General features: G+C 32.0%; 11 protein-coding genes across 16 annotated transcripts; 4 read left to right on the top strand and 7 right to left on the bottom strand.

Annotated features, from left to right (window-relative positions):
• Positions 1–13425: 13425 nt before the first annotated feature.
• On the top strand, positions 13426–19015 carry LOC130961079 (uncharacterized). Its single transcript, XM_057886749.1, has 6 exons — positions 13426–14555; positions 16347–16402; positions 16522–16752; positions 17382–17673; positions 18062–18261; positions 18506–19015. Exons 1-6 carry the CDS (start codon positions 13524–13526, stop codon positions 18657–18659), a joined length of 1965 nt encoding a protein of 654 aa, XP_057742732.1. The 5' UTR covers positions 13426–13523; the 3' UTR covers positions 18660–19015.
• A 4562-nt stretch (positions 19016–23577) lies between these two features.
• LOC130961497 (histone deacetylase complex subunit SAP18) lies at positions 23578–26728 on the top strand. The gene is made up of 6 exons (XM_057887427.1): positions 23578–23826; positions 23913–23945; positions 24039–24149; positions 25293–25388; positions 26176–26247; positions 26329–26728. The coding sequence occupies exons 1-6, from the start codon at positions 23710–23712 to the stop codon at positions 26359–26361; spliced, it is 462 nt and encodes a 153-aa protein (XP_057743410.1). The 5' UTR covers positions 23578–23709; the 3' UTR covers positions 26362–26728.
• Positions 26729–28021: 1293 nt separating this feature from the next.
• LOC130960208 (polygalacturonate 4-alpha-galacturonosyltransferase-like) lies at positions 28022–33499 on the top strand. Its single transcript, XM_057885536.1, has 11 exons — positions 28022–28334; positions 28439–28645; positions 29951–29985; positions 30091–30150; positions 30240–30365; positions 30493–30547; positions 30655–30701; positions 31162–31496; positions 31602–31959; positions 32113–32700; positions 32817–33499. Exons 2-11 carry the CDS (start codon positions 28480–28482, stop codon positions 33090–33092), a joined length of 2046 nt encoding a protein of 681 aa, XP_057741519.1. The 5' UTR covers positions 28022–28334; positions 28439–28479; the 3' UTR covers positions 33093–33499.
• Positions 33500–46070: 12571 nt separating this feature from the next.
• On the top strand, positions 46071–49356 carry LOC130963494 (gibberellin 20 oxidase 2-like). Its single transcript, XM_057889603.1, has 3 exons — positions 46071–46597; positions 48243–48561; positions 49084–49356. Exons 1-3 carry the CDS (start codon positions 46071–46073, stop codon positions 49354–49356), a joined length of 1119 nt encoding a protein of 372 aa, XP_057745586.1.
• Positions 49357–51488: 2132 nt separating this feature from the next.
• On the bottom strand, positions 51489–60905 carry LOC130960563 (uncharacterized). The gene is made up of 7 exons (XM_057885988.1): positions 60518–60905; positions 58505–59263; positions 56333–56983; positions 55079–55921; positions 53803–54546; positions 52824–53693; positions 51489–51707 (listed from the first exon to the last, which is right to left on the bottom strand). Exons 1-7 carry the CDS (start codon positions 60800–60802, stop codon positions 51699–51701), a joined length of 4161 nt encoding a protein of 1386 aa, XP_057741971.1. The 5' UTR covers positions 60803–60905; the 3' UTR covers positions 51489–51698.
• Position 60906: 1 nt separating this feature from the next.
• LOC130963493 (uncharacterized) lies at positions 60907–67954 on the bottom strand. The gene is made up of 5 exons (XM_057889602.1): positions 64954–67954; positions 64610–64858; positions 63823–64527; positions 61624–62445; positions 60907–61224 (listed from the first exon to the last, which is right to left on the bottom strand). Exons 1-5 carry the CDS (start codon positions 67924–67926, stop codon positions 60943–60945), a joined length of 5031 nt encoding a protein of 1676 aa, XP_057745585.1. The 5' UTR covers positions 67927–67954; the 3' UTR covers positions 60907–60942.
• Positions 67955–72072: 4118 nt separating this feature from the next.
• Positions 72073–85382, bottom strand: LOC130961240 (disease resistance protein UNI-like). The gene is made up of 3 exons (XM_057886998.1): positions 85174–85382; positions 84711–84874; positions 72073–74386 (listed from the first exon to the last, which is right to left on the bottom strand). The coding sequence occupies exon 3, from the start codon at positions 74348–74350 to the stop codon at positions 72641–72643; it is 1710 nt and encodes a 569-aa protein (XP_057742981.1). The 5' UTR covers positions 74351–74386; positions 84711–84874; positions 85174–85382; the 3' UTR covers positions 72073–72640.
• A 3620-nt stretch (positions 85383–89002) lies between these two features.
• LOC130957729 (uncharacterized) lies at positions 89003–114377 on the bottom strand. 4 transcript variants are annotated; one of them, XM_057884586.1, is made up of 13 exons: positions 114171–114377; positions 113986–114071; positions 105514–108398; positions 105164–105415; positions 104342–105055; positions 101906–102739; positions 100475–101182; positions 97932–98693; positions 94528–95169; positions 93526–94290; positions 92124–92828; positions 91171–92004; positions 89003–89814 (listed from the first exon to the last, which is right to left on the bottom strand). In XM_057884586.1, exons 3-13 carry the CDS (start codon positions 108364–108366, stop codon positions 89806–89808), a joined length of 9078 nt encoding a protein of 3025 aa, XP_057740569.1. In that variant the 5' UTR covers positions 108367–108398; positions 113986–114071; positions 114171–114377; the 3' UTR covers positions 89003–89805. The 4 variants fall into 4 exon arrangements, with proteins under 4 accessions (XP_057740569.1, XP_057740559.1, XP_057740565.1 ...); XM_057884576.1 differs by having other exon boundaries at positions 113986–114377; XM_057884582.1 differs by lacking the exons at positions 113986–114071; positions 114171–114377 and adding an exon at positions 109572–110047.
• A 2757-nt stretch (positions 114378–117134) lies between these two features.
• Positions 117135–121519, bottom strand: LOC130960175 (organelle RRM domain-containing protein 2, mitochondrial-like). 2 transcript variants are annotated; one of them, XM_057885479.1, is made up of 5 exons: positions 121314–121517; positions 120618–120802; positions 118735–118803; positions 118499–118605; positions 117135–117832 (listed from the first exon to the last, which is right to left on the bottom strand). In XM_057885479.1, exons 2-5 carry the CDS (start codon positions 120781–120783, stop codon positions 117734–117736), a joined length of 441 nt encoding a protein of 146 aa, XP_057741462.1. In that variant the 5' UTR covers positions 120784–120802; positions 121314–121517; the 3' UTR covers positions 117135–117733. The 2 variants fall into 2 exon arrangements, with proteins under 2 accessions (XP_057741462.1, XP_057741460.1); XM_057885477.1 differs by having other exon boundaries at positions 117145–117832; positions 121260–121519.
• A 950-nt stretch (positions 121520–122469) lies between these two features.
• On the bottom strand, positions 122470–125091 carry LOC130961313 (glyoxylate/hydroxypyruvate reductase HPR3). Of its 2 annotated transcripts, XR_009079481.1 has the most exons (3): positions 124380–125091; positions 122890–123582; positions 122470–122511 (listed from the first exon to the last, which is right to left on the bottom strand). XR_009079481.1 is itself a non-coding variant. In XM_057887127.1 (2 exons), exons 1-2 carry the CDS (start codon positions 124857–124859, stop codon positions 123061–123063), a joined length of 1002 nt encoding a protein of 333 aa, XP_057743110.1. In that variant the 5' UTR covers positions 124860–125091; the 3' UTR covers positions 122864–123060. The 2 variants fall into 2 exon arrangements, 1 of the variants encoding a protein (XP_057743110.1); XM_057887127.1 differs by lacking the exon at positions 122470–122511 and having other exon boundaries at positions 122864–123582.
• Positions 125092–125183: 92 nt separating this feature from the next.
• LOC130961312 (UTP:RNA uridylyltransferase 1) lies at positions 125184–129534 on the bottom strand. Its single transcript, XM_057887125.1, has 6 exons — positions 128123–129534; positions 127468–127839; positions 126831–127054; positions 126613–126676; positions 126041–126237; positions 125184–125595 (listed from the first exon to the last, which is right to left on the bottom strand). Exons 1-6 carry the CDS (start codon positions 129416–129418, stop codon positions 125385–125387), a joined length of 2364 nt encoding a protein of 787 aa, XP_057743108.1. The 5' UTR covers positions 129419–129534; the 3' UTR covers positions 125184–125384.
• Positions 129535–144179: the final 14645 nt, after the last annotated feature.

Below are 144179 nucleotides of genomic sequence, written 5' to 3'. Positions count from 1 at the left end.
GTCTGGGTGCAATAGATGTTGATTCAGAACCACTCAATTCACAAGACAACGTTGAAGATTGCTTGATGACTTGTGTGGAAGAGAATGTAAATTACACTTGTGATTGCGGTGGCAGCAGTAGCAAGTGTGTTGTTGTGACGGTCGATGGTATTATAAACCAGACATTTGAAACATTGGATGCAGCTTATAACTTGTATGTGCATTATGCAAGGTGTGTTGGGTTCGAAGTTTGCAAGGGTGATACCGCGCGTGGAAAAGATGGAACACAACGCAGAAAACGATTTTTTTGCAACAAGGAAGGAAAGAGAGCCGATAAATATATCTCTAATTTGAACAGGAAGAGGGAGCATAAAGCTCTGACTCGTACGGGTTGCGAAGCAATGCTTGCGGTGTACTTTGACACCAAAACTTCAGCTTAGAAAGTTGAAAAATTAGTTGAGAAGCACAACCACGATCTTGTCCCCCAATGCTTGGTACACCTAATTCTAAACCACCGTGGGATGAATGAGGCTCAAAAAGCTCAGGCAAACACCATGCACGATAATGGTCTACCAAGCTCTAAGATAATGGGGCTAATGGTAGGCCAAGTCGGGGGTTATATTAATGTCGGGTTCACAAAGAAGGATCTGGATAACCACATTGAAAGAACTCGTCGTGCAAAGCTCATTGGTGGGGATTCTAATGCAACAATTAGCTATCTACTCGAAAAAGCCGATGTTGACCCATGGCCATGGCAAGGTACAGTGCTACTGATGAAAGTTGGCTGGCAAATCTATTTTGGGCAGATGGCATTTATAGGGCGAATTATCAGTGCTTTGGAGATGTGCTTGCATTTGATACAACCTATCAGAAAAATATGTACAGAAGACCGTTGGTATTCTTTTCGGGTTGTAACCATCACCATTAAACATGAATATTTTGGTTTGCCTTGATAGAGAACGAACAAACGGCAACATATACGTGGTTATTGCAAAACTTTCTAGATGTCATGCTGAATAAGTCTCATAGTGTTGTGGTTGTAAAACTCGGTTAATTAACGGCTAATTAACCCATAAATGAAAATTTATTCTAGAAAGCCCAAAATGTGATTTTTATAGCTAAATGTGATAGAGGAGATTGAGATGAGAATTTCGGCACCAATTTTATAGAAATCAGATCAAGATTGGACCGAACGGGCTAAACCGGACCAACTGGACCCAAAGTGGGCCTTTGGCCCAACTAAACTAAACCAAAACCCTAGTTTTCAGCACTCTCTCTCCTCACAACACTCTCTCACACGCTGAAAATGGAGGCCATGGAGGGAAGAACACTCTCTCAAGTTCTATCTCTCCCTTGATCTTCAAACCACCATAACTTTTGATCTAGATCTCTGATTGCCGCACCGTTTGTGGCCACGCGTTCACCGTTTTACTCTTCGAATTTTCAGCTTTGATTTCGATTTTTTTGAGTAAAAATATTGAGATTTTGGGCTCTTTGATGTTATAGGACCCAACTCTCTTGAAAGAGAAGGTTTACCTTTTCTGCTTGGACCTTGGGTGTGGTAAGATTCTCAACCCTAGTGTAATTTGTTGTTCTATGATGTTTGGGTATTGAGATGTTGTGTATGGGTATGATGATTGTGGCTTAGGTTGTGTATGTGTGAATATTGGAGCTTGATTGGTGATTTTGGAAAGCTTGAAAAGGGATTTGGTGGTAAAAAATCTGTTCTTGGAGGTGTTGAGGCCTTGAGAGCATGAGGAAAAGTGGTTTGGAAGTGCTCCGGTTGAGCTTGGAAAATCGGCTAAAGTATGGTCTCGCTTTCCCGTATCTAATATGTAATGTGGTAAGAAATACTTAGGCTAGAGGCCCTAAGATAGGCATTGAATTGTTGATGTTGTTAAATGGTTGATATATATATATATATATATATATATATATATATATATATATATATATATATATATATATATATATATGATGTGGTCATATATGTGATGATGATTATTGATGCCTTGATGGTATGATGTATGAGAAATATGCATGTTGTGATATATGCTTGATGATTGATTAAGGTTGAATTGTGAGTGAAACCATGTTGATGGTGAGTATGATGTTGATTATGTACAATGATGGTTGATTGAAAATGGTGTTATTGAAAATTGGCATGAGGAAGAGTATATGATGTGTCAATGTGTTTAAGTTTGAGCCATTTGGGTGAAGTGGGTTAAAATGATGGGATAGTGATTTTGTGAATTGTGGTAAAGTGTCAATGTGTGAGTTGAGGAGGCTTGATGTTGACTTTAATATATTTTGATTGATTTCAAAGAAAAGGGATGAAATTGGCATGATTTTGATTGATTTTGAAAAGAGTTGAAAGTGGCTTGTTTTGAAAATGACACTTTGTGATTTTGTAGGAAAACATGATTTTTGGGTATACTTTGATGGGACATAACTTGGACTACGGATCCCCGTTTTGTGCCAAATTTGTTTAGAAATAAAGTTAGATCCGGGATGTCCATGCCGTTCGAAGAACAGGCAAAACCCGATTTAAAATGAGAAAATTATGTCCGTCGGAAGATTGGATGTTGAATCTATGAATTCTACAGCTTTTAACTTAGAAAAAATTTTAGCAGAATAACCTCCCGCGCGTAGTCGCACTTAACGCGTACGCGCCGTTCTTCCAGAAAGCGCCACCCACACGTGCGTGTGGTGTGCGCGGGCGTGCCGATGCGCTGCATCCAATGCCCAGCTATTTTCCCGAGAGTTGTGTCAGAATTGTGTCTGTTTTGTGCCTGGGGCGCAATAGCACCCACGCGTGTGCGTCGTTGGCTATTTTTCAATTCGCGCGTCCGCGTGAAGGGCGCGTACGCGCCTATGAGTTTTGTGGCCATCCACGTGTGCGCGTGGAGTACGTGTGCGCGTGGATCTATTTTCATCCCAAAGTTGATTTTTGAGTTTTTAAAAGCCAAATTTCATACTTCTAAGCCTCCGATCTCACCATTTATGTCTTAAATCATTATGATATGCCTAGCAATGAAAAAAAAAAGGGCTAGTGAATATGGTAACTTGCAAGTGAAGCAAGGGAAAAATGAATGATCAATGAGGATCAAAGATGATTATGTGAGATGCGGAGGATGACGGTGGAAGTGCTTGTTATGCCATGGGCCGAAGGGCCGTAATTGTTGATGATTTAGCTGGTTATGGATTTAACCGTGAGCCAGATGACTAGATTATTGCCGTGTTACGGCGGAGCCATGATTATGGCTAAGTATAAATGCATATATGCTGTTGAATGAATTGTGAATGTTGCACTTCCACTGTTGGAGATGAGAGTTTCCCTGGGAGAAAGCAGTGGCTAGCCACCACGTGCTTCAGGTTGAGACTCGAAGCTCTTTTGACCCTATGTCGTCAGGGTGCTGGGCACTGTGAAAGCCCCGGATGAGCTCACCTCCATAAATATTCACCAGTGAGGGTGATGGATGTGGATCATGATTATGATCAAGTTTATATTGAGTATAACTCGAGTTGGGGAGACACGGCAGAGGGACAGTCCAATGGTTAGCTACCAGGACTTGTCGGGTTGGCTATATAACCGACAGATGATATCATCAGCCATTAGGGACAGGCATTCATCATATGCATACTATGTGATTTGTTTGAGACTGCTTACTTGACTGCATATTACTTGCTATTTGTCTAAATGCCTTATCTGTTCATATTTGTATATCTCTTGTTTGAAATAACTGTGTTTGCTATATTATACTCCTGTTGGTGGTTGGGAGGTCTGAAGGAATTGGAAAGGGAAGTATTAGTTAGACTGAAGGATCTTTAGTCAGTTGCCATTTATGGTTTAGCTTGTTTATAAGCTTTGAATTATCTAGAGGAAGTTCTAGGATTGCCTTCAGCTTTCCTCTATTATTATATATTATATATATGGAAGCTATTACCATGCTGGGGACCTCTGGTTCTCACCCATGCAGATTTTGTGGTTTTCAGATGCAGGACGTGAGGTTTCTCGCTGAGGCATGCTAGAGACTTCTAGATTAGCGAAGATCCCTTGTTCTCGGGACTCTGTTTTGGCTTATATGTTTTGCTTAGATACTTTTATCTCCCTTAAATAATACAACTGTGATGACTCCTCTTATAGGAGATTTTGGAGAATAGGTTTTCTATATTTGTGTCCCTTTGGGTTTTCTTTGGGGTTTTTCTTATTTTATCATATGTATATATTGCTATGCTCGGACCGGTTATCTTCGCAACCAGATTTTAAGTCTTGATATTCCTATTTTTGACACTCCTTTGTATATATATAATCTCGCGTTGGCTTATCCTTTGTTTGTTACATTATCAATCGGAGTGTTGCGCTTTCGAGTTGCGATTTTTGTTTACCCCTTTTTCTACAAAGGCTCCTAGTTATAATCAATCATTCATATTACTATACGTACTAAATTTTTATTTTAGAAGTCGTAATACCTTGCTATCTCTGAATTATGACTTAAGCATAAGACTCTGTATGGTAGGGTGTTACAGTGGATGGTGATGAGGCAATGAAGGCAGCAATTCAAGAAATCTTCCCAAATGCAACTTACCGAATTTTTCACAAGTTTCAAATATAACCTTCTAATTTGCTGATACAAGCAAACTTGAGAAGAGAATGTTAAATCAATCACTAGGACTAGTAAAACTATCTGCAAACTATGGCATATGTTCACAAAGTGATGAAATGTTTACTTCTAAGAAACAATTTGACATTTAACAATCTGTTACTGCACCTATATCAGAAGGTATTAAATTGCCTAAAATGCTCAAACAATGATTCAAGAAATAAAAAATTCTCATGGAGTACAACCAAACATTAAATTGCTACTGGTTTTTCTTTGATACACAGTCTAGCAGTCCCCATCATATATTAACCTCAATGCACTACTGCATTCCAATGAACTTCGGATATTGTCCTTGTTATACGACGTGTTCTCCACAGAACAAATAAATTTGAGAGAAAAAGAAAGGAATTCAGCGAATCATAATGGATATCAAATAGTTTAAAATTTACTAATCACTAAGTTATAACAATGAAATAATTCATCCCTTATTATTGATACCTGTAATAGCCACTGATTACTTCTATATGGTGGGATGGGAGCCCCATGGCTATTAATCAGTTCTGAGTCACCTAGCCCAAACCTTAACTGCACAAATGCATTTAATTCTGTATTTGGCACTACTGATGTATCTTGAGAAGTCATAGGGTCCTTGAGAAGCTCCTGTGAAAAAATGATACATGCAGTCAAAATTTCTATCAAGTATAACTACAGCATAGAATTTACTAGTTTATTTTAATTCATGTAACCACTAGTGTAATATTGTATCTTACTAACCTCTTCTGTACCGAAGCTAGCTTGCGTCCCTTGAGAAGCCAGAGGGTCTTTGGGAAGCTCCTATGACAAAAGAAGGCATAAAGTCAAATTTGCTATCAAGTATAACTACAACATAGAATTTAATAGGTTATGTTAATTCAAGTAAAGCATAATGCCATTTTGAATTTGACTGACCTCTTCTACACCAAAGCTAGCCTGTGTGCCACCACCAATCTTATCACCTAAATTGTCACCTTCATTCTTCACAGGACAATTCTTCTTTACATGACCAGCATTGTTGCATTTAGTGCACCTCCGTTTTTCTCTCTCTTTTTTCCCCTTTGGTGCACCTTTTTGTCTTGACAATTGAAGGGTCACCAACAAAGTTCGGCATGGGAGAATCTCTTGTTCCTCTTTTCAAGCACGACTTTTGCTCTAGTGTTTTGGTCAAGGGAGAGACTTCATTCATAGTATCATGGAAAGAAGGACCATCTTGATCTCCTAAGAATACCATCCACGTAGCTGCCACTGATAATGCGCCATAGCGCATTAAAAGTTCTCTTTCTCTATCTTGCACAGTGATCCAGCTGAACTTTCATCCAGATACTTTTTAGCATTCTTAGACCATCTTCTTAAAAGAAGACTTTTTGGCAACTTCTGTAAACCTACCCTTTTCATGGCACAAAACACGTGACAACAGAGAATGCCTTCACTACTCCACCTACTACATTCACACTCCATTTTTTCGGTGTTGCGCTCATAAAGTACGGTGTATATATGTTGCCCTCTGTCACACAACAGTAGTTGATATATTTTCCTCATTTATAACATCTAATAAAACCACTCCTTCAATCTCTGTTTTTACTTTGCCAAACATCTCCTGTGTGTAAAAATTTACAGCACAAAGCTCCAATACAGCTAAGCGAGTTGTTAACACAAGCTCTCCGTACACCGTCTTACATTGAGAAACTAATTCGTTGTGTCTATAATCCCTAAGAGCATGTTCAAGATTCTGGACTAGCTCTAAAAGACTTTGACGAATGCCAGTAAACCTCTTGATGAAGTTGTTTATCCCTTCACACCTTGATGTTGTTCTAAATCCAGCACATAATTTATCTTGCAAGTAGGCGCTTGCCCAGCTTTTTCTCTTTTGATACTCATTTTGTACTCATTCATTTTCCTCCAACCCATATTTTTTTTATCATATTTTTCCTATATTCTTCGAATTCATTCGGATGCCATGGAGCATACAAACATTTTTTAAAGTCGTCGGAAAAACTTTTGCTTTTTATGTTTGCCGTTACATTTTTCTGAATGTGCCAACCACATAATCGATAAGTTACGTTTGGGAAGATTTCTTGAATTGCTGCCTTCATTGCCTCATCACCATCTGTGACCACAATACTAGGAGACTTGTTCAGCATGACATCTAGAAAGTTTTGCAACAACCACGTATATGTTGCCGTTTGTTCGTTCTCTATCAAGGCAAACCCAAATATGCATGTTTGACGGTGATGGTTATAACCCGAGAAGATTACCAACGGTCATCTGTGCTTATTTTTTGATAGGTTGTATCAAATGCAAGCACATCTCCAAAGCATTGATAATCCGCCCTACAAATGCCATCTGCCCAAAATAGATTTGCCAGCTGACTTTCATCAGTAGCACTGTACCTTGCCATGGCCATGGGGTCAACATCGGCTTTTTCAAGTAGATAGCTAATTGTTGCATTAGAATCCCCACCAATGAGCTTTGCACGACGAGTTTTTTCAATGTTGTTATATATCCATATCCTTCTTTGTGAACCCGACATTAGCATAACCCCCCGCTTGGCCTACCATTAGTCCCATTATCTTAGAACTTGGTAGACCATTATCGTGCATGGTGTTTGCCTGAGCTTTTTGAGCTTCATTCATCTCATGGTGGTTGGAATTAGGTGTACCAAGCATTGGGGGACAAGATCGTGGTTGTGCTTCTCAACTAATTTTTTAACTCTCCAAGCTGAAGTTTTGGTGTCAAAGTACATCGCAAGTATGGCTCCGCAACCTGTACGAGTCAGCGCTTTATGCTCCCTCTTCCTGTTCAAATTAGAGATGTATTTATCGGCTCTCTTTCCTTTCTTGTTGTAAAAAAATTTTCTTCTGCGTTGTGTCCATCTTTTCCATACACTGTATCACCCTTGCAAACTCCGAACCCGACACACCTTGCATAACGCACATATAAGTTATACGCTGCATCCGATGTTTCAAATGTCTGGTTTATAATACCATCGGCCATCACAACAACACACTTACTACTGCTGCCACCGCAATCACAAGTGTAATTTACATTCTCTTCCACACAAGTCATCAAGCAATCTTCAACGTTGTCTTGTGAATTGGGTGGTTCCGAATCAACATCTATTGCACCCAGGCTTATTTTCTTTCTAATTCTATATATGTAAAAAAGTAAAAATTTTACCCCTTAAACAAGAACAGGTAGAAATAGGAGATAGCTTCATAAAGCATCTTAACCTAAACTAAAAAAAGTAGACTAAAATAAAAATGAGTAATGCTAGGGAACCAAAAGGGTATTAGTAAAAAATCAGCCAAATACGTTTGGGTGAATCCAAAATCTCTACGAGTTAATATATATAGATATTTCTTCTACTAAGTATCAGAATGTTTCTTTTCCATACTAAATGGATGTTCTTTTATATATTTTTCAAATTTTTTTGTATGTCTTTATTTTTTTTAAAATTTTATAATTTTTTTAAAATTTTATAGATATTTAATTATTTTTGTTAAAATATAACTGAATATTTCTTTTGTTAAGTATTAAGATGTTTTTTTCATATTAAATGAATGTTTTTTTTATATTTTTGTGTATTAGGAGATTGCATTATTGCCTCTGATATCTGGTTGCTGTATGTCTCAGCTTCTATATATAAATCATAGTATTCTTCAATGGTGTCCTTTATACATCTGAATTGGAAATGAAAAAAACCAAGCATCAGAAATCACATAAAAATGAAATAAACAACATTTTAAAGAAGTGTGTTATACCATGTGGCAGGGTGTACGGGAAGCTGAGGTATGTGATCAAGGTTGATTACCTGTGGAAGAATGTAAGAAGAAACGAGGTGGAGATTCCGGAGTTTGTGTTCGATCACGATGAGGATTTGGAATACCGTCCGATAATGGATTATGGTTTGGAGAGTGATCACGCAAGAGTTTACGGTGTGCCACCCACCATGGACTCACCGGTGAGCACCTACTCAATGAGGTGCATCTTATAGAATCTCCTTCCACGTCCGTCACCGCCTCCATGGCTTCTCAGGCTGTCCTCCCGTCCTCGAAATCGCAGCCGCCTTAGGGATCGAGCCCAAGTTCAACTCCAACTGCAACAGCGGCTCCGGTAACACATTTGGTTCACAAAAAGAAAACGGTTCTTGTCGACCGTGGCAAATTCGACGAGTCAGATGTTGATGATAGAAGAGGAGTGGATCGCGGTGGAGAGACGGAGAGGGCCTAACGGTGAGAGAGAGGAGTCTGTGTGTGTGATTGTTGGAGGTGGATAAATTAATGTGAGAGAGAATAGGAAGGTGTTTATAAGTTTTAATTAGGTTTACCTAATTAATTTTAAAATTTTTAAATTTTAAATTTTAAAATTAATTAATTATTAATATAAATTAATGTGGTTTTGTTTAGTTTTTGGCTGATAACCTTTTGGTTCCATATACTTTTCCAATAAAAATTAACAAGAGCTCTGTATGCAACACAAACTTTAAATAAAAAATTGATAAATTAAAACCAAGTTACGAAGAGAAAACACAACATGCAAAGAGAAATTGTTAACTTGAAACACTAATATTATGAAGTTAGTGTGATTCAATATAATCTTTTTCTTGCATAAGTAATTTGCAATTCCTACACACCACAAGGTGAACCTATCCCTACAAACAAGAGACATTAAGCTGCCGAAATTTTCAGTAACCCAAAGGTCTAAGCTGAAGTTCCATGGTATATATTATGCTCTTAAAAGAAAGATAACCAAAAACCAACTATTTTCTTCTTATGTTCAAAATGATTTAGTATCTACCTATATTATGCACAATGCTGCAAATTTCTTTGACATATGAAGATTAATGACAAAAAAAAGATATTTGATAATTGACATTTTCAACTATAATTAATGATTTTATGTTTAATTTTTCTAAGGTATGGAATAGAACAAGAATATACCTTACTTTAAACAAATGTGAAATGGCCTTTAGGTTGGCCTACTGGTGGCTACCCTGGCCCTCAGGTAATATGTTGTGCTTACTCTTTCCTGTTTTGCTCATATTTCACCAGAACTTGTGAGTTTCATGATGCAGATTTAATTATGCTGCTTGTTTATTTTGTCCACATCTTCCTAAAATTCTAAGTTCATGATATATAATTTGCTTTTTTCTAGTACAAAGAGCATGAGGGAAGATGGAGGCTTCGAGGTGATAAAGAAGACGATTTTGAATCTATCGCTTCGCCATGTGGATCACATTAGCGCATATGGAAAAGGAAATGAGAGAAGGTTGACAGGAAAGCATGAAACAGCCAGCATAGACACATTCTCTTGGGTATTGCTTGAAATTACCTCTACCTTATTATTGTTAAAGCTTAAGACAGTAATAAAGCAAGAATTTTATCTTCTATGAAAACGTCCTAATAGCATTGAACTTGCAGGGAGTCGCTAACCTTGGTTGCTCAATCCGTGTGGGAAGAGACACATAAAAGAATGACAAAGGTAAGTTTCCAGTAAAATTGCAGTATGTTGAGTTGAAGAAATTGTAATATTAAACTACCTATTCCTTCTTTAGAATATTTGCTTTGCTAAATGCTAATGTATCAACTTTAATTTACTAATACTAATGTCACATATACTGCTATGAAAAAATGCTATGCATCCCTTTTTTATTTGTCTAAAATCATCATGTTAAGTAGGTAGTCTATAAAAATATAAAATTATAAATTTTTGTTGCATATTTCTAGCACTTAAATTCGGACAGGAACTCTAGCTATGTAACATTGTTTTTCTGGTATTACTTTTCTCAATTGAATTTTACTTTTGTTCCAATTTTACCTCTGCAATTATATTTTTTTATATTACTATTTTCCTTTCATCACTACTTCTTATTTCAAAATCTGTTTTAATTTTAGTTACCAGTTTTTTGCATAGCCCATTTAATTCTGTTTGATCTCAATTATACAATTATTAATAAAATAGTAAAAAACTCCAATTTTGGCTTCAATCATTCATACAGTTCATCTTTTTATGAATACCCATGTGCCCATATTGGTGATCTTCACTCAATGTGATTATTTTTGACAAAAAAATCAAACACAGCAACCAAACACAAAAGAGACGAGCAGAAAAATTTGTTGAAAACTCACCAAATTGAGACTAGGTTGTGCGAAGGAAGCCGAGGAGTTGCTGAAGGCAAGGAGGAAGTCGGGGACCTGCTGCTTATGTCTCGGCGTCGACGGGCGCAACGACGGCGCGAGACTGACTGCGAGGCAGTGACAAGACACAGAGCGGCGACGATGTCCAGGTCCGGGAGCTGCTGCTACTGCCGCCAGTGACGACGAGAGCAAGGAAGGCACCGAGAATGGAGACCGGAGGAGATCGACGATGAGCTTGTCGGAGACAATGAGAGAAACTGATGCTGATAGAAGGAGAAAATTTGGGCTCGCGTCAATGAAATATGAGAGATGAGAGAGTTTCTGTGAAAGTGAGGTTGAGGGAGGAGAAGGAATTATGAAACGACATAGTTTGGTGGATTTAAGAAAAGAGCAAAAAAAAAAAAAGATTCAGACCGATTTAAATCAGTTGGGTCGAAACAAATTTAAAACATCTAATTTAAAAATAAATTTTATTAACCGGTTTTATAAAACACCAATCATAAAATGACATGTCAACAACTTTAAAAAATATTATTTTGGCCATCAATATGTGAGTCTTCAATTACCAATTAAAGGCATCATTACTTACTAAAAGCATGTGATCTATATATATATATATATATATATATATATATATATATATATATATATATATATATATATTCAAATATACTTGAAATTGACAGAATCACTGTTAGAACAGCAATATAATACTAGGTACAAAATTCAATTGCATTTCTTGTTAGGTTATTGTATCTAGCTATATTACTTATCATTTCAATGAACAGCTTCACATTTATAAATAAATTCGTATTTCTCCATTTGTGTCTTATGCGAAAATGGCACAAAATTAATATTAATAAAATTATTTCAAAAAAATACAGAACCAATACTTTTTATTAATATTAGTTAATATTTTAGATTAATATATTATTTTTATAATATTAAAATTTAAGATTTAAAACAAATTTAATATTAATAAAAAATAATAAATTTTATTAGTCTTAATATTACTCGTATTTTACATCATGATATAATTTCGTATCTATTAATTAAATTATTATTAATTAAGAGTGTGTAAAAATGTTCATGAATCGTGATATTATATCACCTTGTGTGGTTATTATTATATTTGCTAGTTATTAAGGGCAAAGGCTGTTAGCTAGTGATCCAAGTGTCAGAAATCTAGGGTTAATCCTTGCTTATATAATAAGTTAATAACTCCCCACCACCTTAGATGGACCAATTGACTCTTGGATCTTGTCAACTCTATATACAACCCTCATCAACGGTCAATTGGTCATTATTCTACGGAAATAATCATCATGATCATCACCAAATATGGAGCCAACTTATTACATACATAGTCAATCTCAACATGATCCAATTAATTATTCATGTGAAGGAATATAATTTTGAATCACAATCCTATGAATTAGTCTAATATTTCCATAAGGGGCCAAAGATTAATTTAGAGTAAAATTGATATTCAACCATTTTTTTTATTATACATATTAGACAGATAAATTTTTAAAATTTTTTATTGTAAGATAGTTAGATCTTGATAAATATACTTACTACAAGATAAATTAGTTACTAAATAAAAGTTCTTAAAAAATAAAAAATAATTAAGAAGTCAAATGACATATCTGAAATTTCTTATTATTAACCATTTTGGATATTTACCAATTAAGTTAAAACAAGAAATGCATAGTGGCAGATACTTCGAAGAATAGATGACAAATCTAAATTAAGATTCTAAGAGATTTAATTTATTCCTCCTAAAATTGTGTTTGTATGTAAATTGTATTTTAAAAGAGAAAAGAAATAAATTGAAGAACTTTTGAACCATGGCAAAGAACATTTCACACATAAAACAAATTAAAGGGCATCGTCATCACCAACTACAAAATAAGTTTTTTTTTTTGTTGCTATTAACTACAAAATAAAATAATTGCGATTATATGTTTTCTTCTTGTATTGGGTGCTGCCTGCAATAATTATTTGCTGCTTCCGTGGGTGTCTTTATCTTGAGGATAAGACTTTTCTCTGCACATTCCTTCTCATTTTCCATTTCATGTTCGAACAAAATGGACTAATATTGTACCCATTGATATATATATATATATATATATATATATATATATTATGTTTTATTTTCTCATTCCCTTGGATTTTTTGTTTTTATTTTCCACACGGTTTTGCTTGCAAAAAGATAATCAAGTAGATATGTGCAGATAAATTGTAGAATTTAATTAACTAACATTAGATATGCCTGCGTTACAATTTATTTTACTTTAAAATATAAAATATATGAATAAATGCGCAATTTAATTGCTATATACTATATTGAACAAAAAAAAAATCATAATTGTTACAACTACTTATATTTTGTATGACTTGACTTGGAAGATAGAAAATAATTGAATTAAATATTTACTAATTAATGATATTTGTGTATGTGCAGTTATTTTATGTTGACCATTTTTATATAGATTATATAAAATAAATTCATATATATTCTAATTACAGATCTAGTATATTCTAATTATTTTTGTTGAGAATATCCAAATTCTCGAAACTAGAGAAAATGAAAATATAAAAATTAAAATGAAAAGAGAAGGTTTGTCTGTTTGACTTGTTCCTTATATATTCCCACTTAACAAGCCTAAGCTTTATCTGCTACCAACACTTCAATCTTCTTTTCTTCATTCACTTCTCAATTCTTCCCACTACCTTCGTTCTCTCCCATACCAAAAAAAAAAAGATGGTTTCCGAACCCGAACCAGAATCAGAATCCGAACCCGAATCTGAGTGCACCGAAATCCCCATCGATAACGATCATCCCTACCTCCACTACCAAGAAGAAGAAGAAGAAGAAGAAAAAGAGAAACACAAACCGAAAGTAGACCTACTATCTCGTAATCTCGCTTCTCCTCAGTATTCCGATAACAGCCACGACTACGACGACGATCACAACCACGACGACGACGAAGACGAGGACGAAGAAGAAGCCGTAACAAACAAACAAAATCATTTCAACGACGAAACGCTCATCCATCCTCATTCACTCCTTCCATCTCCCGCGCCGCCACACACTTTAAAATCCACGTCGCCACCTCGAAACGACGACGCTTCCTCCGGAATCGGCACCTTCATCAGGCAGCGAAGCTCCGGCATTTCGGACGCGATCTTAAAGAGGATCTCGACGTTTCGCCAAAACGACGACGTTTCGGACAAGAAGAAGGTGGAAATCATGGAGTTCAACCTCTCCGGTGTCAAGGTGGTAGTAGAGCAGAAACAGGAGGAAGTGAATCAACTGAAAGGAAGAATCACCTTCTTCTCGAGATCGAACTGCAGAGACTGCACCGCCGTGAGGAAATTCTTCAGAGAGAAAGGACTTCCGTACGTTGAGATAAACATCGACGTTTTCAGGGAGCGTGAGAAGGAGTTAATGGAGAGAACCGGAGTCTCAGCGGTGCCGCAGATTTTCTTCAACGAGAAGATGTTCGGCGGTTTGGTGGCGCTTAACTCGCTCCGTAGAAGCGGCGATTTCGATCGGAGGGTGGCGGAGATGCTGGCGGAGAAGTGTCCCGACGTAACGCCGGCGCCGCCGGTGTACGGTGTCGATCCTATAAATCATGATAGGAAAGACGAACTTTATGATCAGATTAGGTTCGTACGGCAGAAAATTGTGATCAGTGATCGGTGGAGGAGGATGAAGATCGTGAGGGACTGTTTCGTTGGCGAAGAGCTCGTTGATGCTTTGGTTGAATACCTTGGTTGCGCGCGTAGCGAGGTACGTATGACATACGTATGCGTATACAGCATGCTTACAGCATGCTTACAGCTTACGTATTCTATACTATTCTTTCGTTTCTTTAATTTGTTGTAGATATCTTTTACGGTATATAATATTAGGAATTGATAAAATTTTGATAAATGATCCTTCAAACCAAATTTTAGAGCAACTATTTTTGACATTTATGAATTGATTTAGACATCTGATGTATGTATAATAAAACAAAATGCTTCCATCAAAATATAATAAAATAAAATATTACATTAGTTTTGTGGATGTAGTAAATATGATAAAATGTTTTCATTGGTAATTAACATAGTTGAGATTTTTAGTTTGTAAATCCTTATTTATTTAGGAATTATTTTCCGTGTGTCCAATAAATATAAATAATTTGTTATAGCGCCTACAATTAAAAGCTTAGAATAACTATATGAAATTGTTGATTTTAAAATGTAGAGCTCTTGCTTTAAAATATTAAGTGTGATACTGATTAGTAAAAGTGAAGGAGAAGGTGCGAGCGTGAGAATTTTTTATTTGTTTTCTGCATTGATGAGAAGCATTAGATATGGAACAGAACTAGAGAAGTTTAGAACCATAAGCTGTAATAATGACACACATGGGGGCCTATGATGATAACAAGGACTCGTGCACTACTAGGTTTTAATTTTGTTTCCAAAACAATGGGGAACAAAACAGCTCTACCACAAGAAGTACCTATGTTACATTACATCCTAGGTGTTATAAATAAAAAATATTATATTGTTATACTTTCAGATAATTCAATTTTTTATTTTGGGAATACAGTATACGATTTTATTTTGTGTTCTTGATATGAAGTATAAAAATTTAATTTATATTTACTGAAACTTAAGCAGGCCTTCGTTGGACACCACTAGTTAGAATTGAGTTTCTAAGGCCCGTGAATTTTTATAACGTCAGCTTAATCACACAAAGGGCCCAATTTCAAGAGTTGTAAAGTGCACGGAATTGTGGTGTCTTTCATGCTTCATTTCGTCCACACAATAACTTCCTTTTTTTAAAAAAGAAAATTAATATTCCCAGATGTTTTGAATTGATCAATTAATATATGGTGTCACGAGTGGTGACTCATGCTTAACCCTTGCTCATTCAGCACGGTATGTTGATTACTTGATTGCCATCCACTACGGTGGCGTCAGTGACTAACTAATTTTTAGTTGAACTTTTTTGTTAAATAAACAAATGTTCAATAACCATAATGCTACAGTACTACTTGGAAAGGAAGTTATCCGTGCCTCTAAATCATAGGGTACATCACAATTACAAATAAAAGTTATGGCTAGTGTTAATATTGATCATTATATTCAAAATACCAGAAATGAGTTATTAAAATAACTATTATATATATAGTATTTTCAAATAGAATAATTAAAAATTGTGAGTATAGTAATCACACTTTTCATAAATCAGCTACTATTTAATTATTTATAAAATTTCATTACAAATATAAATTATTAGTCATTTTATATTATTATATGAATAACGAGTGATTTATAATGTCTATATTATAGCATAGTTGAAATGAGTCTTAAGTAAATCAAACACCTTATTATCTAAGTCGATACAATTTCATTGTAGGTAATAACATCCCTAGATCGTAAAAGCCTTGCCATTCCAATGCTACATGTTCACTATGTTCTTTAGTACCCCCACTTTTTAAACAGTTGTCAAAACTTTGTTTTTGTACATGTATCATATATTGTTTCCCCCCAAGACTAAGATGCTTCACATTTTGGAACAAATGTGTAGGCTGTGGTGCTCGGAAAACAGTTAGCCAGGAAGCACTTCATCCACCATGTTTTCGGGTAAGTAAAGCGCTATTGAACCTATGAAGACCAGGCGGATAACAATATGAGCCACAAGTAGTAGTTGATGATATTTTCTTACTGGAATTGGCAACCTTTTGTGTTTTTTTAAAATGAAGGGAACATGATTTTGAGGAGGGGAATCACGTATACCGTTTCCTTGAGCATGAACCTTTTATCGAAAGTTGCTACAATTTCCGTGATGCCACAAATTATAATGAACCAAAGTCTGCAGCTGTTGTTGGCGACAGGCTTACCAAGATTATGTATGCCATTCTTGAGTCCTATGCTTCTGATGACAGACAATATATTGATTATGATGCCGTTAGACAAAGCGAAGAATTTCGTAGGTATGGGAATCTTATAATATACATGATGCGTTAATTTGTTATGTATTAATTTTTGTTGCATATATATTGGATGCAAATTAAATATTTGTTGATATATGTTCATCTACTTATGGATTATAGATTGGTTTTTGATTTAGTAAAATTCAATTTAGATACTGAAATCAATATTTTTGGTTTTTCACATTTCAACCATGTATTTGTTAACTCTAAGTTATCAATATTAGTTATTTCAATTATGGTAATTCTATTTTTGAAATAACTAACTAATTTAGCTAATATTGATAACTAATTTCAATTACAACTCCTAACTACATCAATTAAAAATAAGATTTTTAGATAATTTATAAGTATGAGACATATAATATGCTAGAGAGTCTATAATATAACACTTTTCAACACATAATACATCGTTAGTGGATTATAACTCTTAAGGGTAGGCTTAAAATTAATCGACGGAATACAATGTTAGAAGACTAAAATGTTACAATGTTACCATTTAACGGTAAATGATAAAGGTGTGCCCAAAGAGAACGTAGTTATTATACTATATGTCTAAATGATATACCTCTTGTGTCTGAATATTCAATATTCTGTTTAAAGTTATTTCTCATTGTTTTTACTCAATGCAGGTATGTAAATATGACAGAGGATCTCCATCGGGTCAACCTATTGGAACTATCAGAAAACGAGAAACTTGCCTTCTTCTTAAATTTGTATAATGCCATGGTCATCCATGCTATTGTTAGAATAGGTTATCCAGAAGGTGTAATGGAAAGAATGTCATTCAATACCACTTTTCAGTATTTAATTGGAGGCAGCCCTTTTTCTATATCTGATATAAAAAATGGTGTCCTCAGATGCAATCAGAGGTCAGCATATTCCTTAGGCAAACCCTTTAGCACAGGAGACAAGCGATTGGAGGTAAAAGCTTTCCACAATATTCAATGTTGATAGATAGGCATGTACTCTTTCAATGTTATAATACTGAGTTAGCACTTCATAACCTTTAAAAGATCATGTATAAGTCAATTTAATATTTTAAGGATTTTAGGCCTCTATTTAGTTTTTGAAAGATTCTTAAATTCCACCTTGATGTGTCACTCATAAGTCATAACATTAACAACGTAACAAAACTAATTGAAAGACCAACTTATTGATTCTGCTGACGACTAAATTGAAACATTAAATCATTGGAAGATCAAATTAGTTCAGAAAACTTTAATATTAACTTTTATATCATCTGCTATATTTAGTGTTCTTTTTATTATTATTATTTGAAGAAGTTTAACTTGTTCATGACAATTTGCAGGTTGTTCTTGTCAAGTTTAATCCGTTAATTCACTTTGGACTTTGTATGGGTTCAAAGTTCAGTCCAAAGATTAGATTCTTCTCAGCTCAAAGAGTAGAAGATGAATTAAGAGGTGCTACAAGAGACTTCTTTGAGAATAATAATGGAATTGAAGTGGACCTGGAGAAGAGAACAGTTCATCTCACTCCACTTTTAAAGTGGTAATTAACATTCAAAGCAATAAACTTGGCACCAAGTTCCTTATATCCATTTCATCCAATTCTGAAATGAAACAATAATGACAAACAGTTTTCTTGAAATGAGTAGCTTTAAAATGAGATTTGGATGAAGCTGATGTAAGGAACCTTAATCTGAGTTTGTTTTTTCAATCCTTTTGGAATACCTTGGCTAAGGCTGATTTTCATTTATACCTCCCATCTTATGGAAACATTATTATATTGGCAGGTTCGGTGGTGATTTTGGTACAGAGAAAGATATACTAAATTGGGTACTTAATTACTTGAGTCCCAGTAAATCAGGCCTTTTGTCTCATCTCTTATGTGATGCTGGCCCTGTTAATGTTTCCTACAAGAATTTTGATTGGTCAATGAAAACTTGATTAGGTAGCAACCCCATTATTTGATTCAGCAACTGAATGAATGTCTGAATTCAAGGTAATGTTCATTGCACATGTCCCGGCTTTTGACATGTTTTTCCTTCCAAATGAGAGAGAGTTGGAGTGATATCATACCCAAAACAAATAGATAATTCAGAGATAGATATGATAATTCAGAAGCTCTAGATGTTTTACTTTTCAATGGAGTTGGTTTTAATAAGTAGAAATTTTAAAGTAGTGAGAGATTATTGACTATGATAATGTTGTAAACCACTTCAGAGTTGTGTCTCTTTTTTAAGGTTGTGGTGCATGTTATAGCAAAGAAGTAGAATATTGTTTATCTCATACAAGAGTGCGTATCATTATTCTCTTTATTCTTTCCATCCTTCTTTCTTTTTCCAATTGCTTACTTTGATACAAGGGAGTTGTTGATGGTATCTATGCCTATACATACATCATTCTACAAAGCAACAAACTAAACTGTTTTAAAGGTTATCAATGACATAGAATAGGAAGGTTGAATCTATGGGCTTTTTTAAATTTGTGCACTTTTAACTTGAAACTTGATTTAACTTTTGAATAATACTAAATTGTTGTGACTTTTGCTAAGTTGATTAAGTGGAATATATTTTTATTTTGTCTCAACAATAAAAACCAAAACAGAATAGAGAAGAGAAATTGACACAATTATATATCCTGATTCAACCACCTTGTTAAATCTAGTCTACATCCAGTCTCCACCATAATTATGGTGGAATTTCTACTATCTTTCTCAAAGATTATAATTTTTTAGAATTCTATCCAATCCTATTTGGGACAAACCAAACTTTTACCCAAACTTAATTTGGTTAGGTTTACTCTCTAGACTTTTAAAATAATTCCTTCAAAATCATGAATACAAAACAAAAATACATATAAAAGAGTTTAAAATAATTTTATGACTTTTCTCTAAGATTACAAAACAAAAATCCATAATGCAGCAACATCATAAAACAATTTAAACAACCAATAGCAACCAACACAGTGCTAAGCAGCACCAATTCAGATGCTAAAAAGCACCAATTCTGTAATCAAATAGCCTAATTAGTTCAATTCATTTTACATATTCACTTCCTCTTTTGTTATCAAGAAGGTGAAATATGACATGCACAAAATGTTATTAAGCAGAAACAGTCATCAGTTCAAAATTTAAATCTCATCGATGATATTACAGTTATTCAGATAAAGTAAAGAGTATCAAAAAATAACATAAACAACAGAAACAGTATTAAATAGCAGTATCAGAGACAATGGACTAGACATCAGATTTCTCATCTTCGATTTCTAAAATTTCTTCATCTTCTTGATCAGTTTGCATCTGTTCATCTTTTAAGGAGTCAATGTACTTAAGAAGCACTTCAACTCGACTTTGAGACTTTCTCAAAAAATTTTCATTTTGAATTGCCAGTTTTCTTACTAGCTTGCTTGAGTTGATCAAATATTTGGTCAAGTTCACAAATTCTTGGAGAACATCTTTCACTACTCCATTGACCAAATACTTGTTGGAGGAGGATGTACCAACAGCCGAGGGAGGAAGACTTTCATCTTCTTCTTCTTCCATGACAGTGTTTTCCAGTTCTAGTCCCTTTTTTCTTGGATTGTATCACTATACCACCGCCTTTCAGATAAAAAGTTTTATATTCTTGTTTCTCATCAGTTAGATCAATACTAAAATATAAAAAAAAAATAGGCTAAAAATATGCCATATGATAATGAAACATTTTTGTCACTGCAAATACAATCATACATGTGATGCATTATTAAGTATGCAAAAGAGATTTCAGCTTTGTTGAGAATGATATATTGAACTAAAATGTCACAGAAAATAACTCTTTGATACGAACTACTTTCAGGCAAGAGAATATGAGTAATGATTCGGTATAGTTGGGCTCTAACAGAACCTAGAGACCGGTGGTTTGGCATGACACCATTCGTGAGAAAAATGTTCAAACTTATATTAGGCAAAACATCTTTGTGTAAAATACCAAAATCATTATCTCACTTACTCCAGGTGTAAGCATTCACACCTGGTCATAATAATCAAGGATTTCACTGATGAATTCTTTATTTAAATAAATTTTATGGTTTTTAAGGTAGCGTTTGTTTTCGAAAACAGGACACAAATGTGTTTGGAAGCAGAGATATGGATAAGGAACACATCGTCTCCGAGACAGTTTTTCATATTTTTGTGTCTACTCTTTTACGAAGGACGATAATAGATACAGGGATTTGGAAGAGTGGACACGGACTCTTTTATAAATTTTGTTTTCCTTTTTGTCTATAGATATTTTTTATTATTCCACTATTATCCCTTCTTATTTTTTCTATAATTAGTCTTAAAATTTTTGAAAAATAAATATTATTAAAGGTAAAATTGATCTTTTAAAATGTTAAAAAATAATTTATAAATTGTAATTAATTTTATATAATTTAAAGAAAAATCAGTTTTTAGATAAAAAAATAGTTTTCTAAATAAAAATAAATTTTTATGTGCAAAAACTATTTTTTTTCATGTAAAAACGGATTCCTTTTTAAAAGTGATTTTTTATTTAAAATTAATTTGGCTTATTAACCTAAACAAAATTTTTTATTAATCAAACTCAGATATATTTTTTTATTAATCTTAACCATATGTATTCCTACATATTAATAATAAATTTAAAAATAAAATAAATATATTTATAATTTTTATTTTAATATAAATACTATTATATATTTTTTTATTAAAATTTTTTGTCTCTTCAAATATTTTTTCAAGTTTCATCTGTACTTTTACGTATTCTCATTCTTTATTAAATTAGTTTGTACTTAATGCAGAAAATTTGGAATCATATGATTATTTTAGTCATTTTATATAATATTTTAGTCTTGTTCATGTGTATCCAAACATAATACTTAACATTAAATAAGTGTCTTGTACGTCGTATCCAAACGCAATACACAAATAATAATTTTTAGTATTTCCGTCCTATTATTTTTATTTTAGTGTCATATTCTGTCCTGTCTCTAAAGATAAACACAGCCTAACATAAATGAATAATTTATTGGATAAACTGGTTTTTGAATTTTAAAAATATTTTTCCGTACAAGTAAACAATATTTTCAACAAAGTTCAAATATTTTTTAGCCAATAATGGTCTAAATTAGCCAAATATATTGAACATAAATGGCGATTAATCACAATAACCCTGTGAAATTTGAAGTTCTTGCTTGAAGAGAAATGAAAGGAGTCAAAGTGAGAATGAGGGCGGTTACCGAAGTGGGACTTGAAGCCGACAGGATCAAGGTTATCAGGTTCCTTTCCGGGGTGAAAAAAAAGGCGACGGTTTCCTTTAGTCGAACGATTTGGGAATTCTTTAGGAGTAGAACGTGGTCGAGGAGGAGGAGATGTTGGTGGTTCCTCCGCTGCCATTGGTTTCTTATCCTTGGTCACATTTGTCCTAGAGGTGCTAGCATCTGAAGGCGCTGTTAACGGACGACAGACAGTGAATTTTGTTCAAGCCATAATCTCGAAAACAGAAGAAGAATGTGAAGAAGATTGAGAATTAATATGAATGTGGGTTTGTGCTTTATTTGTTGGAAAAGGATTTCGAGAAAGAAGATTTGCTGGAGAGAAATTGATGTTTTCAATTGTTTAAAAAAAATTAAAAGAGTAAAATATGATCTCTAATTTTTTATTATTTTTTTTATTTTATTTATAAAATTAATAGTAAAAAATTATACTTTATTTTTTTAATTGTTTAAAAAAATTAAAAAGATTCAATTTTTTTTTGCTAGAATATCTTTGAGAGTAGCCAATTTCTTTTTCATTATAATGAAAACTAATGAGTATAGTTTTGTGATAACAATCGAAGTTAGATGAAGAATATGAACGGTTTTCAAAGAGTAACCGCAATGATGGTTTTAAAAACAAAGATTTTTTAAAATAATTTGAAAAGATGTTTAAAAGAATTTAATAAATACATATAAGTAAGCATGTGAAAAAATAAGTCAAAATTTTTTTAAGAATTTAAATATGATTTGACTTAAAAAAATTAAATAAATAAAAAATATTGTGAATATATGATAAAAAAATTGATGAGATGTATTCATAGATTCAATTAATATTCAATTTGATTTTTAAAATTTGAAGTTAGATTTAATTTAATCTTTAAAATTTTAATAGTTCAATTAGATTTCAAAATTAACAATTCTAACTCACATGAACTTTTAAGCTCATTTCCATTAACAATGTATTGACGTGGTATATTAACTTATTGTGACTAAGATTTTTCGCCAAAATTTTATATGATAAAAATTTATAGAGCTCCGGAAGTTTAATTATTTTTTTTAGAATTACAAAATTTTTAAGTTGAACTTGTTATTATGGTTTTTCTAAAAATATTGAGATATCAATTAAATTTTTAGGAAGTTTAATAGATGTTAAATACATAAAATTTAAACGTAGAGTCTAAATTTTTGTAAATTAACGTATAAAATTAATATATTATTTATGAAAATTAATTTAAAAACTAACATAAATTACTATTATAAATTTTAGTGTCAAATTAAATCAATTATAATTTTAAACATCAATTTAATTCAATCTCAAATTTGACCAAACCGAGTATCATATATAAAACATTCAGATATTGTAGGGTGCCATATGATTACGAAATAATCCATTAGTTCAAATCATGCTCCAAGTTTTAGTACTTCTGTTTTTGGCCAAAAGAAGGGAAAATTTGGGCTGTCTCAGTGCATAACAAAAACATATTTGGGCCTTTGTATTTTATGACAAAAAGGTGAAACGAGTATCTTCCATCTTCAACGATCTACGCAGCTTCAATGAAAACTTGTTCATGACCCAAAAGAAAAAAAAAAAAAAGAAACCTTGTTAGCACATAGCAGGGCTCACTCCTTCGCTCACTCATTCTTCTTCCTTTTCCCCTTATTTCCTTTGATATTCCGACAGCTCTCTTCACAAGTCTTCGGCGAAGCCACAAGATCATTCTAGAACCTCGCCTCACAAGATATGAGCGACGGTCCAAAGAGACAAGGCGGACGCCCACTTCCTCCGCCGCCAAGAGGTCCCCCCGGCCCTCCTCCTCCTCCCCCTCGCCCCCGCGTCGAACCCGTCGATCGCGAAAAGGTTCTCTCTCTCTCTCTCTCTCTCTCTCTCTCTCTCTCTCTCTATTAAAATTTGCACTCAACGCCACTATTATTTTATTTTTGCAGACTTGCCCCTTGTTGCTCCGCGTCTTCACCAAGGTATACTTTTAAGTTTTAAGTTACAAAATGCAATTCCTGAAAGCTTTGAAGCCATTTGTATTTGTATTTATTTATTTTTTTGTGGTTGTTGAGGAGGGGAGTCATCACACGATGGAGGACTTTGCTGTGAGAGGGAAAGAGCCATCGGAGGAGGTTCAGATTTACACCTGGAAGGACGCTACTCTTCGTGAATTAACCGAGCTCGTAAATCCTCTAATTCTATGCATTTTTCTTTTCTTTTGCTTTCTCGCAATTTCTTATATTGTGCTTCTTTCTCAGTGTTTTTAGCTTAGGGTTTTAGTTGAAGAAGGAATGTGATGATAATGATGATGAAAGGTATATAGCTAATATTAGATGGTTTTTCACATGGAATGAAATTTAGGGTTCTAATTTAGTTTATTGTGTTAAGTTACCACATTGGGAGTTTTTGTTTTTCTGGAGGCACTGAAAGGGTGTTAAATAGGTTTGTGGGTTGGACGGAGTATTACTGATTCAATAGCACGAGATGAAGCAAGAGCTTGGTGCCATTCTATTATTGAAAAATGGTTTGATGGTATACTACAAAAATGAGACTTAATAAGTTTAGGAAGTAGGTAGTGTGAAGGCATGGAGTTGGGTCGATGCAAGTGCGTGCGTGGAAGATTGGCATGAATTATGTCACACAAGAAAAGAAAATGGATCAGAAAGTGACAATGAATTGAGGTAAACTATAGGAGGCGTGGTTGTAACAAATGATATTTAGGCTTTGTTTTGGGAATTTGTTACTCTGCAACTTTAGTGGGATGTAGTTGTGTGCTAAAAGTGTAACATGGTTCAAATGATGGTAATATTTTTTGGTTTAGCATGGAGAAAAAGTGCTGACTTTTGGTTACAGGCATTGAGAAAACGATGTAATGATCAAACGTTTATGGAAGTTGTTAAAATTCATTAAAATGCGAAGGTTTTTATATAGTTATATCTTTGGCTGCAAGTGCCCAGCAGCTTTAAAAGGGGTTTCCGAAATGGGGTCTTATGTTTTGGTGGTGGCCTGATAGATATCATTTGGATGGTGTCAGACTCTCAGCTGACATGTGCTACTTAGTGTAATCATTGAGATTATAGACTCAAGTCGCTTACAGATTATAGTCAAGCCTTTTGGTGTTTAGTGACCCACGCTTTTGCAAATGACAGATGAGGGGAAGGCATGAAGCCTAGCTGATGCATTGGTTCTTTTGATTCTATTATCTGATTGAAGCTTAACGTTTTCCAATATCTGTAATTTGTGTGAAGTATGTTTTTAGTTTGTTTTCCTTTTTCTTTATTGTGGTTCATATTCTTGGCATGTGCTTAGCTGATTATTTTCCACAGGTCAAAGAAGTGGTTAAACCTGCAAGAAGAAGACATGCAAAGCTCTCATTTGCTTTTGTGTTTCCTGATAAAAATGGTCGATTCAAAGTTCAAGAGGTAAGACTTTAACTTAATAAGCATTTTTTCCATTCTCTTCCATTTTATGCATACTTTACCTAAAATGGTTCACTCTATATATCTGGTTTGTATAAGAGGGTTCTTGATAACCATGACTTTAATGTCATATGTTAAACTTAGATCAGTAAATTTGATTTTGATTATTCAGTAACCACATGCATATCTTTGTGTTAATGCTGATATGTAAAACTTGAATTTGTGAACGGGTAGTATTACCTGTCCTTTTTTATAAGCTCTGTCATCTTTGCTTGTTTTGTGTGGTGTAATCAAAGATATCAAAGGGCATGCCTTCGGTACTGTTGTGGTCCGGGAGGGCCATAAGGGGTCAGTGCATCTTGTGCCTTAAGAGTTAAGAGTTCCATATTGGTGTAGGCAAGGCATTAATTTATCAAATTATCTCTAATATTATTTATTTTTTATTATTAGTTGTTAACTGTGATGTTGAATGGGAAAAAATAGATTATTCAGAGAATAGCTATAGTTGGAAAAAAAAAATTGCTTCTTATCTTTGTCTAACTTGTTAGACATTAATCCCCCAGCACCTTGAGTGTTTTTTAACTATAGTTAAAAATATATAATTAAGTGATTGTTTCAAGTCTACGGTAGTTACTGTTAAATATCTTTGGTACATAGAGATTTCCATTATCTGCAAGATTAAGCTTTCCCCTTTGAAAGAAGTGGCTTTTATAACTAGCTGCTGCAATGAGTCATGACTTTCAAGTTGTATAAAATCTAATATTTTGGCAAACTTGATTTCTTCATGAAGGTTGGGAAGACACTGGCATATGGAAATGGAAGATTTGATGACGGCAAGGCTTTAGCCGAACTTGGTTTTGAGGTGAAGAATTTCTTCTTGTCCTTAAGCTATATTCACAAATTTTATTCACAATATTGCTGACTTTGGTTGTTTATTGCGCAGATTGGTGATTACTTGGATGTGGCTATTCTGTAGGTTCTTATGGGCAGTCTTTGTGTTTTGGCCTGTTTATATATGAAGGCCTTGAATTTAGTCGGTTTAATAGAAAACTCTATGTAGTGTTTGGTAGTTAATGTAGCATGAACCAAACCAATTTGATTTCCTTGGTTGCAAAAATAGATAAACTGATGATTGATCAGACCAAGACCCATTATGCGACTGACTAGTGTATTATTTGATGGGGGCAGAAAGTAAAGGGCTAATTCTTTTCTCTTTCCTGAAAATGAGGGCGCAGACATAATGTAAATTGGACAAATTTTCAAACGCACAGAGCACAACGGATGTGGATTAATAATCGGATTCAAGAATAAAAGTAGAGTAATCCGAATCATAATTTGTCGAATGGTTATAGGGACCCAACTTTTTGCTACTAATAATTAATTTCAAAATAAAGAATATGTTATAAATTGATGCATTTACGAACGTTTTAACTATTTTACCAACTACCTCAAGCATTTTGTATGTAGTCGTTGATTTTCGTTGAGGTTTAGAACCTGTTTAAGTTGTCATGTGTAAGAAACGTTTGTAGAACAATAGCAAATATTTAATTATATATTATTATATATTTAATTTGTTTACTAATTTTTAATTTATTATTTAAAATGTTATCCAAACGCATGACTTTAAGTGGATAATTATGTAAAATTTTATATATTCTTAGTATATTAAAATTAAGTTTTATTATATCAATTCAAAAATATTCTGTATAATTTTTATATTATTTATCTATCGAAATTAAATTCTAAAAAAAATAGTATTGATACTTATATACTTTAAAAATGGCTACAATACCTATTTATTTTAGGTAGAAATTTAGTTGTAGCTAATTTTATATGAAGTTGATAGATGAGAGGAGTTAATTTTATATGAAGTTGATAGATGAGAGCCATTAGATGATAATTTAGTCAAACCTGTTAAATCATTTAATGACTTTCAATTATTAATTTCATATGAAATTAACTGCATCTGAGTCTTTATCTTTATTTTATTCAATGTGAGAGAAAGAGGGAAGGGGGGTTGGGATAAAATTGAATGAAAAAAATGAGTAAATAATTAACAATTATAAGTTTCATGTGTTTTTCACAAAATGAGATAATGAGGTGAAGAGTTAAGAAGATAAGTAATATTTTAAATTAATTCTTATGAGATTTTTAATCGAATAATTTAGTTTTTAATAAATTTTAATCATCAAATTATTTTTAATTTTTTGTTTTGTTAAACAAATTAATTTTTTATTAAATTTTAATAAAAAAATTAGACATAAATTTTTTTCGTTATTTAATAAAAACATAATAATTTTTAAAATTTTTATATCAATCTATCTATATAAATAAATAATTTAATATATAAATTTATTTATCTAATAAAATAAAAATTATTTATTAAAAATTAAAATATCCAACTAAAAATTGTTTAGAATATGATTTAGGCGTATTACTCATAAAAATGTTTCGCAAAATGGGATAGAACAGCGGCAGTACTGTGTTGGCAAAAGCCTTATCACTTAACACGTAAGACGACGTCGTTTCCGCCATGAGCGCCGTTATATGATTGCGAAGCACCGACAAATAATAATATTGCATTTTTGCTTTATCCCTATATTGTAGTTAATTAATCCTCTCTTTGTAAAGGAAAACGATAGAAAACAGCGTGAAAGAAAAACCCAACTCCACACAACAATGACAACACAGTAACGGAAAAAACCAAAGTGAACGAACATCAAGAGAGAGAAGAAACGAAAGTTACCACTTACCATCGTCGTTGCCCGTGCTTCCTCTCTCTTTCTAAACCTCTCTTCATCTTTTCGTACGGAATCAGCGCATTGATTCTCTCTCTCTCTCTGAGTCTCACATTGTGGTTTTGCAATTACTTACTTCACTATTTTTGTCAATGGATTTCGACTAGCATTGTTCCCTTACTCAGAAAGCTCACTCTCCAACCAGATCCAAGTTCGATTCTTCTTCTTCTTCTTTCTCTCTACTTTCTCGCTCTAAAAGCTGCTTTCTTAGTTCTCACACTTTCCAATTTTGCCTTTTACTATTTTGTTTTCCAGAGCGTTCCATTTTTTTTCTTTAGTTTCTATTGTGATAAGCAATGGCGCCAAAGAGAGGGATTTCGTTCTCAAGGAGCAGAAGCAGCAGCGGCAAGTTGTCGTCATCATCTTCGTCATCGTCATCGCATTTTCCTGTTTTGGCGTTCGTGATTCTCTGTGTTATGGCTCCGATGATTTTCTTCCTCGGAAGAGGCCTCTACGCTGCGGGTCAGTTCCTCTCTCTCTGGTGAATTTGCAGATCTCGGAAATGTGCAAGTGGAAAAAAATTGTGGGAGTTAGAAGTGGTTAATTACTCAATTTAGTGTTCGTGAATTATTTATAACTATTAACTTATTAATTTACTATTTATGTAAGATTACAGTTTCTATGCTGTTTGTTTGACTAGGAAGTGTTCTGTTTTAAGTAAGAAAAGCCAAATTAGTGTTTGTGGTTTAATTAATTAATTAATTAATTAATTAATTAATTAATTAATTAATTAGTAATTGATTACTACTAAGTTATCACTTTAGGTATTTTAGTGTTTCTACGGTCTGTTTGATTAGGAAGTGTGTGGTTTTTGCCGTAGTTGTAGGATGCAGTTCTAACTCCTAAGTTAGAAGGGCAAGTTCCAAACAGGAGAGAAGTTTCTGAAGGGGTAGTTTGGCATTGTAACTTAATATACTTGGTTTCAATTCATTGATGTGGTGGGAAAATGGATCCTTATGGCTGTGGAAAGTGGTGATGGGCAAGTTTATGTGATGAAAAATGGGTTGAATGAATTTGACCAGTTTAGGAAGCTAGTGACCTTGACTAAGTTGTGCAGTGTCACTAGCATGATGTCACTGCTTTGACTCTTGAGTTGCACTGCCCCGTTTGGAGAAACTTATTATTTTTTTTTAATGCCACTTAAGGGGATACATGATCTATTTCTTGATTCGGTTAGTCTGTCATATTTGTATCAGGGAGTTGGGACTGTGGAAGATGTTGTTGATATTAATGGAATTTTTGTTAGTTTCTAGTTGATGATAATGTTTTGGTGTTATTCATGGAATTTTGTTTGTTTCTGGTTAATGATAGCGTGTATTTAATATAGGGCTATGTGTATTTGTATTTATATTGGTGCAACATGATTGCTTGCTGACAAGAAGCAATTTTGCCGTCACATGTTGATGGTTTTTGCTTTGGCAATATCTGTGAGTAATAGAATGAGGGTAATGATGAAATCAGAGTCAAAGCATTTTATCTTTGAACTCTTTTTGATCACATGATTCAGTATTGATATTTGACAATAGGATCTGTTAATGCTTATATTTTGTTAGACACTGTTAAATTGTGAGAACTGAAATGCGACAGAATGTACCTGACTTAAACTGGAGATGTACTTCATTTACCATCCTGCTCCCTTTCCCAAATTTGGTTCAATAAACCAAAATGAGAAAACAATGTTTTGATTAACATCTCTATGGATCTAATTCTATTCACAACATATTTATGAATTTCAGTTTGGCTAATTACTTTATATGCGTTTTGCAGATCAAGATGATTTTTCAGCAGTTCCAAGTAATCAGGTATTGTGTTTTTTGCTTTACAGTCTATATAACTAAGTACTGATACTTGATACATGTTCTTGCTGGTTTTATTTGTTTGCCTAAAGAACTTGTTGATTGCCACAGGTTGTCACATGGAGTGGATGGCAAGCATTGCAGAATCTTAAATCATTTTTTCCAAAAGAGGCAAGCGCAGCTTATCTTGATCTATATTTTGCATATCTTGTTTTCCACAGAATAGTACTTCTTGGTTTTCTAATAAATGTTATATTTAGGTTCTTGATGTTATCGTATCCAGCACGAATGATACAGGGCCTTTGAGTCTTGATAATTTTAGAAAAAATAATATGTCTGCCTCTTGGAGAGTTGTGGAGTTGGAGACTTCAAATGCCACAAATGAGGTTTGGAAGATTGTTTCTTCAAGAATATTAAATACCTGTATTCTACAGTGGAACATTATTATTAATTTATTATCATATTGCTTCTAAATTTTCAATATTTTGTTTTATTTGTTAAACTCAAAACCAGCCCAAAACAGATGACAGACAAGAGAAACCAAAGCTGAAGGATGGAAAATCTTCAGGTGGTATCATACTTTGTCATATGATCTGTCTATACTCTATATTTTAGCTTAGTTTTCTGTCCAATTAGTATGTACTATGTTTTATTAATTGTATGTTATGAATGTAGATGGTCGTACTCGATGGATTGATAGTCCTACGCAACAAGCCAGAAGGGTGAGCATCATTCTTTTAACGTTGTATTGTGAGGTCTTGTTCATTAGCTTGTTTGCTTTATTGCTTACACCTTTGGTTGCTAACTTTCCTCTGTGGGTATGCATTCTGGCGACATTTTGGTTTCTTTTATGATAAATGCCAAACGGATTTTTCTGTCTTAATGTAACATTCATTTAGCTAGAAATTATGTTTTCAGAATACATTTACTTATGTTATAACTTTATAATTTGGTCCTGGATTATGGTATAAATATCTTTAGTAAGTTTCATTCTGTCATTTGTCAGTTTACCCTAAAATTAAACTCATTGGTGGTACACTCTTCTGGCCAATGAAACTTGTTCTTGTACTGCTAGAAAATAAAAAGCTGTTTTGTTTGAAGATAATGATTTTGAATTTTCCTCCCCACAAAAAACAAAAGAAGAATGAAATAATTATTTGACGTTATGCACATTTTCTGCAGCAATTAATAGGGAAAAGGCGGGAGAGGCGTGCTGCTGAGTTGGTAAAATTGAACGATGAATTAATCGCAAAACTTGAAAATTCAGCTATTGAACGCTCAAAATCTGTTGAGTCAGCTGTTCTAGGTAAATACAGCATTTGGAGGAAAGAAGTTGAGTATGAAAATGCTGATTCTACTGTTCGGTTGATGCGGGACCAAAACATTATGGCTAGGGTATATTTAAGTATTGCAAAGATGAAGAACAAGCTTGAACTTTTCCAAGAACTGCAAACTCGGCTAAAAGAGAGTAAACGTGCTTTAGGCGATGCTACTTCTGATGCTGATCTAAATCGCAGGTAGTTTGGCCATGTGTAATGTCATCAAAATTACATATGTTACTGTCTTTCTATGCCATCGGCTGAATTTACTTATTTAACTAATTTTTGTTTGATTTTCTCTAGTGCACATGAAAAGATAAAGGCTATGGGTCAAGTCCTGTCAAAAGCAAGAGAACAATTGTATGACTGCAAATTGGTATCTGGGAAACTAAGGGCAATGCTACAAACAGCCGATGAGCATGTTCGGAGCTTTAAGAAACAGAGCACATTTCTCAGTCAGTTGGCTGCAAAGACGATACCTAACGGAATCCATTGCTTATCTATGCGTCTTACCATAGATTACTACCTTCTTCCCCCGGAAAAGAGAAAGTTCTCTGGGAGTGAGAACTTGGAGGATCCCAGTCTTTATCATTATGCACTGTTTTCAGACAATGTCTTGGCTGCATCTGTTGTTGTCAACTCAACTATTACGAATGCTAAGGTGTCAGCGCAAATATCCTTTTACCATGACAGTTTTTGTCACGTGCATTATTTCCTTTAATAAATATTTTGTGCCTCAAAATAGCCTATAGGATACCCATGTATTGTTTAGGCACACCATCTATTGTTTCATGGTTTATTTTCAACATTGCAGGATCCTTCAAAGCATGTTTTTCATCTTGTTACTGACAAACTAAATTTTGGAGCCATGAACATGTGGTTTCTGTTGAACCCACCTGGAAAAGCTACAATTCATGTTGAAAATGTCGATGAATTTAAGTGGTTGAACTCATCCTACTGCCCAGTCCTGCGGCAGCTAGAATCTGCAACAATGAGAGAGTATTATTTTAAGGCAGGCCATCCGAACACACTTTCTTCTGGTGCTTCAAATCTGAAGTACAGAAACCCCAAATATCTGTCAATGCTCAACCATCTGAGATTCTACCTTCCACAAGTTTATCCAAAATTGGATAAGATCCTTTTTCTCGATGATGACATCGTTGTCCAGAAGGATTTGACTGGTTTGTGGGCTGTGAATCTCCAAGGTAAAGTAAATGGTGCAGTCGAAACATGTGGTGCGAGCTTTCACCGATTTGACAAGTATCTGAACTTTTCAAATCCACATATTGCAAGAAATTTTGATCCAAATGCTTGTGGCTGGGCATATGGAATGAACATATTTGATCTGAAGGAGTGGAAAAAGAAGGATATCACTGGCATATATCACAAGTGGCAGAATATGGTGAGCAGTTGAACACAGCTTTGGTTTACGTTACACATATAATCTATTCTCTCACATCAATAGATGACTACAAAAGAAAACCTTACTGACCATTTCCTTTTTGTGTCTGATTCTAGAATGAAGACAGGGTGCTGTGGAAGCTGGGTACATTACCCCCGGGGCTAATGACATTCTATGGTCTCACGCATCCGCTAAATAAATCATGGCACGTTCTTGGTTTGGGTTATAATCCAAGCGTAGATCGATCCGAGATTGATAGTGCAGCAGTTGTACATTACAATGGCAACATGAAACCATGGTTGGAGATTGCCATGACAAAGTATAGGTCTTACTGGTCCAAATATGTCAAGTATGATCATCCCTATCTTCGGAACTGTAAGCTACATGAGTAATAATGATAAGTTACGGAGAACTATTCTTTCTCCATTATGGCTTTGGCCGTGTCAAATACAGTGCCATGCTAGAACGATGATCAAATGTCTTAGAAGAGATAAGGTCAGTCTTGTTCTATATATTAGCCTCCCACGTCATATGTTCCCCACATCATTGTTATTTTAGCTTTCAATTCATTTAATTTGTTCACACCACTCTCACCCATTTGAAAACAAGGTACATAAGTAGTATACCTTGTTTACTATTAAAACAAAAAAAAATTCTCCATTGTACAATAGCCTGATGCTAAGAGAAAGTCTAGAAATTGAATATCATATTCTGTATTCTTTGGAAAGATAACTTTCCTGTTCAGTTTTGAGGACTTGGTTGTTATTTGCATAGTCTGAAGGATATTAGTATATTACTGTGAGGGAATATTTTTCTATTTTCGCTGCATGAGTTCGGGAGTATTTTTATTTATTTTTTACTAAAAACACAACCAAACCATCTGAATGTCTTTGAAGCTTAATTTTTTTACCCCCAATAGTACATGTCAATTAAAAAGTTTATGGTTATACTAAACTAATTCTTTTTTTCAAACGCTACCTGTAACTTTATTCATCCACTTAACAAACAAAGTTAAATTTTAAAATTTATAAAACCATTGTTACAATACATAACATAAATTAAAATAAAAATTTAAATATGATACAATATTATTAATTATTTTATATATATTTATATATATTATATATATACCAGAATAGGTAAGGACGGTATTACCTAAACCGAATGAGTAAAGACGAAGTGGGTATCCGCTGATTTGGATAGTGTTGTCGTTCCTAATTTTAAATTACCTTTTTAGAAATTGCGAATGTTAATACGTTTTGGAGAAAATAAGAAAAATAACGTTCTTTAAAAATATTAACTTTCTATTAAAAATAAAAAATATTATTTATAATTTTATATCCCAAACATTCTTGATATCTATAATTCTATATAGCATTATGGTTGTTATTAATTATCTTTATATTTAAATTATTTTTTAATTAACAAAATAAGAAAATACTTGTTTGGTTGTTAAAAAATACTAGTATCAAAATAATGTTTAATATAAAAGGTATATATGTAGACAATATATAGTGAGATTGAAAATAAAATACTTTAAATTTGAATCATTAACGAGGAATGTAACAGTCTTTATTCAATAAGGAATTAAGGATAAGTTCCTAGAAAATAACAAACTATTTTTTGGAGAAAGTAAATCAACTGAGAATAATTGGTTCCTCGCTAATGTAGCTGCAAATCATGGCTAGTCTATGCTTCCCGACGATGGAGGATGCTTGTGCTTAGTATGGATTCGTGTAGTACTGTTGTGGAACCCTTCATTATTCTTAGTTACACTTGGTACACATGCAACTCTATTATTTACACACTCATTTCCTAATACAACCTTTGTAAACACACAGACCCCCCTCAATCTATGACATCTTTCTCAACTGCACATACAATAATATTCTTCGAAGACAATTCAATGACTTAGGAGACTGAAGATGTTGACAGAAATGTATCTAATTGAACCGCAAAAACAGTTGAGGCTGTACTGCGTGAAATATGGAATCAAATGCCGGACTTAGGGAGCTTGCATGAGTTAATACTCAATTTTGCACTTGAAATTTGAGGTTGGATCTATCTTGACCTTCAAAATTTTAATAGATTTGAATTGGATTCTGAAATTTACTATCGTAATTCACATTAATTCTTAAACTAATTTAAGACATTAAACTATTGCCATTTGGATTTTTTGCCTAATTCTATGTGATCAAGATTTATTAGAACTCCAAAAATTTGATTATTGCTCCTAGAGCCACAAAATTTTTAAATTGAACTTGTTATTGTTATATTCGTGAGAATGTTAAGAAACCAATTAAACTTTTAAAAAGCCTAATAAATTTTAGTCATATAAAATCTAGACAAAAAGTCTAAATATTTGCAAACTCACGTGCAAAATTAACACATCATTTACAGAAATTAGCTCAAGAACTAATATGAATTATTATTATAAAATTTGGAAAATGAATTGAGTCAATTATAATTTTAAAAGTTAATTTGAGCCTGATTTTAAATTTCACATGCTAAATTAAATATTAACTCGAGCTTACATTGAACGAAAATAAATTCAAGAATGACTCCTCTCTCCATGCACATGATTGATCATATTATGGTGTGGATTCAGATTTGGAGGCTCCCTAAATTCCTGAAGATAATTCCAATAGGTCAAAAGGTTAATGCAGAAAATAGACAAGTCTTTGATTGTGGATTGTTTCAACAAACTTAGTTCCCTTTTTAGATTTTTTTTTTCTATTTTTCAATCTCTTCTTTAGATTGGATTTTAGTAATTTCTTCTTATTATTTTGGTGGAATATCCCAAACTCTATCTTGGTCTCACCCAACTTGTTTCTCCTTCTCAACTTTATTCTTTTAATAAGCTGCTTCTCTTTTTCAATTAATTATGGAATTCTTTAATTTTCTCTTTCTTCATTAAATCTGTAATTCAAAACATTCGAGAAACGTTATTATTGGCATAAATGGCCATTATTGACAAATATAAATAAAAGATGCCAATAACAATTTTTTTCTAAAGATAGATTTTCGACTTGATTTGATAAAATGAATCAAACGTTAACTCGTCACTGGGAAATTTAACATAAGTGCATGTGTGAGGTGTTAGTTGCTCACATAAAATAAGTAAGGTCTCTAAAATTTAAGATTGGACTTAAATTGACTCCTTAAATTACAATTGAGTCAATTTAACCTCCAAAATTTATTATAGTAACTAGTACTCCTGATCTGATTTCTGTAAATAATACGTTGATTTTGTACGTCTACTTGCTAAAATTTAAATTCTTCATCTAAATTGACTCTAAGACCTACTAAACTTTTAAAAATTTGATTGGTTCTCCAACATCATTAGAAAGATGATAATAAAAGTTTAATTTAAAAATTTTATGGCTATGAAAGCAACAATCAAACTTCTTGAATTTTAATAAATCTTGATCATATAAAAATTAGATAAAAAAAATCTAAATCACAGAACATACTACAGAGAAACAGAAATGCCACTAGAAGAAGAGAATGCCGTAAAAGGAGGATACAAAGAGAAATAGAGATGTATTTTCCAAAGAGAAGCAAAAATGTTAGCGAAGATGATGATTCTGTAAAGAACAGCCAAAGAAATAATGCTATGAAGATTCGCAAATATAGAAGATGACTTCTTCTTGGAGTCTTAGGCTATGTTTGGTTGAAAGGAAAGAAATAGAGAGGAAAGAAATAAAAAAGAAAGAAATTAAGTGGATTTTTATTTTCTTTAGATGTGTTTGGATGAAAGAAAAATAAGAAGAAAAAAATGGTATACAAAGACAATTTTATATTTATATTATAAAATATATTGAAAAAAGTAAAGGAGTAATATTAGAAGTAGAGAGAGATAAATAGTTTTCTCTCCATTTTCTCTCCATTGTTGGAGGGAAAAAAAATTGGTCGGTCCCACCAATATTTTTCCATTCATTTTTCTTCCTCTCCCATTTCTCTCCTCAACCAAACAAAGGAAAATAATTATTTTCCTTCCAATTTCTTTCCCTTCCTTTTCTTTCCTCCCATTTTCATCTCAAACAAACACACCATTAGTGATTACTGGCGTTTGAAATAAAATATCTCAAAATTCTAACTTGTCCTTATTTTTTTTACTTAAAAAAAATTGCAGCAACTCATAAGGCCAATCTATCCTACCTTACTAAAACTTATTATAAGATTTGACGGTGCAGATTTAGCTTATTTTTTAAGTTTGTGTAATTCAAAACATAGTTCAATTTATCTTTTTTAATGGGTTTGGCTTGTCGATTCTGACAGATTTTACCTGTATAATGTTATTGATGTTGTTCGCTTCACGATTCATTCGTCTCCACTAAGGCTTGAGACTCCACTCCATTAAAGGTAAAAAAATTCTTTGTCCTACCCTTTTTTAGAATGATAAAAATGAATATTTTGGGATTAGTTCTTGTATTAATTTAAAATGTGTAATTGGTGTTTGTTTTAATATATATATTTTTTAAAGAAAGTTCCAATAATTTTTTTCTTTTTACTTCTACATTTTCTATTCGAAAAGGAAAAGGGATTAATTATATAAAATGAGAGTCATTACCAAATAGTTTCGATTAAAGATGCCTAAGTTTCATACCTATCAACAAGGGAAGCAATAAATTTAACGTAAGATTTGCATTGTCATGATACTATATATTAACAAAGGAAGAGACAATATGAATAATTATATTTTTATACATTTTTTTAAATAAGAATCTTTTTTGAATTTGTTTGAATTTTACATAACTTTTCATTTCTCTTTTTATTTGTGTTATGTTATTTTTTTTTAAAGTTCATCAAAAATTAAATTTTAGGACTTTTGAATATATAAATCTAATACTATGTTATGATACAATTTTTCCAAAATTTTAGGCTTATAAGAGAAGGGAACAAGCATAATCACTTGAGGCAGAAGCAGGTAGGTCCCATCAAATTGCTTGTCCCTTCGTTTAATACATCCATTATAGTTGTTGTTCTTCGTCGATAAAGAAGTTTGCCCATTTTTCCTCCACCATCAATGGTTATATTAAGGTTGAGTAAGTCGTTTTTAAGCAAGTCTATAATTACTTATACACTCTGTGAGCAATTAACGTGTTACTCAGGTAACTTTGTTTTTATTCACAATGATGGTTTCATTCATTTTATCTAATGAAATATATCTTTAACGGTGTTTTAATTTTTGTCATTTGTATATTTTGATATCTATTTTGTTAATATTATAATATTTTTTTATTTTTTTACGATATTTTTCAATTCGACAGGTTAATGACTAATTTGTTGCGGATCAGAGTTTTATTTAAGAATTTACTGCTGGTTAATAGTTGCTGCTGTACAAGGCGGAATTCAAACTCCCAACACTTACTTAAGTAGACTAGTAAACTAATCACTAGACTAACCCAACTTAGTTTTAATATTATAATATTTCATAAAGTTAAAATGACTATTTTGTTGTTATTAGTGTTATAAATTTATTTAGCCACTAATGACAATTTAGATGAATACAATTTTTATTTTTATTTTATGGTGATATTTTGAATTTTAAAAAAATATTTTAAGGATATCATATAAAAAAATATTTTATTAAAAATTATTAAAAAATATTTTTTTTTACATTTTTAATGCATTAAATAGATAAAGAAATTTAAAATATTTTATTATTATACTCTTAAAATATATCTTTAAAATATAAAATAGTTAAATTACTTTTTCAATTTTATTTTACCTTTTTAAAAGAAGTCACCTTTTTCATTTATAACTTTTATGTATGATTTATTCCTTGATTGTGTTAAAACATATCGAATACAAAGTTTTGTTTAAAGGAAAATTTTAGAATTTTGAATAATATTTTAAGATTTAAATAGTTTTATTAATAGAATGTCATCTTTTATAAATATAAAATTAATTTTATTTTTAGAGATAAATTTGTTATTATTTTGAGAATTTGTTACACATTTAAATATTTTTATAATTAAATTTAATTAAATTGATCCAAATTCAATTAAAAATTGCTTGCAGATATACATGTAAAATCACACGTATTTCTTCTTTTTTACGTGAAAAATAATATTAAAATTTTTTAACCACGAACAAAAAATTTTTAAGACTTTGAAGTTTGAATTTGATGCTGCAATTTTTTTTTATTCATGTAAATTTTTTATCTTTTTATTTATAAAATTATGTGTTTTTTTATTTTTTGTGTTTATTACAAAAAAGGATAAATAAAACAAAAAGTTGTGTAATTCTCTTTTTTATTTTTTTATTTGATTTTTTTACTTTTATTCTTCTTAACAGATAAAACAATAAGAATTATGAAAGTGTTAAATAAGAAAAACTAAAAAAACAAGAATAAGAAGGAGGATGAATTGTTTGGAAAAATATAAAAAAAATAGTACCAAAATCTTTTATACCTAACATAAAAAATTTTAATTTTGAAATTGATATTTTTTAAATGTGATACATAAAATAAAATGTTGCAATTTTTTTTATTTTTGTTTTGGAAAAAAAATGACAACAACAATATTGAAAAAAATGAGCAAAATCATAAAACATAATGTTGCATTGCATTTTTTTCTTATTTTTTTAGAAGAAATTAAAAAGACGACGAAGATGGTGTTGAGGAAGAAGAAGAAAAAAGAAGAGAATAATGATGGTGGTCGTGATGATGATAATAATAAAGAAGAAAGAGGAAAAAAAGAGGAAGAGGTGAAAGTGAAAGAAGATGAGTTAATAATATGATAAATTGATGATGATAAGGAGAAAAAAAAAAGATGACTATGATAACAAAGAAAAAAAGAGAGAAGAGAAAAAGGAAAAAAATAAAAGAAACCTACAAACAAAAATATGATAACTGATAAGTAAGATTATGATCTTGACAAGTGAATCGCGTCATATTTTTTTTGTTGGTGGATAATACTATGAAGATTTTATAATTGTCTTCATATGAATATGCTTCTTTTTTACCATTAGACGATGAATTGTAAGATTTTGTTAGAAACAAGAGAGTAATCTGAAAAGTGTATTATTGAATTGTAATCAAGTTGTCTATTCAAATTGTATAGAATGATACAATATAGAAGGGTATTTATAGGTACTAAGAGAATCGTAATAATAAAGACATAATATTTTATAATAAATATTCAGATATACTAAATAATATTAATTGATCCTAATTGGTCCTAATTATATTCTAACATCCCCCTTCAAACTCAAGTGACTGCATAAATTGATAAAATAGGTGCAGACGGAACTGCCGGAAGGAAGCGCAGATGGAACTGCCGCTTGTGTGAAAGAAGCGCAGACGAAACTGCCGCTAGTCTAAATGAAGCGCAGATGGAACTGCCGCTTGTCTGAAGGAAGCGGAGATGGAACTGCCGCTATCTGAGGAAAAAGCAAACGGAACTGCCAAAAAGAAACGCAGAAAGAACTGCTACAAGAAAACACAGACGAAATTGCCATGAGAGAAGGCAGACGGAACTGCCACGAGAGAACGCAAACGAAACTGCCAAAAGAGAGCGAAAACTATATGATTTCTTCATGAGAATAGGTAAACAGCGGATGACAATGGTGTTTGATTATTCGACTTGAAAAAAACACAAGACAGAAAAGATAGGCTAGTCGGTAAGGTGAAAAAGCATCAAAGGAATGACAAAAGGGAAAGAAGAATGGCATAGAAAAAAAATGCAAAAATTACAGTGATTTCACCACAAGAAAAATAATTTATCCTCTTCAAGGAGGATACCATGACTCTGATACCATGTTAGAAACAAGAGAGTAATCTGAAAAGTGTATTATTGAGTTGTAATCAAGTTGTCTATTCAAATTGTATAGAATGATACAATATAGAAGGGTATTTATAGGTACTAAGAGAATCATAATAATAAAGACATAATATTCTATAATAAATATTCAGATATACTAAATAATATTAATTAGTCCTAATTATATTCTAACAGATTTAATTTTGATATATTATAAAAGTATTATTTTTTTTAAAATATGACTAAATAAATAAAGCACACTTTTAACACAAGAATCTTTATAAAATATTTTTAATATCTTTATTTGAGTAGGTGACTTTTTTGTTAATGGAGTATGTAAGTCTATAAATACAATTGAATATTTTTAATATATTTTTAAATTATTTAAAAATATTTTTTTATCAACAATAAAATTTAAAAATATTTTTTTGTCTATTTAAAAATATTTTTATCCTAGCAAAAATAATTCAAATATATTTTTGATGATTTGCTGATTCTAAAAATAAATTATTGCTATTGTTTTGTAGTAGCTTTTATAACCATATTCTCTTTCTCAATTAATTATTGTATTCCTTACCGTTTCCCTTTTTCAATGCAACCCTACATATTATTCTCTCTCTTCACTAAATTTATGGATGCCAAAACATTTGAGGAGGAAGTTGAATAGTATTACGAGGCTTGCTACACATACAAGTTTTTTGACTTACAAGTTTTACAAGTTGCTACACATTAGAGTCTTTTAATGCGTTATTTAATTTCTAAAGCGCTACACTCACCGTGAATTATGAACGACTCCTCTTCCTCTTCCTCTTCCTCTTCCTCTTCTTCTTCACTCACCGTGAATTATGAACAACTCATCTTCATCTTCCTCTTCCTCTTCCTCTTCTTCTTCTTCTTCTTCTTCTTCTTCACTCACCGTGGATTATGAACAACTCATCTTCCTCTTCTTCTCCTTCTTCTTCTTCTTCCTCCTCCTCCATGTATTTCTTCGTTATTCTCTTTGTCTTTTCATTAGTTGTTTTATTTGCGTTTATTACTGGTATTCTTGCTTCGTTTTTTTTCGATTTTCATGGTTTCTGAAATCAAGCTTTGAAATCGTTTTGAAGATAATGAAACTTCAGAAATACACCCAAACGATTATAGAAAATACACCCAAACGATTATAGAAAATACACCCAAACGATATTTCTTCGTTATTCTCTTTGCCTTTTCATTAGTTGTTTTACTTGCATTTATTACTGGTATTCTTGCTTCTTTTTTTTCGATTTTCATGGTTTCTGAAATCAAACTTTGAAATCGTTTTGAAAATAATAGAACTTCAGAAATACACCCAAACGATTATAGAAAATACACCCAAACGATTATAGAAAATACACCCAAACGATATTTCTTCGTTATTCTCTTTGCCTTTTCATTAGTTGTTTTACTCGTTTATTACTGGTATTCTTACTTCTTTTTTTTTCGATTTTCATGGTTTCTGAAATCAAGCTTTGAAATCGTTTTGAAAATAATGAAACTTCAGAAATACACCCAAACGATTACAGAAAATACACCCAAACGATTATAGAAAATACACCCAAAGGACACTTTATGCATAATTCAGAACTCTTTCTCTTTCTCCTCCTCATATTCTGCTGCTTCTTCTTCTTCAAAAATGATTTCAGAGCTTGATATCAAAAAATAATGGAAATCAAGAATAACGAAAAAAGAAAACAAAGAGAAAAACACGTAAATGAAGAAGGAGAAAGAGAAGGCAAAAAACGAAAGAAAAGAAGAAGAAGAAGAGGAGGAAGAGGAAGAAGAATGTGCAGCAAGAAGAAGAAGACGATGCAGTGAAATTGTGCAGTAACGGTTGAAGAAGGAGAAAGAGAAAGTAAGAAACGAAAGAAAAAAAGAAGAAGAGGAAGAGGAAGAAGAACGTACAGTAACGTTCAAGCGCGTTAATATAATAACTTGTAAAGACTTGTATAAAAAAATGCTTGTATATGGAGAATTTCTCTAGTATTACACATTCATGATTCATGACAATTCTGATGAATCTGTTTTGAGTCATTTTGTCTAATTGGTTTTACTTCTAAGTGAGTCATCTTTTCATTTAGGCAAAGACTCTAGGAAGGATATTTAAAACATTTTTAAATAAGAACATTTAATCTTATCTATTAGATTATTATCATGTATTTAATTTTAAATACATAACATAAATTAAAAATATCGTCTTGATGTTTTAGTAATCACGTTCTATATTTTAGATGTTTTTTATTGTAAAAAATACATATTATATCTAAAATAATTTTATGTAATAAAAATTATAATAACAAATTAATTAAAAAGTTCATCTGAAATTTAACTCTTCCATATTAAAATTTTTAAATCTGTCTCTATTTCCGTAGATATCATATATAAAGTATTTTATTTACTCTTTATAAGTATATGTTCTAATCTTTTGTTTATTTTTTCGCATTTTCTTCTTTAACTACCTTATATAATAATAATAATAATAATAATAATAATAATAATAATAATAATAATATATCTTTTTTGTTTATCAAAGATCCTCCTTTTAATATAAAAATTAAAATTCTAACGCTTTTTATTAATCAACCCATATCTTTATTTCTTTAATTATATAATAATTGTTCTCAATCAGATTTAAAATGTGCTTTTAGCCTTGAGGTGTGAATATCTTTTGTTAAAGTCACTTTATGTTTGAATTTTTTTTTTATTTAAAGTAAATTAAATTTATTCAAATATTATATTTTTGTATCGTAAAAAAAATATATTTGTTCGATTTGTGATAGGTTTGACTACATATATCTTTTTTAAAGAGATATAAGCATTTACGAGAAAGTTTATATTATTTACAGTGCGTGTTAAGATTCAAAATATTAATTTCTATCAACAATTCACATATAAATGCAAATACTACTAATTTTTAAATTCAGTTAAAAGTATATTTGAGGTAAATTTCAAAGTGTTTTTTAAATTTGTAATCGAATCTTAAACTTAGTTCTTAACTTGTTAAATTCAGAAATAATTTTACAGCAAATTTAAGTTACGAAATAAATTTGATGCTCGATTACAAATTTAAAAACCATTTTAAAATTTAACTCAAGATATTTTTTTAAGAAGCCATTCCAAATCATCCCATATGATTCCCAAATTAATATGTATAACTTATTATGATTATATCATCCGAAAGTGCATAGTATTTTGACTTCAATTAAGGTGGCACATTTTAGCGCCAGTTTTTATATGTCCTTCTTCTCAATGCCATTTAAAAAAATTATTAAATGTAAATGATGAAATTTTACCATGATTAAGAGAGTTTTCATTATAGGCAAAATATATTTGAGGAATTTGTTAATTATTAATCGTTAATGTCAGTTAATTATGGTGTATATTCAAATATATATATATATATATATATATATATATATATATCATTAATATTGTTTTAAAATTTTATGTAATATTGAGGATGAGTCTTGCTAAGCAATAATATTGTTTTAACAAAAATTTGTTATTCTCAGCAGTAAAATTCTCTTTATATTGCAGACTTGTTTATTTTACTGCTTAGCAAAGACTGATTCTCAATATGTAAAACATTAATTATATATTATAATTCTTTTTGAATTAATATCATCATCTATTAGCTTTTTTTTTAAAAATATATCAATTTTTTATTTTTATGATTATTTTATATAAAAATTTGAATATATATATTATAAAATATACAAAAAAGTTAGAAAGGTAAATATTAAAAATTATAATATTTATTGAATTTTTTTATCATTTTATACAAATACAATAATATTAATACTTATTGAATATTATAATATTTTTTATTATATAAAAAGTTAAATTAAATAAGCAGTAAAATATAAAATAATATTAAATTAAATAAATAAAAAATACTTGCTAATTTTTTATATTTGAACTTAAAAGTAGAGAAAATGTGCTTGTTGAATAGAGAGTTGCAAAATGCGAATAAAGAAGCTGCTAGCAAAGCAGCGTTTTTATAATGATGATTTTTATCTTTTATTTTGTTAGATTATCTTTTTTATTCTTATCTTTTTTTGTTAGATAACTTTTTTTATTTGATTTGATTGTTAAATAATTTTTTTTATAATGATAATTTTTATCTTTTATTTTATTAGATGATCTTTTTTGTTAGATAACTTTTTGTATTTGATTTAATTGTTAGATGATTTTTTTGTTTTTATCTTTTTTTGTTAGATAACTTTTTTTATTTGATTTGATTTTAAATTTTAATTTTGATGTGTTGTGAAAGTCAACAAAGACACACTCAATACAATAAAAATAAGAGATAAAGATTGAATATAAATACTTTAAATTATAATAAAGTATTTAAAGTTAACTGAATTATTTTTTATTTTTTATAAAAAATTTGAGCGTTATAATCCTCTTGTCTTAATTAAGCTCCACTCCTATATATATATTAAACTTCTAATTAGTTAATTAGTTTATAAAAAATATATTAATCTAAAACAATAAAAGTATAACTTATAATTATTCTGTCTTTTTTTTTTTCAACAGGACTAAATATTTAGTGACTTAGTTTTTATTTACTCACCTGCGTGTGAAGTGAAACTTTGGGAGAACCCCTTTCTTTTGCTTTTACATTTATGTCCTTCAATTTGGACAATATATACCTTTTTTTTATTGGTGAATAAAAATAAATGATTGCTTTTGAAAAAAAAAAACAGAATTAAATATTTTTTATATATGTTCTTAAATAATAATTTTTTGTAATTATTCATTATTTCTTATTTAATTTTAAAATTTATTTATTATAATATTTACGGTATAAATAAATTTTTTATTATATTTTATATCAATTATTCAAATTTTAAAAATACATGCTAATCAAATTAATTATTTTTTAATAAAATTATAAAAATATAAAGAAACAAAATATTTTAATTTATTTATAAAAATATTATTTACATACCAAAATTAATCACCAAATTCAATTATTATATATTTGTGTATAATTATATTTATAATTTAATTTATTTTAATATATATTTTATATTAATAATTAATTTTAATGTATACTTGGCAGTTAACACTTAGCACTATTGATTTATGAGTTCCGCTAGGGAGACAATGTATTATTTGTACAATGTGTATAATGGGCTATTGATTTTGGAGTTCACCATGAATTGAACTCTTGACCTTTCGTATCTAGCGCTCTAATATTATGTCATGATACCACTCATCCCAAAAATTTTAGCTAATAGAAAAATGTAACAATAATGATTATATTTCTAATACTCCATAGACTTTTATTATACACATTGTACAAATATTCCATTTGCTCCTCGTGCTTTCCCTTGATTTATTTATTACCTCTAATTAGTAGCCATTAAATTAGTTGTCTCTATTCTCTATCCTGTTGCCACTTCACCCTTTAATTTGTGGCGTTTGCATGTACCCTAGTTCCCACTTCTCTGTATTCTATTTCTATATATATGGGTACCAATATCCCAAAACATCATAGTAATCCTCAAATAACATTATTATTATTGTAGTGATCGAGTTCACACTTCACAATTGTCTTCGCATTTCAAAGACAAAATGGCTCAACCAGTGTTTGTTTCATCAGCCCAAATCCCAAAAGAAGATGAAAAGATAGTGTTTGATTCATCTGTTATGTCATATGAAACCACCATACCCAAAAAATTCATATGGCCTGATGAGTTTAAGCCAAGCCAAGACATACCAGAACTTCAAGTTCCAGAAATTGACATGAAAGCCTTTCACTCTGGTGATCCAAAAGTTATATCAAATCTTTGCTCTAAGATTGATGAGGCATGCAAGAAGCATGGATTCTTTCATGTTGTTAACCATGGCGTGGACGCCGAACTCATAGCGAAAGCTCATGTTTTGATGGATGATTTCTTTGGCATGTCGTTGGCAGAGAAACAGAAGGCTCAGAGAACGCTAACAGATTTTCGTGGGTATGCTAGCAGCTTCACTGGCAGATTCTCTACCAAACTTCCATGGAAGGAAACACTCACTTTTCCTTACTCTGCTCAGCATTCATGCAAAGCTGTGGAGGAATATTTTGTTAATGCTCTTGGGGAAGATTTTCGTCACTTTGGGTGAGTTACAATGATCATTTCTATTTTTTGAATTTAATTTTGATATATGGCTGAAATGTTTTAATCTGGTTATATTTATTTTTTAAAATTTATTTATATAGTGAAAGTAATAAGTAATTATTTTTATAATAATGTGTCAAAAATGTAAAAATGTAACTCAAATTTATCTTATATAGTATTTATTAATTATCGCTAAAATTAATAAATATTAAAGAAGATAAGTTTGGATTAATTTTTTTATTATTTACTGAGGATTACGATTATTTTTATAGTTGTAAAAATTAAATCGATAAAATTAACGGTTTAAAAGTTCAAAAGATTAATCAAAATTAAATAAAATATAATGATTATTTTTTATTACATGATGTTATATGATTGAATCTAGTGTGAAATTGTTTTATATTTATTGGATATCAAAATTAAATTATTTTATGCCGTGCTTTTTATTCTAAAATTCTGTGGAAAAAATAATGAAAATTATATTATCTCTTTTTGTTTTATTTTATTTTAAATGTTTATTTTAAAAAATAAAAAATTAAGTCAAATTATTTTTAGAACATTATTTTTCTATTTTGTACAACTAACAAAATGGCTGACAGTAATTTAACGTGAAAATAGATCTTTTTAATTTTTTTCTCACTTGAAAAGGTAAAATGTGATATCTTATTATTAATTTTATGAGTGAAAAAAAATTTGAAAAAAATATTAAAATATTAAAAATCATTAGGAGTGTTTATAGATCGGATTTGATCTCTATATTCGCGGTATTTATTCAAATTCGATCCGAAAATTGCGGATATGGAATCGATCCGCAAGGCTATCCAATTGGATCGGATCCGATTCGCACACTAATCGAATCGGATTGCAGATTTTGTATTGATATCCGCATATCCGCGTATCTGCAAAAATAGAGAAATAAATAAATAAGTATTCTTTTTATGTTTTATTTCAATTAATAATTATCATATGTGTTGTATTATTTTAATTTATTATTTAAAAAAAGTATGTTTAATATTATTTTAAAAGTAAACATATTTAAAAGAATAGAAAAAATAAATTTTATTGATATTTTTTTAATAAAAATAAATTTTTAAATTTTTTTTTATATTTTACGAATATATTCGATATTCGATTCGATCCATGCTTAAAAACTACGGATATTGAATCCAATTTGATCTAATAATTTTAGTGTGAATCAGATCGAAATTTTGACTATATATAATTTACGTTCATCTTTAAAAATTACACTTTACTTTCAATTTAAAAAAATTAAGAGAATCTATTTTTGTGAACATACATAGCATCATTATTGTTAATTCCGTCACGTTAGCCTTTTCCATCGATTATAAAAGAATAGTATAGTTATTATGAAAAAAATAAGAAACAATTTATAATATGATGAAATATTTAAAAAATTAAAGATATAATATAATAAGTAAGAAATTTAAAAATAAATTAAATTTTAAGGGTAAACAAAACCTGGTTAACTTTTTTCTAAAGAGAAATGTTCATTTTAAGATATATATTTTCTTTAATTTCAATATACCTCAGAGAATTGTTTTTAATTTGTCAACCTGGCTGCATCAATTTTAAAAGGAAAAGATTAATTAAAAAATCTTGACACATATATATTTGTATTTGATAGAGAGTTCTACGAGAAATACTGTGATGCAATGAGCAATCTAGCCCTTCAAATCATGGAGCTTGTGGGGATGAGCTTAGGAGTTGGGAAATACTTCAGAGACTACTTTGAAGAAAATAACTCTATTATGCGACTGAATTACTACCCACTTTGTCAAACACCTGATTTGACCTTAGGAACTGGGCCCCACTGTGACCCTAATTCCCTTACCATTCTTCATGATGATCAAGTTGCTGGTCTTCAAGTGTTCTTCGATGCCCAATGGTACTTGGTTCCTCCAAGACAAGGTGTCTTCGTTGTTAACATTGGTGACACATTTACGGTAACAAATATTATTTATATTGTAATGTTGTTACTTGGTAATTGGTTGATGTAAAAATAATAATGAAAATTTGTTATATAATTTAATATATTTAATTTAACAGTTTAATATAATATATATTTATATTTTAACTATTATTTTTATATAAAAATATATTGAATAGATGCCAATTAAAATTAAATATCGCATATATTACAGTATGGTGTAATTATATTCCTGAGTACATACATATACCGATTGAGTTGAATAATTGACATTTTAATTTTATTCTGCGTGATTTCTCAAAATTAATAGCTAATATTAATATACTTGAAATAATAATAATAATGAGTCTTAATTGATTTTTATAAAAATATTATGTCTACACAAAAAATTAATCATTAAATAATTATTATATATTTATAAATAAATATGTGTATTATTAACTTATTAAATTAATATATCTTTTATACAATACTGATTTAGTAATTAATTTTTAATATATGTATAATATAATTGTTATTTTTATTTATTTATTTTCAGGCTTTATCAAATGGAGTTTACAAGAGTTGTTTGCACAGAGCTGTAGTGAATGACAAATCAGCAAGAAAATCACTTGCTTTCTTCCTGTGTCCTAAGAGGGACAAAGTTGTCAATCCACCAAAGGAACTCATTACTGAAGAGAATCCAAGAAAATATCCAGATTTCAAGTGGCCAACCTTGCATGAATTCACTCAGAAACATTACAGAGTTGATGAAGGAACTCTTGAAACATTCTCCAAGTGGCTTTTAGACAATAAAACTTCAACCAATTAATTAAGAGTGTCTCTTGTGTATATATATATATATATATATATATATATATATATATATATATGCCATCCAAATTAAACCAACAAGTATGTAATAATCGAACTTTATTTTCTTGTGTTTAGGTGTGGATGATGATCATATATAGTCGAGACTCTTAGGAATGATATAATAAAGTGCTTGGTGCATGTCTTTATCGACTTTTGAGTCCTTATATATAATAATATTATCATTTTTAAGCTTTTAAAATCATTTTCTCTTTTTTGATTAATTATTATAATGAGTTGTTTTTTCTTTTCAATGAAACAATAATATTATTAAGTTTTAAAGTGGTCTTTAAATTTTCACTTAAAAATTTAAAAATGATCATTAAATTTTCAATTATTTCAATTTGTACATGAATTTTTATTATGTAATTTATATTAGTCCTTCATTAGTAGCGTGTTAATTAATATGACATCATGAATGAACAATTAATAATATATAGTCTAACCAAACTATATCATTTAAATTATAACTTATTAGCATAAAATATCAATTAATTGCACATATAATAAATAGCAATTTTACGTATTATAAAACAATTTATTCATATGTCAATTGATATCATTATGTATGTATCACAATATAATTTGTTTATATATTACTGACCATTAAAATTTTAGAGATAAATTTAAAACTGAGAAAAAAAATTCAAGTAACACTTTTAAGACTTAATTTAACATTATTCTATTTCTTTACTTCAAAACATCCAAAGATTAACGTCCACATACATTCATTATTTTGCTCTTAAATCATGATTTAATTACCTTCTCACATCCTTCAATTTGGAAAATTTATTACCGAAAATTCGTCTAAAAGAAAACACGTGTAGGACATATTCTGATCTATATCTAAACATTTAAATATTAAAATTTTGTTAAAGAATCCATCTAATTTTCTAATTAATCTTTTCCTTTTCAAAATAGATGTGGTAATTACAAAAACAATTTAACTGAGGTATTGAAAATTAAGGGAAATACCATCAAAATAAAATTTTTCTTTCAAAACGGGGTTTACTTTCCTTTAATTTATTTTTTCTAATTGTTTGCATTGCTTATATATTTTATTTTTTTTATTTTCTCTTTTATATTTTAAACAAAAATACTATGTGCATATAAAAAATCAATTACTAAATCAATCATTATGTATTATATTCATACATATTAATTTATATATTTTTTTAATTAAATACTCAATCAATAAAATGATCAAACTTGTATCAAATTTATCAAAGTAGAATAATAAAAAAAATTTACAGTAGAAGAATAAAATTTTATGAAACACCAAAGATCGATATATTTTTATACGGTGAGTGAAATGCCTTTATTATCAATGTTGTTAATACATTTATGATTTATGTTATTGTTATATGGATAAGTTTCATACACTCTGTGTAAAGGGGAAAAAAAAAACAAAGAAATTAAGTTTCATAATTTTCATACTCCATGACAAAAAAAATATGTATAATCTTAATGTATGAAATACCGTAAATAAAATAATAATTAGTTTAAATCTATCTTTTATGCTCCATCTAATAGAATTTACAAGAGTTGCATGCACAGTAGAGCTGTTGTGAAGAACAAAATTGTTAGAAAAGCACTTGATTTCTTTATTTGTCCAAAAGTAAACAAAATGGTGACTCCTCCTTTAATTTTACTAGTCATGTAGTGAGGAAAGGAAAATAGAGAAATATGGTGTGGAATGAGATTGTTTGATGTTAAAAAAAAAATAAACACTAAGGGCCTTTAGCCTTCTTTCTTAAAAGAGAAAGAATTAAAAATGTTTTCACTTTTAAAAAGAAATTCAAATTCTGAAAAAACAAATAGAAAATGTTAAAAGCAAAAAATACAAACCCGTAATATTGAACTGATAATGGAATACAAACCATCGTTTTTAAGGAGATTAAAAAAAAAAAACTGTTCAAACTTCAAAGTAATAAAAACAAAGTAACATAAGTAATACTACAGTTCAATACACCGTTATAATCCACCATCCATTACAATCACACACCTAACACCTCATTAATGTTTTTTTTTTTTTTTTACTTATAACCATTTTTTTTTTTTACTTATAACCACACTAGACACGCACTCTCTCTTTTTTTTTTTTTTAACTTACAATCACACCACACATGCATTTTTTTTGTATTTTTAATTTTTTTGGATTTTTTTTAAAACAACTATAATATAAAACAAATCAAATTGCAACTGACAAAGTGACAACAAATCTTTTCTCTTCATCAACTCCTTTGATATGGCTAGGTGTCGCGTTTTGGTCTTTAACTCCATCTTCGGAATTGGACTTCTCTAATAGAACTGTTAATATAATTGTGTCAGTTTGAAGAAAGATAAATAAAAAAGAAAAATTTAAACTTTATTAGTAGCAGTAAAATTAAAATTTAATGTAACGTGATACTTCACTTTAATTTGGAGTCTACTAGAAAGACAAAATTATTGATAAATAAAATACAGTTTATTTTATATTTAAATAAAAACAAGCTTTAAACTTGTGAATCCTCTCTCTACACTTCTAATAAGAGAAGAAATAAGAGGGGGAGGGGGAGAAAGGGGAAGATTGAACAACATTGCTGTCATTGCAAAATTTAGTTGAAGTGTTCACAGTTTTAGAATTTGCATTAAGTGCATAATTCACAAATTGTATTATAAAATCATTAGAAAAATGAACCCATATAATCGTGAGTGAGGTGTGTAGTGTGTATGACAAAATAAAATAAATTATCAACCTACAAACTATTTAGTCATAACGTATAAATAAATAATTTTATATTCAAATAAAAATACATAAGACTTTCGAACTAACTAAAAGTCCTTAAGAATCTTCATCCTGGTCAACTTTTAGAGTATATATATAAAGATTAACTAATGATTTTAGGTCAAGAATCTTATATTTAGATCTAGATAGGATTTATAAATTAAAATATATATCTATAATTAAGTTAAAAGATTTGTAAAGTGAAATTAAAATACTATTTTAATTAACTAAAAGAGTTTTAATACTAGGTAGCAAGCAAGTAAAATGTATGATGAACAAGTAGTACAATAATGGAAGAGAGAAGGAATATGATGCATTTCCCTTACATATCTCTGAAGTAGGTATGAGAATTATGAATAAGAGCAAAATGCAAAACATTTAACTTGGTAATCTTTTCCTTTTCTGGTCTTTCTGGTTTGTAGGTGAGTAGGTCCCACAGGAATACATACAGGATGCATGCAGAAGAGACCTAATTAACAGGGGTTGATATTTAGGGTATTTACATATTCTGTATACATGATTTTGCAGAATGAGTATCCCTTTCTGTTTGCTTCCTAGCTTATCAAATGAAGTTAATTCTTTTAATAAATTTCAGGAAGTAAACTTTATTTATTCTCATCAAAACATGGACTAAAAAGATAAAGGAATTAAATACATACCCCTTCAAATACGTTCCGTACAGCGCAATTGAGATCACCTTCAACCAACAATGCATGTTTTTCTCCCATATCATCAAACGGGTCGACTTTAGTATCTTCTTCGTCATTGAATTGGACTTCCATCCACCTGTTCACTGATACTGTACCTGCACAAAAACTTTCCATCTTGCTGCAATCGATTAGCAACAAATGAACCAGGGATGGAAATTTTAACTCAATGTTGCCATTGTAAAACCTTCCAAGGTTTGGTAGAGAGCGAAGGGACAGAGTTTTCAATTTATGAAATACTATTATCTCCTCTTCTACATGCCCTGATGACTCTTCTACTTCTTCTTCAGACACAATCTCTTTCAGTGATTCACAGTTTTCTATGGACATATTCTTCAGCTGATGCAGAGTTCTGCTTGTTGAAGGTGTGAACAAATTCACAAGCCCATTGCATTCTGATATGTTCAACTCTATCAGGCTGGAGAACGATACCTCGCTTGGTACTATGCTCCTCAAACTATGACACTTATCTATTTGCAATTTTTCAATATTTTCAGAAATGTGTTGCACCCAAGAATGCTCTAACCCAATGGAATTCAGCTGAGACAAGGAACTCAACTGCAAACACTTCACTTGTGGAATAATTTCTTTGACACAATCCATGGTAGGTCTTTTAGTGCAGAATATCTCTTTGAAAGAGCTACAACATACAACGAGCTTTTCTATGTTGGGCAGCCCTTGAAGAAAATCATATGGTAGAGTATCTGAATCATCATGAAAACATTGCAATTGAAGAGCTTCTAATTTTGAAAGGTTGTTCACATGCAACATCATCATGATCTCCTCCTTGCTGACTGCTAGAAACTTCAAGTACGGGATTACCTACAAGGAAAAAAAATATTTTCAATTTAGCATACTACATAAATGATAGTCAAAATAATCAATAAGACATGGATATATAAATGTCATAAAGATTAACAAGACATGAAACCTTTTCTGGCAAAAAAATGGCTTGATTCTCTGCTTGTGGACATTGAAATTTCTGAGACTCAAATTGAAATGTCTTCAACTTTTCACAGTGGAATAAGTGCACTTCCTCTAGCTTGGGGCATTCTAGCTTGTGCGGAGCAGGGTAAAAACATTTCAATTCTGGCAAAGACCACAATTTTATGGAGGTCATGCTTTGCAATGCAAACTCTTTAGGAGCTCCTTCAACAACTACTTCATCCTTTGTAACAATTTCCACCAATCTATCACACTCGGTTACTTCCAGTTTCTCAAGTTTATTTAGATTTTCAGCGACAGATGTTGGAAATAACCTTTGAAGGTTGTTGCATCCATGAACGTAGACTTCTTGAAAGCTCTGAAAGTAACTAATTTGTTGAGCAGGGTCTGAATCCCAAACATGTTCAAGATTTGGTAGCTGCTCAATAGTCAATTTCTTTAAGCCAGATCTTAAAGGATTGATCATTGTGTCTTCTGCTTCATGTGTCACTTCAAATATTGTTTTCACGGAATTGCATTGTCGCACTACCAACTCTTCCAATTTGCATAGCAAACTGAGTATGTGAGAGGGTATTACAATAGATGTGATGAATTCACATTTTTCCACAATCAAGATCTTCAATCTGATGAAGCACAAGGATGGAACTCGAAATGGAGCATTCCATATTCCATGTATCATTGGGTATTCGCTGAGCTTCAAGTCCTTTACTTCCCTCACAAATTTTGCAACCTGTGCATGAAACATAACAAACATGTTAAATTAATCGGTCCACATGTTAATTGACTACACAAAATCTAGTATTTTGACCCAACTTTAATTCTCATTACGTATACCTTTTTTATTACATCCTTTTTAAAAATTAAACTTCTTGTATCTTCATATCATCAGTTAAAACTATCATATAAATTTTTTGCTTTATATCATGAGTATTCATACAAAATTTAACTACTCAAATATGTTCTTATAATTCTCGTATAATCTTATTATTCTAACTAGAAACCCTATTATTCTAATTCTCGTATATTTAACTACTCATACATATATATATATATATATAGCATATCACTTAGCTAAAATTGTTTCGATCAATGCTAATTGAAGTTATGATACGATTATTCTGACAGTTAAAGAATAATGATTGGTAAAGTAAATAATTTTTTCTCATTACAAATTAATATTTGTTGTTATAAACACTTAAAATGTATTGAGAAAAGTTTGTCTCTCAAAGAAAAGTAAGAAAGGGAAAAAAATACATACATACCTCTGACTTGTAAGTGTTTCGTAAGGTAGAATTGAGATCAACTTCCAATGGGGTTCTATCATCTCCAAATATATCAAAGAATACTTCTGATAACTTGTTTGTATTGATGGTACCTTCACAGAAAGATTCCATACTGTTGCACTTAATCACTTTCAATTTCTCCAATGATGGAAAGCTTAAGGTAAAACCCCCATTATAAAATCTTCTAAGGTTTTTTAAACTCCGAAATTGTAATTCTTGCAGCTGCTCAAATACTATCTCATCATGAATTGATTCTTCTCCTTCATTAGACACAATCCATTGCATGGATTTACAACTAGATATTTCTATTTTTTTGAGTTGAGTCAAACTTTTAGCTGTTGCAGATGTGAACAAATATATCATGTTGTCGCATTCAGATACAGTCAAATGCGTCAGATTGGAGAAACATACAGGAGAAGAAACTAAACTTGTTAAACCAGAGCAGCTTTTTACTTCTAAGGTTACCAGAGTTTTGAGAATTGATGATTCTCGTATCCAAGAGCATTCAAATCCAATGGAAATTAGTTCAGAAAGAGAAGCCAACTTCAATTCTTTAAGATGTGGTAGAAATTGGGTGCAATCCAAACTAGGCCTTTTAGAGCAGAATATCTCTTTGATAGAACTATTTTTTACTTGGAGAGTTTTTATACAGGACACCTTTTGGAGAAATGTATATGGAAGTTCATCAGACTCAAGCTCAACATTAAAACCCTGCATATCATAAACATTTATGTCGCTAAAGTGGCTTCCGTCACGTTCTTCATGTCCAATCATCTTCACTTCTCTTTCACCAAACAACAAGTTGGTCAATTTAGGAGTAACCTGGACAGAGGAAATGAAGCCATCAATTCAAGTTGTTAGAGAAATAACTAAACCAAATGGACTTAATCTTATATTATTAAAATTACAAGAATGAATACCATACAAGAGAAAAATATACATATACCACAACAAATACTTTATATATTTAATAATTTTGCTTTTGGAGATGGGAACGAAAATATAGACTCGTGATGTGATCGCAAGACATGTCCACCAATATATTTTGAAGAAAGATAAAAAAAATATATAAAGTCGTACATTATTTTTACATATAAATCATACATTAAGAAGAATTTATAGGCACTGTCATACAACACAATTCACTATCCATATTACAAGATTTTTTAACTTATTTACCATTAGTAGTCTCATGTGGGAAATATATAAAGCAATCGCATGATTAATAAGTACCTCTTTGAAACAGACTTGGTCCTCAATTTGTGGATCATCATGACCATTCAGTGTCTTCAACAGGACACAATGCAATGAACAGTAAAAACAATTGAAGCTTGGCAAATCCAACAGTGTCAATGAAGTCAAACGTGGGAACTTAATAAGGTTTGAAATTGCTCTTTCTGGTGTTGTTTCAATCCCTGCAATGATTTCCACCAAGCTTTTACAATGTTTCAACTCTAGATTTTTAAGATTGACAAGATCCTTGCCTACTGATTTTGGGAACAAGCTTGTAAGGCTTTTACATGTATCAACATGCACTTGTTGTATAAGTTGAAAGTCGAGTATCCCATCAGGATCTTCATTCCAAATGCTATCTAAATTCGGCAGCTTTTCTAATACCAACTCCTCCAGTGCAAATTTAATTGGTAGGAGTGTCTTGTCTTTTGTTATGCATTTCACATCAAATATAGTTTTCACAGAACTACATTTTTGAACTTCCAATTTTCGCATGTTATTTAAAAAAGGAAGTAAATTAGCAGGTAGTATTTCCGATAAAAAATCACATTGATGCACAACCAAGGACTCCAAATTACTGAAGCATGCTTCAGAGAGCGGCAATGAGGCACGCCACATCTCTTGAAAATATAGACTTTCTCTGAGTAAAATCTGCACATGGAAAATAAGAAATTTAATTACTCCTTATTTGGTTCTCTACTTGTAAGTTTGACTTTTTAAGTTTGACTTTTTATTTGTAATTATTTACAATGTTTAATAAAGTTGGGTAAAAATTTAAGAGTTATTTCTCATTTAAAAAATTTTGATACATGTACACTAAAATCAGTCACTAATACATTTATTTGATAAGATTATTACTTTTAATATATAAATAATATTTTTAAAATAAAAAAATATTTAAAAAATAATAAAAATCAACCTAAATTAATTAAATTATCTTATTTTACATTCATTAATTTACCTCTGAAATAAATACATAATATTATATAATAAGAAAAGTATAGGTAAACAATGAAAATATTAAACAATATAAATAATAGATATATCGGATGTTTATTTTACTAGTGTACGAATGGTTATTTTAATATTAAAATTTAGAGGGTTAATTTAGAGGTGTGGTGTGTTTTAATTTGATTGGTAGTTGTTCATATTGTTCAATAAAAACATTGTCCCCCTAGCATTCCCCTATATAATATTATATGTAATATTATATGTAACAAATATATAATTTTAAATGCTGTATACTACTAGGCTTTGTCTTGTTTAATGTCATTCATTTTTTAACGGCATCTTATTGAAATCCTCTAATATTACTTGAATGTTATGCGAGCCTATTATTATAACTAGCTAGTGTATTTAATCTACCCTCTTATTCATTAATTCTGTGTAATAATAGATACAATATTAGTTTAGATGATACTTTTTTCATTTTTAACCAAGAGATTTTATATTTAAAATTTACAAATAACTATATATAATGAAGAATATTTAAAAAAAGAAAAATTTGTATATCAAACCTTTTCAATCCTTATATAGTAGATAAGTATATTGCTAGTAATGAAAATTCTTAAAATAAATAATCTTCTAATATATCATGACATATCTTTTGTTTTGATTTTATGTGACAAATTCTATTATATAATATCATATAGATTTAATTAGATAATAAATTTTTTAATTTAAAATGTTTATAGTTGAATTTTTAATTTATTCGACGCACTAAATATTAATATAAGAATTTAAAGAACATTTATTTTTTTACAGTGTCATAATTATTTACATGTAATACGTATTTTTTTAAGATTCTGCAAGTTACAAAAAAATATAGTGCATGATAAAAAAAATTATAAAGGCAGGAAGTCAAATGAAAACTGAATAAAGTCATGGAATTTCAAAAATTTCACCTAAACAAAAGATGAATATCAAGATATATAAAAGATTTTTTTGTTTAAATTTAAATAATATTAATAACAATATGATTAAATGATATGAACGTAAGGTTGTTATGTAACATTTCAATATTTAAACGAGCATTAAATAAAATATTGTAACCTTTCCTTATATATAATATAATATACTAAACCTGGAATTTGTTTATTTTTTGTCTATTATTCCAATTATGTAGTTTATAATATGAGGGACTTGTTTACTTTGAAAGAATAAAAGACGTACTTCTTTGTTATTCATTTTGCGAATGGTGGTATCAACATCATCTTCCCATTGGACTTCATATGGATTCCAGGAGCGTTGTCCTGAGCTCAACTTGACTGAATCCAGATCTATGTGGATGTGGGGACAGAATGTTGTCATCCTGGAGAGTTGGCCAAAGATGGATAACTGTTGCAATGATGGAAAACACAAAGTACGTTTGCCTGAGTATAACCATCTCAGCATTGACAAATATTCAAGATGCAGAACCTGGAGCTTCTCAAATATTATGTTCTCATTAGATTCATCATCCTCTTTGCATATTATCTCTCGCATTGATCTACAATTGCTTATCTCCATATGCTTGAGTTGACTCAGACTTTCTGCTGTTGAAGATGTGAACAAATACAACAAACCATAGCAATCATGTACAACCAATTTCGTCAGACTAGAGAAAGACACCTTGCTTGCTACTAAGTTCTTTATATCAAAACAGTGCTTCACTTTCAATGTTTGGATATTATCAAGGATGGGGTGTATCCAAGAGTGATCCAAACCAATGGATTTGAGTCTGAAAAAAGAAAATATGCTTAACTCTTTGAGATCGAGATGCGATAGGAGTTGAACATAATCAGCCTTAGGTTTTTCCTCAAATACCACCTCTTCAACCCTTTCTTCTTCTGACTCTTTAAATTTAAGTTTTCGAGATTTTACTTCCCAAGTCAACTTGGCGCCTCTCATATCAAATGATAATTCCTCCAAGCTCCGAAATAGGAGATTAACCTAACAAGTAACAAGCAAAACAAATTAAATAAGTAAAATTGTAGGAAACTGCATGCCAATCAAAATGGACACGTTTTAAGAACAAAATAAATTAGTTTGGAGATCTAATAGTGAATAAATAATGTAATTCATATACAACTATGGCTGGATTTGTTGATTTCTCTAATTCTTAATCACTCACTAAACAATTCTAATAAACTTAGTTAATATTGATTAGATCCAAAGAAAAATATATGCCAACATTTTTTTCACGCAAATACTTTTTTTGAAAATCTTTTGGGATAGAAAAAAATTTCTGCAACTTATTTTTTCTATTCTATTAATTGCAACCAAAAATTATATAAAGAAAATTGTAGGCAACTAGCAACGAAAAAAATGAATAGATTCAGTTTTAAAAACAAAAATTAAATAAGTTGAAATATATATTACTCTACACCTAATAATGAACAAATTATTTCATTCATATAGAACTTAAATAAATTGACATGCAAGGACAAATTATATGAAATAGCACGTAGGAAACTGAGTTATTTAATCATATTTCATATTTTATAATGTCAAACATAGCAACTTATGATATTATTTTATGAAAAAAGGATAAACCATCAAAATATATTGTTTTGCCACTTTTTTTAAATAAATCACTTTAAAAAAAATAAAAATATGACAAATATGGAATGATGTGAACACTCACTTCACTATCATCATATTAATTCAATTGTTTTGTTTTGATGTTAAAATGTATATTGCAATTCAAATAAAAGCTAGAATACTTTTTTTTTAATAAAATGCAAAAATTATTATTTTTATAATTAAAAAAAATAAAGATATCATATATAATATATATATTTTTTAAAAAATTTAGTTATAATCTTTATTTTTTATTTGATTTTAATATTCAATAAAAAAATTCTCTAAAATAAAAGATACTTTACGTTTTTATAAACTCATGCATATTTTTGACAGGCTATAAATTTTTAATATTAGCTTTTAAGTTTATACAATATTTTATCTTGTCATCTTGAACTCTTTTATTTTTTTTAAAAAAAAAGTTACAGAACTTTTGTTGTTCATCAATATTCACATTGAAGTTTCTGTTATATTTATGATATTGCACAATTTTTTTCTTAATTACGGTGTTATTTAATTTACTTATTTCTTATCAATGATTTTTGTTACGTTATATAAATTTTTATAATTGTTTGGTTAATATAAACTGATTTGAATAAAACTATAGAATCTCATAAGAAGTACCTGCTCGATTGGAAGTACAACTTGTTGATCTACAAAAGCCTCTGCCTCTTGACAATTGAGTATCATCCATTTACAGACTTGTATATATAGTTGTTTTAGCTTCGGAAATTGAAGCTTGTGTAGTCCCGGATAAAAGTGTTTGAGCATTGGCAGTTCTCTAAGCACCAGTGAAGTCAAAGAAGGAAGCTCAAATGATTTGGTGTCTCCTAATTCTGAGGTTCTTTTATCTTCTGCAAAGATTTTTACCATTTGCTCACAGTCTTCTATTGAAAGATTATTCAGCATGTTAAGGTCTTCAGCAATGGATGTTGGAAACACATATTTCAAACTATCACATTTGTCAATGCTCAAATCTTGCAGAGCAAAAAAGTGAATAATTCCTTTGGGATCTATATTCCATACATGTTCCAAATTTGGTAGATTCTTTAAAGATAATTTTTTAAACGAGACCTCTCCATTGCTTTTGTCGCCTGCTTATTGTTACTCTCATCCGTATTAAAGATGACTTGCACTTCATCGCAATCAGATACTTGCAGATCTTCCAAATTCTTAAAGCAATGAAGCAAATGAGATGGAATTACTTGCACAAGATAACCACATCTCTTCACAATCAAAGATTTTACATTCTGAAACCTGTTCACTTGCGCCAAGGTTTTGTCACACCATACTTGTTTTAAGTCTGGATGATTTGAAAGCTCCAAATGAACCTATAAAATGATTGCGAGAAGAAAAAAGGATCATTTCTTTGCTTTTAAAAATATTGTCATTGAATTATTTTTCTACAGAAATAAGTTGTTTATTTACAGAAAATTCCTGTCAATGAATTATTTTTTTCTTAAAATAATTACAAAGGTTTAGTTATAAAAGATAAGTATATATTTAATACAATATATATATTCAAACTTTTGTTAAGTTATTTATTTTGGGCATAAGAATCCAATATTTTAGCAAAGAATAGAATATATGAAGTTGTTTGACAAAAAACTTGGATAACTTAACGAAAAAAAAAGATGTTTTACAGTAAATTACAATATGTATTTTGGATTATAATTAAATGGTTATACAATTTAATTAATTAACTGTATAAATGAGGGAGCACGGAGTACCTTATCCGTAAACAGCATTTGAATGGTGGCATTCAGGTCTCCTTTCCAATACCCTTTCTCTTCCTCACCAAGTACGCTTTGTAGCTTGGGCGTTGTTATGTGTTTTGCGGTGAACGTTTTCATCTTGGGACATTCTTTCAGAATTAATTTTTCCAACAATGGCACCGAAAACTCACAATTCGAGTTGCTACAGAAACTTGTGAGGTTGCTTAGTCGTGTCAGTTGTATAGTTATCAAGTTGGCAAAGACAATTTGAATCCCCTCGTCATTTTCCTGCTCATCCTTGGTAACTATTTCATTTAATTGATCACACGTCTTTACCTTCAAGGTGGTGAGTTGAACCAAGCTCTTTGCTGTTGAGCATGTCATTAGAGTTTTCAATGCTTTACAATCAGATACTTGCAAGTATGTCAAGTGAGTGAAGGACATCGAGGAATGTGCCAATCTCCTCAATCTGTGGCAGAATTGCAATTTCAGGCGGTGCAGTGATCTCTGAAGAGCAGGATCTCTTTCAAATCCAATATCCTCCATCTGTGGTGCCCACAAAGTTAATTCCTTAAGAAGTAATACGGTTCCCAATCTTTGCTTCGCTGCTGTGTTTCCACTTGGCACGAACTCTCTAATGTTATTATCATGACTCAATTCAAAGATTTGTAGATTAGGAATGGTGTGGAGGAAGCAGTATAGAGTCTCGTCATGATCACTCTGCCATGTGTGCAAGTAAAGTAGTTTCAAAGAGGTAAAGCGGTACTTGCGTGTGTTGCTCATTAACCACTCTACTACTTTAGAGTCAATAATCAGATGCTCCAAGTTGGACATTACCTATATACATCAATTTATAAAACTCATTATCAAATGAACTCCAATTACACCTATCCAAGAAAAACTACTGAGTTGCAAATGAGTTGTTTAGATCGATTGCAACTAAGCGTGCTGCCACCTAAAATGCTGGTTTGGAACTTCTTTGCGAAAAGTATATGTATGTCTATTATGGCTGTGTTTTTATGTCAAAGCATTACTGATATACACTATAACAAACAAGGGTTTCAGGGTTTGTGCTTCATTGGCCCTCATTATTATAAAAACAATATTTTTATTACAACAATTTATCGGATATAATATTTTTGTAAACATAAGAAATTTTCGAATATAAATTTTAACTTTAAAATAAAATTACATTTTATAAAAAAGACATCTGTATCAAAATAATTTAAAAACAATGATCATACTTCTTAAATAATAAACAATACTTCGATCAGACACTTAAATCTTCTTATTTCCTATATTTTCCCACTTCTTAAATCTAACAAGTGATTATCAAACACCAGTCGCAGCTATATGGAAGACTATTAACAGTTTAAAACAATGATATCGCCTTAATAAAATATGCATAATATATAATTGAACGATAGTTTAGCTAAAAGTAGAACAAGAAAAAAATATGATTAATAGATACTTTATTTAAAATTAGAACAAGAAAAAAAAAATTACTGATTGATAAATAGTTTTGATCGATTGCATAATTCATGGTACGAGGCTACTGAGATCTGAAAAGCTCATTTTTCTAAAAGCTTATAAATATCTGTATTCTAATTTCGTAAATTTATTTCTAAGCATAAGAAAAATAAGTATGCGTTTTATTTTGAAATCACAGATATATTTCTATTAGAAATAAAAAAGAATGTAAGTGTCTATCATGACTTTAATTTTGATGCACACATTATCTTTGTGTGTTTGAATACACACATGAATTTATATTTTATAAAATTAGACTATTTTTGTCGCCTTAAAATTTTATTCAATATTGTGATTCTTTTTATTTGTTCGTTTACAATTTTACATAAAAAAAAGAGAAGGTAAAATTAAGAAAGGGTATAGTGTAGTTAGTAAAATAACAGAACCAAAGAAATTAAAGCCAGAGCCATTGAAAAATTATATTGTTAGAAATTTTTAATAAAATTATTTGAGTTTTATATTGAAAACAAGTGTCATTAGCAAATATCTTTTTATATTTATCAATATTAATTCTTGTTTTTTTTTTTTTTTTACAGGAATATTAATTCTTATTAAGCAGTGTACTTATAGTAATAATAATTTCTCCATCAATTTATGCTTGATGTCTATGAGGTCATGACCATGATGTGGTGGATATAGACTATAGAATACAATAATGTTAAAGGTTTTGGTAAGCACTTTTACCTTTTCAGCCGATAAGAATGCTCCTTCTTCTTCATTGGCACTTTCTGTTTTGAATATTTTCAGATTTGGACACTCAATCATTGTCAGTTGCTTCAATTTTGGACACTCTACAATATGTCTCCCTTTGTAGAAATATCGGATGCTTGGTAAGTCAATAAATGACATGGACACTACTTCTGGAAACTTCAATGTTGTTTCTGATCCTCCATCACACGCAATGATTTCCTCCAAATTACGACATGAGTATATCCAAAAGCTTTCTAGTTTTCCAAGATCCTTGACTATAGAAGCTGGCAACACATTGCGCAATGTGTTACATGAAGAAATCTTTATACTCTGCACATTTGTGAAGTTAATCACTCCTTTTGGATCTTCACTCCATACTTGCTTTAGATAAGGGAGATTACCCAAATGAATAACCTCCAATAATGCAGATTTGTTTGTGTCACTTTGTTGCGGAGGAAGTCTACTTTTGAAAATGAATTCCACCCCCTCACATGAATAAACCGTCAAGCTTTTTAAACTCAAATAACAACATTTCATATGACTAGGGAAAATCTTGTCAATCTTATTGCATTGCCAAATATCAACAGAAATGAGACTAGAAAATGAATCTGCCCTTACTTCATCTTCACATGGCCATATTTCTTTTAACATCTCCATTCCACTCAATTGGATTTCCTCCAATTTAGGAAAGATACAATCCTGTTTTGATGCAAAATAATACAATTATATAATATACATAAAACATAAAAAAATCTATTACAAATTTTATAATTCTACGCACCTTCGAATACTCATTGTTATTTTCTTCGCTGATGAATAACTTCTCCATTAGTGAACACTCACTTATGGAGATGCTTTTTAGCTTATTGAGACTGCGAGCCATAGACAAGGAGCATAAATATGTCAAGTTACAGTTTTCCAACGTTAATTTTATCAAGTTCTGAAACCCATCATTTGAAATTCGATCGCTCCATATGCTGTGGATCTTGATTGAGAACAACTTCAAGCTCTCTAAGTTTGGAATTTCTACCTGCAAGAAAACATACACAAAAATCATGTTATTCACTTTGGAAGCACTAATATAAAAATGTTAAATACAGGTTATTTTAAACTTGAGAAGAATACATTTTCATCAAAAAGAGAAAAGGAAGTTGTGGAACTCTGCTCATCCTCTGCTGGGACAATTTCTGTGTCGTCAGTGATTCTTGCTTGCTTTTCCATAGATCCCGGTTCCAAAGGCATGTCTGCATTGTTGTAAAAACTGACAAACGATGGTAACTTCTGTAATGTCAAAGAGCATAACTTATGAAGCACAACCTTGTTGGATCCTTCTTCTTTACTAACAACTGCTTGTAGAGAATCACATTCAGAGACATCAATTGTTTCCAGAACAGTAAGAAATTCAACAATGTAAAAGAAGAATATGCTCTTCAATTGGGGGCACATCTTCACTTTGATTATCTTTAGTCTAGAGAATGAGGAATTTGTAATAGGACTGCAACATATCTTCTTTATGTTCTTTAGGTTGAACAGGCTGAGGAACTCTAAACTGGGAAAAGCATCATGAGGTTGTGACCACTCCATTGAATTCACAATGTATTCGATGTCATTGTTATTTACGATGGAAAAGTGTTTCAGATCTGGAAATCCATTCAGATTCAGCTCATAAAATACATTTTGAACCCCGTGTAGCTCTCCCAATAGGAAATTCACCACTCCTTTGAATAGCAATTTGACTCCTTTGAGGGAGTGAATATCCAAGCCAGGTTCTAGCTGCAGTGCCAAAGATCTTGAAGCTTCATACTTTTTGGGCATCTTGAAATCTGCGATCGAAATTGTCTCAAAGTCTCCTCCAATCACAATCTTGTAATCATTCAACTCGTCAAAGAACAAGTCTGCTAGCAAAAGTTCAGCACTAGGAATGTAGGCATCTAAAGTATTCAACTGATGCAGATGTTTCAACTCAGAAAGAGCTGAAATTTGACTATGATTTATCTGTCCTTCCACCTCCATTTTAGTCAAGCTATTTTCTATATACAATTCTTCCAAATTAGGGAAGCTCGATAAAGATAAAGACCTAGTGGAGATGCTTATAAAACAATTGCTAATATCTAGAAACTGTAACTTGCTTAAGCCATCCAAATGTGTTGGCCAGTCTTCAATTCTAGATCCTGAAAGGCTAAGAATCCTCAACTTTCTCAAATGATTTAAAACGGAGAAGTCACCTAGAGTGCATTTCTCCAAGCAAAGCATTCTGAGGTTTGGTAAGCATTTGATTGAAGACGGCAGACTCTGCAAATGAATTCCGGACAATACTAAGACTCTGAGTTCTTCCATTCCTTCAAAAAATCTATCAGGTATTTTCAAAGTTGAATCATCACAGTCAATATAAAAGAATGTAAGATGAGGACAGTTAACACGTTCTGGGAGCCCATCCACAATATGGCACTTGTGTAGATAAATTGCAGAGTACCTCTCAAGTTGTTTCTTGTGAGGCCAGACATCCAGTGTTTTGTTTCTCAGGGTAAATACATTTTGATCCTTGCACGCTATAGATAGAGCAGCATCTCGAACTATATCGTGCATATTGAAATGATCGTTGGAAATACTATCCAACAAGCCTGAATCTTTTAGCATCTGGATTGACTTGGATATACTCTGGCGGGCGCCCCTCAGTGTATGGATATCATTAAGTATGCCCAAACCATAACAGTACTTCACCAAGTCAACAATTAATGACTGATGATACATTTGAGCACACACTAGGAAAATGGACTTGAGCTCCTCGCTTTCTAGATGATCATAACCCATCTTCACAGAATTCTCCATGTACCTGTGCACCTCATTTGATCCTTGTTGGTTTTTGAGTCTTTCTAGTTCGCCTTCCCACTCTAGCTTGTTCTTCTTCATTAACGACCTTCCGACTATAATAACTGCCATTGGTAACCCAGCACAATAATTATGAAGGGTTTCTGGCTTGAACTTGGGAATTTCATTTGACATTTCAACCACCTTCTTGAACAATGTCAGAGTATCCTTTTCATCTAACTTGGGGACAGAGGAAATTAATTTTTCTTTAACATTCATCTTACCGAGCAACACTTCTTTATATCTTGAGGTGACCAAAATTTTGCATCCCCGCTTGCTGGTGCCAGAACTGCCAGGAGAATTTTCACTTGCCGTTTGCTCTTCCTCTTCCTTTTTGCTGCCTGGATTATTTCTTTCATTGCTAGTCACGTGGCTTGAAACGACATCGTCATCATCAAATGGAATCCCAATCTTATTCAAGTCCAGTTCATCCCAAACGTCATCTAAGATCACAAAGGTATTCTCCTGTTTCAGCCTCTTCCTCAGAAGTGTTGCTCTCCCATTCTCACCTAAATTTCCAAAGGTTAATCTTAAACCGTCAGCGATATCTTGCTGAACCTTTAGAAGGTCTGGATCTTTCTTCACGATTGCCATGACCACCTTATCAAACAATTTGCTGTCGCCAGCCTGCTTTGCAATTCGTTTGACGAGAGAGGTCTTGCCCACACCACTAGGCCCATGGAGTCCAACCATTCTCACCGTGGAATCTTTTAGTTGCTCCAGGATTTTCTCAATGATACCCTTCCTTGATTCGAATTCAAGATAGTCACCATCAAGTGGATTGCTATCCGCAAACGTTACAGCTGGTGGAAGTGAAATATGTGCAAGAATGTCGGGTGCTTCCTGATTTAGCTCTTTGATTGCCGGTGCCAATATCTTCTTTGCTTTTCTGCCAAGTTGACGCCTGTTCCACAAGAAAGAGCACCCCCCGCTAAAGCAACTTGTCTTGGATTCAAGGATTTTTTCATCGTGAAACTCCTTACTTTCTTCCATCTTTCTCTCCACCCTCTTGAGCCAATCTTGAGCGGCTGGCGTGATTTCTTCTGCATTGTCTTCTGCAACTTGAACTCGCTCATCCACCGTTTTCTTATTACTTTCAAGAATCGCAATGTGTTGTTTTAAATCCTGTTCATGGTCTTTGTAATTGATTATATAATCAAGTTGCCGAATACTCGCTTCCAATACTATGTCAATAACTTTCTCTACCGGTTTAAACGGTAGGTCCGCCATTCTTCTGGATTTTCTAAAAATATATCTCCATTCTGTTGAATAACATGGAAACAAACTAACATGAAGAAAGAATACAGAAATTAAAATACGCGATAACATGGAGACGGATATTAAGTTATTAACAAATAAAGCAATGCCAGGAAATCAACTTCTTTTATTTTTTATTTTTTGCTAATATTGCCCTATGTTATTAAAATTCTTACATTTTATATCTTAAATCATAAATCTTTAATTATGAATTCTAAATGTTAAAATTGATTAGTGTTGATTAACTAAAAATTAGTTTGCTATATCTAAATGATAATGGTAGAAGATAATGACCTAAAGCTATTTTATTTAACTTAATTTTTATAATTCTATACATGTAATATGCATACTTACATATATTTATTATATCTAATATTATTTAATTATTTTTACATTAATCAATAAATACGAAATAAAATAATTTTAAATTACTTTCGACAAATATTTTAATATTTTTCATCTAAATATCTTACAAGGAGAGATTGGATTATTAAGATAATCACTTTTAAGATACTAATTTAAACCCTTTCTAAAGTAACATTTTCTGTATTATTTGTGAATGTAACAATGTCATTTGATACTCAAAGAGCACCTAATTTTTCATGTTCTTTTAGTATCCTTGTTTAGATGTTTATATGGATATATTGATACATTACTTTAAAAGGTTATGTTACGTGTATATCAAAATCAGTCATCAAAATTAGCCACTAATATACATATTGAAATACAAATATACATTAAAAATAAATTAAATTACACATATATTTATACATAAATATATTAATGGCTGATTTTAGTGACTAATTTTAATGTACAAATAACATTTTCTTATTTTAAAATAACGACTAAACTTTAAACTAAGCTATCATATATATATATATATATATATATATATATATATATATATATATATATATATATATATATATATATATATATATATATATATATATATATATATCTTTAATTAGCTAGTAATCGACACAAATATCCTTGAATTGTATCCCTTTTAGTTCACGATAATTGTTCCACAATAAAATTTCACATATAATGAAGAAACAAAAGGAAATCATTTTGGTAATGAAAAAAGTTTATACGAGCAGACAGAATTATCCTCATAAAAAATACAATTGTGTTATTTTTCTTAAAATTACATTATTGTTAAGGGTAAAATTAAAAAATTTAAAAATAGAGAAGCAATTAATAATAGCTAGATATTTTAGAACAGAAAATTTATAACTTTAAAAAATATAAGTTTAAATGAGTTTTAAAGTCATACAAAATATCATTTTTATTCTTATAAAAAAATTGATTCAATCCGGCAAAATTTAAAATTTACTTAATTTAGTTCTTGATACTAGTTTTTTTCATTAAATGTTAAGGCTTAACTAGGATGATAAATTAACATATCAAAATTTAATTTACTACGTTAGTATTAAGGAAGCAAACTAATTAATATGGTCAAGCTAATAAAATAGACAATTTTTAAATCTTATTGAATTAAAAGATATACATAGACTAAAACTAAAAATAGATATTTTATGGAATCAAAAACTTATTTGATCAGAAATTATAGATAGAATAATTACTATAAATCAGAAGAAGTATGCTAGATAAAGCCAAAGTATCACAAATCACAGTCATATGCTTTTTCTCCAAGTAACTATTTATTAAAGAGAACTACTAAAATTAAATTTAAAAGATTTGAGTGCAAATAAAAATAATTTCAAAAATTGAAAATGACAAAATTCAAGAGACATAAAATTTTGACAAAAAAAATTAATTGTTAAATAATTTTATTTTTTATAAAAATATGTCACCATAAATTTTAGAATGTTATATTCAATCATATTTATATAGTATTTTAGAATATTTGAGAATATTTTGAATAATTTTAAAAGGTTCTAGAATAATAAAAAAAGGTCTCAGAAGACCTAAAATAATTTAGAAGACTCTGAAAAATTATAGAGCATTCTAAAATAGTGTAGATATATATAGAAGTATGAAGAGTAATTTAAAAAATCTAAAAGAGTTTATAGAAATGTAGTAAGTTAGATATCTATAATGAAGGTTCTGGATACTGGATTTAGATCGTTAATTAGACTTAACTAGAATGAGACTCGCGTAATGCACGGGACGGTAAATTAATGATAGTATATAATAAATATTAAAAATTATTATATTTTGTAGAAATAAATTAAATATGTGTAATTGAAGCTAAATTTAAAAGGTGTTTTATTTTAAATAATTTGTAGTACAAAAGATTTGGATGTTGGAGTTGTACAAAGTGACATTTTTATTTGGTGGTTTGATTCTTCCATTTGTTTTAGTTGATGGACTTAGTCATCTTATGTGGCGCTTGTCCTCAATTTTTTTGTTGGTTGTTAGAGTTTGTGCTTTCTTCTTTTTGTCGTAGGTTCTTGCGAAAACATGTTCTTTATGAATTGTTGAGTTTGATGCACTTTCTATTGTGTTATTTGGTTCCATCTTTATATGTATGTTCTTCTTTCAAAAATGTGTCTTGAATTTGTATGGTTTTCTTTCTCCTTAATCTCTTGATGGGGTGGTGTTTCAATGTCATTATTTTTTCTGAAATGTCGTTAGATTTGAAGCAGTTGTGCCCAATAAATTTTTTGCGTCGCCATCAAATAGTACAAAAGTTGTTGTAACACTTTGATCTAAAACCTTTAATTGAATTCTGAATCTAAAATAAGTATTGGGCTAGCAACTAATAATTTGATAGATGAGATTATGAAAAGTATATAGAGTTACCTTATTGTTGGATATTGTGGTGTTTGATTACATGTGCCACAAATGTAGTTGTTTCTTTTTTTTTATTTGCTTTCTTCTGACACTTTTTACATTTAACATAGTTTCATCCTAATTTGTCATCAATTTCGTTTATAGTTGCTAAAATTGTGAAGATATTTTCCTATTCCAATATTCAATTTATGTTATCATTAGGTATATAGTATTTGAGTAAGTATGAATATATGAGGCATGTTGTGGTTTTTTTTTTTTGTCATACCTGATCATCAGATTTTCATTGCAGTTCGAAAATAAATTTTTTTGTGCTAAATTTGATGTTATGTGAATGAATAGTGATAAGAGACTTATATATGTAGTTTAAATGGTATGGAATTTAAATATTTATAACATAAAATTTATTATGATTAATAATATTATTATGACATTTGTAATATGGATATTTATTACCTTTAGTGAGTTATTTATAAAAATTAATAAATTAATTGTTGCGGTTATAAATTTATTGTATTGTTTATAACGGTAAGATATAATAAATATAGGAATATGAATTCAATGTATTTGGAGGTTACAAATTTATTGGATTCTATTTTTTAGTTTTTTATTTGTATCTAATATAAAAATGTATGTCTAATATCATTTTTTTTGGTTTCGTTTTGATACTCTTTTAATAAATTTATTTTTCTTTAGTTTTTAAATATTCTTTTCAAAATTTATATTGGTAAAATAAAATAGAATTTGTTTTTAATAATAAGTAAAAACTATAATAATAGTTCTTTGTACCTAGTGTTACTTCTAAAAATTAAAATGATTATTTTTTTTAACCAAAGATACAGAGACTCGAACTCGCGACCAATATGGGAAGACTATGCCATTTGAGGTATAACTCATTGGCAAAAATTAAAATGATTATAATAAACATAATTATAATAATAAAATATAATTTTTATTTTTTAAACTTTTAATTTATAAATTAATTGTTGCGGTTATAAATTTATTATATTGTTTATAACGGTAAGATATAATAAATATAGGAATATGAATTCAATGTATTTGGAGGTTACAAAGTTATTGGATTCTATTTTTTAGTTTTTTTTATTTGTATATTTTATTTTTTTTTTTGCTGATTTAAAAATAATAGTTGATTTGGCAAGAATTGAGTGGTTGATTCTAAAGTTGTGCCAAGTAAGCAATATTGCTGACATGGCATTAGTAGGAGAAAAGAAATGTCTCAAAAGTAATGTGGTGTATGCTTATATATCTACTTTTATATATTAAGAATAGATATATCCTAACCATCTATTGAGAAGGTAGATGGCTATAAATAGATATAAGAGTTAGTGTTTCGGTGTGTAGGCCATTTGTGACAAGCACTTGTGTTAGTAAAAAGTGTTCTTTTCATTAGAATTTTTTTCCTCTTGTATTCTCTTATATTCTTAGCTTTCTTGCTAAATATTGAGGGTTAGCTCAAGAGATTGAATGAGTCTAAGTGCCGACACGCTTGTGTTAGAGTGTGTCTAAACTCGTAACAATTTGGCATCAGAGTAAGGTTCGAGGGGAAGCACAAGTAGTTCGTGGATATGGATTTTTGTGTGACCATAGAGCATGTTGAAACTCAAAGAAAAACAAATGTTATTCCTTCTCAATGGATAAATAAAAAGGTTCATTCTTCAAGTGATCCTAGAGGTAAGGATTCTATCTTCTTAGAAAAGAGAATTTTTTTGTTACGAGAATTCTATCTTTTATGGATGTGCACTTCCAAAGAATAGAACATGACAAGGAGACACTCAAGGCTCGTATGTTGAGAGAATTCGATGCTTTCAAAGAAAACATGCTCCAAATAGAAAAAACTTTGAGAATACTTTAAAGTTATTCGAGGGAGCTCGAGTTTGGTTTGAAGAGGCAAAATTTTGACCAAACATTATAAGGGAGATGATAAAGATTGATGAGGACAGTTAACACGTTCTGGGAGCCCATCCACAATATGGCACTTGTGTAGATAAATTGCAGAGTACCTCTCAAGTTGTTCCTTGTGAGGCCAGACATCCAGTGTTTTGTTTCTCAGGGTAAATACATTCTGATTCTTGCACGCTATAGATAGAGCAGCATCTCGAACTATATCATGCATACTGAAATGATCGTTGGAAGTACTATCCAACAAGCCTGAATCTTTTAGCATCTGGATTGACTGGGATATGCTCTGACGGGCGCCCCTCAGTGTATGGACATCATTAAGTATGCCCAAACCATAACAGTACTTCACCAACTCAACAATTAATGACTGATGATACATTTGAGCACACACTAGGAAAATGGACTTGAGCTCCTCGCTTTCTAGATGATCATAACCCATCTTCACATGATTCTCCATGTACTTTTGCACTTCATTTGATCCTTGTTGGTTTTTGAGTCTTTCAAGTTCGCCTTCCCACTCTGATTCGCTCTTGTGCATTAACGACCTTCCGACTATAATGACTGCCATTGGTAACCCTGCACAATAATTCTTAAGGGTTTCTGGCTTGAACTTGGGAATTTCATTTGACATTCCAACCACCTTCTTGAACAATGTCAGAGTATCCTTAACATCTAACTCTGGGACGGAGAAAATTAATTTTTCCTTAACATTGATTTTACCCCGCAACACTTCTTTATATCTTGAAGTGACCAAAATTTTGCATCCCCGCCTGGTGGTGCTAGGAGAATTTTCAATTGCCATTTTCTCTTCCCCTTCCTTTTTGCTGCCCGAATCATTTCTTTCATTGCTAGTCACGTGGCTTGAAACGGCATCGTCATCATCAAATAGAATCCCAATCTTATTGAAGTCCAATTCATCCCAAAGGTCATCCAGGATCACAAGGGTATTTTCCTGTTTCAGCCTCTTTCTCAAAAGTGTTGCTCTCCCATTCTCACCTTCATTTCCAAAAGTTAACCTTAAACCGTCAGCGATATCTTGCTGGACCTTTAGAAGGTCTGGATCTTTCGTCACGATTGCCATGACCACCTTATCAAACAATTTGCTGTCGCCAGCCTGCTTTGCAATTTGTTTGACGAGAGAGGTCTTGCCCACACCACTAGGCCCATGCAGTCCAACCATTCTCACCGTGGAATCTTTTAGTTGCTCCAGGATTTTCTCAATGATACCCTTCCTTGATTCGAATTCAAGATAGTCACCATCAAGTGGATTGCTATCCGCAAACGTTACAGCTGGTGGATGTGAAATATTTGCAAGAATGTCGGGTGTTTCCTGATTTAGCTGCTTGATTGTGGGTGCCAATATCTTCTTTGCTTTTCTGCCAAGTTGACGCCTGTTCCACAAGAAAGAGCACCCCCCGCTAAAGCAACTTGTCTTGGATTCCAGCATTTTGTCATCGTGAAACTCCTTACTTTCTTCCATCTTTCTCTCCACCCTCTTGAGCCAATCTTGAGCGACTGGCGTGATTTCTTCGGCATTGTCTTTTGCAACTTGAACTTGCTCATCTACCGTTTTCTTATTACTTTCAAGAGTCTTAATGAGTTCTTTTAACTCTTCTTCATGGTCTTTGTAATTGACTATATAATCAATTTGCCGAATACTCGCCTCCAATACTATGTCAATAACTTTCTCTACCGGTTTAAACGGTAGGTCCGCCATCTTCGAGACCTATTGTATCAAGAATATGTATGCATCCTGGAAAACAATATATACGGGAAACAAACCAATATGAAGAATGAATCACACAAATTATAAAAAAAAAAAGTATAGATAGGCAATGAGGATACTAAACAATGGACACGTTTGTTCAATTCAATAGGCAGATGATTATGTTCATTATTTTTAATTGGATGATTATTTTTTTTATTAGATTTACTCATACACAGTTAACAATGGTTGGATGTTTTCTCATTATTCACATTGTTTATAAAAGTCATTTACTATCTTATATCTTATATTGCTTTTTTTTTAGTTCATCAAAGATCTAATTCTAAATTATAAAATTATGTTATAAAATTATTTTTTTCTAAAATCTTAAATTGCTAAGAAGATGCATATAAATAATTAGGATTTGGATTCTCTAAATTTTGTTTTTCATTTAAGAAGATGAAGTGTAATCTCTCATCATTTATTTCATAAGTAAAACTAAAAGAAAACGTAAAAGAAAATATTCAAGGATAAGAGATCATATTTTACCCTCTCAAATAAAAAATAAAATTTAGAGAATTTCAAATAATTATATCTCTACGTTATGTCTATTCTAATAATAGAGAATTCTTATGCTCGTCAAGTGTATGACTGGGTTCAAAAGAATGAAGTTTCATGATTGGTCAGTAGTGTCACTTAGCTTGTCAATATTTCTAAGAAAGCTAATAGAGGACTGATGAAAGAAACAACTTTTAGTTTGGAGTTTGGAAGGAACTGGAGGAGGAGGAATTCAATAGTGTTTACGTTAGATAGTCCTCTTCTTGTATTGTGAGCATAAGAGAGAACACTTGCTTCTTACTCACTACTTGGTAGAAAGCAAGGTTACATACAGAATGCAACGGTTGTAAATGTTTGATGATTCACAATGTTAGAGAATTACTAAAATTTTTCTTTTGTTGTCATCATCAAGATCACATTTTGTAGTAATAAGGATCTAAACACTATGAATAAGGAAGAAGAAAACAGAATTGTGCAGAATATGCAGACCATTTGGAATTGAAGAACTAAGGAATTAGACTTATGATTGTTACACACATTCTCTCCCAAGTGAGCCTCATATTTATACACACTTAAGCTTTAACAAGAGGCATCAGTTCCTAACTAACTCTGACTCCAATGGCTAAATAAATTAGTTATGGTCTAACTAATTCTGTTTACTTAATGTGCACGCCAGGTATATCTCTTCCCTTAACATTTCTTCTCAAACTTAATTGGGGTTTAATTCCCAACCTAAGCTTGGACTTGAATTGCTCAGATAGCTTGGTTGATAATGGTTTAGTCAATATATCCACAAGCTGATCTTAGTAGGGATGTTGGTAACAAAATGTTTTCTTTTGTAACAAATTCCCTTAAAAATATAGATCAGTTTCTAAATGTTTGCAATTCCCATGCATAACTGGATTGAGAGTTAGCTAACAAGTGCTCTTATTGTGACAATAGATGGTGGGTGGGATTGGCTGAGGGATTTGTAATTCCTTTAAAAGTTGTTGCACAAACATGATTTCCATTTCAGCAGAGGTCTATTGCTCTGCATTCTTAGTGCTCGACCTGCTTACTTTAGATTGCTTCTCGCACTTCCATGCTATTAGATTGCATCCTAAGAAAACCAAATAGCCACTCACTGTTCTTTTATCATCGAGTTCTGTGGCCCAATCGCATCAGTAAAAAAATAATTCTATAGTCAGTACATTGTGTGAATATCATTTCTTGATTAGGTGTACCTTGAAGACATCGAAGTATCCTCTTCACAGTTTTCTCGATAGTAGGGATACGCATAAATTGAGAGTATTTATTCATTGCAAAGGCAATATCTGGCCTAATAATAGTTAGATATTATAGAGCACCAACTATCACTATAAAAAACGCTAAATACTATTGGATTTATCCACGGATTTACGATATCAGCATATTTAACAGTAGATTTTTTGATAATTACGAGTAAAAATTTGTCGCCAAAAAACTTACCATTGGATTCCATAATCCGAATTCTGACAGTAAAAAGGGTGCGAAAATTTATTTTGTAAGGCCAATTTTATCGTCAGATTTACCATCAAAAATTTTTTACTGTAATATGAATTAGTGAAACGCGGCATTTGACAATGACCAATCCGACCATAAAATTGAGCTAAATTCGAATTCAGAAACCTCTTCCTTCACTTCTGCAACTTCTCCCCCCTCTACTCTCTTTTTCTGTCATCATTTTCTCCCTCTCATCTCTCTTTCTTGTCGTTTCTACCGCCGGCCACCGGTACCAGTGCCTCTTCTCCGCACCCAACGAGTCATGTTCATGCATTGTCCTAGCCGAGTCATCAGAGATCTTGAGATCGCTGCCAGATTTCATCATTGTCGTTGTCCACCGTCATTCCTTCTCTAGGTTAGTGTGAATCCTCTCGATTCTTCAATTTGTCAATTTTTTTTTAGAAAATCCTAACACTAGTTCATTAATGGCAAATGTGAGAGAAGCTTGACGCTGCTACTGCACCGGAAGCACCTCCACCGCAACTCAACAACCAGGTTTAGGTTTTTTATTTTATGTAATTTGTTAATTTTGCATTTGGTTTATTGTTGTAAAATGTAAGTCAGTTTAAAATATTAATTTTCTTTTAAATTTTTTATTTTAAATTTTGTATTTAAATTTTATTTTATTTTTTTTAATTTATTAATTATTAGGATACGTAGTTTTAAATTCATAATTTTATATATATATTCAAGAATTTTAATTAATTGTAATGTTAAATTTTATTTATTCCTTCTAAATTAATTTTTAAATTAGAATTTAATAAGTTATTTTTTTTATTTGGATAGTGTTTTTTTTTTTTTGAGATCAATTGTAGTTCGTTTCTTTCGTAGTTTGTACCGTGTAAACTCCGTACCCAAGACCCAATTCAACCCAACCACTTAATCAAAACCCAGCCTTCCTTTCTTCTTCCTCTTCATTTCACGCTGGGAGACATTGTGGAGGAGGTAAGGAAGACAAAACCCTTGCTTCCAAATTAAACTACTGTAACTTTTTACTCCAAGTTCTAATCACCGCACCGTTTGTGGTCACGCGATCACTGCGTCGAGTTCTACAAATCTATCAGAACAATTTCATAGGTAAGTCACTCTACGACTCCAGTTTCTCTACCCCTTGAATTTTGAAAATTGGTGAGAACCCATATTGAAATTTTGTTAATTTTGGCACTTTAGGTTCAATCTAGCTTGCGGAACTTATTGGGTTTGGTCCGTGGGTACGATAAGGATCCTCAACCCTAGTTAAATTCTTGAATTTGTGTATTGGGTATTGAATTTGGGTGTATATGTGTTGTATATATGTATTAGGTGTGTATGTGTATATGTTGGAGCTTGAATTATAAGCTTTGGAGTTTGGTGGAGGTTGAGTGCTTTTGTTGGATGACTTTGGACCTTTTGGGCGCCTTGGTGGTATCTCGGAAATACGTGAAAATCGGCCAATGTATGATTTAGGTTTCGCGTATATAATATATAATATTCTGTGAAAACTTAGACTAAATGACCATAGGATATGTTGGAAAGTATATGTATATTTATTGCATAGTGTCCTTGATAAGAAGGATGTTTCGGTTTGGTACTTGTTGACTAGTTGGTGATTTAATGAATTGATAACTAATGACTTGAGTACATGAGCACATGAGCCTAGAATTGGTGAGTTATAAATTTGGTTGATGCATTTGGAAAGTGTATGTATGTTATTGTTGACTTGAGGTATGATTTATTTTGGTGGTTGTTGTGGTGTTAAGGAATGACACACTATGTTGATGGTTGTAGGTTTGGTCATGAATTGGATGTGATTTTTAATGAAAATGAGGTTTTGAAGTTTTGTGTAACTTTAGTTTTTGGCCGAATTCCGGCTAGCTATAACTTGGCTTTCGGACCCTCAAATGGTTTCAAATTTGTTTGAAATGAAAATTGGATTTGTGAAGTTTATGCCGTTTGAAGAACGGAGAAAAAATGATTTAAAACGGAAAAGTTATGCGCGTTAAAAGTTTAGGGTCCCAAATTGAAATTCTGCAACTTTTTCAGACTTAGTTAAAAATTTTCATGAAACGTATGCCCACGCGTGCACGTGGCTGACGTGCACGCGTTACCCATAATTTTTTCTTCTCACGTGTGCGCTTAGCCGACGCGCACGCGTCGCTGTATTGCTGCTGCTGCATGGTACAGAAACCAAAGAGTTGTGATGGTACCCTGCAGGTTTTATGCGCGGAGCACAAAACATCTCCACGCGTATGCGTGACTGACGCCTTCCCTTCTCTACTTTTCACGTGTGCGCATAGACGACACATACGTGTGGCCCCTGTTTCATCAAATCTGGGTTTTTGAATATTAAACCTAATTTCAAACTTCTAAACCTCTATTTTCATTCTTTTAGTCATAAAACATAGTAGTAACTCTAGCAGTAAGTTGAAGTTAGGAAATAGAGGTAACATGGAGATGAAGTAAAGGTTGAAAATGATGAGATTTGGGATGACTGTGTGTGGCCGAAATGGTCGAGATGTGTGTGTGGCCGAAATAGTCGAAATGGCAAAATCTGGGTGCAATCCCGCTTGCGTGTTAACTTGAAAACGTGTTCGGATGGCAAGTTGAGGACGAAAGTTCCCTCTTTTGTCGTGACGAGGATGTGGGGAAAGTGGAAAGGTACTCTCCTTCGTATTGTTTCCTCCACATTCTTCTCTGGTTGCAAGGTGAAAAGGCACACTCATTCGATGTGGAAAGACACTCTCCTTCGTGAAACCTTCAGGAGAAGGTAGAAAGGCACTCTTCTTCGTTTATGATCCTCTAAGAGATGTGCAACCTAGAGACTAATATCTGAGTTAGCTACCAGATGTGTCGGGTTCTGGCAAAGTAACTGACACGTGAGCTCACGGCCAATAGAATATACATTCATCATATGCATATATATGCTTTGTTTGTTATGCATTAATTGGGAATGCCTAATTGATTAAATCTGCTAGCTGTTGTAATTGCTACTTGAACTAATTGTTTTTTACCTGTGCTTGCCTTGTCTGTTTGTTTGTCTATGTAAATTATCAAAGATGGAGAAATGGAGGAATGGTGAAACAGTTTAGTGTTTAGATTAAGTTTAAGTTAGGTAGAATAACCCTTAGAAGATCACCCCTCTCTATGGTTGTTGTTTTAGTACTTTAAGTTTTATAACCCGAGAGTCAGCGTTCTAGACTTCTAGGATTGCATCTGGCATTCCCAGGACCTTATATCTTATGTGCATGACACCTTTACCATGTTGAGAACCTCCGATTCTCACCCCATACTATGTTGTTATTTTTCAGATGCAGGTCGAGAGGCACCTCAGTGGGCGTCTGGAGCTTCTGCAGCGAAGTGGGATATGTATATATGTATGTAAACATTCTCCGGGCAGCCTTAGCTTCGCAGGCTGAGTTAGGAACTTATTATTTTGTACCCTTGGTCCTCTACTCTTATCTTTTGTACAATATGTTAGTGAGCTTTAGATTTCTTCACATACAAATAACCATGTTTTCTGAGTGTTGAGCTTTTTATCTTTCGATTTTGCTTATTCCGTTTTTCAAGGCTCCTCGTATAGTATATATCTCCTTTTCATTATTATTATGTATATATATTTTATCTTTAGAGGTCGTAATACATCACCACCTCTATTTTACGGCTTAAGCGTAAAGCTTTGTATGGTAGGGTGTTACATGCAGTCATATTTCATATTGGTTTTTTATCTCTGAATATAATGAATTGTTTAAATTTTATGTCGAACTTACTTTTCCATAATAGAGTTTTAAGATGGAAGTGGGAGAAGGTTGCCTAGTAACGCCTTCTTGAAACCCTTATTTTCTAGAAAATTGCAGAATAATAAGGACTTGTGCACTAAAACGAGTAAGAATTGATATTTGCTTGAGTGCTTGCTTGTTTTAATTAATGCTTGTAATGGTTTTCTATGTGAAAATTTGATAATTCCTTTTTTTTAGGTCTCTGAAATAAGAAAAAACTCTGCCAAATGTGTTGTTAAAATCCTTGTTTGGTTTGTAACAAAAACGAAAATTATATTTGGAGGAGGCTTCTAATTATAGATAAAACTCTGTCGAAATTTCTAAAAAATCTAAAAACAATTGAATGATGAAATTAAAAACAAAAGTATTTTTGACATTGAATGAATAGTAGTCATGAAATGAATAATCTCTCTCTCTCTCTCTCTCTCTCTCTCTCTCTCTCTCTCTCTCTCTCTCTCTCTCTCTCTCTCTCTCTCTCTCTCTCTCTCTCTCTCTCTCTCTCTCTCTCTCTCTCTCTGAAGACATGACGATAGGCAGTGGTGTCACAATTGGACTTGTAGTCGAGGTAGAGAGAGGATGTCTACTGGTACCCCCTAGGACTTCTTAATCATCGTCCTCTACCTCGACTACCCATGGGATATCACAGGCTCTGGGTGTATAAGATCAGCTGTTCATCATGATCCCTAACCCCAACTATGTGGGTCCTTCTGTTATGCCACTCTCGCCACCAGAAAGTTGTCTGTTTGCTTCACCAGAATGAACTCCTCTACCACTTTCACCCGCTCAACAGCCCACTACTTCGACGAGGGTGACACCTCTAGGGACAGATATCATAGTGCCAGAATAATCTCATAGATCTCAATCAGATCTCCCTCCACCACCACCCCTCATACGGATGATGATTTGACCTGGTGGTTTGATGGTGTGAGTACTATTTTAATGTCTTTTAAATACCAATGTATTTTGATAATCTTATTCAACATATGTGTTTGCTAATCTTAAGTTTTTCATTGATAGGTTTACGCTTGACAACAATGCATGTACACATAAGTATACCAATGTCATTAAGCTTATGTACGACAATCCATGGCCGAGCTATAAGAAGATCCTTGCTAAGGCTAGAGAGCGATGGTTTAAGAAGTAGGCGATAAAAACTCAACACATTCAAACTTTAGCTAGTTTATATCTTCTATTTCATTTTATTATGCATTTAATTTTGATTAACTAGTGCTAAATATTTCTTTATACAGAAAAAAATTATATAGGAGAAGACTCACGATGCCATGATCAGGAAGATCTTCGACCATCGGATAGCTAGGTGGCTTCAGTAGATGCTTCAGGACATACGTGAGAGGCGCGACCACCTCACTCAATGGCTCCGCCCGAACATTAAAAAAGAACTCTACATCTATTGGGAGACTAATGAGGATTTTAGGCATTGCTGAGCTACAAACAGAGCTAATAGGGCATGGGTCAGGTCGTCAAAGTATACCAGCAGATTAGTGACTTCCATGGAGACAAAGACCAGGTTGGTATGTAACATGTCTAATTTTGTTATTAAGTTATTTTGTCTTTGACATATAATATCATTATTACTTGATTTAACATATTGTTTCAATATGTATAGTCTAGGTCGTTGGATCATGATATGACGATGACAGAGACCTTCAAGTATACTCACACTTTGAAGGAGAACAAGGAGAGATTTGCTTATCAGTGATCTGTGAATTATTATGTGAGTAAATGTCAAGTGATTTAAAGTTTAACATGTATTCATTTTCAATTAAATGTCGTCCTAATCATAACATGTGTTACACAAGAGTCCTACACGCAAAGATTAGAGGCTGGAACCCAACAATCTCAGCATACCAGAGAGGATGGTAACAACTCTGCTAATTCAGATCTTAATATGGTTTGGCGTGAGATCGCATCTAAGCCGTATAAAAATCGCATCTACAGGTTGGGATCGTTTTTTGTTAACAACCTTCGCACCTCCATATTGAGGACTTCATCTGCCTCTGTCACCAATCCTATTGATTCCAAGGAGAGTGTCAATTTGAGAGAGTAGGTGCAAAATCTCACCCAGAGTCTTCATCAACAAGCTCAGTAGCTGTAGTAGTTTGAGGAGAGGATAACGTGATTCTTAAACGCATGTCAAACACAGATTCTCTCAGGCTAAAACTTAGACAGGAGCTGGAGCAGATTTAGGAAATGCAGCAACAGATGACGGTGTACCACGAACAGATGTGCACTGGTGGTAGTGGCGCTGCTGATGGCAGTGGCGCTGCTGATGGCAGTGGCGCTGCTGATGGCAGTGGCACTGCTGGAGGGGTACCGACATCACCTCCTAGATCGCCGCCTCAGCAGGACTAGCGGGATGATGACGACGACGACTATCAGGATCTGTAGTGATTAAGGTTTTTATTCTGATTTATTTGATTGTATCTTATTTATTTGACTTTTTATTCTATACATATACTTAATATTTAATAAAATTCTTACTTGATTTTCATTATTTAGAATTTGACTACTTAAAAAAATTTAAAAAAATAAAAAATAAATACATTTACCATCGAATTTACTGGGAGGAAAAATTCGACGGTAAGTTAGCGTGAAACAATATAGTGTGGCGCTAAATATTTTTTTGATCAAAGAATTCACCGGTAATTATTGTCGGATTTTGATTGAAAAATTCGACGATAATTAATTACAGGCAAGAGTTATACCGTCAATTTTTTTCCGATAGTAATATATTTATCGGCGAATTATTTTCGTTATTCTACCAATAAATCCGATAATATTCAACGTTTTCTTGTAGTGTATGCTTCTGTACTTCTTGGGATCTTCAAACGTTTTAGATGATGATTCTGTCTAAACATGATAGGAACGAAGAACGATAAATTGATCTAGCGGCTATTCTGTCCGAATTTCGTCTAAAAAACCCAATTTCTCCTCTAGTCCGTCCATTCTATCATCAAGTATTTTGCCGCGCAGCCACCGCTGCAATAGTGGGAGTGGATCCTCTCCAGTGAGAAAAAAACTAGATGGTATCCAGTGTTCAATCTAACCATTCATTGCGTTCTCTCTCTTATTTATTTCTGGTCCCACTCATAGAATCAAAGGTGATAGATCACACTGAATTCTATCAATTGTTAAAAAAACTGAAGAGGATCTTTTTCCCTGCAATAGTTTTCCCAACAATTTTCTTTTTAATACTTCTTCGGACATTTCGTATTTTCTATGACTACTCTTCCTTAAACTGGGGAAGCGAACACTGTCTCTAATATCGGTTGTTCGGTACCATATTTTATATTTTCTATGACTCCTCCTTAAACTGGAGAAGCCAGCACTTTCTAATCGCTACCCTGCAAAATGCCATTCTCATCTTCATTCCCATCGCATCCATAAACCCCATATCAATTTTTTCCAACTCTCCCATCCTCTTGATATTATCATGAGTTTTATTTCTTTTAATCACATTTACGTATTTTATTATACCTTATTTTAGTACTTTTATTTATGTATTTCTGTATGTTAAGGTTTTAATGAATTATAATAAAAGAAATTTAAATTTAAAGGTTAAAACTTAAAAGATCGATTCTAATATTATATTATATTATGTTATATTATATTAACATTAGTTATTTAATAATTAAGAACTATGCTATATAAAGTAGCAAATTTTTTATTTGTCACGTCAACGAAGGTGTTGTTGCGCTTCATGTTATTTTTTTATGTTCTCTTTTACCATACCTAATTTTTAAACAACATGACACAAATACAAAAGGTTGAATCTATTTTTATATCCATCATCTTTTAGACAAATTAAGCACAAATTTCTTAGCCAATAGCCATTATAGAATTTCCTTTCTTTGATAAGGGACTTGGTTAATCATATTTATTTTGTGCTGAGAGCACGGGCCGGTTTTGTGTTATGAAACAGGTGATGCGTCTTGTACTCTTGTTTCAGTGCCTCCCGACCAGCATGAAAATTAAAAAAAAAAAAGTTCTTATATAGATGAGATTTTTAGATCAATTAATTATATATTACATATGCAATATATACCAATTTTCATGGACAGACATATTATCAGCTTCCCTTTAATATCCATATTATATTCTAAATGCTGTGTTTTTCATAAAAACTTATAAAGTTTTGGTTAGAAAGCAATTTGCATTGGATTAATAACAATGTCACCTTGTTATTATCGATTTTTTTTTAAATAAAAAATAGTTACACAAAAGCATGAAAAAAACAGATCAGACAAATATTTCAGAGAGAACATCTTAAAAGATGACCTCCAAATATATTGTTTATCTACAATAAAGATTTGAACATTCTCGTTAATATTATTTAAGTAGACCCTTCTTAATAATAATCTAAATATAAATTATCTTTGTTATTAATTAACCAATTCTTATTAAGCGTCCTTATTAGAGGTAATTTAATTTTGCCTTTCATAAACATTTACATATTCATCTTAGCCATCGATTCCAACGAAAAAACAACACAGCAGGTAGCACTTTTAGGATCATACCTTGAGACCAAACAAATTACTAATAGTAGTAATGAGGCACTTCTTATTGTATAACAGCTAACTCCATTTTTGATTCTACATCTTTTTTTATCCTCCAGTTGCGTCTCCCCCTCACATTTTCTTCCCCTTTTTCAATACTCAAAAAGTATTTTCAAGCTTCAGCCCTGCAAAATTCATTCTCAAGTCAAATGAGTTTACCAAAATTTGTTAACATTAAAGGCCACTACTTTTGCTTATTATAAACCTATACTTTGCTTTATATGAAACTTTTAAGTTCATGTATAAAGCTACTACACAGATGAATTATCCGAATAAAGTTCGTTTTCTTTAATCTCTATCATTCATTTCAATTAATGTATAGTTTCTTTCGTAACTATCTAGTTACTTGATTAATCCTAAAGAATCATTAATAAGGGAATAAACAACAAAGAAACAAATCTTTAATTTGTATGTATAAACAAACCTCTATTTCTTGATCACTACTATCCCGGCCAACAAACTCAAGAGAGAGGACAAGCAAGAAGTTTTGTTATGATGAATCAGATAACAAAGGCGATTTTTTTTTTTTTTTTGTGTAAATCATCAAGTATGCAAAGCTACAAGATGGTGTTAAAGCAAAACTATATATGATGGACGAAAAAGAAAGTGCAAGGCTAAAAGATGTTATTAATTTCCAAGCACGATATTTTTTCTATTATTGTATTATAAATTTATAACTGTATAAGATATATTTTAAAGGGAAAAATAGTAATTTTATATATTTGGGGTATTTACAATATTCGCTACTCTCAACCAAAAATATATCACTGAAATATGCAGCAAAAATAATTAAAGAAAAACTGCGCTAGTAGTTTTTATTTTTTATTTTTTGGTATTAATAGTTTTTATTTTTTTATTTTCACTTATTTGAGCATCTTATTCTTTTGACCAAGCGGAACAATTTAAAACTAGGTAAACAAAATATTTATTTATGTAAGTTTTACTTTACGAAAATAATTTTTCTTAGTAAAAACTAAAATAAAAGATTAATGAGTAGTGCTAGGGAGCCAATGGCTTAAGTGTACAATGTATACAATGGGCTAAATTTTTGGTCCATGAATAAAATGAACATATCCGGATACCAAGGATAATAAACATCTCAATAAAAAATTAAACCGATTTTGGGGTTCACCAAGGATCGAACTCTTGACCTTTCGAATCTAGAACTTTAATACCATATCTGAAACCACTCATCCCAAAAACATAACCTGACAGGACAATATAACACTAATGGTCATATCTCTAATACTTCTTAAACCTCCATTGTGCACATTGTACGCTTAGGCCATTGGCTCCCTAGACTTTTTCAAGATTAATATTTGATGAGCCAAAAAATTAAAACACACCCGCTGAATACACACAAGTGACAAGACACAACCCCAATTATTGATAGAAAGAGAAGCCTCACGGGATCAAAGGCACAAAAATTGGAAGTGCTTAAAATTCAAAAGATAATATGTGCGTTTTGAACCATTTATTGGTCTAATGCATGGCCCAGTGACTAATAATTGTACCTTAATCTTTTTGCTTTATATCCTTATCAACAAAGTGAAAACAAGACTGGGGTAGCAGTGTAGCACATTCATGATTCATCACCATTATTTAGGATCGTTGGATCGGCACCAGATTCAAGTTCAACTCTCTCTCTCCTTTTTTGTTTTGGGTCTTCTTGTGTTTACTGTTGTATATTTCTCCAATTGAAAAGGAGACAAATTTGCATATGTCCAAAAAAAAAAGGAGACAAAACATGCAGAAGTATTGAGAACCAGCCGTGATATTTTCTAATAATAATAATAATAATAATAATAATTTTTCATAAATATCCACCAAAGTAAAATAATAAATTGGGTAAAGTAAAATAAAATAGTCCTAATCAAGCTTTTTTTAATATAAAATATTTGTCTCATTTTTATTTGGTATAGGACTTTCAATCAAAATTACTGTAAAGTGACGGGCAATCTTTTTTTAAATATTCTTATGATAATATTTTTACATAAAAATAATATTATGAATTATTAGATAATTTGATATATTTGACTAACTGTCTAAGAATTCACAATATTATCTTCATTTAAAGATGTTATCTAGTGAATTTTTTTTTATTTATATCATGGAACTTTTGGGAGTAAGTTAAGAAAATTGGCAGTAAATATTTTAGAGATGTGAAGAAAAATGATTCTATAATAAAAATAAATTATCATTATTTATATTATATTAAATATTTTATTTGACTTTAAGAATTGAGTCATATTATCAACTCACCTCTTTTTTTAACTATGTAATTCATAAAGATCAAGTTACAACAGGCTTTATTTTCTGGGTTTAAGTTTAACCCAAGTAGTGAAATATAGGAATTCATAAAGTGAGTGTGACTAAGTATGTGTTAATGTTAGTGTAAGACCAAAATATGGATATGCATTTATATTGTTATGAATATTGGTGAGACATCAATGATAAGGATAAAGATAATATCAAATTGTTGTCAAAATATGAATCTTTTAGATATGTTATTTAGATTTATCTTTGTTTCGTATTATTTGATGCGACATGAGAGTTTTGGAGAAAATTTTTATATCCAATCAATTATTTGATCGAAAAGTTCATGCATAAACAGAATATTTCGTGTATGTTCTCATAAAGTTCATGAAATTATATGTATAGCTTATTTCTTAAGGCTTATGCCATAAAATTGATGAAATTATAACGTAGTTTTGAAAATTTTTTTTTTTTCAGGTTCTATCTAATGGAATTTATAAGAGTTGCATGCAGAGGAGAACATCACTTGTTATTTTTTAAAGTCTAAATGCAAAATGGTGACTGCTCCAAAAGAACTTATCAACAATGAGAATTCAAGAGTGTATCTAGATTTCACATGGCCAACTACTTTTCTTGAATTTACTTCACACACATAGAAATTATAGATCTGATGCAAGAACTATTGATGCTTTCTCAAGGTGGCTAACAAAGGCAACAAAAGTACATAACAGCATGAGTTTTAGCTTCAAACGTTATATTGCTTCACTTATATACTCTGCCAATTTTTAAGCTCACGTAAGTTTTTCCTTTATTTATTTTATAAGGCTATAGCTATAACAATGTAAAAGGAGAAGAGATTCTTTAGGAAGAAAACGACTTTGTAATGAGAGTGAATAAACACATCATCACACTGATCAAAACAAAAAATGTAATTTTTTTTACCTATTTGTCGCTGTTTTTAGAATTAATTACTAAATTACTTAAGGAATGGAGAACAACTTAGTTATTATTAGGCCAAAATGCCAAACCACTTCTTATTTTATATATATATATAATCTACAATATTGAATTATATATTGTTTTTATATTTATTTAATTTTTATTTTATATTCATTTTTTTAAGTAATTATTTTTTTAATTGTGTAAAATTATTAAAATGATCATTACGTTTTATTAAATGGTAACGGGTTCTAATTATTTTATTTTATTATTATTTCTTTTAAGACTCAATCAAATGGAGTTTATATATAAGAGTTGCTTGTACAAAGTTATTGTGATTTGTGAACAAAAAAGTCTGCAAGAAAATCACTTGCCTTCTTCCGTGCTCAAGAAATGAAGGACAAAATTGTCAATTCACCAAAGAAACTAATTACCGAAGAGAATCCAAAAAACTAACCAGATTTCACGTGATCAAATTTGTTTGAATTCACTCAAAGTTAGAAACATTATAGGGCTGACCAAGGAACTCTTAAATCATTCACAAAGTGGCTTAATTCTGGACAATAATAATAATAATGCAACCAATTAAGTGCCTCCTATATATATGCCATGCATGCATGCCCAACTGAAACTTAATAATTGAATTTTAGTTTCTACCTGTAAAATAAGTGTTGAATATTATTATCAGAAGATAGCTCTAAGAAATAAAAAGATTTGGGCTTTAATTTGGTGCATGTCTTGAACTTTTTAGTAGTTTATTTTGTAGAGTGCATCTAAGTATGTTTTAATAAAACACAATTGAGATTATGTATCTTCTTCAATAGAAATTATATATTTAACAAAGACCTGATTTGTCTTACAAAATTGGGCTTCTTTTAATGGATAGTTTTAAAAAAAGACCTTTTTTTATGGAAAATAGTATTACTCTATTTCTTCTAAGATATGCCTATATTGTTAGGTAAAACTCAGCATATGCCTATATTGTTAGGTAAAACTCAACATGTAAAGTTGATAATTGAAAATCGTTAGATGATTTGACTAAATTTTTATTTAATAGCTCTCAACTGTTAACTTCACGTGAAGTTGACTGCACTTGAGTTTTTCCCATATTGTTAATGTTAAGGGATTACAGATGGTTTGGGATCTGGACATAGAGAAAATCATTTTTGATTGATTCTGTCAAAAACATGAGGCACGGGAATCACCCCAATCAACTGGAGAAGAAGATTTTCCAAATGATACAGAGGAATTGGAGAGTGGTGTTCAGCCACACCTATAGCCTCAAGACATAATATTAAATTGACAACGGAATACAAACATTCTTTTTTTTTTTTTACTTTTAAAAAAAGAAAGTAGTTAAAAGTTAAAACAATGAATAAAGCAAAATAAGTAATACAGTTTAACACACTGTTATCATCCATTATCCATGACTTACAATGCAATCACATTTCACACACATGGCTACACTAACATAGATCATCCTCAACCCTTTTCTTTGTCTGTTTTTTTGTTTTTTTTTAACTTATAACCACACCACACATGCCACTTTTTTTTCTTTAACTTATGACCATGCCACACACATCACATTCACATGCACTCTTTTTTTTAACTTAAAACTACACCACACTTGAACCTTTTTTTTTTCCTCTCTTTTCTGTTTTGGGTAAACTTATAACCACACTACACGCCTGCTCCTTTTTTTTTTTACTTTTTAAATTTTTTTTTAGTGTTTTTTTTTTTTTGAAAAAAAATATAACATAAAAGAAGTCAAGTTGACAATATTCCTTCCTCTTCATCAATGTCTTGTCCATGTGGGTATCCTCAGTTTGTCTCTAACTCCATTACTGGAATTAGATTCCGCCTAATAAAACTGTTAATATAACAGTGTTAGTTTAAAAAAAGATCAAATAAAAATGAAAAGTTGAAACTTAAGTAATATATGCAGTAAAAAAAATGATGGTAATATAACTCTCAACCTTAATTTGGGATCTACTAGAAAGGCAAGAAGACAAACAAAGGATTTTGTTTTGGACAATAACAATAACAACAACAACAATAATAATAAATTAATAATAGAAACCAAATTTTTGCTTTGAACCTTTCCCAATCATTGCCTCCAATCAGAACATAATTAAAAAATAAAATTAATAAAAGAAGAATAAAGAACAAATTAAATAGCTCTTCAAGGCTTAGTTACAGTATTATTACTCTCATTAAATGCATCCAGGTTCCAAGATTCAATAACGAAGCGGATTATTTCGGTATATACTACTTAGTCCTATACAGTTAATTAATGAAGTATTTTTTCCAAAATTTAAATAGCAGAATAGAAACTATAAACTAATTTTATATTCTAACAAAGATACTTAAGACTTAACCTAAAGTGAATATTCATCCTGGTAATGTTTTAAACTTAATTAAGAATAAATAAGGTTAACTGATGATTGGGTCAAGATCAAGCAGATATATACGTTTAGGTTTACTACTTGAAGGGATTTTAATACTGGTATATAATAAGTGAAATTTAGGATCAACAAAATAAACCAATAACTCTGTATTGAGGTTGGAAGTGATTACTGAATCCAAAAAGCATTTGTGTAATAATGGCAAGTATAAGAAAGAATGAATATTGTATGCCCTTCCAACCAAATCTCTAACTAATTAATTAATCATTTCTCTCTCACAGAATCTAGTGGCTAAGACTTCAATTAAATAGAAGTCATAAAACTTTGGGCAGAAACATAATTCTATATGATCTTATGCAACATCCTACGTACCATCTTTCCTCTTGGTAGCTCTGACAATCACTAACATAACTAAGGAGTTTGTTGAATTTGAAACATTCGTAACAGGGTGTGGTGTCAATTAAGCACCTTAATTTGATTTAGGCAAAAAATAATTATAGTATTTTACTAATCAAACTATGTATGTGCCACCTTAATTAATTTTTCTTATTGACCAAACTGAAACAAAACATTAGGACTTAGTGGCAACTCTCTTTTCTGTATGCTTACATCTCTGAATTGGCTATAACTAATATCAATAAGAAAAAAAGCATGACATATTAACTTAGTCTAAATTATTTTAACAAATATAAAGGAAAACTGTATTCTAAATTATTTTAACAAATTCAATGATTATGCGGACTGCAGAGTATAATAAAACTGAAAAGAGTAAACTTTAGGCTAATAAGAACTTCAACTAAAGAGAGGAATAAAATGCATACCGTCCCTTCAAATGCCTTCCGTACAGCACAGTTAAGATCAACTTCGAATAAAACTGTTTTTTTATTCTTCATAAATTCAACTTCTGTCCGCCTGTTGACAATGGCAGCACCTGCACAAAAGCTTTCCATCTTTTGGCAACTGATTAGTGAGAATTTTTCCAATGATGGGAATTTTAAGGCAATGTTGCCATTGTAAAACCTTCCAAGCTTTGGTAGAGAGCCAAGGGACAGAGTTTTCAGTTCAGAAAATACTATTATCTCCTCTTCAACATTTTCTGATGACTCTTCTGACACTATCTCTTCTAATGATTCACAATCTTTTACTGACATGTGCTTCAGCTGATACAGAGTTCTGCTTGTTGAAGGTGTGAACAAACTCACAAGACCATTGCATTCTGATATTTTTAATTCTATTAGACTGGAGAACGATACCTTGCTTGGTATTATGCTCTTCAAAGAATGACACTGGCCTATTAGTAACTTCTCAAGATTTTTAGAAATGATAACCATCCATGAATGCTCTAACCCAATGGTGTTCAGTTTAGACAGCTTAATCAATTGCAAACATTTTAAACGAGGAAGAATTCCTTCAACACCATCCATGTTGGGACTCTTAGACCAGAATATCCCTTTGAAAGAGCTACAACTGACAGCAAGATTTTCTATGTTGGGAAGCTGTTGGAGTACTTCATATGGAAAAGTATCTGAATCGTCATGAAAACATTGCAACTGAAGAGCTTCTAATTTTGAAAGGTCATTCACATGAAGCTGCTCATGCCACATCATCATGATCTCCTCCTTGCTCAGTGCTAGAAACTTTAAGTTTGGAATTACCTACTCAAGTAAAACAAAATGGGCAATTGAGCATATATACAGCTACATGATGGTCATAATAATTAATAAATAATAAGACATGGAGGGATATTGTCATAAAATTTAACAAGATATGGAACCTTTTTTGGAAAGAAAATGGCTTGATTCTCTGCTTGTGAACGTTGAAATCTCTGAGACTCTTTCAACTGGTCACAGTGGAATAAGTGCACTTCCTCTAGCTTGGGACATTCTAGCTTGTGCGGTGAAGGATAAAAACATTTCAATTCTGGCAAAGACCATAGTTTTATGGAGGTCAAGCTTCGGAATGCAAACTCTTTAGGAGCACCTTCAACAGCTGCTTTATCCTTTGCAACAATTTCCACCAATCTGTCACACTCTGTTACTTCCAGTTTCTCAAGTTTATTTAGATTTTTGGCTACAGAGATTGGAAACAACCTTTGAAGGCTGTTGCATCTATGAACGTACACTTCTTGAAAGCTCTGAAGCTGTATAGGATTTGAATCCCAAACATGTTCAAGATTTGGCAAGTCCTCAATAGTCAATTTCTTCAAGGAGAGGACCTTTGTGTCTTTTGCTTCATTTGTCACTTCAAATATTGCTTTTACGGAATCACATTGTCGCACTACCAACTCTTCTAATTTGCATAGCAGACCGAGTATATGAGAAGGTATTACAATAGATGTGAATTCACATTTTTCTACGATCAAAATCTTCAATCTGATGAAGCAGAGAGATGGGACTCTAGATGGATCATTCCATATTTCATGTATCCAGGGGTGTTCCTTGAGCTCCAAATCCTTAACTTCCCTTACAAATTTTGCAACCTGCACATGCAATGTTAAATTAATCAGTACACCTCTTAATTGGCTATCCAAAAACTAGTAGTAGTATCATATCTTTATAAAAATGTTAAATTAAAAATACATATATAAAATATTTGTGTAAAACGTATAAAAATTATATCAGCTAATGTGAAAATTAATGTTAAATTTTTCAACAAAATGATGCATATCATATCTGATTTTAATCCAACATCAAATTATATACCTACATTATATATGCACACACAGAATGTTGATCCAATCCGACCACTGCACTATCTTGGACCAAGACCAGCAAATCTTTCAAGCTCTCTTTGAGAATTGGGTCTTTTATTTCATTCTTTAATTTATGGTTTTTCTTATTATTATTATTACAATTCTATGTCCTTGAAACTTGCAATGATGATGTAGCGCCAAATTTGAAGGATTGATTTTCAATCTATTTATTTATATAATACAATATTTTGTTATTAAAAGCGTGCTATGGCATACCACTTGGCTAAAACTTGTGGTGGTCAACACCAATTCAGGTTATGAATGCTGACAATTAAAGATTATAGGTTGGTAAAGTGAGTACATGAATAGAAGCATCCTCCATCCACACAGAATTTGTTGTTATAAACACTTAAAAAGGATTGAGAAAAGTTTTGTATCTTAAAGAAAAATTAAAAAAGGAGAAAACAAATAAATACATACAAACCTCTGTCTTGTAAGTGTTACGAAAGGCAGAATTGAGATCAACTTCCAATGGGGTTGCATCTCCATATTTAAAAAGGACTGCTGACAACTTGTTAGTATTGATAGTACCTTCACAGAAAGTTTCCATCCTTTTGCACTCAATTACTCTCAATTCCTCCAATGATGGCAAGCTTAAGGTAAAACCTCCATTATAAAATCTTCTAAGGTTTTTCGAACGATAAAATTTTAGTTTTTGTAGCTGTTCAAAAACTATCTCATCATGAATTGATTCTTCTCCTTCATTAGACACAATCTCTTGGATAGATTCACATTGAGATATCTCGATCTCTTTGAGTTGAGTTAAACTTTTAGCTGTTGTAGATGTGAACAAATATATCAAACTATCACATTTAGATACAGTCAAATGTGTGAGAGTTTTGAGGATGGATGATTCTCGTATCCAATAGTGTTCAAACCCTATAGAAACTAGTTCAGAAAGAAAAGCCAACTCCAATTTCTTCAGGTCTGATAGGAATTTAGCATAATTCAAATTAGATCTTTCCGGGCAGAATATCTCCTTTATGGAACTATCACTCACTTCGAGACTCTCTATACATGACACCTTTTGAAGAAATGTATATGGAAGTTCATCACACACAAGCTTAATATCAAAGCTCTGCATGTCAGGAACATTTATGTTGCAGAAATGGCTTTCCTCACATTCTTCATGTCCAATCATCTTCGCTTCTTTTTCACCAAAAGACAAGTTGATCAACTTAGGAGTAACCTGGACAGAGGAAACGAGGCCATCAATAATGAAAGCAGTTGTCTCAAATTGTTGGAGAAATAACTAAACCAAACCAAAAGAAGACAAGGATACCCTAAAAAAATCAGGACTTAGTCTTATATCATTAAAACTGTAAAAATGATGACCATTAAGGAGAAAAATATACATATAGCACAATGAATACTTTATGTATGAAAATGTATAACATAAAAAATAGTCAAAACTCGATTTAAGTACCTCTTTGACTTGGTCCTCAATTTGTGGATCATGGCCATTCAGTGACTTCAACAAGACACAATGCAATGAACAGTAAAAACAATTGAAGCTTGGCAAATCCAAGAGTGTCAATGAAGTCAAACAAGGGAACTTAATAAAGTCTGAAATTGCTCCTTCTGGTGTTGCTTCAATTCCTGCAATGATTTCCACCAAGCTCTCACAATGTTTCAACTCTAGATTTTCAAGACTGACAAGATCCTTGGCTACTGATTTTGGGAACAAACTTGTAAGGCTTTTACATGTATCAACACGCACTTCTTGTACAACTTGAAGGTCGAGTATGCCATTAGGATCTTCATTCCAAATGCTATCCAAATTCGGCAGCTTTTCTAATACCAACTCCTTCAGTGAAAATTTAATTGGCGGGAGTGTCTTGTCTTTTGTTATGCATTTCACATCAAATATAGTTTTTACAGAATTACATTTTTGAACTTCCAATTTTCGCATGTTATTTAAAAAAGGAAGCAAATGAAGAGGTATTACTTCGGATAAAAATTCACATTGATGCACAACCAGGGACTCCAAATTACCGAAGTATGCTTCAGGGACTGGCAATGAGCCACGCCACATGTCTTGAAAATACAGGCTTTCTCTGAGACCAATCTGCACATGGAAAACAAGAAACTTAATTACTCCAAAGTTACAGTTAATCAGGTTTGAATGGCAGTAATCTCTTAATTATTATTTATTATCTATTTGCCTAACACGTGTATTAAGACGTGGTAGTCTAAATTCGGTCTTACATGACTCTCCACACTAAGGTAGCGTTTGGTGGAGAGACAGAGACGGAAAGACTGATACCGAGAGACAGAGACTAAGAGACAGGGATTGAAATAAATCTCAGCATTCTGTTTGGTGTAAAATGGGAGACAGTAATTGAAACAAGAATGAAACTCTAATTTAATTTGTACAAAGGGTAAAATTGGAATTAATTAATTGAAATGAAAGTATTTTAGGTATAAAATGTTATTAAATTTTCAGTCTCTATCTCTAAAAATTTCAGTTCCCTGTGTCCTTACTTTTTGGAGGTACTGAAATTTTAGAGACAGAGACAGAAATTTTAGTACCAATCTCTGAACTAACAAACACGATACTGAGTCTCAGTCTCTCAGTCTCTGTCTCAGTACCTCAAAACAAACGCTACCAGAGACTTGTGTCAAATCACAAGGGATATATTCATGGTGAATGCTATGGTGTCTATGATATTATGTCTAATTTATTAAAATAGGTAAATAAATAATATTTAATAAATTTTAAATATTTTATTTTTATTTTATACATTTTATTTTTTACTTATAAAAGTAAGTTAGGCAATTTAGACACCATAATCAAAAAAAACACCATAAAACTCACCTACATTCATAGCACCAACACATTCATAGACTTTTAAGTTTCTTACAGTGTCATAATTATTTACAATACATGTTTTTTTAAGATAATGAAAAATATTACAAACATATAGTGACCAAAAAATTGTAAATTCTTAACATATAAAAGTAGATGAATAAATTTATCCACATTATTTTTAAGACATCTTGTTCTTCCTACTAATGTTATGTCAGCAACATCGCTTACTTGGTAAAATTTTAGAATCAACCATTAAATTTTTGCCAAATCAATTATTATTTCTAAATCAACAAAAAAAATATATACTTAAACTAAAAAAGACATTGAATTCATATCCCTGTATTTATTATATTTTACCGTTATAAATAATAAAATAAATTTATAACCCCAATAATTAATTTATTAATTTCTATAAATAACTCATTAAATGTAATAAACATCCATAATACAAATGTTATAATAATATTATTAATCATAATAAATTTTACATTACAAATATTCAAATTCCATACTATTTGAACTATTTATATAAGTCTCTCATCACTATTCTTTCAAATAACATCAAATTTTAGCACAAGAAATTTATTTCCGAACTACACAACATCTTAAATTTACTCAATAGAACATCATTCTTTAGACAATATCACCAAACAAACAGACAATTGGTTTATCAAAGTTCGTGTGGTTTGTCTATAGAAAACATTAACACCCACAAATGAAGAGGAACCTCTTTGCTTAGAAATGATTATATTAGATGAAAAAATACAAAACAAACATATTTATTGTATTTTTAAATTAAATTTACGAAAAAAATACTTTAATTATTTTTGTTTTTTATACTTTTTATATTATTTTATAATACTTTATATATAATTGTATTTTAATATCATTAAAATTATATTTCTTTCAATATACTATTCATTATTCCTTTTTTAATAACTTTTAAAAAATAAATGTAATCAATTTTTTTACTAACACAATACTTATTTTTGGTTCAGAATTCAATTAAAGGTTTCGATCAAAGTGCTACAACAATTTTGCACTATTTGATGGCGAAGCAAAAAAATTGTTGGGCACAACTGCTTCAAATCTAATGACACTCTAAAAAAGTAATAATAACATTGAAGCATCACCCCAATTGAAAAATTTGTGTAATCTCACACTTATATTTGAAGTCAAAGTAAATGATTTTAATCTCAAAGAAAATTTTTAACAATATACTATTTGCAAGACATTTGTTCTAACAAAAAATAATGAACCTCAACACCCATTAAAACAAATAAAATAGGTAATACTCCAAAAAAAATTACTTATTTAAGACATCATTTTTATTTCTAATTTAAATTATTCATTGATTATAAGAACCAATTTCGCCAACACTAATATCATCAGACGAATATCTCATACCTATCAAGAGATTAAGGAGAAAAAAAATCATACAAATTCAAGACACATCTAGAAGTCCATCAACTAAAAGTTTAAAACAAATGACAAAATCAAACCACTAAATAAAAATATCATTTTGTACAACTCCAACATCCAAATTTTTTGTACTATAAATTATTTTAAATAAAATATCTTTTAAATTTAACTGTAGTTTACACATATTTAATTTAATTTTACAAAATATAACAATTTTTAATATTTATTATATACTATTGTTAATTTATCTTCCGTGCATCGCGCGAGACTCATTCTAATTGTAAATGAAGTGGAATTGAAACTGAATAAAGTCATGAAATTTAAAAAAATTCACCTAAATAGAAGATGCATATCATGATATCTAAAAGATATTTTTAGTTTAATTTTAAATGATATTAATAATAAGACTAAATGATATCAAAGTACATAAGGTGGTTCTAGAAAATTTCAATATATAGAGGAACAATTAATGAAAAATGGTATTAGATAAACAAAAATTTTTGGTTAAAAAAAAATAGCCAAAAACCGACTTGTAGTTCTTGGCATTACTACTTTTCAGCAGAATAATTTTAACTTTGAAAGAATGAAAGACGTACTTTTTTGTTATTGATTTTGCGAATAGTGGTATCAACATCATCTTCCCATGGAACTTCATATGGATTCCAGTAGTTTTGTCCTGAGCTCAGCTTGACTGAATCTAGATCTATCTGGATGTGGGGACAAAATGTTGCCATCGTCGAGAGTTTACCAAACATGAATAACTGTTGCAATGATGGAAAACACAAAGTACGTTTGCCTGAGTAAAACCATCTCAGCATTGGCAGGTCTCTAAGATGCAGAACCTGGAGCTGCTCAAATATTATGTTCTCATTAGATTCATCATCCTCTTTGCATATTATCTCTCGCATTGATCCACAATTGCTTATCTCCATATGCTTGAGTTGACTCAAACTTTTTGCTGTTGATGATGTGAACAGATACAACAAAGCATTGCAATAATTTACAATCAATTTCGTCAGACTAGAGAAAGACACCTTGCTTAGTACTAAGTAGTTCTTTATATAAAAACATACATTCACTTCCAATGTTTGGATATTATCAAGGATGGGGTGTATCCAAGAGTGATCAAAACCAATGGACTTGAGTCTCAAAAGAGAAGACATGCTTAACCCTTTGAGAGGGAGATGCGATAGGAATTCAACGTAATCAGCCTTAGGTTTTTCCTCAAATAGCACCTCTTCAACCCTTTCTTCTTCTGACTCTTCAAATCCAAGTTTTCCAGACTTTACTTCCCAAGTCAACTTGGCGCCTCTTACATCAAATGATAATTTCTCCAAGCTCTGAAATAGGAGATTAACCTAACAAGCAAAACAAATAAGAAAAATTGCAGGCCACTGTCCATTACTCATTTTAAATCAAAATAAATTAGTTTGAAACCTAACAGTGAATAAATAATGTAATTCATCCGGAACTTAATGACATGTTAGAACAAATTTAGAAGTAACATGGAGCCGGAATTTGGACACTAAATTGTTTATTTCATTAAATATATCTCATATTTGTTAATGCGGAATATGATATTTTTTTCTTTTAAAAAGAGGATAAATAATCAACTGGACTTCTCAAAGATAGAAATGTTGGGAAATACATTTTCTAAAAATTTGTTTATTCGATTAGTTCTATTTTATTAATGATTTAATTGATATTAACCAAGGAATTTTGGAGATTGATTATCATTCTATTATTCTTGAGGTTCAAAGTTATATTTTGTTAAAAAAATATCAATTTTTTAGTTTACTTGATTTCTTATCATACATACGAAGCTCTAATTTATTTTTAGTTTATTATAATAAAACTGATACAGTAATGCTATAATAGTTATATTATATATGCATGCATTTAAAAATATCAATCGCTAAAAAAAATAGAATGTATACAATTTATATAAAGTTAATATAAAATAATTTTATTTTGACATCACATTGAATATTCCTGCATAGACTAAAAGAATTTCTTTTCAAATTAAATAATATGAAACTTATTAGGAAGGGAAAAGAACACAAATCACTTTTCATGAAGAAAATAACTTCTTATTAGTTGTTACTAATGAGTAGCATGTGGAAATGGATTTTTTCAATTGTTAAAAAAAATTGAAAAAGTAAAGTATCATCTTTAATTTTTTATTATTTTTTTATGTTTTTTTAGTTTCACTTATAAAATTAATGATAAAAAATTACACTTTACTCTTTTAATAATTAAAAAAAATTAAAAAGATCTATTTCCGTAATATGTTATTTTGGTAAAATAAAGATTATAAAAATAAAGAAATATTAATTAAAAGAAGATAAGGATTGAGTTTTAATAAATTAACAAGTATCATCAAACATTCATCATTTCATCGTCTTATTAGTTATTACTTTGATGTTGACAAGTATTATCGTACATATACATCGAATCAGAAATATTTAAAGTTATTAGAATTTATTATTTTTAATTATTATTTTAATTATTATTTTTAATTATTAATATAATTAAAAATAATAAATTCTGATATCTACTAATATTTTTTTAAAATATACTTTATATAACTCGATTATATTTCTGATATGCTACAAATCTCCTATGTTTTCAGGTGTACAGGATTTTCGTTGCTCATCAGTTTTACTTTTTGTTAATTATATCAATGACACTAGACAAAAATGTGATTTTCATCCTTTAATTACGGTGTTCTTGTTTCTCACCTATCAATAATTCTTGTTAGGTTATATAAATTTATATCATTGTCTATAGTAACTAAACTTGTATAGTTATATCAATAATTAGTAAATAGTTAAATTAGTCCCTAAATAATCATTCGTTTTTTAAATTAGTCTTTGAAAAATTTTTTTAATCAAATTTGTCTTTTAAAAATTTTAAATTAGACATGTTATTAGTCTTTCCATTATTTTATTTGTTGATTATGTCAAAATTTATTAATGTGATACTTTAAATAACAATCTAACACACCTAAAAATTTTAATTGACTATTAACATAATAAATGTAAAAAAAAAATCTTTTGAGACCAATTTAAAGAACGAATAATTTTTCAGGACTAATTTAACTATTTACTTATAAGATTATAAACAAAGTCATCGTTACCTGTTCAAGTGGTGGAACTATAACTTGCTGGTCTATGTAAGCCTCTGCCTCTTCACAATTGAATATCATCCATTTACAAGCTTGTATATATAATATTTTTAGCTTTTGAAATTGAAGCTTGTGTAGTCCCGGGTAAAAGTATTTGAGCAGTGGCACTCCTGTTAGGCACAGGGAAGTCAGAGAACCAAACACAATCGATATGGTGTCTTCTAATTCTGAGGTTGTTTTATCCTCTGAAAAGATTTTTACCAACTGCTCACAGTTTTTTATTGAAAGATCGTTCATGGCAAGACCTTTAGTTATAGATGATGGAAACACATATTCAAGACTATCACATCTATCAATGCTGAAATCTTGCAGAGCTTGAAGGTGAAAAGTTCCTTTGGGATCTTTATCCCACACATGTTTCAAATTTGGTAGATTCTCTAATGACAATTTTTTCAAACCAGACATGCCCATTGCTTTTGTCACTTGCTTATTGCTAATGTCATCCATATTAAAGATAACTTGCACTCCATGGCAATCGGATACTTGCAGATCTTCCAAACTCTTAAAGCAATGAAGCAAATGAGATGGAATTACATGCACAAGATAACCACATCTCTTCAGAACCAAAGATTTTACATTCTGAAACCTGTTCACTTGCACCAAGGTTTTGTCACACCATACTTGTTTTAACTCCGGATGATTGGAAAGCTCCAAATGAACCTATAAAATAATAATTGGAAAAAGAAAAAAGATCACTTATTTGTTTTTAAAACGTGTTTCCAAAATCTTCATTTTTTTGGTGAACTTTCAAGATCTGCATTTAAAGGGCTTTTAAGAAAAGATCTTTTTTTGAATTATTTTTTTTAAAAGATCTTATGAAAAAGTAAAAGTAATTTTATGTTTGGTATCTCAGCAAAAAGATCTTTTTTTTATCAATTATGTTTGGGTATAACAATATAAAAATACTTTTTTGTTTATTTATTATATGAAAAACATCTTTTTTTTAAGAATTTTTTTTTTAAAATGTAAATTACAGCTTCTCAAAAAGGATGTTTTTTATTTTTTTTGTGCTTTTACTTTTACTACTAGAAATTTACCAAACACACTAAAAAATAAAAAAAGATCTATTTTCATTGAAAACAGATTTTTTTTTATTAAAATAATGACGCCCAAACAAGCACAAAAAAAATATAATTTAAAATATAAATAAAGAATTCAATTTTAATATGGTGTATGTCAAAATAACACTAGTATAAAAAGTTGAAAAAGAAGTTTACTTCGATCTTGCCTATTTATTTCATTCTTGATAAGAAAAAAACAAATGATTTTAATTCAATATAAAATTATAAAGTATCAATTTAGTTCAATATAAGCTAGTCAAACCTTTTTAAAATATCAAATCCAAGTGGAGGAGGATTAAGAACAAAGAAGGAAATGGAATACCTTATCTGCAAACACCATTTGAATGGTGGCATTCAAGTCACCTTCCCAATACCCTTTTCCTTCCTCGTCAGAACTTTCACTGGCAAGTACACATTGTAGCCTGGGTGCTCTTATGCGGTTTGCAGTGAACGTTTTCATCTTGGGGCAATCTCTGAGAATCAATTTTTCCAACAACGGCACCGAAAACTCACAATTTGCGATGCTACAGAAACTTGTAAGGTTGCTGAGTTGTTCAAGTTGTATAGTTATCAACTTGGCAAAGACAATTTTAATGTCCTCGTCATTTCCCTGCTCATCCTTGGTAACTATTTCATTTAATTGATTACAATAGTCTACCTTCAAGGTGGTGAGTTGAACCAAGCTCTTTGCCGTTGAACATGCCATTAGAGTTTTCAATTCATGACAAGAATATACTCGCAAGTATGTCAAGTGAGTGAAGGACACCGAAGAATGTGCCAACCTCCTCAATGTGCGACAATCCGTTAAGACCAAGCGGTGCAGTGATCTCTGAAGAGCAGGATCTCTTTCAAATCCAATATCCTCCACATTTGAAGTGTTCAAAATCAATTCCTTAAGCAGTAATACTGTTCCCAACCTTTGCTGTGGACCGGTGTTTCCACTTGGCACGAACTCTCGAATCCCCCAAGAAATACTCAATTCCAAAATTTGAAGATTAGGAATGGTGTGGAGGAAGCAGTATAAAGTCTCTTCAATGCTCGCCCATTCCTCCAAGTGAAGGTGTGTCAAAGAGTTCAAGCGGTACTTGCCTCTGTTGCTCACTAACCACCGCACGTTTCTTGAGTCGATATGAAGATGCTCCAACTTGAAAATTACCTGTACATCAATTCAAAATTACTTTTATCTTATCAATCTTTGTTTTTCCTATGTTATAAAAGCAGGTTTTTATTACACCAAATTATCGGATATAATATTTGTAAGTAAATGTACTAAATTTGAACTTACTCGGGTTTAGAAAAATAAATAAGAATGAAAAAAACTATAAATATAAATATAAAATTATAAATTAATTTTATAATCATGATATATATTTAAATGTATTTAATAAGAAAATGTAACAAATTTAAACTTACTTAAAAGAGTTTGTGCTAATCTATCTATTTTTATTATATAAAAATTGATACTTAAGTTCTTTTATATTGTGTTTAAGCCATATTTCTTCTTCTAACTTGTTAACAACTTTGCTTACTTGACAAAACTTGAAAATCAATCCATCATCTTTTAGTAAAAAATTTTAAAATAATTTAAAAAAACTTATCTATTATTATTCAATTAACCCATAAAGTATTAATTAAATACAATAAATATACATTAAAAGTGTCATAATATAAAACTCTTTATTTTTACGCTTGTATTTAATTAGTATTTTATGTTTTAATTGAATAATAATAAATAATTTTTTCTTTGTTTATTTATACATGCTATATAACATTCTTTATTTTCGTACTTGTATTTAATTAGTACTTTATGTTTTAATAATAATAGATAAAATTTTTTCTTTTTAATTTTTTAGAAATCTCGTACTAAAAAATGATTGGTTGATTTTCAACTTTTGACAAGTAAGCAAAATTGCTGACATAACATCGTTAGAATTTAAAAAGAGAAATATGATTTAAACACACTAAAAAAATTTAGGTATCAATTTTATATAATAAAAATAAATTAAGCTACTGACACCTAAAAAATCGATTTTTCTTAGAGCTATCAAACGAGCGAATGAATGGAACTCAAGCTGACTCGTGAGAAGCGACGAACCATATCTAAAATTATTGTCTGTTTTAGTAAATATAAGAAATTTGCATTTATGAGCTAGAAAAAAAATTTCTTCTAATTTGTCTATATCTCTATAATCAAATATGATTTATACTAACTGTTTATGTATTTTTATTTTCAATATATATTGTCTTCACTATTTTAGAAAGTACAGAAAATATAAGAACTTTTGGTTTTATGTCTTCATATTCAAATTAAATTTTATCTCTATTATCTACAGTTTTTTTTTTTAATCTTAGAGATAATATCCAAAAACAATTTAGGTATTAAGAGAATATAATTGAAATTTATAGCAAAAACGGAAATGACTTAGAAGGATATATTGACTAATTAAGTAAGAAGAAAATTTCACCATTTTCTTTAAATATTTTCTCTGAGTTTTGTTAATAAATGTCTCTGAAACATTTGTTAAGAAGCTGAATAACAAAGCAAAATAACTTTATTAAAAAGATAAGATTTTGAAGATTTAATGATATTAAATGCATATAAATTTACTATTCCATAAAATTGTTTGAATTTTATATTCAAAATAAGTGTCATACTCGTAACCAAATTTCTTTTTATATTTATGAATATTAGTGGTAGATATGAGTATATGAATGGAGCAAACAATTAAGTCATAAGTTTTGCTAATCACTTTTATACCTTTTCAGCCGATAAGAATGCTTTTCCTTCTTCATTGGCACTTTGTGTTCTGAATATTTCCAGATTTGGACAGGCAGTCACTGTCAGTAGCTTCAATTTTGGACACTCTACAATATGTCTCCCTTTGTAGAAACTTCGGATGCTTGGTAACTTACTAAATGACATGGACACTACTTCTGGAAACTTCAATGGTGGTTCATTGCTTGTTTCTGATCCTGTATCCCAAGCAATGATTTCCTCCAATTCATGACTTGAGGTTATCGAAAAGCTTTCTAGTTTTCCAAGATCCTTGGCTATAGAAGCTGGCAACACATTTCTCAATGTGTTACAATCAGAAATCTTTATGCTCTGCAAATTTGTGAAGTTAACCACTCCTTTTGGATCTACACTCCACACTTGCTTTAGATATGGGAGATAACGCAAATCAATGAGCTCCAATAATGCAGATTTTGTGTCATTTTGTTGCGGAGGATGTCTACTTTCGAAAATGAATTCCACCGACTTACACCAATAAACCTTTAAGCTTTTTAAATGCAAATACCAGCATTTCGTGTGATCAGGAAAAATCTTGTCAAGCTTATTGCAACAGTTAATTTTGACAGAAACGAGACTAGGAAATGAATCTGCACTGACTTCGTCTTCACCTGGCCATATTTTCTGTAACATCTCCATTTGACACAATTCGATTTCCTCCAACTTAGGAAAGATACAAACCTGTTTTGATGTAAAAACAAGTCATTTGACACGATGATGAGCATTGCAAATAAAACGCATTAGCACAAAACATAGAAGATCTATTACAAACTTCATCATCCTACGCACCTTTGAACACTCATTCTTATTTCCTCCGATGATGAATAACTTCTCCATCAGTGGACAACTATCTATGGAGATGCTTTTCAGTTTATTCAGACAACGAGCCACAGACAATGAGCATAAATATGTCAAGTTACAACAGTCGTCCAAAGTTAGTTTTATTAAGTTTTGAAACCAATCATTTGAAGGCCAATTGTTCCATATCCGATGGATCTTGATTGAGAACAACTTCAAGATCTCTAACTTTGGAATTTCTACCTGCAGGAAAAAAAAAATACACACACCATGTTATTTTGTTGGAATCACTATGCTAAACTGTTAAATACATATTATTTTAAGCTTTTGGAAAGCCATACATTTTCTTCAAAGAGACTCTTCTCATCTTCTGCTGGGAGGATTTCCCTGTCATCGATCTCGTAAAAACTGACAAATGATGGTAACTTCTGTAACGTCAAAGAGCATAACTTATAAAGCACAACTTTGTTGGATCCTGCTCCTTCCTCACCAACAACTGCTTGTAGAGAATTGCAGTCAGAGACGTCAATTGTTTCTAGACTAGTAAGAAATTTAACAATGTAAAAGAAGAATATGTTCTTCAATTGGGGGCATATTTGCACTTTGATTGTCTTTAGTCTAGAGAATGAGGAATTTGTAATAGGACTGCAACATATGTTCTTTATGTTCTTTAGGTTGAACAGGCTAAGGAACTCTAAACTAGGAAAAGCATCCTGGGGTTGTGACAGCTCCATTGAGTTCACAATATACTCAATGCCCTTGTTATTAGCGATTGACAAGTGCTTCAGATCTGGAAATCCATTGAGATTTAGTTCATAAAATGCATTTTGAACTCCATGTAGTTCTCCCAACAGCAAATTCACCACTCCTTTGAATAGCAATTTCACTCCTTTTAGGGAGTGAATATCCATGCCACGCTCTAGCTGCAATGCCAAAGACCTTGAAGCTTCATATTTATTAGGTATCTTAAAATCCTCAATTGAAATTGTCTCAAAGTCTCCAATCACAATATTGTAGTCATTCAACTCGTGAAAGAACAAGTCTGCTGGTAAAACTTCAGAACTAGGGATGCAAACATCTATAGAATTCAATTGATGCAAATGTTTCAGTTCGGAAAGAACTGAAGTTTGACTACGATTTACTTCTTCCTCCACCTCCATTTTTGTTAAGCTGTTTCTTATATGCAGTTCCTCCAAACTAGTGAAACTCGATAAAGAAAGAGGTCGAGTCAATCTGCTTATTGAACAATCGCTAATGTCTAGCAACTGTAATCTGCATAAGCCTTCTAACTCTGTTGGCCAATCTTCAATTCTAGATCCTGAAAGGCTAAGAATTCTTAAATTTTTCAATTTATTTATAATCAACAAGTTACCAAGAGTGCAGTTCTCCAAACAAAGCATTCTGAGGTTCAATAAGCATTTAATTGAAGACGGTAGACTTGGTAGATGAATCCCAGATAATACTAGTACTCTGAGTTCTTCCATTTTTTCAAAAAACCTGTCTGGTATTTCCAAACTTGAATCATCAGTATCAATATGGAAGAATTTGAGTTGAGGAGAGTTCAAGACTTCTGGGAGTTCAACCACGATTTGACTCTTGTATAGATGAATTCCAGTGCAGCTCTCAAGTTCTTTCTTGTGAGGCCAGACATCCAACGTTTTATTTCTCAGGATAAATACGTTCTGATTCTTGCACGCCATAGACAGAGCAGCATCTCGAATTATATCATGCATATTGAAACTGTCGTTGGAAGTACTATCCAACAAGCCTAAATCTTTTAGCTTCTGGATTGACTCAGATATGGTCTTGTGGGCATCCCTCAGTGTATGGACATCTTTAAGTGTGCCCAAACCATAGCAGTACTTCACCAAGTCAGCAATTAATGATGGATGACCCATTTGAGCACACATTAGGAAAGTGGACTTGAGCTCCTCACTTGCTAGAAGATCATAGCCCATCATTACATGTTTCTCCATGTACTTTTGCACTTCATTCGATTCTTGTTGGTTTTTAAGTCTTTCTAGTTCGCCTTCCCACTCTGACTCGCTCTTGTTCTGTAACGACTTTCCGACTAGAATAACTGCCATTGGTAATCCTGCACAGTACTTGTGAAGAGTTTCTGGCTTGAACTTGGGATTTTCATTTGACAATCCAACCACCTTCTTGAATAATGTCAAAGTTTCTTCAATGTCTAACTCGGGGACAAGAACAACTGATTTTTCTTTAACATTCATTTTATTGCGCAACACCTCTTTATATCTTGAAGTGATGAAAATTTTACATCCCCTGGTTGTCGTTTGCTCTTCCCCCTCCGTTCTTTCTTGGCGCATCATGTGGCTTGAAACATCATCATTATCAAATGGAATCCCAATCTCATTCAAGTCCAATTCATCCCAAAGGTCATCCAGGATCACAAGGGTATTCTCCTTTTTCAGCCTCTTTCTCAAAAGTGCTGCTCTCCCCTTCTGACCTTCATCTCCAAAAGTTAATCCTAAATGGTCGGCAATATCTTGTTGAACCTTTTGAATGTCTGGATCTTTTTTCACAGTTGCCATGGCCACCTTGTCGAACCTGCCCTTGGCTTGCTTTGCAATTTGTTGGACCAGAGAGGTCTTGCCCACTCCACTAGGTCCATGTAGTCCAACAATTCTCACCGTTGAATCTTTTAACTGCTCCATGACCTTCTCAATCGTACCTTTCCTTGATTCAAATTTGAGGTAGTCATCACCAGATGGATTCCTATCCTCAAACGTGGGAGCTTGTCGATAAGAAATATTTGCACTGTCAGGAGTTTCATCATTAAGCTCTTTGATTGCCGGTGCCAATATCTTTGCTTTCCTGCCAAGTTGACGCCTGTGCCACAAAAAAGGGAGAGCCCCGCTAGAGCATCCCCCGCCAAAGCAGCTTGTCTTGGACCTGAGGGTTCTGTCATCGTGAAACTCCTTACTTTCTTCTCTCTTTGCCGCCACCCTGTTACGCCAATCTTGAGTAGTAGGTGTGATTTCTTCTGCATTGTTTTCTGCAGCATCAACTAGTTGCTTCACTGTTAGCTCATTCTGCTCAAGTTTCCCGTCGAGTTCTTTTAGACCCTCAACATAATCTTCGTAATTGATAATATAATCAATTTGTCGAATACTCGCTTCCAGGAGTAAGTCAACAGCTTTCTCTAACGGTTTACACATAAGGTTTCCCATTCTTCTGGGTTTTCTACCAATGTATCTCCATCCTGTAAAAAAACATGGAAACAAACTATGAAGGCCAGCTAATGGAGGAAATTAAATTAAAATACATGAGATATCTACCAAAAATTTATAAGGACACAATCTACTTTAGCCTATATTTTTAAATATTAATGACTAATTGATGATCAAAATAATAAATTCTAATAGTCTCTTAGCATTTTTCAAAAATGATATGAATAGATAAAATTACTTTCATGAAAAAACAAACATGACATTGTTTTTTCTTAAAATTAAATCACTATTTACGGTAAAGACAGAGACAAAATTAATGATATCCATATTTTTTAAAACAAATATTTTAAAGTTGAAAAAGAAAATATATAGAACAATTATTTCAAAATAGTATGTAGAAGTATAAGTACTATCCGAGTCCGAGACAACCCAAGGTATAACAAATCACAATCATATCGATCCTTTCAAGAAAAAAAAAATTCACAATCATAAGCTTTTCTCCAAATGATCTTTTATTAAAATAAGAAGTGACCTTTTTCGGATTTCTCTCTAACATGGACCAAAAATATCTTTACGTTGTAAAATAATAATAATAGAGGAGTAGTAGATATAAAATTATGCAGAGAGAATAAGAAATTTATTACTAATATTAATATAGTATCATTAAATATACTTGAATGTCAAATATTTATATCATATATTTTTTATAATAATATATTCATCATATCACAATTATAACCACTATTTACAAATACAAAATGCATTTTAGTTTGTTTTGTATTTGATGTATTTCATAAGGTATTTCATAACCTATTTATAGGTAAATTTATGATATAAAAGTCATTACACATGTTTGGGAAATTTAACAAAATAAATTAGATGGAGCACATTTAATACCTAATTAATAGAGTCACCAAAAAAATATCTAATTAATAGGATAAAATACATGCATAAATCAAACACATACTAATATATAAGAAAGTCTCAAAACAAATAACATTATATGTTATTCATATATTTATATAAATCAAATTCATTGTATTCGACTTAGGTCTTTTAGTACTAAATCAAATTAAATAAATTCAGATTCAAATTAGTAGTGTTTTATATATCTATATAAATCAAACTTATTAAATTCGAATTTAGCCATTATAGTGCTAACTACTAGTACACTAAATATATATAAATCGAATCTAGTTGCTGACCATGAAAATAATTAAATAAGGGAAGTCAAGGGTTCATATGACCGTAGCGAAGACGAAGGCGAAGGAGCTGGCAAACACAGTGAAAGGTTTAGGAACTAGGCGACAGATGCGAACAAAGCTACAGACAACGCGACAGCAGAGACGAGAAGAGGGAAACCAAGGCCAAGCTATCCAAGCACGGGAAAGCAGAGACTGGCGAGGTAAAGGCAGCAGCGAGGGCGAGCCACGCCAGACAATGATGCGATGGCAACGGCGAGCCACACCGAACAAGGACGTGACGACGACGACGAGAGACACCACAACGCAGTGCAGGCGAGCCACAGACGGAGGTGACGACATAGTGACAGAGACGCACCAGAGCCAATGAGGAGCCGGCGATCGTTAGTGAGAGAATGTGAGAAAGTGTGGACTCCAGAGTTCTGGACTTCAGGGGAGGCTGAGTGAGATTGAGAGAGACAATGGTGGGGAAGGAACGAGGGTTCAAGGGTCTAGGTTAGGTTTTTTTAACAAGCAAAACGACGTCGTTTTGGGCAAGGTGGGTAAACAAAAAACTGAAAAAGTGTGTCAAACCGGCCGGTTATTAAAACCAACAGTTCACCCGTTTTTATCAAAACCAGCCAGTCTGAACCAGTTTGAAGAGTATGAGTTTTTTATTTTAACTTTTAAGTATAAATAAAATTGGAATTTGGTTCTTTAAAAATAACTTTTTTTTGGATTGGTATTTGTATTTATTTAATGTATCATGTTTTAATTGTTATGCAAAAAGTAATTTTATGTTCTAATTCATCATATATAAAAGTATTTATAGATAAAAAATGTTGGTATAAATGTGACTTTATAAAATTGATTATGATTAAGAATTAGATTGATGTCATATAATTTATGTTGAGATATTTTTTGTACTAAATATTAATGTTAGTTAAAATTATATTAAAGTGTAATTTATTAATAGGATATAATTTATATATTTTTTATATTATTTTTTCAATTTAATTTTTACAATAATAGTGTCTAATTCATTTAAAAATAATTAATGAAACAAATTTTAACATACACATTTTTTTAAATAGATGTTAAAATAGGCTAAAAAATTAAAATTATTAGACCTCTATAAATATAGGCTAGAACAATCATACATGTTGGATAATAGATTTTTATTCACAAAAACTAAAATTAAAAATAATTATTAATATTAATAAATATGCACTAATAAACTTTTATAATTAATCAATATTTGGTCCGGACATAGTCCGGATTTTACACTAATTTTTCTTCTACAGTCAGATATTTCAACCGGATCGACTTTGTGACTGATTCGTCGATTCGATGGCAGAAATATATCAGGAATTGGAATTGAGGCCGTGTAGAGCTAGAATTGAGGTGGCAAAACGAACACAGCAGAAAGCGACAGACCATCAACGATACGACTAACTGCTTTCTATGTAATGGAACAAGACGCAATGAACATAACGGCAGACACAGCGATGGTAAATGTTGTCGTTGCTGTAGAAAGACGGAAACTGCCGGTGCTGGTTCACTGGAAAGTGTTCAGAGAGAGAGAGAGGGGGTGTAAAGAAAAAAGGGGATTAGAGTTTAGTTTTATCTTGATTTTTTTTTTAATTAGTAAAAATATTTTAGTAATATCATTTATTTAAATTTTTATTTTAATCTTAAACCAAACAAAAAAAAAGATAATTTAATCCTAAATACTATATACTAAATAAAATACAAAAACTTAATTTAATTTTTGTCTATAATATCTGTCTTTCAATTTTTGTTTCTCTTTTAAATAATACCTAACAGCCAATATTATTCTATTGCAATTTCTCTATTATCATACTTTTTAAATTCAAAATTAAATTAATCATATTATTCAAGGACCTGGATTGTATAAGCTCAATTGAAATTAGTTTAAACTAGTGTAGAACCCAAAAAATTCATTAGCAATTAATTTCAAGTTGGTAAATTAGCAATTTGGTGAAAATTAATTTGAGATCTTAGATCTATTTAATGAAAGGTAAAAACGTAAGTATAATCGTTTTCACATAAAATTGATAACTGAGAGTTGTTAGATGAAAATTTAGTCAAATCAATTAAATTATCTAATGACTCTCAATTATCAAATTTACGTGAAATAAACTACACCTGAATTTCCACCTTAATAAAAACATACAAATGTAGGCTAAAGACAAAATATTCCACCAAAAAAAATTTAAACTTTGGGTGAAATTTAAGAGTCCAACTTACACACGACACAACACATCTAATTAGAACTGACAATATATATCTTATCTACGTGTATCTAATTTGGATCAATTTGTTTGAGTAAGGTTGTCTATCTGATTCGTTGCGAGTAAAATAGGGTCCGATATGAATTTATTTGGGGATAGGGTAGGATACGGGTTTAGGATATACCTACTAGGGGTGGTAATATGTACCCTACTCGCGGGTACCCAACCTGATCCCACCCGTTTGGGTAGGGTTGCCAACCCGATCTGCAGCGGGTAGGGTAAGATGTGGGTAAATTCTCGTGCGGGTCGGATAGGTGCGGGTTGAGCTTCAACCCTACCCGACCAACTCGCACTCTATATATGTTTATATTATATACTTATATAAAAATATGTTTTAAGTCGATGTTGAATCAAATGCCTCTCACTAAATGCAAAAGATCCTTAGCCATTAAAAGAAAATCATTAATTGATAATTTAATATTTTTTTTTTACATAAAAATCAGTTCTATTTTAAATTATCATCAAGTTATATAATAGTGTTGTATATTTTTGTAACTCGCAGGTAGGATCGGGTACCCGCGGGTAAGGATGGCAAGCGGGGAAGCCCGCCCCGCCCCGCCAGAAGCCCGCCCTTTGGCGGGCTGGCCCGCCCCGCCCCGCCTAACTGCGGGCTGGTAGGCTGGCGGGCTAAGCCCGCCAAAGCTCCTCTTTTTTTTTTACTATTAACTACTAAGTAATATATATAATTTCACAACTATATTAATAAATTTATAATTTCTAATGGAATAAAAAATTATATTTTTTATATTAACAAACATTAAAGTCTTTGTAATTATAAATATCTAATAAATATAATTATAAACCAAATTCTCATTCAAAATATAAGTATAAATATTCTCTCCAAAGCAAAATAAATATAATCCAAAACATAATTATAAATATTGCCTCCAAAATAACATAAACATAATTCAAAACACTCAATTTTTATCTTCATACTCTTGTAAGTTAAGTTGGGAGAAGTTAGGTTTTGGCAAAAAATTGCAAAAATACCCCCTCACTAAAAAATACCTTAACCCGGCGGGGAAGCCTGCCCCACCCCGCCAAAGCCCGCGAAAGCTCGCTGTTTAAGCGGTGCGGGTTAGGTGGGCTTTTGCTATTTGGCGGTCTCAATTTTCCAGCCCAGTCCGCATTTTTTGGCGGGTTACGCGGGCCGGGCCGGCGGATTTAGGCCCGTTTGCCACCCCTACCCGCGGGTTATGAGCGGATAGGGTTAGGGTTGAGATATTCTCAACCTGCGGGTAGAGTAGGGTTGAGTTTATATAAAAATCTCAACCCACGGGTAGGATTAGGATTGGATCTAAATCCTACCCTACCCTACCCATTGCCACCCCTATACCCTACCCTACTCTACCCATACTCCTAATATATTATATAATATATATGCAAAAGTTATGTATGTAGTAAAAAAAATGAGTGTTGAATCTACAATTTTTTTTTTATAAAAATCTAAAATAACCACTAAATTAGTTGATGATCATATTATTTATAATTATATGTTAGATTTTTTTAATTTTAATTTAAACAGTTTTTTATTTTTTATTTTATTAATATGTATGAAATTTGGAACGGTTAAATTTTATATTTGTTTAAAATTTTTTTATTTTTTTACGAGTAGAGTCGAATAAGTAGGATTTAGAACTTTAGAGTGTGGGTAGGGTTAAAATTGAGAAATTCTTAACCCGCGAATAAAATAGAGTAAAATTTTTAAAAAGTTTTCAACCGACAAATAAAATTAGGTAGAATCCAAATCCAATCGTACTTTACCCATTACCAGTCCTACACCTAACCTACTAAAAAATTCTATAAACACTTTGGCCTAATCTTTCTATCTTTCATAAAAATATGAAATAAAGAACAACTATAATGATAAAAAATAACTAAAATTAGATATGTCCAAGTTTTAAATTAGTGAGTCAATAGTTTAACTGATGAGTTACATTAATAAATTATTTGATCTATTAATAATTAAATAAGTATATAAATTATAATAAAATCATAATTTAAATAATAAAAATAAAAAGTTAATATTATTATTGAATGATAATTAAATTATATATGTTATAACTAAATCATAAAATGTATGTAGGAAAGTACGTAATAAATATGTGCAATGGACCCTATACCTCTCAGTCCTTAGGCAATATCATCAGCAGTCCACTGCATATCTTCTACATTTTTCTTCTCCAGATGAATCACCCGTTCATATGTTCTTGAATATCTCCACACAATCCAAAACAAGACAATTGAAGCTGTTGACTGTTGAGCAAGTCTTGACAAAATAAAGCTACAAATTAAAGGAAAAACAGACCTTTTTATTTTTTTAGTCTACGCTTCGATTCAGATGACCCCACATTTAGAAACTGCCGCTGCAAGTGTAGATGACGAATGAGCTTTTTTTTTTTTTTTTTGACAGGTGAATGAGCTTAGATATGCAAAAGAAGTTACGTTTATTTGTACCCAAAAAGGGATAGATTGCAAAAGAGATGAAGCTGAAAAATGTGTTTTGGGATGAATGGAAAATGAGCTCGTGAAGCAAGCAAATAAATGGTGAAAGTGAAACACCACTTGTCCGTTAACATATCTTTTTCTTGAATATTGTAGCTGATATCAAAGTCATATTATATATATATATATATATAAATATATTTTGACATGCAGATGTCAAGATGCAAATCTAAAACTATATGTTATTTATTAGAGGGACCAAAAAATCGTTGACTTAACCCCGTCCACACCATAGGCATTGGAGTTAAGTGTGGATCGGAGGCACATGGACCCTCGTGGTGTGTGGGATGGGAGGTAAGGTGCAAATTCAATTGGTTATGGGTTACCAACTTTTTGTCCGTCATTGGTGACAGATTTTCAAATAAGCTACTCTCACTTATCCTTTCTAAATTTTCAAATCGGCATACAGCGTACGTGAATTAACGTGTACAAGGAAGAAAGAAAGAAATAAATAAATAGGGGATCTTTCTAAGTTTCTATATTTTCAGATCGAGCATGCATGAATTCTCGTGCATTATGATATTCGAGATGGAATGGGGGAGATTAAAATATACATGTACAGCTAGTGTTTGTTTTTTGAATTTTTTTTTTAAATGTTATCCATCCGTAAACGTGGTAACTAATTTATTCACCGCCAGTCATTCTTTCAAGGACAAACGGCTGATTAATATTTTCTGTCTAAAATAAAATTCAAACTTCTAATCTCTTGAATAAGAAATCAGATAATGAACTGTTAGACTATATGCAAGTGATTTACTTTTTTTTTTTATAATGCAACTATTCATAGTTGGGTTTTCTTTTTTTGTTTTCCCCCATGAATTGGACAGCCAACCATCTTTGGCTGTTACATCACACACTCACACAAACCATATATTTAAAGGTTTTATCTACTATTTGATCATTATTAAGATTCAAACTCAGATACAATATATTAAGAAGCAATATATCTAACTACTCAGTCAAAGCTTCAGTTGCATATTTGGATTCTCTTTAATTTTTTTTTTTTTTTGACAAAAGAGATCAAACAATAAAGTGAAAAGACAGAATCTCAAACAGAGTCACAAACATCAAAAAACACTGAAATAAATTTGAGAACAATTCCTAGTGTTATCTCTGATATTGCCATCAACAATAAAAGAAATCCAAGTTACACTATTCTCTATAACTGGTCAAGGATTTGTGAAATATCTCTTTTATTCCGAATTTTTGTTATTAAAGATCCGCTCATTCCTTTTTAGCCACACATTTCAAATAACTCCAAAGAAACATATGAGCCACTTGTTACGCTCCTCTTTCCTATTAGCAATGTCTGTCCAACTCTCAAAATGTTCTTTCAGTGAATCCGGAATAGACCACAGCCTCCCAAAGTCAGATAGTCAATCACACCACACCTTTCCATAATGTTTTGGTGAAATCATAACTGGATATGTCCTCCGAAAGTGTTTCTAACCGCATTACCTGGCCTGCACAAAGGAGTTAGTTGGAAAAATACTTTCTTTGTCAAACTTCCAAATAACTCTATCTTGGATATCACATGCTATCTTTAGTTCTTTACAGGCCGTAAGGTCTCATGCAATTGATCCACTAATAACAACTTCCACTGAAATAATTATCTCCTCTACTGAAAATTTCAAATTCACTCTAATCCGTTCCAAAACCCACAATCTCCTATAAAAGATCTTCTTTGGTTTGAAACAGAGAAAAGCCTCAACAAACTCGACTTTAAATAACCACTTTGTAGTCAAATGTCTTCCCAGAACCGGGTCCTCCTTCCATCACCCAAACAATCCAACAATCATCTTATTTCTCACATTATCCAACAATCATCTTATTTGGGTCCTCCTTCCATCACCCAAACAATCCAACAATCATCTTATTTCTCACATTATCCAACAATCATCTTATTTTTCACATTACGATCTTTGAACTGCAATATAAACCCCCTTGACTAGGCAGTGTTTTAGATGATAACATCATATTGGGATTCAAATTATGATAAGAACATACAATCTTCTTCTATAATGGGCACTCCTCTTTTGAGAAACGCCACCACCACTTGAATAGAAGGACTGTGTTCCTAACCCCAACATTGTGTTCCTAACCCCAGTATTACCCACCCTCCAATGCACCTAACTTGTTAAGAGTGTGAATCACTTTCCACTTAACCAACGCCAATTCTCTTCAAGTATCATTAATTTGAACCATTTTTATTAAAATTTCAAGGAAAAAAAAAAGAAAAGAAAGGAGTGACGATCTTTTAGTAGAGATTTTTTTCATTGTTGAAATATAAATCCTATTATAATTTAGAGAACAGAACACTATTTATTACTTTACACCAATTATATATAAAAACAAAAGTTGTGTTTGATTTTATTTTTCAATTTAATTTCCATTTGGTACTAATTTGATTTTATTATTTAATCCAATCTAATTCAAGTGATTGCGATTTTGTAAGGGTTTAAATTTATCTTTTAATCTACAGATTAAAATGATTAAATTAAATCGATTTTATCTCATTCAAATTTTAATATTTTATAATTTAAAATTTTTAATTATTCATTTTTTCCAAAATCAAAATATAACAAATCCAACTTTAAAATATATAATTAATAATTTTTAAATTATTATTTTTTTGAAAATTGAATTAACCGAAGAAAGAATTAGATATTCAAATTGTTACAATATAATACAAATCGCAATGATTATTAATTTTTACCTTCTAAGATTCAAAACATAAAATAGCATACAAAATAAAATAAAGTGACATAAATATTTGAAAATTTATATTTCAGACAGATTAGTCTATTAAAAAAATACCAATAAAAATCCTCCAAAATAATAAATATGGACAAATTAATTTAAATTAAGACATTCTATTTTCATCATAAGAGCTAATTTAAAAATAGTATGCCTACGCCTACTATTTTTAAGGACTTTATTAGTATTTTTTTTTCTTTAAACACTAATCTGTCCGAAGTATAAATCTTCAAATATTTATGTCACTTTACTCTACAAAATAATGCAATCGCATGCTTATACTTTACCATCACCACCGTTATATCTTGTGCGCATCCAAATAACTCGAAACATCAGCACCAACACCCTGTAACTAAAGCCATGTTACTTCAGATCAATCATAACCACATGAATCATAATGTTTTCAGTACTGTTGGAAGAGAACCATTGCATTATAACAATGTCCTGGAAGGTGAATCTCCCATTACAATAATCTAAAACTTTTATAGGTAATTAAAAAGAACACCCACGTGTCCCTGCCCTCATAAATAATACTTCTGTGCTTTTTTTGCATTCGCAACAACTTATACTGAACCAATTCAACCGGGCACAAGAATCTTATAACTGATATCACTGCCGCCCATATTGAGGTGGCATATTGTTTTCAGGTTGTCCCGGCGGAGGTCTTGGCCTTGCGTACTCAGCAAAGATAACCCAGCCATCCAAAAACTGTTTTGCATCAGAAAACATATCAGTCAGGGTTATTCAAATAAGCCACGAAACTCTGGCTGAAAGCAATAGCATAAGGCAAGCACTGCAGAACCAGAAACGTTGTCGAAAAGCACAAATCCATCAAATATGTTATAACCAATGAAACACCAACTTTGACGGGGCAACTCAATGGTGTGTCCATGCTTCTTATGTTTTATAGGATGAACTCAATCATGACAAGTTTCTTAAATCAGAAATCTAAATGTCGATCAAGATTCATCTATTATTTGTAGTTGAAATGTCAAACTATAAAATACGTACATGAGCTTGGCAATCCGTGCATAATCTACAGCTTATGAATATTCATACAGGCATTGCAATCCAGAAAATAACTACAGGGTATATAGGAAGGAAACTTTAAAACCAATTTTCAGGAAACCTGTGTATAAACAGTAGAAATGAGGTATAGTTCAAATTCAAAGAAATGTGTTTGCAAAAACAAGAAACATTTAAGTTTATTGTATATTATTAAAGCATTAGTATCATTAGTTATAAATTGTGTCTTGTCAAGTTAAAATACACATACATGCAGATAAAAATCTGAGACAATAATCTCTACCAAGAAATCAACTTTGTCATATGGCTCATGATCATGGAGTAAGCATCGAGTTTAATTCAGCTTACCTTGCCATCCATGCCCTCGATGCCCTTTGCAGCATCTTCTAGAGTGGCATACTTCACAAAACCAAACCCCTTAGAGTAACCTGATACTCGGTCAGTTACCACCCTTGCTGAAAGCAGAAAAAGGGAGAAAGTTATGGTTTTCTAGTAGATTCCGAAGCATACATATAACTCTACAAAAAACCATAGTTGAAATTGATAAACTTAAATGTTCAAATTTTCAGAGAAGGAGAACAAACCGTGAACAACTTCACCAAACTTTGCAAATTCGTCTCTCAACTTCTCTGAAGTAGTACGTTTGCTAAGCCCTGAAAGTTTTGGCAAACATAAAAATAACTTGGTCAACAAAACAGTCCATGTGACGAAGTTTAAATCAAACCGATGGTGTATTACTTGGAAAGATAGCCAAATCTTAGTAGTGCAATGGACAAAAATTTTCTGTTACAAAAATAAAGTTAGAAACTGCAAAATACAATTGTGACATCTATTGCACTTTTTGTATATTCATTTTTGGCATCACCTAATAATTTATAGCCATATCAATCAGTTCATTCTAATGCCCAGATGCTTCTTTCTTAAGGATATGCTTATTTTATAAAACCGGTCTTTTGTCAGTTGGTAAAGATACACATCCAAGTTTTGAGTGAACAGTATTGTCAAATAGTAGCTACGGCAGTATTATGGCGCTATAGTGTGGCAGATTTTACAGTGTGTGATGAGAATCCCATAGCACTGTAGATTTCACATCGCAGCCGCCATTCTCCATGGCAGCTGGTCACGGAAATAAAGCAGGAAATCCCTTTTTTCAAAAAAAAAGCATATTTATGATTTTAATTTCTATTTTGGAAAACTTCTATTTTTTTCCTAATTAGATATACACACTCTACCACTCAAAATAACCATCTCTTCCTATTCCCTCTTCATGTCCATGTTCTACCTCTGTCTTCCCTGCTTTTATGAGATGCATTCTCTACTTCCGGTTATTTAGTAAATATGATATGATTCTATATTTCTATCCAATTTAGTGATAAGTTTGATGAATATGATTTCCCAGAAATCTTAAATGTCTCTAATTTTCTTAAATAAACGAAAATAAGAAAAAGCACAACAATAAGTAAAAAATAAGTAAAAAACGTAGGACAAAGTAATCCCTCCTCAGTGTTTGTGCTGGACTATTTTGTCATATTTATATTTTTATCAGGAACAAATTTGAATTATTCACATATCTTACCAATTAATTTGTCCAAATCCTTAGAAAATATTGAGGAGGGGCCATGTTGTCCAACATTTGAAATACGGGACAACCTCTAGCTACTTTTGTTAGCAGCATCAATGAAAGAAACAAGAGGAAACACAACAAGCTTCTTTTAAAAAACTTTCTTTATTGGAATGGGAACACGTTCAAACAGGTGAAGGATAGGGTCATGTGAACATTACACAACACTCATTAGAATTGACTGAAGTTTTAATCAAGCATGAAGCGTTTCAGACTAGAAGATCTTCCCCTTTAAACCACGTCTCCAAACCAATTAACTAGACATTAGACAATAGCTTTACTTCAAAAACCCAATTAACTAGTTAGCAACGCACCAACTTCGTGTCACTAATCAACACCTAACATGTTCGATTTAGCTAACAAACCATAATATCATATATGCATATGGGTTTAGCTAAAGGCACTTGCTAAGGTAACACATTTAGAAAGTTTTAATGTTTTTATACTTTTTTTCATACAATACATGCTTTATAAATTTGAAGTTTTAGTCTTCCCACAAAAACTTTCTATATTTAACTCCTTAACAAGAGCTAAACCCAAATCATATTCATATCCAAACACAAAACAATCACAAATAACAAGTCAAATGCAGCCTAACATATAATCTATATATGAAACCTTAAGAACCATGGTAGATCCAAACTTCAAACACGACAAAAACAGATGAGGATACCAAAACAACAGAGAACCAAAACTTTAAACATCACTTTCTATTTTCTACTGCAGTTACATCAACAAACCAAGTTTTCCAAAAATCATGAGGGTTTCATTAATACTCAATGGAAATTACAGAAAACATAAAACTTCAGGAGGAAAAAAATTGAGAAGGTAAAGAGGGAAACAGACCAGAGACGAAGAGGTTGGTGTTGGGTTCCGCCATAGGCCGAGCTGGCTGCGCCCCCGCCTGTGGAGGCGGAATGAAGGGGAAGCTCAAAGATGGCTTCGTCGTGTTTGTGCAGAAGAGCCGCCGCAAACCTCCGGGAGCTGCCAACGCTGCCGCCCTCATCGCCATGGCCACGGGTACTAGTTAACTGGTTCGATGGTTCAACCAAAATAATCGAATTATAAATAAACACACAAAAACATAATTATATTCTAAAGTAAATCTAAAAATACACTAATTAATCCAATGACCAACACCTAGAAAACCAATAACAAGAACAAATAACCTAATGGCAAGAAAAACTAGGCAGCAGCAATGAACAATAAGTCAACAACAACATTGCAAAAAATTTAATAACACCTAACACAATAGCAATTAAGTGACTAACAACTTAACAAATTAACAAATAGCAAAAGCAACACAGCAACCTGCAGCAAGAACAACTAGGAAATCGCAAAAGATTTGATAAACCCCGAAAAAAAATACAGCAACCAGAAACTGCAACACAACAACCACAACACAGAAACCAGCAACCACCGCAACAGATACCATCAACAAAAAGTGAAAAACACAGCAAGAATCAAAGAGGAGACGACTACACCTACCAGAAACTGGAAGGCGACGGTACTAGAACGAGACGGGCGGAAGAATAAAAATACCCGCGACGGCCGGAACTGGAAGAGGATCGCGACGGGTGGATGTAAGCACGACGTGAAGGCAACGGCGACGAAAACAAGAAGGGATGGGAAGACGACGGCGGCGGCAGAGCTCGGCGGCGGATGGAGAGAAGTGGGGACTGGGGAAAGAAATGGAACTGGTTTACGGATTTATGGGAAGGGGTTTACTGATTGATTAGGGTTTTTCGGTCTTTTTTTTATATTGAGAATTTTGTACCCGTTTTTTTTTTTCTCAACAGTAAACGATGGCGTTTCATTATGAAAATTAAATTAAATAGCATTTTTCAAGTGAAATTGTAAATATCAAATCGGTACTCAAAAGATTTTGGTGCTGACAAAATGGTACTTAATTTTTGTAATTGACAAAATAGTTTTTGAAAAATTTTAAAATTTGACAAAATCGTCCATCCGTAAAAAGATTACGTCACAGAACCGTTGGAAGAGAGCTACAATGATAGCAAAGAACTTTTTGGCCACCTTCTTCTTTGTGTTCACTGCACCTCGCCGCATTATTCATGTTCGCCGCTTCTTCCTCCTCAACACGTCGCGCCGCTTCTACCTCCGCCGCTTCGTCTCCTTTTGCGTCCCCTTGGCATTCCACTGCACTTTGCCGCATTATTCATGTTCGCTGCTTCTTTCTCTTCAACACGCCGGTACGTCTCCTTTTGCGTCTCCTTCCGCTATGATAGTATCTCGCCGCTTTCTCGCATTCGCTGTTTCTTCTTATTCAACAGGTCGTTGCGTCCCTTTCGCTTTTCTTCCACTATGGCAGCACTTCGCTGCTGTGTTCTCTTCTACCATGGCAAATAAGAAGGAGAAAAAAACATCGGAAAGGAGAAAAAAACATCAAAAACATTGCTGGAGTTCTCTGCCATAGTCGGAGCTCTTTTCCACCGGCCACATCAATATTTTTCGTTCATTGTGACGTCATCTTTTTACGGGTGAGTATTTTATCAAATTTTAAATTTTTCAAGTGACTATTTTGTTAGTTACAAAAATCAAGTAGCATTTATCAATGCTAAAATCTTTTAGATACCAATTTAATATTTACCTCTTAAAATTATTAAATAAAAATTTAATTAAATCAATTTAATAATTTAACAACTTCTATTTATTAAATTTTATATGAACGCAAGTGCACCTTTTGAGCTGTTGTACAAGTACTCCGAGTAATGATATCCTACATATGAAAAATTTGAAGTTTTTCATTGTCACAACAAAAAAACATATGAAAGATCATGTTATTGGAAACATTTTAAATGCATCGGAGAACACCAGTGTACCAATTATTTTAACCGATGATTTTAATTAATATATTATATATATTTTTTATAATTTAGATCAACAGTTAAAATAACTAGTCTCGATGCACTTGAAATATTTCCCATGTTATTAATTAGTAACAAAAAAAATTTATAAATATTTAATTAATCGATTCATTTGACAAATTTATCTTAAAGTTGAGTTATTAATTTTGTCAACAATAACAAATCTTTAAATAAAACTCAAATCTACGACAAATTAACCTCGGATTAAGAGATATAATAGAAATCCATACCATCTTTCGTGAATGATTTTCTTCGACTTCGAATCAATATTCGTTTCTGGATAATCTATGAACAACATAATCTTGTGTGTGAGGGCGAGTTCAAAACTTCACAACTTTTTGATATACAAGAATCATTGCAGGGGATAAGACAAATTTGTAACATTTCACTTCAACCAACATTCACCATTTCACCTGAGTAATTAAGGGCTTATCTGATAACGAGGCTTCTATATTCCCAGCCACAAGTTCACACAATTTGATTATACATTCAGAAGTAAAAGCAGCACAATGTGGAGTCAAAACCACATTATCCATACTGAGTAGCTCTTTAGGAACATTAGGTTCATCTTCAAACACATCCAAAGCAGCACCACCAATTTCACCATCCATCAAAAACTTCACCAATTGCTTCTCATCAATAAGAGATCCTCTCCCAACATTCACAATGAACCCTTCTTTTCCCAATGCCAACATCACTTCCCTGTTTACTATGTGCCTTGTTTCCTCATTCAGTGCACAACAGAGAACAAGTGCATTGCTAGTAGCAGCAAGGTCAATAACACTGTTATAGAAAGGATATGAAACTGCAGATTTTTTATGCTTTGAGTGGTATAAGATGGTGCAACCAAAACATTCGAGTCTCTTAGCAACTTCCATGCCAATGCTTCCGAGTCCAACTATGCCAATCCTCTTTCCTGAAATCTGAAATCATCAATGCGTTATTGCTTTCAAAGTGAAGCTTGCAAATGAACACATGTTCTAATAGAACATTTTTTTAAATATCCAAACATGTATAAAAAATTGAAAGGATTAACGGAAAGAATGGAAGAATCCTTATCCTTAATCTTAATGCATTTATAAGTTTGAGCATATTTTTTTAATTTTAATATAGAAATAGATTCCTAAAACACGGAACAGAATAAAAAATAAATAAAGATGAGACTGGTGGATGCAACACGTATATATTTCGTTTGCAGTCTTGTTTACACGGTAAATGTATTTTTATAAAAAAATTTAAAAATAATAAAAAATATTAATAATATCAATAATTTAAATTTTTAGTATGCAATCAGTACATAAAAAAAATATGTACTAATTACATGCTAAAAGTTTATATATTTGATATTATTAATATTTTTTGTTATTTTTAAAAAAATTTAAAAATACATGTATTTCATTTACATTGTAAATCGTGTCCATCTGTCTTATCTCGTTTACACGAGATAGATGCAAAATTATTATTTTAGTTAGAAAAATATTTATTTCAGTAAATATTTTTTAAATTATTTATTTCGATAATTATTACATTTATTTAAATTATAAAAATAAAAAATCCTCAAAACACGTAACAGGATATAAAAGAATAAATATACTAACTAATTTTAAATAAATTTAGAATTTAAAATCTAAATTGATATTGGCAGAAAAAATTAACTCCCTAATTAAATTTATTATAAAAATTAAAATCATTTAGCCTATATTCATTTAAAAAAAAAAACCTTGTAACCGAGAGGGAAATCCCACGTGGCAGCTTCACAGCTCGTCCGTACGAATCTATCGGCAGCCGAGACTCTCCTCATGACGTCGATGAGCAGCCCCACCGCCATATCAGCCACCTCATCGGAAAACAGTTTTCCGGCGCCAGCTACCTGTATCCCTCGGCAGCCACACTCATTGAGGTCAATGTGATCGGTGCCGGCACTGGTGGTGACGACTAGTCGGAGGGAGGGGAGGAGGCGGAGGACGGGGGCGGTGAGGGAGAAGGAAGCACTGCAGATGACGGCGGAGATGGATGAAAGTGGAGCGGTGAGAGGGTAGAGTGAGTCCAACGAAGTGTTTGGGATAAGAAAACGGAATTTGTGAGAGTAGAGTTGTTTTAAGGTTTGTAAGCACGTTGGAGAACCAAGAACAAGCACTTGTGGAAGATCTTGGTTTTCGTGTTTGAGTTGTTGTAATTCTACTTTTTCTTCTTCCGCCATTGAATTTTGACGGTGGTGGGAAATTGGAGCTTCTTGGAAGTACAGCAGTACTGTGAATGGGAGGTGGGAAATGAACGTGGGACTTATCTTACATATTTTTTCGTTTCAATTTCGAAAAATGTTTTCGGAAATGCACGTGGGCCTTATCTTACATTCTAGAATGGCTCGCTACACATTTTTGGAGCATGTATATTTGAGATTGAGAGCAAAGATATTTGAAATTCAGTACATTTTAATTTTAGAATGCATTTCATGGTCCTCCCAACCACGCCTGTGAGTGTGACCATATATTTAGATCGATATCTTGGAAGCTAAGATCGATCAAAAGGACAAAAGCTTTTTACACTTAGATGACATATATTTAGATACCTTGAAAAATACACATATGAACATGACATGACCCATTGTCATATACGAAAACATGGAAAGCAGAACCTTTACAAGCTGAGTGTCCACTACTTCCTCACCCTAGTCTCTAGCTATAAATCTACCTAATATCACTATATATTGGACAAAAGCAACGAATCAAGAAGGAACATAGGGCTCAAAAAGTTTAACACATGGATTTGGATCATACTGCATTATATCAGCAGCACGTTCAAACTCTTCCCTCAGAACCTTGATACTGCGTTTATCCACCACTCTGCCCAGATCATGAGATATCTCAAAAGGATCCTCTATGCATATCAGATGCCGATCATTCCCAACCCTCCTCGTCCAGTCCTTCTCTCGCTTACTACACACCAAAAAGCAAGCATCAGGCATTTAAGATTATATTCAATCATATAGCTACTACATCAATAATAATATACAAACTAATTTAAATCTTATACAAATGCAAGCATATATGTGATTGCATGATAGTGGAAAACTTGAGTCATTTAAGCTCGAATTTGACATCCAATAAGTCTCGTCAGAAAAACAAGAGAAAGAAACAGAGTCTCTTTTTTCTTCCTTTTTTTTGTTTCAATTTAGTATCTTATTACTAAGGAGCAGCTTCAAGCAAAGGAAATCGACATCAGGAGCATAAGGAAAACTACACATTAATCATAAACGCCTGTCTTAGAATTCAGAAAACAACCAATTTCTAGCAAAATGAGGAGGGACAATGATAACAAATGGGACTGTTGAGATAGGGACTGTGAGTATATGACAAACAAATTAGATATCCAGACTCTTACCTGATTATGCTTCCTGTACGTACAGATATAACTGAATTTGCGTAATCATGACAGTAAGCCCAATAATAGAAAAATCCCCACACTAACTGAGCTATTGTTTCCTTGTTGGGGCGTCCAAAATCAGCGAGTCTCCCAACTTTATCAAAGTAAGCACAATTCACATTGTCCACATTAACAGAGTAAGTCGATTCCATCTCCTTCATAGGTAACAGTCATTAATCAGGAAAACACATTAAATTGCAGAAGTATTAATTCCTTTACCATTTTCAGATTCTGCATACTTGATTTATGTATTCTAAACTGCTTTCCTCAAACTAAAACCCAGCAAACTGCTTTTTCAAGAAGAACTACCTCACTCTGCTCAAGGCCCAAAACTTAAGGAAATGACCCTCTGGAGTCTAGAGTAAATTTTTTCTAAAATATAAAGGTGAGTATCCACCCTTAATTTAGAAAGCTTCCTGATTATAACCCAGTAAATTTTATAATAATAATACTAAACTGCGGTTACCGTGGAAAGACATTTCATTTACATCAAAAACACTTGCAAAAGAATGAGAAGTGGAAGTACACACCTGTAAGCAAGGAAGGATAGCAGGCCTTCGTTGTTGCAAAAAATGAATGCACATTAAGACATACCTGAAATTAGAACTGCCCAAATTACTACACGGAACAAGTGCTCATCATCAATCATTTGATCGTGTATCAACCAATTTTAATGTTCTTGGTAAAAACTTGTGTAACTTGACCCGGAGTAGAAAAATAAGGAAAATCAAATCAGAAGATAACTTACGCATAGCTAGATAAGGTTCCATGATAAGTTTCATTCACTCCTCTTGACTTTGCCCAATGTTTGATAATAAACGCCAACTGCCTTAATCTTGCATCTATTTGAGCATAATCCCGAAGAAGCTTTGTATTTACAACAGCAAGGAGGTTGTTGATGCATATGTCACAAGAAATTCCTGTCGCTGGATCCATGAGTTTTACTATAGGAACTCTTGCCCGAGTCAAAGCCTGCAAACAAATGAATGTTTGTTGAGCAGTCCAGTAAACCCAACCCTTACAGTAAGTTATGCACACATATGCTCTTATTGCCCCATGAAGAACCGAAAGAAAGGCAGTGGAATATATCAAAATAAATATCTACTGAGAAAATATTTTTTACAAGCTCACTCCAACCAACCCAAAACCCAATGTCAAGCTTCCAATAACAATTTCCTAATTTTCCTCATATATAACAAAGCTTGACTTTATATGTCCATTATATCCCATTTAGTGAGGAAAGGCTTAGTTCGTTGTATTTTATCTCAATTATGCAATATTCTTCATGGGCTTATCACAAAATAGTTAATCATTACATAAATAAATACATACAACCAAGATATGATAGCAATATTAGCACTATAAAAACATAGCAATCTTCTCACCTGCACATTCTGCAGATTATCTGATTGTAAAATATCTGCCAATTTCATTAGAATATCGGATTTCTCCATGTTTGCTTCCTCAATTGCAAGGCAAATATCAATATCACTTTTAGAAACGCCAAATGAATTAGCACATGATCCATAGATAAAAAGCTGAGCTTTTGGCCACTCTTTATTAACTAATTTCTCCAATAATGCTAATAATTGTCTTTGCTTCACCTTTTCTTCCTCTGGAGGAATCAGAGACTCATATATTGCAAGAAAAGGAACGTTAAGATTATCTATGTCCCTTCGACGTATCATCTGTCTTTTGTACATTCTTTGCCGCTGGCTTAATAACCGTTGTCCTCTTGAATCTAATGATCTGGCATCCTGATAATAAATTCAGTAAGTGACCTTAGAATTTAACAATCCAGGGTCAAGCTAAGAAAGTCAAATAAAAGCCCAAAACCTCGTTATTTGATCATTGATAATAAACAACCAATCTAGATTATAGATTCTAAGTCTTTCCATAAAGAGTTCTAGTATTTATAATAATGAAAATCAAATACTCAAACCAAACCACTAGGAGAATTAAATTCAATTCAAATACTAGTTACTGAAAATGAATGACAATCCATAGTTACCAACAATATCAAAAATTTTAAGTGTTAACCTTCTCCCGAGCACGGCGTTGCCTTGAGTTATTCTTGTCTTCAGACTCATCCTCAACCAACAAGGAATCACCTAGCTGCTCCCCAAGGGCATCAGCATCAGGATCGCCATCACCATCATCATCATCATCAGCATCACCAATTTTAAGATTCGCCAAAGATTCTTCAACATCAGCACCAGACACTGAATGAAGTTTACTCCCCGCCGGCGGCCCTGGGTGATCAAGCTGTTCGAGAATCCCCATCTCGCGACCCACATTGCCTCTGCCACCACTTCTTTCCCCAGACACCATTCTGAAATTTTCCTTCCTAGGGTGCACACTCTCAATCCTACCACCCAATCCCCCAGAATCAACAGGCATCGCTCGATCGTCATCAACCTCTGAACCCTTCCTTCTCCCCCCAGAGCCCCAATGACCCTTTCCCCTTTGCTTGTTCCCAAACCCTGGCGGTGGAGCCCTACTAGTCTCAGACCTAAGATTCCCTCCACCACCATGAAAACTATTGTTATTAATATTGATGTTGTTGTTGTTATTCCCCCTCTCAACCCCTCTCCTATCTTGTTCAACAACATCAAAATTCCCAGCAGAATTTGAAAATTTTGGACCTTGTTTAGGCGGTTCAACATGGAAGTTCAAGTTCCCATTGTTCAGCTTCAAGTACAGCAACGAATCCACCGCCCCATTAGGTGGAACTTCATGAGCAAAAGCGTCATTAGGCAAGGACCCGAACTTTAGCTTCAGCTCCTGCTGCTTCTGCTGCTGAACAAAGGCATCAACTCTAATGTTGCTGTTATTGCTTATATTTGTAGTAGTAGCGGCCGTTTCGACTGGAAACCCTAATCTTCTGAGATCGTCGATTCCAATGTTGGAGTTGGGAATTGGGGTTAGGGTTTGGGTTTGGGGTACACCAGGAGGAGGGGCAAACGGATTATGAGTCAACCCGAAGAGATTTTGCGGGTAAGAGAGAGAGTGGGGCCAAGGAAGCTGAAGATGGCTCTGTTGTTGTTGATGATGGTGATGGTGATGGAGCTGAGGGATGGGGTGATCGTGACCGTTGGATTGCCACGGGGACGGGGGTACAAATGGAATTGTGGGACCCATTAATGCGACGGCGGGATCCAGTGCTGCCGGAGATTGTTGTTGCTGCAGCTGCGGCGGAGGTGGCGGCTGGTTTTGGTGGTGTGATTGAGGTGGAGGAGGAGGTTGATGGTGGTGTTGAGGGGGTCGTTGGATGAGAGAGAGGAGGAACTCGCCGCCGTTTGACGGCGGCGGCGGGTCGCCTCCACCGCCATTCATGGTGGCGGGGTGATAGGGGTCAAGTGGGTGAGTGGGATAGTGAAGGAGTGAGTAGCTTTTCGTCTTCTTTTTTTTTTTCGTGAACGTTTTGGTTCAGAGTGAGAGAGAACTTGGAAACGAAGTGTAGTAAACGGGAAAGTGGATTTGTTTGGCGGATTTATTTATCTGATGATATTTTTGTTTTATTTTATTTTAATTTTTTTGTTAACTTTGGATCAGATCAGACTCATCAGACCAGAGGACTATCTTGTTTATGTTTCTTTTTTGAATTAACGTTTATCTTTTGTGCCGGTAATCTTTATCCTTGTGATTTTTAAGTTAATTGGGTTACTCATTTTCTTCTAATAATAACTTCAAATAAATTATGTGTGTGGTGAGGATTATTTTGATAAAAAAATATTTTTTTAATATATTTAATAAATTTTTAGTAGTAAAAATAAAAATATTAAAAAATAAAAAATATATTTTTTTAAGAAGTTGTAATTTATATTATTTTTTAAAATATTTTTTAAAAAAATATTTTTATGTAATAAATAAAAAAAATATTTTTATATTATTATACCTAAATAAATAAAAAAATATTTTTATATGAGATATTTAAATATAAAATTATTTTTTTTCATAAAATAGATCTTTTAAAAAAATAATTTAAAAAAATATTTTTTTTAAAAACTCACCTAAACAAATTCTATATCATAGATATTTTTAGTATAATTATGTTATGATAATTATAATAATGATAATGTTTTAAAAATATTATTAACATTAAAGTAACTATTTTTGTTAAATAATATTTTTAAAAAATATTAATTAATAAAACAATATCAAAATATAAAAATAAATATAATTTTAACAATAATTATATAATTACATAATTACTATAACATAGTAGAATTCACCATATCTCATTTAATTTTTATCTTATTAATTGTAAAATATGTATGAATGATCACTAGTTGATTAATTAAGTAATAAATAAGGATTGAATTGGGTTATATCTGATATTTTTTAAATAAATAAAATAAATATTTTAATTTTGAATATGTAATTTTTAGAGTATTTATTTTTTTTATTTTGTGCTTTCTCTGGTTTACCGTTTAAATAAAATATGACTCGCTTATACTGTAAATGAGATAAGGTACTTATCATAATACGTATTTATAAACGTGATACGTTGACATGTGTTTGTGTCTTATCTCATTTACAAGGCATGAGGGTGTCTAAGAGCATTTATGTATCACTCGTACCTAGCATTGCTAGGACTGTAAGCAGCATTAATGACATGTCGCTGCCGTTAGCTAACTTGAACCTAGACATGAAGTTCGCAGCTATGTGTCTGATGTCATACGCATGGAATGTCCTAGGAGGCTTCCATAGGCTGTTATTGTAACACCCTACCACTCAAAGTCTTATGCTTGAGTCATAAAACTGAAGTGGCAAGATATTACGATGTTTAGTGAAACGATGTGTTTTGGACATACAAAAAATGTTATTGTCAGATTAATTCGAATAGTGCCCTAAATGAAAGCACGAACTTCGTCTCCCACATTTCGAATTTCTCATTCTCTCTCTTCATCACCACCCTCTCTCTCTCTCATCACCACCACCACTTTCGTTCAGTGCCCCCTCTCGTCGCTGCCGAGAGAACCGTTATCACCAACCCCTCTCCATCATCGTCATCCATTTGCAGATACCACTCTTTCTTCTCCTTCTTGACTTCTTCCCCTCTCCCTTTCTCTCCCATTCGCCGTCACCACCATCTGCCGCCATAGTAACTTTGGTGACCACCACTGCAACATCCACGTCTTTCGATCCCTTATTTTTGCTATGTTCTTCATTACAGGTTCTTGAACAACTCTTTTCCAATTCCTATAATTTTAGTTTAATGTAGCTTTAGTTTGAGTAGAATTTCAATTTTAATTTTAAATCAGTTTCAAAGTTAATTCAGTTTAGCATTCTAATCTTAGTGGATTTAGGTTGATTAAGTTAGGTTATATTCAATATATTAGGTTTTGAATTGTTAAAGTATTTGAAGTTGTCTAATTGTGTTAATTGTTGCATTAATGACTACTGTTTTGCTAAGAAATTATTGCTGATATTGTTTGATAATTGTTTAATTTTAGTTTAATTTAGTTTAGGTTTGAGTAGAATTAGAATTTAATTTTCAATCAGTTTCAAAGTTAGTTCAGTTTGATTTTCTAATCATATTGTATACGTATTTAGGTTGATTAGGTTATGTTTCATTCAATACATTAAATTTTGAATGCTTGAAGTGTTTGAAATTGTCTAATCTGTGGCTTCAGTTATTGATCCCGATGCGGTTTAGCGTAAGACACTTCAGCTCTATACAAGAACTGTATATACGGGATGGGATCGTTCTTTGCTAGTAGCCTCCGGACCTCGATGTTAAGGCCATCGTCAAGCTTCGCTACCAGTCAAGCCGTCCAACCCGAGGAAGGTGTGGATTTGAGGCTGTAGGTACAGGAGCTCCAACGCAGCCTTCACCAGGAAGCTCGAGAGCTTAATGATTTTCGGAAGAGATATCAGGAGATCCTCACCCGCGTGACGTCTATGGATGAGCTCAGGCTGGAGTTTAGGGAGTCGCTGGAGTGGATGCAGCGTATGGAGGCTCAGATTGAGGTGTACCAGGCCAGATGTGCGCCGCTGGCATCGACCTTGCTAGTGACACATAGACATCACCGCCTTTTGCGCCGCCGACTCAGGACCACGGGATCGACGACGACGATGACTACCTGAATTTGTAGATATTATTTTTTTGTTTTATTGTTTAATTGTATTTATTTGATCTAGTTGACTTTTAATTTATTTGAATAGTGTATTATCAATTTTAAATAAAAATTCTTCATTATTTATGAATTGACTAGTAATTGTGTGAAAAAACTTTAAATTTAAAATCAAAATCGACTATTTATTTGAAATTTTAAAAACATTAACATTATCATAGGATTAATCCGACGGTAATAGTGCGTGAAACAATATTTTTTGGCGCCAACAACATCGTTGAAAAAATTTGCTGGTAACCAATTTATTTTTCGAGCTGGTAATCCATCACAAAATCCAACGGTAATTACTGTTGGACTAAAAAATTCCAACAGTAAACATTTACTAGCAAGATTTATACCGTCTGATTATTTCCGACAGTGATATGATTATCATCGAATTTATTAGACAAATTTAACGGTAAATCCGATGATAATAACATTTTTTTGTAGTGTCTTTTTTTATTAGATTCACACAAAAAAAAATAGTTTGGAACAAGATAGGTTAAATGATATTATGTATGTTACTTATAATTTGCATTTTAATCCAGGTAATATATATATTATTTTATATGCAAATTTTATGATATCAAATTTGTAAATTATTAATCTTTTATATATTATATTTAATTTTTTAGAAAAAAAGAAATTAAAGGTACAATATGATTTAATTGAGTATGAAGGTATCAATTGATGTTAAAAATTTATTACGTGAGTATTATAGTTTATTTTCTAATGATTTATTAAAATGTTAGTTTTTAATATATTGATAAGATATTGTGTATTTTGTTAGGTGATATTGATGTTGATTTTCATTAAAGTGATAATGGTAGTTACTAATAGTCTTTAGGCTGCATCTTTTGATTCTTCTATTTAAGATGGTAGAAAATAAAGGTGAAGATGATTCTAATAACGCAGTGAATTTACAATAAATTTTTGCAAATTTTGATAATTATGAGAAGCTTTCATATTATCATTTCATATTTTATTTTTTTTTTTGTTATTTAATTTTTGTCTTTTTGAGTTTATAATTTGATAAGATCATAAAATTTTAGTTGTAGTATTTTAAATTTGAATTATATTTTAAAGTTTATATTAGACTATAATTATAATTTAACATATTTATTTATATTTTTTATTATTTTATTATAAAATAATTCTTTCGATTAAACTAATTAGATTAATGTATCAATAAATTAAATCAATAATTAAAACAATATATGGTCGGTCTAATTTTAAAAATCTTAGGTATGACCAACCAGCATAATGACAATAAGTTAATTTAAGTATTAGAATAAAGATTTTGTTAGGTAGATAATGACTTTTGTGAATAATATGAACAATAAATTTTAAAATTGATCTAATAAAATAAAAAAATACTCCACCCTCAAATTACCTTATAAACCTTAATATTAGGATAACTATCCGCACAATTAGTGAATTGAACATTCAATTATTATTAACTATGTACGAATAAATCAAATAAAAAAAAATAACCATCCAACTAAGAATTAACATAATCATTTACATGCCTATTAACATCTAATAATATTTATTATTCATTTTATTTAGTACTTTTATTATCTCCTTTACTCCTTATACTTTTCCTTAGAATAAACACATCTTTCCCGATAAAATGTTTGTAAGAAAAGGTAATCTGATGATAAATTGTGAATGCAACCAATTCCTATGTATTTTGCATATAACAAATTGCACCATAAATTATATTTAAATAATATTATTTATGTTATTATTGTATTTATATATACATATATATTGATTAATTTATTTTTAATATATATTTATATTTTAATATATATTTTATATTAATAATAACTAATTTTAATATATATACCTAACATTGTTCATCTCGTTATCTTTATTATGGATTTAAATAATCCTCTATCTTCAGTACTCTGTTTGATGTCCCTTTATGCAGACACTTGAAGTGTATTTTGGTATGAAAAATAAATGAGAAGGTAATTAAATTTCATACATGAGTTTTATGTGCATATATGTATAATTAAAATTCATCTAAAAAAAAATTCTCCTCTCCATATATATCAAATGCATAACATCTCTTCCCAATACTTCTCCAAGGGCGGCCAGATAGGGAAACCTATATATAGAGAACATACTCAACATTCTCCTCCCCATGCACATATACAGCTTCATCAATTCAAGCAATATTAATTATGGGCCTGCTACACATACAAGTTTACAAGCTTACAAGTTGGCCCAACCCAAATAGAACTCACGCGCATGAAAAGAGATAACATGGTGCGTCAAAATCACGCGCTCAACACTCAAACGGTTACGTATGGCAGACTCTTCCACTTCTTCCACTTCTCAAGGCGCTTTGAAAACAAGGAAACCCTCCCATTTTCGAGCGAAAATCAAAGTTCAAAATATACAAATCGTTGTTCGAAACCTCCATCAAAACACCATCAAATTCTCCGCGAAGAATCTGAAGAGAAAACAAAGCAACAATACTCAACGTAAATCCATTAAGATTCCTGTATATTTTACTTTTCTTCTACGTCGTTCTTCTAGGGTTTACTATTATTCTTGCTTCTTTGTTACACTGTTCTAAGTTCTACGTCGTTCTTCTAAGTTCTACGTCGTTCTACGTTGTTGTTCTAAATTCTTCTGCTATTGTTGTTGATTTTTGGGGATTTATTCCGTAGATTGGGGGGTGTATACTGCATAACCTTGTAATGTGGCTTGATATTGAAGCATGGTTGAGTGATATCTGACTAATATCTATACGCATGCATCTGAATAATATCTATGGGTGTATCTCACTGTTATCAATGAGTGTATCTTACTGATATCTTTGGGTGTATCTGACTCATATATATGGGTGTATCTTACTGTTATCAATGGGTGTATTTTATTGTTATTAATGGGTGTATCTAACTCATATATATGGGTGTATCTTACTGTTATCAATGGGTGTATCTTATTGTTATTAATGGGTGTATCTGACTCATATATATGGGTGTATCTTACTGATATCTTTGGGTATATTGTTCGTTTAAGAGAAAATGGCAGCAAGAAACCAAACAAAAGACCTTAAGTGTGCCACACATCTCCTGAGTGATAAGTTCAGAAACATGACTGAGGAGAAGAAGGCGATTGTGAGGGATCTCGGATTTGGTGGCTTGATGCACATCCCACCACTAAGGGTGGATCACCAACTCTTAAGGGAGCTGGCAAACAACTTCAAACTTAGGGAGAACAAACTGAAGACAGGATATGGTTCTTTCCAAATAACCCCAAAAAAAATAGGTCATGCGCTTGGCATCAATGTAACTAGCTTAAAATTATAGGTGTATATTAAGTTGTTGCTTGGGTGAATTTAAGTTGATGCTTGGGTGTCTCTGAACCGACTTGGATACTTTGTTGTCTTCCTTTTTGTAGGAGATCTATTTTCTGAGAAAGTTGAGTATAAGAAACTTTCTGATGATGACAAAATAATTTATAGAAGATTCCAGGGTAAGACCCTCAAAAGTCTTACCGATGATATGATGAAAATCGGCGTTGGCAACGAAGAGGAACGCCTGATGTTCAAGAGGATATTCATCCTCTACATACAGATGGCGTTCCTTTTGCCAACGACGATAAACAAAATATCGCCCGTGCACTTGGCCCCAATTTTTAAGATGGACGGCATATCGGAAAGAAACTGGGGGGCATGGTTTGACCTTCATGGTAAAGGGCATCACAGACTACCAGGAGAAGAAGAAGAAGGCAATTAATGGCTGCCTCTTCGCCCTGATGATAATCTACTTTCATCTTTCAAAAAACAAAGGCAAGAACAGGGCTGAAATACCACCAAAGCCCTGGATTGCCAACTGGACTAAGGAGCAGTTGGTGGAAAGAATGACTGCAGAAAGAGAGGAAATTTTGGTAAGTAATCATAATAAATTGCTGTATTTTATTTACCTAAATGCTGCTAACTAAAATATCTCATGTTTCAGGGGATTGTGAAGATGGCAGAGACAAGAGAAAAAATGAAAAAAAAAAGAAAAAAAAATAAAAAAAAAAACAAGAAATCAAAAAAACAAAAAAAGGAAGGCGAGTCCAACATCGTCTTCGGAGACAGAAACTACTGACAGTGACACTTCTACCTCTAAGTCTGAGGCTCAAGAAGACTCAGAGGATTCGGGAAGAAAACACCCCGGTAAAAAGGGGAAAAAGTAAGTACCATACTTGGGTGTAATTTCTTTTTTGAGTTGGGTGTATTTTGTTTGATCACGTTGGGTGTATGTAGTTTATTAAGCAGGGTGTGTTTCGTTTGCTGCGTTGGGTGTATATTGTATATTCAATTGGGTGTATCTCGTGAATTCATTTGGGTGTATTATTAGTATGTTCTGAATGATGATTGTTTGCCTTCCAGAATGGACTCCAGAAAAAGAAAGCAGAGGCAAGAGGAGTCAGATTCTGATTCAGAATCTGAATCTGAACCAAGTGATGAGTAATGTCCGGAAATTATTACTCCTTTCTTTTGGCTTCATTATAAAGACTTCGTGTATTAACTGAAGTGTCTATTATTAACTTATAGGAGCGAAGAATCATCACCTGCAGAGAAGGAGAAGAAAAAGAAAAAAACAAAAACAACTCCAAAAAAGTAAGCAATTCTTTGGATAAAATTCTGTGATAAAATTAATTTTTTATTTCTGATTGGTACTGTTTTTTTTTCCACCCAGAACACAACAAAAAAAGAAAAAAGTTGTTGTGGAGGATTCACCTCCTGAAGAAGATCAATACTTTGACGGGTACAGTACCTCGTATGCTATACTATGGTCTATCATCGTAATTATTTTTGTTAACATCTTATTTTATGAATGTAGTGAGAGATATGAAATATCAAGTGACGAACTCGATGAATGGCTAAGGGAAAACGTTGATAAATCTGCTGCAGAGGGGTATGTCTTGCTGGGCTGTGTATTTGAGATTTTGGTGTCTTTTGTTTGCTAATAATTGTATCTTGTTTCGTAGGGAGAACCAAGCTGACCTGCGATCGACAGAAGGTCGCTATGTGTCCTCTGAAACGTAAGAAGCTTTATTATTTAATAAAATCTTGATATCATGATTTGGATGTATTTTGTGAAACAATTTGCGTGTATTTTGTGGATCAAGTTGGGTGTATGTTGTTTACTAAGTTGGGATATTTCGTTTGTTTTGTTGGGTGTATATTGTCCATTCGGTTAGTTGTATCTTGTGCATAAATTTGGGTGTATTTTAAACCTGTATCTTATTTTGTCTGAATAACATGAAATCTGTTTAGACTACCGGCTGTGAACTTGGGAAGTGATGATCCTTCCTCTCAAGGACGCACAGAACAGAGTAGTGTAAACCAGCCGTCACAGAGCATGTAATTTCTCTTTCAAATAACCATTACTTTTGTTCTTCTAATACCTTCTACTTCTAATTCTGTATATATTTTTTAAGAAAAAAAAGCCCTTTATTATTTTATTCAAGAAAAAAAAGGCAGCAAAAAAAAGCAAAAACTGCAAGTATGTAAGTTCTCAAAAAACAAAGCCTGGCTTCTTTTTGAATTGTTCGGGTGTATTTTTTGACCTTCTTTGGGTGTATTTTAGGTTGAGTCCGACTGATTCGAATATGATGGTTGTGAGGGAACAAACACCGTCCGAAGCGCTTGCAATGTGAGTTTTCCCAAGAATATTTCAACCTTATAACCTTATTATTTTCAAATACGTTGTTAACCTTTCATTTTTCTTCTTGTTTAGAGTCCCGATCCAAGTTTTTGTGCCGGCATCCCAAACAACCACTGACACAGATTTCGAACCAACCCCTATGCTACGGATTGAAGGGACTAGAGAAACGTAAGAAATAGTATTGGGTGTATATTTGTTTAGGGTTTGGGTGTATATTTGCTAACAGTTTGGGTGTATATTGTTCCTGATCAATTTTTTTTACGTCATGATTAATTTTGTGTAACTGTGCAGCACTCCTGAATCCCCCAAACAACTTCAAAAAACCACACCCACGCTTCCCCCAGCTCCAACTAAAATGTAAGTTCATCAGACTAAAATCAATCTTTGCTTATCATCTGTATATTATTATTCTTACTCTTATTCTTATACATCATGACGCAGTCATCCAGTCGCAGAAGACGTTGCTGCCCTGTTGATGATGGCACGGACAGCAACCTATGTTCCTAAAACAGATTCAGGGATGCCATCATTCAGCCTTGGATTGACTGATTCAAGCCAGGAGGGGGCGTCAACGCAGGAGACAGAAAGGGAAAAATCTCTAGAAACTGCAAGTATTCTAGAACAATTAGACAATTTGGTCCAAAAATTAGCAAGCAATGCGGCGAAGGGAAAAAACGAAAGTCCACAAATTCAGAGGGAGACTGGGGGAGAAAGTTCTGCAAAGTTTGAAACTCCTGGGGGAATAAATCAAATTCCAGATTATATGAAACAAAAGTGCTACATCTGGGGGACGAGACTGAAGGAAGACGCAGATGGCAATACTAACGAGTATGAGGAGATGTGCACTCTGATTGGCCAAGGAGAATACATTTTGATCAGAATGCACCTTGCATCCCTCCAGGCAAAAAGTGATATAGAATCTCAGGTAATATTAGACTAATATTAATGTTTTTACACCAAAGTCAACTGCAATGTTTATTAATGTAAAATTGATTTCGGCATATATTTCTAGATTGTATCTGCCATCTGCCTCATCCTAAACCAGAAAAATGAAAAGAGGTTTCAGAAACAAATATACTGTCTCCCCCCCCGATATTGTGGTAAGTGTTACTTCTACAAACTTTGGGTGTATTTTCTGCATTGATTTGGGTGTATTTTTTAGGTTCGATTGGGTGTAAGTTGTGTATTTTCAGTATTTCATTTCTTGTTTCGCAATTCTTGCAGAGCATGACACTTTCGGATCACCCAAGGGGGAATTCATATCACCGAAAACGAAAAAAGAACTCAGGGTGGAAGCCTACCCGAGTTTCATTCCCTTCATAGATAGAAAAAAAATTAACTTCACATCCATATGTAAGTTTTCGTTTGCTAAATTTGTTAGTACGCTTATTTACTTATATGCCAAATAAAATAACACACTGTTAAAATGTGGCAATCCTTCAGATTTTTGCTCCTGTTTGCCACTCGGGACATTGGTGGTTATGGCTGATAAATACAACAAAGCAGAAATGTTAAATACTTGACCCGCTACACAAAAAAGCTCCAAGCGATGAGAGAAAGGACATTAATAAATTCACTGTAAGTTGCCTCTGTCTTCTTTACTTTAATAGATAGGTTTATTTCGTTAGTTGTGTTGGGTGTATATTGTCCATTCAGTTGGGTGTATCTTGTCCATTCATTCGGGTTTATTTTCTGATTTGTTTTGGTATTTAAGGGATATGTATTTTCAAGATTGATAACATATGCCGGCGGAGAACCTCTGCAGAAAGGGGAGAACGAGAAGAAAATTAAAGCATCATATGTTAAAATATCAGGCCAAAAAACAAGGTATAAATTTGTGACTCTGAACTTTAAACTTTCCTAAATGAGATTTGTAATTTATTTTCTTCGTTTTCAGCTATGACTGCGCTATCTACGTTATGAAGTGGCTTGAGTTAATTGAGTCGGAAAACATCAAAAATGGGAAGTATGAATGGAATAATTGGCCACAGGTAACTGTCTTTAGAACTATATAACTCTGTAATACTTTACTGAATTAATATTGCTGTTTAAACAGAATATACTTTTTAATTGTAGGAGGAGGTGGACCACTATAGAGTGGAGTATGCTTCCCGGATACTATTCAGTGAGATGAATAAACAGAGAGATCGGGCAATTAGAGAGAGTAGTGCTATAAGGCTGTCGAAGCCATCCTCTATATTATTGAGTCCGTTTTGTCAGATTAATTCTGCTGATATAGAAACTGCTGGTTAGTATGTAAATTGAACAAATGATGTAAATATTTGCCATTTATCAACAACTTCTATTCCATGTATATTTTTACCCATAGTTAAACTATCTGTGCTGGTAAACTGTCTGTGATGTATTCAAAAACTGTATTACAAGTGGTAAATATGAAGCAAAAAATCAAGGCATATATAAACGCAAATTATAAAATGTTACACCCAATGCAAGTCTAATAATACACCCAAGATTGCATAAAATATACACCCAACTGTCTGTGCTGTATTCAAAATGTATGAATTACATGTACTAAAATATGAAATATACACCCAACCTGCGAATTTTTACAGCTTTTGTTCTATATGTATCTATATATGTGTCTATATGTAAATTGTGAATTAACAAAAATACACCCAAAATAAACAGTGCTTTTATACCCATATTATATAAAACTATACACCCAAAGAGTTATCCCCTGCTGCTGGTACCCTGAGCTGATAATTCATAACGTGTCCTTGATATTGGTTGGAATTTGAATGCGCCGCTGATGCAGCATCAAACACGTTTATCTGAATATAACACTCACACATTAGCTAAACTATTAACGAGAAAAATAAACTCAATCGCCACAAATTTAAAGAACATTTCCTTGTACCTCGCTTAAAACTTTCGTCTTCTTCTTCTTTGTGGCATTTGCAATCTGTTTCTCCAGCTTTGAACCTAGCCTGTTTTTTGGACGTCCTCTTGTTCGAATCCTTGGCGGGCTTTGAAGCTCGTTAACGGATTCCAAGTTGGCGTCTTCGTGGGATAAAGAAGATCTCCCCTTCCTTTTGGCTTTTAATGCTTCCATCTCGGCCATGACGTTATCGTACACACGGTGTAGAATTGCAGTCAGCTCCTCCGATTCAGAGGCAAATTCGCAAATATTTTGCGAACGAAAAACCAATTGGTCGAACCTCTTGCTTCTTGGCTCCATTAGTGGCTCGTCGTGGCTGCTCTTGATGTGTGTGTGTTGCCTCTTTACCTTCTTGCTCCATCGTTCCAATATATATCTAGGGGACACTTGGCTTACTTGTTCGAAGCTTAACACGCTTAGTGCGTGATGGCACAGTATCCCTCTCGACTCGAATAATAAGCATTGGCATTTTACCTCGGCTGCAATTGAGTCGTAGGTAACTGTGAACTTGTTGAATATTGAGCTGGAAACTTGTTCTCCGACTTCGTATATTGAATAGCCTAGAGCGGAATTCTTTAATCTGGTGATGCAATTCGCCTTTCCTCTGAATTGCGCTTGGACTTCCCTAAATTTTGCTTGAGTGTACGCATCTTGAAACTGAGCTTCAATGGAGGATTTGGTTGCACACGGTATGACCGTATGAAAATCTGTAGCATCTGATTCTCTCTCTGCTTGCTCCCTGCTTTCGAGGCAATTATCGTATTGTTTGACGAACTGAATAAGCGAGCTGTTCCGGGTGATGTACTTGTTAAAAAATGAATGCATGCTCTCGCTCCTTTGTGTGCTTCTCATCCCTGCCCAGAAGTGGTGATCCAAATAGATAGGAACCCATATGTGACAGTCTTCGTACAGATCTGCATAATACACCCAAACACAGACTATAAAATACACCCGACAGAACATACAATTTACACCTCTGATGCAGATTTTAAAAACACATTACCTGAAAGCCACTTGTTGTCCGCAAGACCAAAATTCAGCAGAAAATCGTTCCAATTCCTATCGAATGAGTCTTTGCTATGAGAGTTCCAAATAACATGGCTCATTTCTTGTTCGATATCGGCATGTCCCTTGTACCCATTTAATTTGCTTGGAATCTTCTTCATGATGTGCCAAATACACCAGCGGTGAACTGTTGTTGGCATATAGGCCTCTAAAATCCTTTTCATTGATGCGCACTGATCGGTGAGAAACCCTTTCGGAGCGTTTCCTCCCATGCAACGAAGCCAGCATTGAAATAACTATTTGAATGATTCAATTTCTTCGTTCTTCATCAAAGAGCATCCGAGAAGTGTTGACTGACCGTGGTGATTCACCCCGACAAATGAACCACAGACCAAATTATACCTGAAACAAATTACCATGGTCCAGAATGCAAAATCATTAGGTACACCCCAACAAATGCTTCGAATACACCCAATGAAACAGCCAATATACACCTCTGCTGCGGATTCAAAAAAATAAATTAATTTAGCATCATAAACAGGGACAGTTTGTTACCTGTTTGTATTGTAGGTGGTGTCGAACGAAATGACGTCTCCGAAATACTCAAAGGCGGCTCTGCTTCTTGCATCGGCCCAAAAAGCCAGCTTAATCGATTGATCATCCTCGAGTTCGAGCTCAAAAAAGAAATTCGGATTCTTCTCTTTCATTCTTAAGAAATATTTCCCGAATTCCTTTGCATCTTCTTGTTCGGAAATATTCCGCACTTCCCTGGTAATGTAATTCCTCACGTCCTTTTCGATAAAATTTAACTCGCGGTGACCGCCGGTAGCCGCAACAAATGATTGGTAGGTTTTGCTTGGTCTGATACCGGCCTCCTCATTATTCTCTATCCTACGACGAATGGACATGCTTAGTTCTCTGTGCTGTTTGAGCATCTCTGCTTTGCTTGGACAGCAGGGGTGTGAATGATCCAGCACAACCTTTGAAATGATCCAAGCACCGACATCCTTCAATGTGTGTATATAAATTCTTGCAGGACAGTTTAAACCGGCTGTCGGATTGGTCTTCTCGGCCGGAGATATTTTAGATTTCCATTTTCCCTCTCTGCTACATGTAATCAGTTGATTCTTAATCTCGTTTCCCTTCCTATTTGTGCACCGAACTCTTGTAGAGAAACTTGCAGCCTTGGCGTAGTTCCTATAAAATTTTCCAGCATCTTCAAGGGTGGTAAATGTCATTCCGACCTTCGGAACAAGCTCGTCATCAACAACCGAGAGAGGCTGCACAATACACCGTGTCAGAACTGTGAATACACCCATAGATATGATTCAAATACACCCAATAATGTCTAATATGATACACCCAAACCGCAACAACTCAACTACATAATGACCTTTAAAGCCATAAACTGTAAATACACAGGCTGCAGAATACACCATGTCAAAAACTAAAAACACACCTAATCATGTCTGATATAACAACAACAACTCAATTAAAATAACAAAAAACCAGTAAAGTGTAAATACACCCACACTTCTAGCTAAAATACACCCAAAGAAGAATTGATCTACACCCGAACGTCTGCTATAAATTTCAGGTAATTAACGTGTTACTTTCACAGTCAATGTTCAGCAATTTTTCAACTACACAATGCTATACAAATTACTGAAAGAAAATTCATACTAATCCTATGTAAATCAAACCTCAGGAACTTCGTTAGATTCAAATTCATAATCCACTTCGCCTGGATTCAGCTGACAATCTGAGGTTGAATGATCCATTATCTTCAAAACGAGTTCAAACTTTGATTTCAGAAAATAACAAATCAAAATAGAAAACGAAGCTCGAGTTGCAGAGAGAGAAAAAGGTAACGTAAACGAAGAACATACCAGTGTGAAAAGGAAAGGAAAAGAACGATGGAGAAGAAGGAGGGAAGACGCGCGAGAAGAAGAACAACCAAATCTCAAAATAATGAAAACGAAGAAGGAAACAAATATTTTAAATTTGGTAGTTAGATATACGCAGGATGTTATATAGCGCGTGTAATCAACGAACGTGAAGCAGCGCGTATTTTGATTTTATTCTTTAATGAACTTGTAAAGCATACAAGCCCTACTGACTTGTATGCAGAGCTTTTCCGTATTAATTAAGGAGAGTGCTAGGTAAACAATGACTATCTTGAATAATATGAACAACTACCAATCAAATAAAATACATTACACTCTAATTTAATGCTACTAATTTAAATTTATTTTTTTAATCCTATTAATTCACATTATTCACACATTGTTTGAAAATATTGTTGATTACCTATACTTTTTCATTAATTAATTAAACCAAAATTAGGACAATAACAAATTAATTTTATTGGTGCAAATAGTTACACGTGTTAG

This window comes from Arachis stenosperma, chromosome 2, assembly GCF_014773155.1.
Source record: "Arachis stenosperma cultivar V10309 chromosome 2, arast.V10309.gnm1.PFL2, whole genome shotgun sequence".
Lineage (NCBI taxonomy): Eukaryota > Viridiplantae > Streptophyta > Magnoliopsida > Fabales > Fabaceae > Arachis > Arachis stenosperma.
The sequence above is the reverse complement of the archived record's forward strand: the minus strand, read 5'-3'. Positions and strand labels throughout refer to the sequence as shown.

Bases quoted from the DNA above. Each gene is read 5' to 3' on its own strand.
- LOC130961079 (XM_057886749.1), top strand. From the start codon at position 13,524: ATGGTTTCCGAACCCGAACCAGAATCAGAATCCGAACCCGAATCTGAG. The intron at 14,556-16,346 runs GTACGTATGACA...ACAAATGTGTAG, and splicing joins TTGGTTGCGCGCGTAGCGAG to GCTGTGGTGCTCGGAAAACA. The intron at 16,403-16,521 runs GTAAGTAAAGCG...TTTAAAATGAAG, and splicing joins TTCATCCACCATGTTTTCGG to GGAACATGATTTTGAGGAGG.
- LOC130961497 (XM_057887427.1), top strand. From the start codon at position 23,710: ATGAGCGACGGTCCAAAGAGACAAGGCGGACGCCCACTTCCTCCGCCG. The intron at 23,946-24,038 runs GTATACTTTTAA...GTGGTTGTTGAG, and splicing joins TGCTCCGCGTCTTCACCAAG to GAGGGGAGTCATCACACGAT. The intron at 24,150-25,292 runs GTAAATCCTCTA...TATTTTCCACAG, and splicing joins TTCGTGAATTAACCGAGCTC to GTCAAAGAAGTGGTTAAACC.
- LOC130960208 (XM_057885536.1), top strand. From the start codon at position 28,480: ATGGCGCCAAAGAGAGGGATTTCGTTCTCAAGGAGCAGAAGCAGCAGC. The intron at 30,151-30,239 runs GCAAGCGCAGCT...TGTTATATTTAG, and splicing joins AATCATTTTTTCCAAAAGAG to GTTCTTGATGTTATCGTATC. The intron at 30,702-31,161 runs GTGAGCATCATT...CATTTTCTGCAG, and splicing joins CTACGCAACAAGCCAGAAGG to CAATTAATAGGGAAAAGGCG.
- LOC130963494 (XM_057889603.1), top strand. From the start codon at position 46,071: ATGGCTCAACCAGTGTTTGTTTCATCAGCCCAAATCCCAAAAGAAGAT. The intron at 46,598-48,242 runs GTGAGTTACAAT...TGTATTTGATAG, and splicing joins GAAGATTTTCGTCACTTTGG to AGAGTTCTACGAGAAATACT. The intron at 48,562-49,083 runs GTAACAAATATT...ATTTATTTTCAG, and splicing joins ACATTGGTGACACATTTACG to GCTTTATCAAATGGAGTTTA.
- LOC130960563 (XM_057885988.1), bottom strand. From the start codon at position 60,802: ATGCTGAATAATCTTTCAATAGAAGACTGTGAGCAAATGGTAAAAATC. The intron at 59,264-60,517 runs GTACTTCTTATG...GTTACTTGTTAG, and splicing joins TTGTACTTCCAATCGAGCAG to GTTAATCTCCTATTTCGGAG. The intron at 53,694-53,802 runs GTTTCATGTCTT...TTTTCCTTGTAG, and splicing joins CCATTTTTTTGCCAGAAAAG to GTAATCCCGTACTTGAAGTT.
- LOC130963493 (XM_057889602.1), bottom strand. From the start codon at position 67,926: ATGGCGGACCTACCGTTTAAACCGGTAGAGAAAGTTATTGACATAGTA. The intron at 64,528-64,609 runs GTGCGTAGAATT...GCATCAAAACAG, and splicing joins ATAACAATGAGTATTCGAAG to GATTGTATCTTTCCTAAATT. The intron at 62,446-63,822 runs GTAAAAGTGCTT...TGATGTATATAG, and splicing joins CATTCTTATCGGCTGAAAAG to GTAATGTCCAACTTGGAGCA.
- LOC130961240 (XM_057886998.1), bottom strand. From the start codon at position 74,350: ATGGCGGACCTACCGTTTAAACCGGTAGAGAAAGTTATTGACATAGTA.
- LOC130957729 (XM_057884576.1), bottom strand. From the start codon at position 108,366: ATGGGAAACCTTATGTGTAAACCGTTAGAGAAAGCTGTTGACTTACTC. The intron at 101,183-101,905 runs GTATTCCATTTC...ATTATTTTATAG, and splicing joins AAATGGTGTTTGCAGATAAG to GTTCATTTGGAGCTTTCCAA. The intron at 95,170-97,931 runs GTACGTCTTTCA...TTCCATGTGCAG, and splicing joins GCAAAATCAATAACAAAAAA to ATTGGTCTCAGAGAAAGCCT.
- LOC130960175 (XM_057885477.1), bottom strand. From the start codon at position 120,783: ATGGCGATGAGGGCGGCAGCGTTGGCAGCTCCCGGAGGTTTGCGGCGG. The intron at 118,606-118,734 runs GTTTGTTCTCCT...TTCTGCTTTCAG, and splicing joins GTTTGGTGAAGTTGTTCACG to CAAGGGTGGTAACTGACCGA. The intron at 117,833-118,498 runs GTAAGCTGAATT...GATGCAAAACAG, and splicing joins TCGAGGGCATGGATGGCAAG to TTTTTGGATGGCTGGGTTAT.
- LOC130961313 (XM_057887127.1), bottom strand. From the start codon at position 124,859: ATGGCGGAAGAAGAAAAAGTAGAATTACAACAACTCAAACACGAAAAC. The intron at 123,583-124,379 runs GTTTTTTTTTTT...TGATGATTTCAG, and splicing joins ATTTCCCTCTCGGTTACAAG to ATTTCAGGAAAGAGGATTGG.
- LOC130961312 (XM_057887125.1), bottom strand. From the start codon at position 129,418: ATGAATGGCGGTGGAGGCGACCCGCCGCCGCCGTCAAACGGCGGCGAG. The intron at 127,055-127,467 runs GTGAGAAGATTG...ATTTGTTTGCAG, and splicing joins ATAATCTGCAGAATGTGCAG to GCTTTGACTCGGGCAAGAGT. The intron at 125,596-126,040 runs GTAAGAGTCTGG...TTTGGTGTGTAG, and splicing joins CGTACAGGAAGCATAATCAG to TAAGCGAGAGAAGGACTGGA.